Genomic DNA, 119,115 nt, shown 5'->3' with positions numbered 1-119,115 from the left:
TGCGCTGTCTTATACTGTTTCATTAACAATTCTGTTTTTTCATTTATGTTTTTCCCTGTTCGCTGTCTTATACTATTTCGTAACAGTGCTGTTTTCTTTTATGTTTTCCCTGTTCGCGCTGTCTCTCATTTCACGTAACAGTGCTGTTTTTCTTTATGTTTTCCCTGTTCCTTTAATGTTATACTATTTCATTGGTCTGTCATTTTCTTTATGTTTTCCTGTTCGCTTCATCTTATACTATTTCGCCACGGTGCTGTTTCTTTCCCTGTTGCGCTGTCTTATACTATTTCATTAACAGTGCTGTTTTCATTTATGTTTTCCCTGTTCGCGCTTCTGTATACCTTTCGTAACAGTGCTGTTTTCTTTCCATGTTTTCCTTTATCTTATGCTTTTCCATAACAATTACATTTTCTTGCATATGTTTTCCCTGTTCCTTTGCTGTCTTATATATTTTTCAACAGTGCTGTTTTTCTTTATGTTTTTCCTGTTCTTTATCTTATTCCTGCTGGTCTTTTCTTTATATTTCCCTTTCACTATACTATTTCCTCTGGTCCTATTTTCTCTTTTATTTCCCTATTTTCTATCTTATACTATTTCATGCTTTAGTGCTGTTTTCTTTATGTTTTCCCTGTTCCTTTATCTTATACTATTTCATGTAACAGTGCTGTTTTTCTTTTATGTTTTCCCTGTTCATGCTGTCTTATACTATTTCGTAACAGTGCTTTGTTTTCTTCATGTTTTCCTGTTCGCTTTCTATACTATTTCATAACAGTGCTGTTTTCTTTCATGTTTTCCTGTTCCTTTGTCTTATACTATTTCCTGCTGGTCTTTCATTTTCATTTATGTTTTCCCTGTTCGCTATCTTATATTTCGTAACAGTCTTTCCTTTTTCATTTATGTTTTCCTGTTCGCTTTCTTTATACTATTTCATAACCAGTGCTGTTTTCTTTATGTTTTCCTGTTCATCTTCACTATTCCTATTTCCATTTCTTTATATTCCCTATTCCTTTTTTCTTTTATATATTTCCTGCTGGTCTGTTTTTCTTATATTTCCCTGTTGCTGTCTTATACTATTTCATGTTTTCCATTTATCTTTCCTATTCCTTTATCTTATACTATTTCATGTGGTCTTTTTTTCTTTTATGTTTTCCCTGTTCATGATCTTATACTATTTCATGTGGTCTTTGTTTTCATTTATGTTTTCCTGTTGCGCTATCTTATACTATTTCGTAACAGTCTTTGTTTTCTTTTATGTTTTCCCTATTCCTTTGTCTTATACTATTTCATTAACAGTGCTTTGTTTTCTTTATGTTTTCCTCTGTTCCTTTGCTGTCTTTATACTATTTCGTAACAGTCTTTCATTTTCTTTATGTTTTCCTGTTCAGCTGTCTTATACTATTTCGCAACAGTGCTGTTTTCTTTTATGTTTTCCCTGTTGCGCTGTCTTATACTTTTATTTCGTAACAGTGCTGTTTTCATTTATGTTTTCCTGTTCCTTTATCTTACTATTTCAACAGTGCTGTTTTCTTTTATGTTTTCCCTGTGCGCTTTATCTTATACTATTTCATGTAGTGCTGTTTTTCTTTTATGTTTTCCCTGTTCGCTGTCTTATACTATTTCACTTACAGTGCTGTTTTCTTTTATGTTTTCCCTGTTGCGCTGTCTTATACTATTTCGTAACAGTGCTGTTTTCATTTATGTTTTCCCTGTTCGCTGTCTTATACTATTCGTAACAGTGCTGTTTTCTTCTTTATGTTTTCCTGTTCGCTGTCTTATACTATTTCGTAACAGTGCTGTTTTCTTTATGTTTTCCTGTTCGCTGTCTTATACTATTTCGGCAGTCACTGTTTTTCTTTATGTTTTCCCTATTCCTTCTTATACTATTTCATTAACAGTGCTGTTTTCTTTATGTTTTCCCTGTTCGCTGTCTTATACTATTTCATTAACAGTACTGTTTTCTTTTCCCTGTTCGCGCTGTCTTATACTATTTCTTCCAGCAATTCTGTTTTTCTTTCATGTTCCTGTTCGCTGTCTTATACTATTTCGTAACAGTGCTGTTTTCATTTATGTTTTCCCTGTTGCGCTATCTTATACTATTTCGTAACAGTGCTGTTTTCATTTATGTTTTCCCTGTTGCGCTATCTTATACTATTTCGTAACAGTGCTGTTTTCTTTTATGTTTTCCCTGTTGCTGTCTTATACTATTTCGTAACAGTGCTGTTTTCATTTATGTTTTCCCTGTTCGCGCTGTCTTATACTATTTCGTAACAGTGCTGTTTTCTTTTATGTTTTCCCTGTTGCGCTATCTTATACTATTTCATGTTCAATTCTTTCATTTTCATTATGTTTTTCCCTGTTGCGCTATCTTATACTATTTCGCAACAGTGCTGTTTTCTTTTATGTTTTCCCTGTTGCTGTCTTATACTATTTTGTAACAGTTCTTTTTTATGTTTTCCTGTTCGCTGTCTTATACTATTTCGTAACAGTGCTGTTTTCTTTATGTTTTTCCCTGTTGCGCTGTCATACTATTCATAACAGTGCTGTTTTCTTTTATGTTTTCCTGTTGCGCTATCTTATACTATTTCGTAACAGTGCTGTTTTCTTTTATGTTTTCCTGTTCCGCTTTCATCTTATACTATTTCGTAACAATGCTTTCTGTTTTCTTTATGTTTTCCCTGTTCGCTGTCTTATACTATTTCGTAACAGTGCTGTTCTTTATGTTTCCCCTGTTCGCTGTCTTATACTATTTCCTAACAGTGCTGTTTTTCTTCATGTTTCCCTGTTCGCGCTGTCTTATACTATTTCGTAACAGTGCTGTTTCATTATGTTTTCCCTGTTGCGCTATCTTATACTATTTCGTAACAGTGCTGTTTTCATTTATGTTTTCCTGTTCCGCTGTCTTATACTATTTCGTAACAGTGCTGTTTTCTTTGTTTTCCCTGTTCCGCTGTCTTATACTATTTCGTAACAGTGCTGTTTCATTATGTTTTCCCTGTTGCTATCTTATACTATTTCGTAACAGTGCTGTTTTCTTTTATGTTTTCCCTGTTGCGCTGTCTTATACTGTTTCATTAACAGTGCTGTTTCATTATGTTTTCCCTGTTGCTCAATGTTATACTATTTCGTAACAGTGCTGTTTTCTTTATGTTTTCCTGTTGCGCTATCTTATACTATTTCGTGTTTGTTCCATGTTTCCTGTTCTTCATGATTTTTATTTCCTGTTCCATTCCATTCCATTTCCATTCCACCATTTTCATTCCTTCATTCCATTCAGTTCTTTCATTTTCTTCCATTTTCCATTCCATTTTTCCATTTCTCCTTCCATTCCATGTTCATTTTTCTTCCATGTCCCTATTCCTTCATTCCACTAGCCCCCTCCTATTTCATCTTATATATTTCATGCTTTCTTTCTTTTCTTTATGTTTCATTCATTTCTTATACTATTTCATCTTTCATTATTTTCTTTATGTTTTCCCTATTCCTGTCTTATACTATTTCATGCTGGTCTTTCTTTTTTCTTTTATGTTTTCCCTGTTCCTTTATCTTCATACTATTTCATTAACAGTGCTGTTTTTTCTTTCATGTTTTTCCCTGTTCGCGCTGTCTTATGCCTATTTCGTAGCAGTGCTGTTTTCATTTATGTTTTCCCTTTGCGCTATCTTATACTATTTCGTAACAGTGCTGTTTTTCATTATTTTTCCCTGTTCGCGCTTCCATCTTATACTATTTCGCAACAGTGCTGTTTTCTTTTATGTTTTCCTGTTGCGCTGTCTTATACTATTCATAACAGTGCTGTTCTTTATGTTTTTCCCTGTTCGCTGTCTTATACTATTTCGCAACAGTGCTGTTTTCTTTTATGTTTTCCTGTTGTGTCTTATACTATTTCGTAACATTCTGTTTTCATTTATGTTTTCCCTGTTCGCTGTCTTATACTATTTCGTAACAGTGCTGTTTTTCTTTTATGTTTTCCTATTCGCGCTGTCTTATACTATTTAACAATGTTGTTTTCATTTATGTTTCCTGTTGCGCTATCTTATGCTATTTCGTAACAGTGCTGTTTTTTTATGTTTTCCTATTGCGCTATCTTATACTATTTCGTAACAGTGCTGTTTTTCTTTATGTTCCTGTTCGCTGTCTTATACTTTTCATGTGGTGCTGTTTCTTTTATGTTTTCCTGTTCGCTGTTACTATTTCGTAACAGTGCTGTTTTCATTTATGTTTTCCTGTTGCCTATCTTATACTATTTCGTAACAGTACTGTTTTTTCTCTTTATGTTTCCCTGTTCACTATCTTATACTATTTCATTGGTGCTATTTTCTTTTATGTTTTTCCTGTTCCTTGCTATCTTATACTATTTCGTTTCAGTCTGTTTTTCTTTATGTTTCCCTGTTCCTTTATCTTATACTATTTCACAACAGTGCTGTTTTTTCTTTATGTTTTCCCTGTTGCTTTAATCTAAAACTATTTCATTAACAGTCTTCTGTTTTTCATTTATGTTTTCCCTGTTCCTTTGCTGTCTTATACTATTTCGTAACAGTGCTGTTTTCTTTTATGTTTTCCCTGTTCGCTATCTTATACTATTTCGTAACAGTGCTGTTTCTTTTTATGTTTTTCCTGTTCGCTTTATCTTATACTATTCCTTAACAGTGCTGTTTTCTTTATGTTTTCCTGTTCGCTGTCTTATACTATTCCTGTGGTCTTTGTTTTATTTTATGTTTTCCCTGTTGCCTTTGTCTTATACTATTTCACAACAGTGCTGTTCTTTTATGTTTTTCCCTGTTGCGCTATCTTATACTATTTCGTAACAGTGCTGTTTTCTTTTATGTTTTCCCTGTTCATGTCTTATACTATTTCACCATTAACAATTCTTTGTTTTCTTTTATGTTTCCCTGTTGCTGTCTTATACTATTTCATTAACAGTGCTGTTTTCTTTTATGTTTTCCCTGTTCGCTGTCTTATACTATTTCATAACAGTGCTGTTTTCTTTCATGTTTCCTGTTGCGCTTTGTCTTATACTATTTCATGTAGTGCTGATTTTTCATTATGTTTTCCTGTTGCTATCTTATACTATTTCATGTAGTCTGTTTCATTTATGTTTTCCTGTTCGCTGTCTTATACTATTCACCAACAGTGCTGTTTTTCTTTTATGTTTTCCCTGTTCGCGCTGTCTTATACTATTTCGTAACAGTGCTGTTTTTCTTTATGTTTCCTGTTGCACTATCTTATACTATTTCGTAACAATTCTTTCTTTTCTTTATGTTTTCCTGTTTGCGCTTTAATCTTATACTATTTCCTGTAACAGTGCTGTTTTCTTTATGTTTTCCTGTTGCGCTGTCTTATATATTTCATAACAGTGCTGTTTTCTTTATGTTTTCCTGTTCATATGTATACTATTTCATGCTGTACTGTTTTCTTTTTATGTTTTCCTGTTCGCGCTGTCTTATACTGTTTCGTAACAGTGCTGTTTCTTTATGTTTTCCCTGTTCATGTCTTATACTATTTCACTTAACAGTGCTGTTCTTTATGTTTTCCCTGTTCGCGCTGTCTTACTATTTCGTAACAGTGCTGTTTTTCTTTTTATGTTTTCCTGTTCCTTTGTCTTATGCTATTCGTAACAGTGCTGTTTTTCTTTATGTTTTTCCCTGTTCGCGCTGTCTTATACTATTTCGTAACAGTGCATTTTCTTTTATGTTTTCCCTGTTCATTTTATACTATTTCGTAACAGTGCTGTTTTCTTTATGTTTTCTCTGTTCGCTTTGTCTTATACTATTTCACTAACAGTGCTGTTTTCTTTATGTTTTCCCTGTTCGCGCTGTCTTATACTATTTCACAACAGTGCTGTTTTCTTTATGTTTTCCCTGTTCGCTCTGTCTTATACTATTTCGCAACAGTGCTGTTTTCTTTTATGTTTTCCCTGTTCGCGCTGTCTTATACTATTTCGTAACAGTGCTGTTTTCTTTTATGTTTTCCTGTTCGCGCTGTATCTTATACTATTTCGTTGAGTGCTGTTTTCTTTATGTTTTCCCTGTTCGCGCTGTCTTATACTATTTCGTAACAGTGCTGTTTTCATTTATGTTTTCCCTGTTCGCGCTATCTTATACTATTTCGTAACAGTGCTGTTTTCTTTTATGTTTTCCTGTTCGCGCTTTGTCTTATACTATTTCGCAACAGTGCTGTTTTCTTTATGTTTTCCCTGTTGCTGTCTTATACTATTTCGTAACAGTGCTGTTTTCTTTTATGTTTTCCTGTTCGCGCTGTCTTATACTATTTCGCAACAGTGCCGTTTTCTTTTATGTTTTTCCTGTTCGCGCTGTCTTATACTATTTCGCAACAGTGCCGTTTTCTTTTATGTTTTTCCTGTTCGCACTGTCTTATACTAATTGAGAAGAATTGTGCAAGAAACTTCAAGCAGGTACAGTAATCTAACTGGAGTATTCCGGCCATAGGTCGGGAATCTTATCCTTCAAACTTACATCGCTTGGTAAGTCATTTAACCTGCCATTAAACTTTTGTTTTTGCTCTTCATTGCTTACGTTCATGCACTTTACTTAGTTATCCAAACTTGCTCTATTGTTTTCAGCTCGGAGATTGTTATTTTTGGCAAAAATATTCAACATGTTCAATATTTGGCGAACGTCGCGAGTGATAAAAAACTCGAAAAAGTTTGACGCATACTAAAGCTTCCTTCCCAATAGCTTCCCTTTCATTGCGCAATGGAGTATTTTAACTCCTTAGCTTCAATATGCTCTAAACTACTTTACACTCACACTTGACAAGCTCAAAAACTTGCACACATGCGTAACAGTATATAAATATAAACAAACTCTATGACAAAAAAATGAAACAAAGGCAACCAACGAAGCATGTGAAATAGTCCTTTATAGAAGCGCATGCATAAAGCCCGCCGCACACTGGCGAACTTTTTGAGCGTACTTGTTATTCGCGACAACTTGGATCGACAAAAATGCAGGAAAGTTTTGAACAACATTTGTCATTCGTGACGGATGAGCTAAATATCAAACGTGTTTGATATTTTTTGTCATGAATGACAAAAAATCCCTGTGTACGTTGAGCCAACAACAAGTAAACTTTAGATGACAAAAATGCGCATGCGCACAACTAGCATCACAAAATGGCAGATATATTGAACATTTTGAACGAATTGATAAACGACGAAGAATTGCTACTGTGCTTGTAGCGATAAGGATGCTGCACACAAATGAGGGCAGCAAATCGTAGTCTTTTACTATAGTCTTCCTGTGAAAATGTGCAAAAATTCGTGAAAAATAGACTTTTTGTGAAAATGTGTGAAAATTCGTGAATTATAGTCTTTATGTGAAAATGTGCGAAAACGCGTTAATTATAGACTTTTTGTGAAAATGTGTGGAAATGCATTAATTATCGTCTTTACGTGAAAATATATGAGTTATAGTCTTTATGTGAAAATATATGAGTTAAAATCTTTATGCGAAAAGTGTGAAAATGAATGTATTATAGTCTTTATGTGAAAATATATGAGTTAAAATCTTTATGCGAAAAGTGTGAAAATGAATGTATTATAGTCTTTATGTGAAAATATATGAGTTATAGTCTTTATGCGAAAAGTGTAAAAATGCATGAATTATAGTCTGTATGTGAAAATATATGAGTTATAGTCTTTATGTAAAAAGTGTGAAAATGCATGAATTATTGTCTTTATGTGAAAATATATGAGTTATAATCTTTATGCGAAAAGTGTGAAAATGCATGTCTTATAGTCTTTATGTGAAAATATATGAGTTATAGTCTTATGTGAAAAGTGTGAAAATGCATGAATTATAGTCTTGATGTGAAAATATATGAGTTACAGTCTTTATGTGAAAAAGGTGAAAATGCATGAATTAATGTCTTTATGTGAAAATATATGAGTTATAGTCTTTATGTGAAAAGTGTGAAAATGCATGATCTATAGTCTTTATGTGAAATTATATGAGTTATTGTCTTTATGTAAAAGACTATAACCCAATTTATTCATCTTTTATGTTTTAACATACATCCAAAAATACTTTAGAAAATTCTCTATGCATGATGCCTTATAATATATTTTTTTGCATTTACGCAGCATAATAGAAACGCTTTACCTGCTGCTTTGATATTTAAATTTTATAAATTGTTTGTGTGGGAGAATAAATTAGTTTTTTCTTCTTGCAGTTGAAAAGCTGTTTTGTAAATTTCCAATTGAGTATATTTACAATGTATGGATCTCTGCAAAGTAAGAAATTTTTATTACAATTTTGCTATTGTTCAACCGAATAGTTTTTGATATATTACAGAGTTAAACTTTCACTAGTTGACAGAGGTCATTTTACTAAAATATGTTGTCATGTAGCAATGTAAACTATTTGTTACAAAGAATTCGTTGCTAATGTACTTTTCTGTGGACATTTAAATGTCACTCAATCAATATGACTTCTCATCAAACCATGCAATCACAGATCTGATGCAGAAAAATAACTGAACAACAAACACACTAAGAAATCTATTTAAAAAATAACGCCAAAACTCCTTTGTTAAAGATTGACTGTTTTTTTGGTTTCGCGTTCATACTTTGCCAGCAAAGTAAGAGAAACTTCAAAGAGTGACTTACTACAAAAACCAAAATATGCAACTATCTTTATCGAGCAGCTATGAACATGCCACAAAGCAGACTAATCATAGTGTTTGTTCAACACGACAATATCATAGAGCATGACACTCATTTAAAAAGAGATGGATTTAATTATATATTTTGTACTGCATGTCACAAGGTGATTTATAAAGCTGCTATCGAAAAAATGCTTCCTTTATGAAGATTTGAAGAATACATTACCACCGACTTTCTCTTCTACTTCCCGAAACAGCTTGAGACAACAAATAAAGTTGATATTCTACGGAATATCTTATATTGTGTTCAATATAGATTCACTGGAGAATGTTATCGATTTTGACAAACTTTTAATATATTATGGCTCGGAAAAGAAAACTCAAAAATGTCCCAGTATACGACATAACAAGTTTTCCTAGCTTTAACAGCTCTTTAAGCTAGCTATTATTCCATCCATTAACTGAATGTGACACAGTGTCTTATTTTGGAGGGTGCGACAAAAGAAAACTGCATTGGATGCCTGGAAATTAATTCATCCTCAACGGACTATTGAACCAAACAATTACATCGTCAGAAGAAAACATCACAAAGCAATCTATGGACGTTATTGAGAGGTGTGTGTTGCTGTTGTTTCATCGAAAGAAAAGAAAACTGATACAAACTGATTAAATATGCATGCAAAGGAAAAGTCAGTGCAAGTACTTTAAAGGCAATCTGTATTTAAACTGCGCTTTGTAATATGACTTTTATCCATTGCATTTTTACGACAGCTGTACGACCAATTTCGTATGAAAAATCAGTTTCCTCGTATTCACAATTTATTGATTGGAGCTTTAATCAACTGATTAGCAAATAGTTCATGTTAAATCGATGCAGACAAATGAACCTGTAAAATTGTCTGACTGTTCTGTTTTAAGAGCATGATACACTACTCAAGTTGAAAAAGCTAGATGTCAACAAAGTACAATATTTCTGGCAATAAATGCAGGAATTAAATGAGATATGATCTTCGCACTTAGCTGGACAATTTAAGCAAACACCGCACTGCATAAAACATTCATATAATAAATGCAGGAATTGACCAAGTGACCATTTTACACAAACTGTTATCGGTGGATAATTTTGCGAGTTTTTATTGAATTCACTCAAATACATGCTTAAAATAATCCCTGTATGTTCCTTTTTCAAATAAACTTTTATTGGATAAATTTCGATACAATACAATGGCAAGAACTGCGAAAAACCTCATTTTTGTAATACAATTTTCATATCTTTTGCCATGTTGACGCCGCCATATTGAATAATCATGATGGCCCAACGCGCACACATATAATATGTACGTACCTATGACTACTACATCTATGGTAAAAGTAGATATTTTAATATGGCGCAAAGCTCAAATTTAAACACGGTAAACAATTACAGACTTGCATTGTCATGTTATATAGCAAGCTAAGCAAAGAAGATAAAAAATTGAACATGCTTTGTATATTTTAACTGGTCTGAGGCAACGTATTTTAAAAATCTCTGTTGTAAAAGCACTTCTACTTTGTTTTGAAAAAATGCAGCAACCCTTATTCAACGTTGATTGTTATTCTTTCAATAATATTACACGACGCCTTTCCTTTATCGCGTTCCAGACTTTGTTGTGAGCAAAACGCGAGCGACAAATTGTATTCGAGAAAATGCAAAATTCAACGCTTGAAACAGGCCTTATTATGCGATGCCCGATGTTACTAAAAGATGTTAGATACAACCACATTTCACGTAGTGATTAGCCGCTGACCGTGTGAGTACGGGCAGATTAAGAAAAAAGGTACGTATAGGGTACATTTGGATTTAATTTTAAAAAAACAAAATACTATTAACAAGTCTTCAATTTACCTATTGATAATATTCTAATTGAAGAGTCAAGCACAATGCTTAATTAACATATTCATAATCAATATACATAAATCTGAAAGTTGCTTTTTATCGAGGAAATAAATTGAATTTAACTGATTGAAAATGAACTGTTAGTTTGAGAAATTTACGTTAATCGTAAAACAGAGGGAAATGGGAGCAAAGATGAGCCTAACCTCCATGGTCCTAGCTTTATAATGTTCGATCACTAATGTTTTACTTCTATTCTCCTACTATCTCCACCGTCTTTATACAAGCTGACCTTTATTGTCATATTTCTATTCTCATCTGTCGAAAATCATTTGACTAGCAAACACACAACTTAAATAAAAAATTTTGATATAGTCATAAATATACCATATAATAATTTAAAACCATATTTAGGGTTGATACAGTATGAAAAAAGGCGTATACAGTCAAGAAACTTAGACACTTCTCAAAAGCCAAGACCTCTTGTATGTGAAGACACATTTACGACCTTTCCTTAGCGGAGGTGATTACCAAAACAACCTTCACAAACAACATTACAAACTGTTGTAAGCGGTTGCACTTGATCTATTTTCAGTGAAATAAGTAATTATCCCGACTAATTGACATATTACGGTATATAAATAGATGTTGTTTTGTAATGCATGTAAATTCTTTCGTCTCCTTCATTTTTCTTCATGAACCACTATAGTTTCTTCTCCAGGTTTGCGCATTTATGTTCCTCAAAGAAAATTATTTCATGTCATGTGAACTTTAAGCATTGTGTCTATACAATGAAAATATACATGATGAATTTGTTGTTTGATAAAGTCTATGGACTCAAACGTTTCACTGTACAGATGTTAGACTTTTCAGTCGTTATCAAGCATATAATCATTTTTCAAAACACAGTCAAAACAATCATATTTAAACTTTTTTTTATGATTTTGTAATAATCCACCAGCATCTCATAAGCGGACACCTCCGACAAAAACACACCAAGTCATGGTCTAAAGGGAGTCCTTTTACGGTAAGTTTGACTGCATTCATTGAATTTAAAAATGCTTTTGAAAAACGTCAATGCCTGTATAGAGTAAAGAATGTTCTGAATTTTCTTCCTTGATGTTTCCCATCGTTGCAAACATTGGCTGGCACGGATGAAACTATCAAACACAATAGTGGTCATTTTACGGGCGTGATAAACACTATTGTACCTACGTCATTGCATTGAATATTCAATTTCATTACATGTTATTTAGCTATGACATGATTTCTTTTGCACGAAATTTTTAAAACATCCATGGAAAATTTTTGTTAGGTGTTGTTGTTACAACACACAATACACAGTTGAAAGCTCGTTTTAAAGAGTACCTACCTTGATTAAGCATGTCTCCCGAATATGCGCCGCATCTAAAGTTACAAGTATTTGATAAACGCCGCACTTTCTTATACCCGAAAATACGGTAATTGAGTTGGTTGATTGAGCTGAGATCAGTTTTTATGGTAAAATACAAACTTAACTGCAAACGAATCATTGTATGTATTGTTGGTATTATCTAACTGTGGGTGAAAAGTGATGACATTAAATGCTCCTTGATTTATGCTATAAATATTTTTAATAAAACACCTAACTAAAGATAACCTTAAGGACAGTGAAGTTATTAATAGCTCACCTGTGTATTATGTATATAAATTTTAGTAAAAGCAGGATTCATTATCCATCAATTTGCACTCAAGCCAGTCAAACAATTTGTCTTTATAAGCAAGTGAGCAGGTGATAATAGCACGTGAGAACACGATGCAAGAATGTGAGTGTTTAGTGCACAAACAAATGAAACGTAATTTTAGGGAGAGCGTACGGATAATAAAGAAAGTTCATGACAATTATTGAGTCTTGACTAAACAGTGTGCACAAGAAGAAAGTTTCACTAAAGAAAAGTGGTAAAGAAATGGATAATTTTATTATCTTATTAATTTTTTTATATTTACAAAAAGGAAATGTCCGTGTGACTTCACTAAATTTTCTGAGGGATACCGCACTGATCTGATTATGATTCCTCACTGATATATGTCATGAGAAAGATTAACACTTCACTTTAGCTGTAGTCTGTACTAAGGAAAATTTTAAAAAAATGAAATGTTTTCACTAATAATTTATAATTTGCATTCATTGTACAATTATAAGCATTGAAATTGAAGAAATGGTACTTTATGCTGTGCTTGATGTTTGATAAATCATATATGATTAGAAACATGATAATTCATGAATGCAATATCTGACGTCATTTTCTAAAATCGTCATCCATTATGAGTGAGACAAAATGATTCTTAATTTTTATTTCGATATCATATTCCAGACATTTCTGATTCCTACAATGCATCAATTTATTGCTAAATTAACCAAAGGATTAACCGGTCCCAACAGAAAAACTAAATGTGAAGATTTACAATATATTGATTTTTTCAAGATTTCTTTTAATTACAAAGTATGTCGAGGTTTGCCTCTCCTTTGGAAACACATCATAATAAGATTTTATTAATTTTATTTTAATGCAATCGCGGTCATCTCTGGTTGGTGGGCAGTACAAGTGGCATGGTAGGTAGCAATCACCAGTACTGTCTTTCGGAATCCACGCAATAACTTTATGTAACTTCAAAAAAAATCTTACGGCTTGATTTTTAAATTATCAAAGATAATGTAATTCAGTAAATCATTTGATTTGTCAATAATATTTTATTCTTAGCAGAAATAAAACTTCATCATTTTACTTTTTTTATACATTATGATAATATGTACATTTACTTTATATGATAATATGGTTGATTACAACTTGTTACACGTAGTTTTGTATTACAGATATATTTCAACAATGGATAAAAATGTCAAACACACAGCATTTTCCACATAAGGTTTTAAATTTTGCCCGACACATTTTACGAAAAACATCTTCGATTAGAATTAGGTTTTTAGTGTATATCTTTGACATGATTCCCCCATCACTAGGATCTTTCTTCGGCCTATAAAATTTTATAAAATTTAACTCTCAGAAAAGTGATTTCCTGCTTTCAGTATATATGAAGGAATATAGGAAAACCCTATCCATGATCTGAACAGGAAAAAAATCCGCAAATTTTGGCCAGTTTTAAATTTTGTCTGTGATTACTACTTGTGTTTTCCAAGTCTTATTCTATAATCAAATCAAAACAGTTTCATCCATTGTCATAATCATAGTAGTGTTCTTTGGTAACAATAGAAAGATGAAGCACGTCATTTTTTGCAATGAAAAGTAAAAAGAACAATACAATACACTACAAAAAATTAATGCATCATCTTTTTTCCTATGTGCAAGAAGTAGTATGCATGGAACATGGTAATACAAGCAATGTTCAAAGAGAATACCAATCTGGTAAACAATCATTTGCAATTAGGTAGTATGATTTAATAATGCAGGATGTAACAGATACCAATAAGAACATACACATCATTCATGAATGCATAAAACTGTGTGCATTATTCTTAGCTTCTCCCAAAGCTGCTGCAATATGGCTGTGCTATTCACATACTGAAAGGGAAGTATCGGAGAAACACAAAGCAAATGCATTTTGAAAACATGTAAATATCCCATCCTTATGTTTTTGGTGAGCATAATATTCAGCATTCTAAAAAAATTCAATGCTGGTAAGGTAGCACATAAGGAGTGATAACCTTTTATCCCCTACCAGTGAAATGGAGCATGCATTGTACACACAGTTCCCATCAGCCATTGTATTAAACAGAGAGAAGTATTTGCAATATTCAAAGAAAGAAAGCGATAAATACCAAACTTACATTTACTTTCAAGCTTCATAAAAATGATAAGAATACTTAGTGTATATTATAAACATATATTTTGATAAATCAGAGAAAAGGTCATGAATAAGGTGTTTTCAGTGGAGCTGGTTGATGATGTTAGTATAAAAATCCAAATGGTGTAAAATAGTAAGTAGATTTCCTACACAGTCGAGTGTCGAAACAATATAGGTAGTATATCATAGCACTTTGATGTCACATGAAGACATAGTGAAACCATATTTATAAAATAACACAAACACCAATTACTAACACATATTTTATGACTTCTATTATCATAAATAATGTTACTTTATTGGTAGACGATTTCCTTTGTAAGGTTAATGGTTAGGTTTCTTAGGTATATCATAGCTTGAAAACACTGTAAAACACACAATTAATCAATTCATCGAGCATTATTCAATTTTTTGCCAGACCAAGAAATGCATAATATAGTTACCTAGAATCATGAATATACTATCATCCTGTATCCTAGCCTAAAACAATAGAAGACTTATAAATATTTTTACATGAAATAATTAAGAAAAGGAGCCTTGGATTTTGATCGTTCTCTCTGACTCTTAGGAAACTGTAGTTTTCAAAATTCGCACAGCTGCACTGTAATCTGTTTACAATTACCTACACGATTTTGTCCCTCAGAAATAGCTTTTTCGCATTGTTCGCGAAGCAATATTAATTCACTAGTGAAGTGATATCCTTCGAGTTATAATGGAATCCATGTTTTTAACCGGAATCGTCGAGAATATTGTCCGAATATAAACTGACAACACGCACGGCACGCATAAGTCGATAATAGGATTAAGTAATTTTTAATTCAGTCGAATTACTATGAAATTGCGCAATAAATATTGCGCAACCGTGTCCAACTATGATCTACCACAATCAGGTGATCAAAATTGTGAGCTTTAATTGGTTGGACACTATTTAGAATTACGTCACTGTGGCCAAAAATGCCGAAATTGCGCAAGAAAGCGCTCACTGACCATGTCCAATGGTAAGTTTTGCGGTCGCCTTTTTAATCGCAGCAGTAGTATACAGAGCATTGCCGCTGGCGCACTTCACCTTGAGAAAGCGTCGTTTCTAGCGCACCTCACAGTTTGAGAAGGAGTATACACAAATCTAAGCGCCCCAGCCCTAGCTCGCTTACGTACTTCTTGTAACTATGGTAGCATAATTACAGCGAAGGTCAAACCCAGGACAACGGCAGGAGCCAAAGACGGCCATCATCAGTTCCACCGATTACTAATGTTGCCATTAGTTTTATGCGACGGTTAGTTTGATGCAATGTTTAGTTTGATGCGACGTTTAAATACTTACTATATATAATAGAAAATTTTTTTTATTAATTACTGGATTTATATTTGACTGCGAGAGAAATTTATAACGAGCCACCAGCTAGACCCACGATTTTTTTGAAAGCTTGAGCTTCACCTTCACGGCATGCGCTTTCAGCAGCGGCGGCAACAGCTTCTAATTTTTCACGCTCTAAGTTCTTATTTGTCTTTTTCATCTCTTTGAGTAGAGAAGCTACTTCGGCAGCGTGTTTCTTACGCATCGGAGCATCGAATTCATCTTGAATAACGCGTTTACGCTCGTTAAAACGCTGCATTTGATCTAGAACCTGTTCAAACTCTTCATGTGAGACTCGGCTGTCACTGAGAGCACGTGACATAATATCACCAACAAAATCGTCGCAGCAGCTTGGGCTATGCGGTCGTGCTGTTTAGCCTTTTTATTAAACTTTTTACAAAGAACATGCCCAACACCTGAGATCAACCCGCCAGCGACAGCAAGAGCTTCAAGAGCGGCCCCAGCCGGGGCGCCCACACCAGATTGAGTGAGAGCAATACCTCCAGTTCCTGTCACGACTGTAAAGGCACTCGATGCAGCAAATAAGGTGTCGAGTGTCGAAGTAATGCGTGTGTATTTCTTACGCAGCTTATGACGAGCGTCACACTCTTGGCGGAGTTTGACTCAATGTTAAAAATGCAAACAAGGCGAAAGTCGCTCGTTTCGATTGATGAACGGGGTGAAAGAACGTCTTCTACTCCTTGGTATTCATATTCACCTTTTAAATCCAGATATATCCGTGGTACTGGCCTAGGAACGTCTACTGGCTCGACTGGAGGTGCGCTTGCAGTTTCCATTTTCTCGCAGGATTATATATAGATGCAGAAAAAATTGGTCTGTTAGTCTGATGTGATATGATTAGTCTGATGTGATTTGATATAATATGGCACTCATAAATTGAGAGAGCCTGATGATGTAATTCCAGTAGAGGAGTTGGACACTTATACAGAGACAGCAGTCTTTGACGATATTCGGCTCGATTCAAAAAGCTTAAACCCAATCAAAAAGTATTTCTCAGCAAGTTGACATAAGAATGTCACAGCCATATACTTAGCGCAAAGCTACTATGACGTCCCCAAGTATATTCGACGAAATACCGGCTGTATTGTGCTTACGAGAGCTCTTCACCAGCGCGACGTGAGAGAAATCGCAGCTGACCACGCTGATGGTATTACAAAAGAGCAGCTAGCGGCGGCTTACCATGAAGCCACTGAAAAGAAGTACGGCTACTTTGTAATCGATCGTACTGCAGAGGAGGTTCCTATTCGCTATCGGAAGCGTTTTGACGGAATTCTGGTAGCCCCGAAGCGGTAATCCATTCTTTGAAGACATCATTAGACTTATTCTTGTTGGCTCTTTTATATTTTGGAAGATGAGGAGTAACCGCCTGCATTATAGCTTCGACGGTTTCAGCAGGACAACCCGAGGCGTCGTATTTTTGACAAATCGGAACGAAATTTGCTATGAAGGAGAGGTAATTTAAAGGCTTTCCAGTAGACCAAGACATATCAGCCGCCATACGGCTAATATAGTTGCATTGAATTTCGTTGAATGGCATTTTGTGTTTAGAACAGATTTTATACATATACGTTCTTACCTAATTAAAATGAGAGTCACGTGACTTCTCGCGAGGATCTATTGACGATTTTTCTGTATCACGTGACTTCTCGCGAGGATCTATAGACGATTTTTTTTGTATCACGTGACTCTTCATTCGATTCCTCTGTATCACTTTAAACAGACGCCGGCAGGGTGAAATGCGGTTTATTATTTTGAGATTGTGAATCAATAGATGCTAGCACCGACTGTATTTCAGGTAGATTATAATTTTTCATTACACCATATGGGTCGTCCATTTTTTTGTCCTATTATATAGTAAGATAAAAAACATTTATCTATCTTCATCTATCTTGAGATTGAAGTTCAAGTATGTTCAGGTCAGTTGCATCTATGGAAGAGCGCGAAAAATAAGTCCAAGAGTTTGTAAAAAACCGCGCGGAACTCAAGCGGCGCCAAGTCGATTTCAAAGTGTCTCGACAGCACGAAGGAGAATTCTTTGAAAGGGCGTCTGAACCAATTGTCAATGCTGAAAACTCTGTAGCAGAAGCTATTAACAAAAAACAAGACAAAGAAATTGAAGGGTTGCAAGAAGTCACTCAAGCGGTTGAGGACACTCAACAGCAGCTTGCCCAACGGCTAGATGATCTAGTCCTTTTAACAAAAGACAAACCATCTTGGAAGGCTATAGAGAATTCAAATTTTCTTGTTCGGTTGGAGGCTGGTGAGTATATAAACGACGTAGATTTTGAAAATCTAGGAAAATCTATCGGCCCGTCTACATGAAGGACCGCTTCTCCAGCTAACCGAGATCTATGTAAAAAAAACCTCGAACGTTACAATGTTCTGAAAGAAAAAAGAAGAAGTCACCCCAAACGACTCTTTAAAACAACACGAACAGGAACTGGAGTGCACTATTATAATAGCCCATCAGAGCTTATCGACTGCCTTCACCTTTCCTGCAAGTCTGTAGAGGCTGGTAATGACTCTCGTGAGTTGAAAAACGATATTGAAGCGATCCTAACAAAACAGCTAGACGAAAGTGCGATATCGAAAAGTTATTACCGAAAAGTTAGAAATAAATACGTGCGTTAAAAATTTTCTTCTTATATATTATACAGATCTATTGTTCATTGTCGATATAACCATAATGACTGGAGTATTAGAAGACGAAATTAGCATTGAGATAGACTCAACAAGAGCCATTGCGGCGCACGGTGGAGAAGCGAATGACTTTCAAATTGACTTTAGGCCACCTATACCTTTAGAGGGTAACAAAAAATATCATGTGGCTCTTACTGAAGCTAGTTTGTGGAATTCGTGGGAAAATGTCACTACTAAAAACAATCAACTTGAGTTTGAGATTAGAAATGGAAACTTTGGTGATACTGATGGTGCAAAGAGAGAAGAGCTTAAACAGACTCCAATTCAACGGCAAAAAATCACAATACCCCCAGGCGCTTACAACATTCCCGATATCAATCAAGCTATTGAAAATGCTATGGAAGCTTTGGGGGTAAAGTTCGCACATGAAGATGAAACCGCAAGACGTGACCCACCCTTTGTGCTCTCAGTAAATATTCCCACATCTAAATCTGAGATTACTATTAAAGGTGACCTTGTAGTTTCCTTTGACACATATAACAGCATGGGCCCTATTCTTGGGTTTGCTGTTGGTGGAGATGATATTACTAGAGGAAAGACTTTAAGTCAGAATCGAATTAACATTACAGATGTACAGAAGATCCATATTCACTGCTCGCATTTTAATTCAAGTATAGTAAACGGGAATCCTAGTGATGTTATTAAATCGTTTACTCCTAACCGAGGACCAGGACGTTTGTTGGAAATAAGTCCTAGTCTACCGACCTACTTACCACTCATAAAAACTAGCCTTATTAATAAAGTGAGAATGGAAATCACAAATCAGTCAGGAAATAAGATTGATTTAAATGGTGAGTAAGTAACTTACACTTTAAACATCCGTCCAAAAATGTGATCATACACGCTCATAAGCGAATTCCGATTCAGAAGCTGTTGCCATATTGGCTTAGTTTCCATATATAATATACTAGGCAAAATGATAGTTCCTATGATTAGACGTGGTATAGTTCGTCGAAAAATTGTCGGGGGGTCATTGATTGGAAACCTCGTGGGCCTTGCTGGTAAGGCAAAGTGTGCGCTATTCAGTGCGGGGAAGTCAGCTGCTGCAGCCTTAGGATCTCGCGTAGGCAAGTTTGTTTCAAAAATCAAAAATGTGGCAGTGGCGGCTGGTAAAAAAGCAATTCGTGACTCGGCTACAGCAGCCAAAAAGGCTGTTATATCAACTGCAAAAGAGCAGTTCTCGCCTGAAAACGTAAGCAGTCTTGTTGCCGATCTCGCGCGCGGAGACGTTAAAGGAGTGGCAAGAAAAGCTGAATCACGTGCATCTGCAAATACGCGCGCAAAAAGTGCTCGCACTGCTTTAACGAAAGAAGCTAGATCTAAACTTAATTAGCTGGTTGGGACTTCTGAGGTTAGAAAAGCTCTAGTATCGCGCGCTGAAAGCCTTCCTAAGCAGCAGCTGACTTCTCAAGACTTAGGTATTCTAAGCAACCTCGTGTCAGGTAACGGCATGATGTATGCCTAAATATCACATCAGACTAAATATCAGAAATCATAATTAAACTACATTGCTCTGATGATCGGTAGACGCAAATTTTTTATAATAGATATACTGTACGAACTACAAACTATCATAAGAATGGCTACGGATATGATATTTCCAGCACTTCGACTCTTTGACGAGCCCATCGTTGACCGCTCTGTGGAGCGTCTACAGTACGAAAGAGTTCTTCCCGCGATCCAAATTTCGATAGTAAGAATATCAATATCAACACTGAGAACGTTGACCAGCTTATATGGCTTCACAGATCCGTTCTTGAAGTTCGAGGTCGCGTGGTAAAGAACGATGGCACCAATTATGATGCCGCCGACAATGTCGCTCTGGCAAATGGTGGCTGGAGCCTGTTTAAGACGGTCCAGATCCAGGTTAACAACAAGACCGTTGAAGAAATAAGTCAGTATACTTCAACTGTCAACACGATCATGCAGCTTGTAACTGATTTGGATGATTCGTCCAGGAGAACCGCCACGAGTGCTTTCTGGTACCGCGACACTGGAGCTACCAGTGGGGCTGTTTCTAATAAGTATGTAAACAGAACTAACGCTCAGTTGCTTCCTGCTGCTAATGTAGGTAACGGTGTCGCTTTGAATGGCGGCAACTTCCGGGCTAACTTTAACTTAAACCTCAACGGCCAGCTCTGCGCGGGCGCCAAAGACGTTACCATGATGCCTCCCCTCGCTGACATCCTAGGCTTCGCCAAAGACATTGATTCCGCTTTCATAGGTATAAAGTTCAATCTGAATCTCACTCGCGCTTCTGCTGAAAACTCGCTTCATAGAGCAAATGGGGTAGATGCTGGAAAATTTCAGATAAAACATCTTTCGCTCTGGGATTCTTTCATCAGACCTTCGATCGAAGTTAAAACTATGATAGAAAGCAAGTTGGTTGCTGGTTACACACGCATGCTATACTTTGAGCAAGGTCGTATTTACCAGAGGTCAAACAACCGTTTCACGGCTTGTGACGACAAACGGAAGTGAAGAGCTACCAACACACATCTTCGTAGCATTCCAAGATGCAGAGCGCTCAGACAATCAAGAACAAACTATACATGTGTTTGATAATGCTAATTTGCGTTAGATTCATGCGCGGATTAATAACAATCACAAGTATCCTGAAGAAGAGCTTGAAGTCAATTACACAGGTGCTGAAAGAAATTACAGCAGAGCTTACATGATGTTCTTAGACGCTGCGATGAAATACAGCGACCCGGATACAGGCTCTCAAGTAAACTTAGGAGACTTCGCAAAGCTCTTTCCTATTTACCACTTTGACGTTAGTCATCATCCTGAAGCTTTGAAAAAAGCTCCGACAAACATTGTTGTTCGTTGGATCTTAGGTGGCCCTTTTAATAGTGCTCACATGTGGTGAGCTTTCCGGGTAGAAGCCACGCACATTTGTCCTTACCCTGCCTCATGGCTGTCGAACGTTTGAATTACTCTATGAGAGTATATCTCTCTAAATAATATACCCCGACGGCTGGCTCGCGGGCGCGGGGGGGGGGCGGCCGTCTTTGGCTCCTGCCGTTGTCCTGGGTTTGACCTTCGCTGTATTTATGCTAGCATAATTACAAGAAGTACGCAATCGAGTTAGGGCTGGGGTGCTTCGATTTGTGTTTACTCTTTCTCAAACTGTGAGGTGCGCTAGAAACGACGCTTTCTCAAGGTGAAGTGCGCCAGCGGACACGCTTTCTCAAGGTGAAGTGCGCCAGCGGCAACGCTCTGTATACTACTGTAACAGAAAAACAGGACTCCGAACAGCAATCGAGTAACGTTTTGTAGGATAATCGTATTACATTAGGCAAATCTAAACGGCGTAATAATACGATGATTTATAAAATCTGTCGCTTAAATGCGAATTTCGAGTACGTCAACAAGTGCATTTCATGTGTTTTTTTTTAGTGTTTTTGGTTAAAAAATAGACTCAATAAACTAAATAAACTAAGAAAATATATGTTTAATGTCTGAATTTCAAGATTTCATGTCGAATTCTGACCGTTTCCAGTGCCACATTGGATACCCCATGGATCCGCTTCTGTATAATACGTATTTACCGGCTGGGAGGTCCGTATACGGAAAAAATATTTTCACAAGGTCTGCAACTTAATCTTGAGACTAAAGTTGGATGCTTTTCAGCAAACTTCGCTTTGTCTGGACAGTAAAATGCACTCTTGCAACGAAATCTTTCATCTGAATACACCTTGCTTACTCATTAAACAATTTACATCGCTTTCATATCAATTTTATAAAATTTGCATTTCACTTAGTAAACAAATACTTTGCGAAAAAATATGTTGAGACTAAAATTGGATTTTCTGCAAACTTTGCTTCGTCTGGATAGTAAAATTAACTCTGGCTATGATAAATTTCACCTTAAGACATTCTGCCTACTCGTTCAACAATTTACATCGCTTTTAAAACAATTTTAAAAATTTACATTTCAATTCGCAAGCAAAAACATTGCAAAAAATATCATTTGCGCCCACGGGCAGATATACTTAAAAAGCTACCCGCTCACGCAGCCAATCAAATTGCTGGAAATCAAAAAATATCGCTTTGGACAGCCAAATAAAATAAATGTATATTATTTACCGGAGCTTTTGAGACCTCGTGAAAATATTTTTTCCGTAAGGACAGACCTAAACGGTAAATAGCATATTGATTTTTTATTTTTATTATAAAGAAATTTGCGTTGTAAAATAGCCGACAAAGCTTGATTTTGAAAAGAAAATTGGATTTTTTTACAAATTTTACTTCTTCAGTAAAGTAAAATTCACTTTTGCTATGATGACTTCAATCTGAATACACTGTCCTTTATCGCTGAACAATTTACATCGCTTTTAAATCAATTTTAGAACTTTAAATTTTTATTTGTAACTAACTTATTGCTAAAAAATATCACTTTTGGATCATAATTAAGATATCGTAAAATGATGCCCACTGCTACAGCCAATCAGATTGCGGGAAATCAGAAAATATCGCTTCGTTTGCATAAATGAAAAAATGAATTGAAATATTTTCGTGAAATTTAGTAAAAATTTTATGAGGTTCTTAATTTCATACATGAACATCATAAGGTAAAATATAAGTTCACCATTGTATAACCTTTTCGTATTTTTTGGCAAAATTACCAATGTTCACAATTAAACATTATGCTCCCTTAAAAAAAAAAATACAAAGAAAAATTTTTACGATGAAGTTTAGAACTTCAACATGCCTCATTCGCCGATAAGATGTAGCCATGTACATTATCAGCTAGACTAGTTAAATTCTTCGCTTCAGTCTTTTTTCTATATTTTGCAGGAATCTCTATTATAGGTTTTGATAGTAAAACATTTGTCATAGAGCATTTATAAAAACTTACAAGGGGAAGTGTACAATAACGATCAATAACAAAGACGACGACCTCCTGGAATTCTTTTGCAACAATCAGGAACCCGTGTATTTCTGCTGCAATAGTATGAGCCTGGGGTATTAAAGCAGAAGTAACAAGATGGACAAGGAGAAGACTCGCATTCGTTGATATCTATAATAATAAAAAAGTCAAAAAAGCTGTAATAACTTGAAATAAACAGCACGACAAATGCCTGCTTTTTAAAGTCTTACCCCTAACCACACACACAGAATGAAGTTTCAAAATCCCCTTGCAAATTTTCATGGCGTAGCTATAATTTGAAATATTTTGGCTAAAAAACATGCCATTGTTAAAAACATTAAATTGCCATTACTTGGCAGGAGCGAGATTTCTGTGTTGCAATCATTGAGTATGAGTTTGATTGAAGTTTTAGAATACGGGCAAAATTCAGTAAATTCACACAAAAATACTCATTCATCATATAGCATACACCATTTATATTATATATGAAACATATCACCTTGTATACATCAAAAATGTTGAGACTACTATTACAAAAAAATTCTTAGAATCACTTGACCAACATTTTTTGATGTCAGGGTCAGACAGACTTTATAAGTTTTTCTAAATTCCACTGATGGGTAGCTAATATAATAAAAACTAATATTACTCTGGACAATATTGTTTCCGTTATATTGATTTCAAACTGATTGCCTACTTGATGGTACTTGATAAACTAAAAGATTTTTATATTAAACGGAAATCTCAGGGAGGTAGTAGATCAGAGATGATCTCCCCCACAGATGATTTTTGTCAGAAATTTTAAAGTTATAAGGAAATGTAACAACAACTAATTGTTCTTAAATTCAGGGAAAAATGCTGCAATAAGAGTAATTGAAAATTCAATACTAAATCTACTATATCTCCAATCTACTTTCTTTTTATGTGCTTGCTGTTTTCATTGATGATTGATTAATAAATTTTATTTAAACTCATTAATTAGCCTTTTCAGCAATAGCTACATGAAAAATGGCAATTGCACGTTTGCACTACACATAATTTTTTGACCATATGTGTTAATTCAAATGACAGATAACATATTTTAAACCAACAACCTAAGAATATTATAAACAATGACGTAGCCTTTAGTTAAGAAATAAAAGTTGTTTAATGTATTTGCACAGGCTTATTCCATCCCCGAGGAGACCTTTCGAAGCTAGAGCTTGAGAGCTGATCAAGAACTTGAAAATTCTCACAAAACGTCTCTAAGGTTTGCATAAGCCAGTGCAAACACGAAAACATCATTTATTTCTTTTATAAAGCAACAATAAAGTGAAACAGACAAATTGAAAACAGACGTTTTAACTTTACCCCTAAAATGCATTTATGATCGATTTGCAATTTGATTAATTTGATTGGTTGAATTCATATCTGTTTTGCACAGACTAATGAAAACACAGCTATTGACCAATAAGAACCCCATTTCACTGTCTTTACTTATAAATTGAATTCTAATTAAGTGAATGCCAACTTTATGTTGGTTTCACATAAAATGCTCACTTTAAACAAGCTTAAGTCAGTTCTAATGTAACATAAACCACTAATTGTCATCTATTTAGCTGTTAATTCACTTAATCAGCTGAGACTTTCGAGAAACGCTCTTCTTGAGTTAGCTAATAATTTGTGCATTTGAACACAAGACCTTGTCAAGCATTTCTCATATTTTAATAGTTCAAGCATTTTTCAAAGAATTTTCATGAAGTCACGTAAGCTTGCAATATAAGTTAAAAGATCTAGAAATACCAACTTACCGAAACATTTCTTTTTGGATTTGTCAAGTTTGTATTGATTGGAGCATAGGCATTCGTAGGAGCCTGGGATATTTATGCATGAGTGATCTTTACCACAAGGAGAAGACTGACATTCGCCCATATCTAATGTTTCACAATAAAGTTGTTTGAAAATGTGTACCATAAATTAAGCAACTTTATGTCTAATATAAATTTGTGTAATAAATAAATATAAAATTTTTTGTTTCATTTATTACTTTTGAATATTTCTTAATTGATTTTGCGAGAATGTAAAAACATAATTGTCCTAAAATTTTAATACAATTATTTGATATGAACAAATCAACATCTAAAACGTCAAATAACTTCTGTAACAAATGAGAGTATAGTGAGATCTGTGATTTTTGGGACTGTATGTATTAGTAATTTATTTGTAAGACAAATTTCTAGATTCGTTTAGACAAATATTTTTGTAAATCATTCAGACTACGTTTGATTTTTAACAACAAGAATGAGTCTATTAACATAATACATTAACGATCATTTACTGTACACGATAGAAGATTGCTCACCAAGGACTACAAACAGAACCAAACATAAAGGCAGTTAAATCTGGTAGTGGGATTGATAAAGCGGCATTTATGATATAAATCAAACCTAGTTCTTACATAGCTAATAGTACTATGATCTATGAAGTGTGACGTGTAACCACGACGGTTGCTATTTTGAATTATTTTCATCGTTAAAAAAAACGAAAAACAACTTAGTTATTTAAAGCAATGAGATTAGCCTTGGTTTACCCGCAATAAATCCTTCGAAAAAATATTTTACAAGAACTGGAAAAATCATATTTGATCCAAGCATGTCGTCATTGATATGCATATCTTGGTATGAATGGCAGCGGTATTTGGAGACGTTGCATCTTGCCGTAAAATTTTAAAAAATATTATTCAATCAGGCCTTATTCATTGTTTTCATCAAGAACTGTTCATTTTCAAATTTATTGTTTCTAAGTAAATCAACACAGAAAAACCAACAAAACAATACTAAATACAAGCAGGTTGGTTACGCCCAGGTCCAAAACTAGAACGTTGATTGGAGTGGGGTGGGTGGGTGAATATTCATATATGTGCGAATATTCATGTTTTGTGACCTAATGTGCTCAGCAGTAGGGCGTGACGGACAAAGAAGTTATGTGAATAGGAATGGCTAAGAAGGTATGGCATTTTCATTATTGCCTAAAAGCAGGTCTTTTGAATTTATATAAGTTTGGGGAAGCTTCATCTAAGGTTCTGTTTTTGACACATTTACTCGATCAAACCTATTACTAAACATAACTCTCAATTATTTTTGGTATTAAATTGACCACTCCCTGCATATCTGTTCTTTATTGAATTGACATCTTTAAGTATGAACCAAGATATACTTGCATTTTTTTCAGATTGGCCAAATTTGGTACCACATTAATATTAGTTGAATATGTTAAACTATTTTTGGCGATAAGAGAATTATTTGTCTTCAAGCCATTAAATTTTCACTTTAGCTGCAAATCATTGACAATCGTTATTAACTAAATAACCTTTCAATATCATTCACACTGAGTTACACATACAACAACGTTAAGATTTTGCGTTTTAAAAGTTCAGAAATCGCTTTAGTGCTCAACAGTCTGTTACATGGTCAAATGAGTACTCTAGCTTTTTTTGGCAGAAAAACAAGAATTAAAGAATGCACCTATTTAACCACAATATAGTAAATGTATATAAAGTGTCTAATGTATTAAAATTTTAGAAGCTACTTACAGTTTAAATTACGTCTCTCACGTTGACAGATGAATTTGAAGTGCTTTACACATCGAACATCATTCCACTTGTAATCATAAAATAAATCAAACAATATATCATAAATTGTAATTACAACGCAGTCCTCTACACCACCAGAATTATTAGGTTGTCCCTGATACCATAATATGAAACTGGGCTTGCCATTTTGAACTGTGTAGAACTGATTGTCGCTTTTATTGCGATACAAACCAATAAAATGAGTTTCCTTGCCTTTTCTCAAGATGATTCTGGAAATGGCATTATTCTCGGCATTATTCTTTGGAACAGCAAGATCTCCTCCCTTCTGTTGACAAAGTTTTCTTGCTTTATTCCATGTTGCTGCTTTTGCACTGAAGAAATAACAAGATGATTCTATATCCAACCAATCAGAAGGACAGCTTGCTAGACGAATGAAAAAATAAATAAGACAACAATAACAAGTAATTGTTTTCAGAATGATTTGTATGAATAGAATAGAATATTTAATATGCACTTTTTAACTGTAAAAGCTGATTGAAAATGCTTAAACAGGCAGGATTGTGTTTTGCAGACAGATGTTGTTTAAAACAAGTCTTTCAATAACTAAAGGGTTTTTAAGGAATGAGGAGGGTCTTTGAGCTGGTTTTGTAGAGTAGCCACAAGTTGCAGAGTAAAGTATAATAGAATACAATTCTTAAAAAAATTGTATAGAAATTGTAAAAGAAATAAAGGAAATTGATTGTGAAGCTTATGTAGTCTGGCTAACACTTGACATTTTAAACATAAGGGGAAACCTTTGTGTTTAAATGGATGGTTGTGCATTATTAACTGTCTGTTTTAGACTAAAAACTAATTCATTTCATAATATTGTAATCGAGAAAGAACTACTAAAATAAGGAAAACATAACACCAAAAATGTGCATGAACTTGAGGTAAGCTGTCAAATATAGCTCATTTTCACGCCCATTTAAAATAACATTCCTAATTTTCCAGATTAAAGTCAATTTCATTGTAATGTGTGCTTACATGAAATTTTTTTATGTCAGAATAAAAAATTCCAGTCTAACTCTTATAGCGTTAAATTGAATAGTAAGAAAGTCATTTGAAAGTTTATTAAACCCAGTAGAAATTTAATGCCATCTACTGAAAAACGTTATTACACATTATTTACATACATTTTTTGACCTTATTTATTGTACCTCTTAAAAATATTGCTTATTTAGGTTTTTAAAGGAAGTGAATGCTTAACAGTAAAACCTAATTTTCTTACATCGAAAGTTAACAAGATATGTATGAGTGAACATAATCAGTGCATACCACCCATACTAAGCGGCGGATGACTAATTGCGCGGCCTGTAAACTTAGAAAAATTTGTGGGACTTTAAGTGATATAACTTTCTCCCAAAAAGTTCAGTATTTTGAGGACGTTTCCGTCTCTTATGCTCCATTGCCTTTGCTTCAGTTTTGTTACTCATAGTGTAAACATTATAGAATAAATTTAAATTTCGAACGAGATAAACTCACTACTTTGTGAGTTCTATACATAGAGCATTATAATAGTATATCGTAGAGTTTCCAACAGGATATATTATTGAAATTTTGATCATTTATCTCATCTAGAATGGCAAAGAGTAAAAACTATGTTTAGAGAGAACAGGACTTTTAAAAACGCGAGAATGTAAGCTTCAGCCCACATAGCCTACTGAGTAATCGGACAACGGCCATATTTGTCTGTTCTTGGAATAAGTTCATAAAGCTACAATCCATTGGTTGAACACATTTGATGCCATATTATTGAGGTGCACTCATTCTCGGAGGTCTGGAAGCATGTCTGTCAAAATGCTTTTTAAAGATTGGATTTACAGAATTCTTAGTTTAAGAAAGCCAACCAATAATAAACCCAAGACCGTCTAATATGGTGTATCTAGGTTAGCAGGGCCATAGCTAGATTACTAACTTCAGGAGGAGTTTTAAACATAACCTTAACCCTTACCCTAACTCTAACCCTACCCCCTCGTTAATGTAGAGAAACTCAAAATGTGTTAATGTTAACATATGCTATTGTCATTTAGAGAACCACACACTTTCAATGTTGTGTGCTGGGGAAGTTTTAAGTGTATTGAAGGTTTTCATAAATTTATTACTGATTTCCTACTTGATTGTTATGATAATGATGAACTTGTATGTGTGGCTGTGAGCCTTAATTTTGTGATTACATGTAAAATGTAGATGCAGCAAATTCCTTGCACAGAAGCAACAGCACAGAGAACAGCTCAGGATTCTCAACAAAGAACAAAGTTTTAAAACTGCACAGAGATTCTCTTTATTCATGATCGGTGATAAAAAATATTGATAAAGACAGTAATAAATCCATACCTTGGCAAGAGTTACATTCTCCTTAGTATCCTTCCATACACGTGCATTTCAATTTTCCATTAATTTTACGATAGTATGTGTTGGGTCCACACAAAGGAAAGTGAAAAGTGCTTGTTGCTATATCGATCAATAAAATTAAAAATAAAATCAACCAGGGATTTTAAACAAAACATATTCTTCCTCAAAGAACACAATTTGTCACTCAGTATCCACGTTCACGTACCCAGCAAGCAAATTTGTTATGCAATGTTGGTATTTTTGGTGTTACGCATTTCGTAAAAACAAAACAATTAAATAAATGATGAAAATTTACAGAGTATGAACAAATTTGCTGGCTGTTTGGGACACTATAAAGGATATACTAAAGAAGTTAGATAATTGAAAAATGCTCAGAAAATTATCAATTCATCAGTAGTTCTCACAAAATGTGTCAAAGCTCATGTATTTTTGGCATGGCTTGCCTTGTTTTTTATTTAAAATAAAATGAATAAAATATTAATTTTGAAAACCATGAGAGTACTTCGTAATCGCCTCAATTTGAACAGCATGCACAAAGAAAATGAAAAGTTTCCAATCTAGTTTAATCCAAAGATGTAAAAGTTTAAACTCTGTTTTGCAATATACTGAAATATTAAGAAATTTAATAAACATTAAGCTCACTGCAGAACATGCTCAATTTGGACGTTTTTGTCTTACAATCTATTTTCATGATTTTTTTTATTTAAGACAGATTTCAAGCCCAAGTGATTGTTTAAATGATGTAAGAAACAATAAAGACTTAAAATAACACCCAAGAAGTTTGATATGAATAGACAAACGGCAAAAATGTCCAAATTAGACACTTTGCACTTTGAACTTAATGTTCATCAAATTTTCTATAATTTTGGAAGGAAGAACAACCGTTTACTAAGGCAATGTAACTTTGAACTTTTTAACGTCTTTCTATTTTATGAACATTAGCGTGGGAGTTTTTGCAAGTCTTAGATTATTATGTCAAATTAGTAAATATTTAACTACCGTTTGATTCAGGAGTAGTACTGTGTACAGCTACATCAAGATAACCGTTGTTTACAGGAAGAAAAAATTTACGCCTTGTACGTTGATCTGTTGTGTTATGGACACTAACGACACTTCGTCCAACACTAGTCATGATATAAATAAAATCCCCAAATACTGCCATGGGACCTCCTGAAGTTCCAAAATCAATTACATTATGGGAGTAGTAATCATAAGAAAAAACATTTCCGTTTGAAACTCGCCAATAAATCTTCTCTTTTGCCATGTCAAGCGTTAGATCAAGTGCTATTGACTGAAGTGAAACTGAAAAAATATGATGTTTATTTGCAGTCATGCTCCATAACCATAAGAAACGTTCTGTACTTTCTGCCAAGAATAGATACCTTAATAAAAATATTTGTTTTGTACATTCGTTTTCTCTATACGTACTGAAATACATAAACAATTGGCAAGCTGATATATGCAAGAAAGGAAAGATGGAATATTTTTTTAGTTTAGACAAAGATGTTGTCAAAGTATTCAGAACTACCTTCATATACAGATGGTTTGATGGAACATATTCATAAAATTTGATAATATAGCAACATAAAGCTATTGTAACTAATAGGAAAAGATCACCTTCATCATTTGAAATCTCTCTTTTAAAAACCGAACTAAAATATATGAAGTAACTAAATATTGCATGTGGTTCAGAACAAAATAATAAATGTAATATGTTATTTTTATTCACATAAATTTTATAATGATTGGTATTGTTTGCGATCATTGTCAGAATGAGTAATGATGTAGTTTGGAGTGGCTGCTGAATGAATTGTGGTGGTAACTGATAATGCTGAAAATTAGCTGATGCGTGGAATTTTTGTTCGAATTGAAAAATTGGTGTTGGTAAATGATATGCACCATTTCATGTAGATATAAAATTAAGAAAGCTTTGTCATTTCAATTTTAAGCTTTCTTAATTTTTCAGTTTCATCTTGCATGAAAAGTAGCAGCTCCTTGGATGGATCATCGTCCACAAATGTCTTTAAAAGAGCTATAGCTTCAAAAACATTGTTTTTGTTGATACTTTTTTTTCTGCTTGTTTGGAAAAACGATTTTTTAAAACTATCTTAACCTTCTCTTTTTAATTGTCAAATTTTTTCATTGTTTTTCTGAAAAATCAGAAAAAGATTGACACTGGAGCTAAAGGTATTGGCATCATTTAAAAATGATAATTCTATCGCCATGTCATATTCGTGTTTTTAAGAATCTTTGGATTGGAGAAGCTGCAAAACCTGCTTGAACACTATGGCCTTTACTTTATCGAAAATTTTTGATGCAACTGGCAGTTTTGATTATCTAAAAACAAAAACTCTTACCTTACTTAAGAAAACCCTCCAATAGATTGACATAGTTTATTAATTTTACGCTTACAAGTAAATGAAAAGAATTTCAAAATCGCCTTACCCATGTTTTGAGTCAAATGCAATGCTGGAAAATTGTAAGCCTGGTTGAAGCCTCATAACACTTGTAATTTTCTTTTTCAAATAAATTTGGTAGATAATGTTCGTGGAGTCAATGTAAAAGATACGACGACCAATCCAGTCAACTGTAATATCATGAACAGAAACATTTTTCGCAAAAATTTCATTTCTAGTCAAGTCAAGATTTCCCCGTTTGATGTCTTTGTCATCAATGTAGTAAAGCACATTCTCAACTACATCAATTTCTATGTCATTATATCTTGATGCATGGTCAGATTTATTCTTACTGGCGCCATTAATAGTGCTGACATAAATATCTCCAGTAATAGAATCAACAGAGTATAATTTATCAAAGCTCATAATAATCAAATATGGCTTTGGATAAACATCTAAATAAATAATAAAAAAAACTATAAATAACAACGATGAGAGTGGATTGAAAAAATGCAAATTTTTATAGACTTTACGATCATAAAATTTAGTGAAAGACCAGAATAAGTATTTTTAGAAAGAATTTTTCACTATAGAACTATTACTAATAACTGAAATTAGATTGGCTGCACAACCTCTACCTATTTTTGTTGAATATTGTTTTTGGTGCTATGAACAAGAAACTATGAAAATTTGTCAAAACTAAAGATTATACCTTTGTAAAAACACATTTCAGTTTGCATTTGCATCATTTCTTTGTTGTATTGTCTTACTTCCTTGCATGCAGTTGTGTTATCGTCATTGCCATTTTTATCAACGCAAGTTTCCATCCATTCTTTCACGTTGTCTTTTAATGTCTCTAAGCTTTTCTTGCAGATTGATATGTCGTCATTACCATTTACTATTTGGCCACTAATAGACAGGATTATGAGAGTCCCAAGAAACGCTTTTGTTGAGCTTGATATCATCTTTTTTTTCTATTTATTAGAAGGTGGACGATTACTATTTCTTTAAAGCTTTTGTAGTAAAACATTTACTTTATTTATGAAAGGCTTATCATCAATATAATCATATAATCATTTGTTCTTAAACTTTTTTTGGTATACAAGACAAGTATTGATTGCTATAATTATGTAACATTTTAACTTCCTTCTCCAAAAAGTATTTTCACGTTTGCTTTCAGATAATTTATGATGATTAGATATTGTTGCAATAGATTAGACAAATTGTTCATTATAAAGACTCATGTTTACAACAATTCATATAAGTAGAGTTCACCCGCCTAGAACGTGTTTTGAATAAATGGATGTAACGTTTCTAGGAAACGAAAGCATAGAAAGAAATAAAACATTTCAATGTCCACTATAAGGAAATGACGCAATATATGAAATTCACCAAGAGCGGTTTAGAAAAAATTTAAAATGGGTTGATTTCAAATTTGCTCATGTTAACTCAGTTTACCAGATGAATGGGAAAGACGTATTGCTTAACTAAGCTAGCAAAAATAAATGCCAAATAATCTGTAGCGCAGTGTTTAACAGACTCGCTGGCCTCTCTGTAACTACATGTCGTCTAGTTAAAAAAATGGAGGCCGTTAAACAATACATGATATTCTGCTTTACAACATCTGTCAATCGTATAGAGAAGTTCGACTCTTATAATTATATAAATTCTGAATTGAATGAAATTTATGAGCATTTCGACAGAATTGCTAAAGTAAAAAAAAGTCTAAAGAACTAAATAGAGGAATTCAACTTTGAAGTATCAAAAAGTTTTAATTCTTCAAATATTTTGTTTCGGACAATTAAAAGGCGTTTTCCATCTGTTAAAAATATTCTTGCAAAATTGAATAATTGTAGCAGGAGAAACAAGAGACGAAAAATGTATCATTTGTTTTGCATGCATTCCTTGCTTTTTAAAATGACTTCTGAATTGATGTTTGATGATGATTTGCCCCATTTCAATTTGTTGAATTATGTACCTCTCTTTCTTTATCATTTCCCTCAATCCTAAAGCTTAGTTTTAATGTCCAATCAAATATTCTTTATCACACATGGATTCAAGTTTTAGTTTACTATCATTCTCATGTAAAAACGTAAAACAGTTTGCAAATATTTCATTATTCTTAAATGTCTATGATAGTTAAAAAACTTTTTTTTGTTATCTCAATTTAGAAAAAATACTTAATGATGGTTGCTTCAAATATTTTTGATGTAGCTGCTATTTTCTCTGGCGTATCATTGGAAATATGATATAATATATTTCCAGACATTCATAAATATAAATAAGTAGAACTTTATCTTTAGTTATGATCCATCAATTCGTTTTTGTTTCCATCATAAGGATAAACATAAAATGATAAAAAGATTTGCGAAACGGTAAAAGATTTTTAAAAAATTTTAGACCAGTCAAATTACCAAATGGCAGCTATGTATAAATCATGATTAGCTGCGCTACTCTAAACTACAGAAAATGTTTAAAAAAACATAGAAAAATGTTTCCTAATGCTTTAAGTATTTTATAAGATAAAGATTGTGTTAGATTATCTGTTGGATTGCGTATAAGCATGACTATGATAAATGAAATGTATGGTCTTCATAAGGAAGTTTAATCCATAAGAGGTATTGTTCTTAAATTATGTGATAGGCTCTGAATTTTAGGTTTTCTTTATGTTTTCGTTACTTACCATTGAAGAGGCAATTTGGCTATCAATGAAATTTCTCTTTTGAATTCTGACGAGTTGTTTTCTATTCTTCTCAAACAGCAGCTTAGAAAAAATTTAACAGAAGCAGAAACTGTCTTGTCCTATATTGCTAGTAATATTGGCTTTTTGAATTCTGATATCAACACAAGACAAGTACTTTTCTGTGGACGGGGCACATATTTTGATGATTTTTAATTATATTTTGGATAAAGAGCCGTAATTGCAGAAATTTAGTGTCAGAAAAAATATGCAACAAAAATATTGTTTCAACAATTCGAAGAAATACCATTTACATTGAAAATAATAGACCAAATTATTTTAATTCCTTATAACAACACCCCGTGAAGAAATATGATTATTTTGACGTTATTCAAATTGGTCAACTATTTCAAGTGTCTCTATAAACTAAAAGGAAAATGTGCACTGCAGATGTTAGTTTCCGTTAATAGATAAAATACTATAATGCAAAAAGGAGTATTGTCTATAAGCAACTTTTGTTTAATTTTATAGCTCATTATAATATTGTCATTGAATGCAAAAACGTTCTCTCAAATTTATTCAGTTTCTTCAAAAAAAAACACTTTCTGAAAAAAAAATCTGCAAAGAAATGTCTCTTTTGTTACGTTGCTTTTGTAAGATTGTGTGACAGGGAATTTTTAATATTGATTGCAAAAAAATATAAACACCTCTTAAAAAAATTCTTTTTAATGTATAAAATATTCAACAGCTTAATTCCATTGACGTAATTATAATAGCGTGCTTTAAATTTGCATTAAAATTTTCACGAAGACACTCATATAATATTTCAGTTAAGTTGTTCATTCTCTTCTTTGAGTCACGCAACGTCAAGAGTTGTGAATTTTTAGGTTTGAGAAGCCAGTTAGAGAAGTCATAGGACGTAGATGTGGCTCTAACACGCCTTTTTAGAGATTTTACATTATTCATCATGTTTCTAATAAACTTTGCTTCGTCGGGTATCAATGAACCCAATTTATTCATCTTTTATGTTTTAACATCCATCCAAAATTCTCTATGCATGATGTCTTATAAGATTTTCCTTGCATTTACGCAGCATAATAGAAACGCTTTACCTGCTGCTTTAATATTTAAATTTTAAAAATTGTTTGTGTGGGAGAATAAATTAGTTTTTTCTTCTAGCAGCTGAAAAGCTGTTTTGTAAATTTCCAATTGAGTATATTTACAATGTATGGATCTCTGCAAAGTAAGAAATTTCATTATAATTTTGCTATTATTCAACCGAATAGTTTTTGATATATTACAGAGTTAAACTTTTACTAGTTGACAGAGGTCATTTTAATAAAATATGTTGTCATGTAGCAAGGTAAACTATTTGTTACAAAGAATTCGTTGCTAATGTCCTTTTCTGTGGACATTTAAATGTCACTCAATCTATTGACTTCTTATCAAACCATGCAATCACAGATCTGATGCAGAAAAATAACTGAACAACAAACACACTAAGAAATCTATTTGAAAAATAAGGCCAAAACTCCTTTGTTAAAGATTGACTGTTTTTTTGGTTTCGCGTTCATACTTTGCCAGCAAAGTAAGAGAAACTTTAAAAAATGACTAACTACAAAAACCAACCTATGCAACTATCTTTATCGAGCAGCTATGAACATGCCACAAAGCAGACTAATCAAAGTGCTTGTTCAACACGACAATATCATAGAGCACGACACGTCATTTAAAAACAGATGGATTTAATTATATACTTTGTACTGCATGTCACAAGGTGGTTTATAAAGCTGCTATCGAAAAAATGCTTCCGCCAATACCTTTATGAAGATTTGAAGAATACATTACCACCGACTTTCTCTTCTACTTCCCGAAACAGCTTGAGACAACAAATAAAGTTGATATTCTACGGAATATCTTATCTTGTATTCAATATAGATTCACTGGAGAATGTTATCGATTTTGACAAACTTTGAATATATTATGGCTCGGAAAAGAAAATTCAAAAATGTCCCAGTATACGACATAGTAAGCTTTCCTAGCTTTAACAGCTCTTTAAGCTAGCTATTATTCCATCCATTAACTGAATGTGACACAGTGTCTTATTTTGGAGGGTGCGACAAAAGAAAACTGCATTGGATGCCTGGAAATTAATTCATCCTCAACGGACTATTGAACCAAACAATGACATCGTCAGAAGAAAAAATCACAAAGCAATCTATGGACGTTAGTGAGAGGTGTGTGTTGCTGTTGTTTCATCGAAAGAAAAGAAAATGATACAAACTGATTAAATATGCATGCAAAGGAAAAGTCAGTGCAAGTACTTTAAAGGCAATCTGTATTTAAACTGCGCTTTGTAATATGTCTTTTATCCATTGCATTTTTACGACAGCTGTACGACCAATTTCGTATGAAAAATCAGTTTCCTCGTATTCACAATTTATTGATTGGAACTTTACTGAACTGATTAGCAAATAGTTCATGTTAAATCGATGTAGGCAAATGAACCAGTAAAATTGTCTGAATGTTCTGTTTTAAGAGCTTGATGCACTACTCTTGTTGAAAAAGCTAGATGTCAACAAAGTACTATATTTCTGGCAATAAATGCAGGAATTGACCAAGTGACCATTTTACACAAACTGTTATCGGTGGATAACTTCGCGAGTTTTTATTGAATTCACTCAAATACATGCTTAAAATAATCGCTGTATGTTCCTTTTTCAAATAAACTTTAATTGGATGAATTTCGATACAATACAGTGGTAAGAACTACGAAAAACCTCATTTTTGTAATACAATCTACATATCTTTTGCCCTGTTGACGCCGCCATATTGAATAATCATGATGGCCCAACGCGCACACATATAATATGTACGCACCTATGACTACTACATCTATGGTAAAAATAGATATTTTAATATGGCGCAAAGCTCAAATTTAAACACGGTAAACAATTACAGACTTGTATTGTCATGTTATATCGCAAGCTAAGCAAAGAAGATAAACAATTGAACATGCCTTGTATATTTTAACTAGTCTGAGGCAACGTATTTTAAAAATCTCTGTTGTAAAAGCACTTCTACTTTGTTTTGAAAAAATGCAGCAACCCTTATTCAGCGTTGATTGTTATTCTTTGAATAATATTACACGACGCCTTTCCTTTATCGCGTTCCAGACTTTGTTGTGAGCAAAACGCGAGCGACAAATTGTATTCGAGAAAATGCAAAATATAACGTTTGAAATAGGCCTTATTTTGCGATGCCCGATGTTACTAAAAGATGTTAGATACAACCACATTTCACGTAGTGATTAGCCGCTGACCGTGCGAGTACGGGCAGATTAAGAAAAAAGGTACGATAGCGTACATATGGATTTAATTTTAAAAAGACAAAATACTATTAACAAGTTTTTAATTTACCTATTGATAATATTCTAATTGAAGAGTCAAGCACAATGCTTAATTAACATATTCATAATCAATATACATAAATCTGAAAGTTGCTTTTTATCGAGGAAATAAATTGAATTTAACTGAATGAAAATGAACTATTAGTTTGAAAAATTTACGTTAATCGTAAAACAGAGGGAAATGAGAGCAAAGATAAGCCTAACGTCCATGGTCCTAGCTTTATACTATTCGATCACTAATGTTTTACTTGTATTCTCCTACCTCCATGGTCCTAGCTTTATACTGTTCGATCACTATTGTTTTACTTCTATTCTCCTACTATCGCCACCGTCTTTATACAAGCTGACCTTTATTCTCGTATTTCTATTCTCATCTGTCGAAAATCATTTGACTAACAAACACACAATTGAATAAATTTTTTATTTATTCATAAATATACCATATAATAATTGAAAACCATATTTAGGGTTGATACAGAATGAAAAAATGTTGTATACAGTCAAGAAACTTAGACACTTCTCAAAAGCCAAGACCTCTTGTATGTGAAGACATATTTACAACCTTTCCTTAGCGGAGGTGAATACCAAAACAACCTTCACAAACAACATTATAAACTGTTGTAAGCGGTTGCACTTGATCTATTTTCAGTCAAATTAGTAATTATCCCGACTAATTGACATATTACGGTATATAAATAGATGTTGTTTTGTAATGCATGTAAATTCTTTCGTCTCCTTCATTTTTCTTCATGAACCACTATAGTTTCTTCTCCAGGTTTGCGCATTTATGTTCCTCAAAGAAAATTTTTTTCATGTCATGTGAACTTTAAGCATTGTGTCTATACAATGACAATATACATAGTGAATTTGTTGTTTGATAAAGTCTATGGACTCAAACGTTTCACTGTACAGATGTTAGACTTTTCAGTCGTTATGAAGCATATAATCATATTTTAAAACATTGTTAAAACAATCATATTTATACTTTTTTATGATTTTGTAATAATCCACCAGCATCTCATCAGCGGACACCTCCGACAAAAACACACCAAGTCATGGTCTAAAGGATGCCTTTTTACGGTAAGTTTGACTGCATTCATTGAATTTAAAAATGCTTTTGAAAAAAGTCTATGCCTGTATAGAGTAAAGAATGTTCTGAATTTTCTTGCTTGATGTTTCCCATCGTTACAATCATTTGCTGGCACGGATGAAACTATCAAACACAATAGTGGTCATTTTACGGGCGTGATTAACACTATCGTATCTACGTCATTGCATTGAATATTCAATTTCATTACATGTTCTTTTGCTATGACATGATTTCATTTGCACGAAATTTCTAAAACATCCAAGGAAAATTTTTGTTAGGTGTTGTTGTTACAACACACAATATACAGTTGAAAGCTCGTTTTAAAGAGTATCTACCTCGATTAAGCATGTCTCCCATATGTGCGCCGTATCTAAAGTTACAAATATTTGAAGAGCGCCGCACTTTCTTATACCCTTAAATACGTTAATTGAGTTGGTTGATTGAGCTCAGATCAATTTTTAAAGAGAAATACAAACTTAACTGAAAACGAATCATTATATGTATTTTGGTATTATGTAACTGTGGGTGAAAAGTGATGACGGTAAATGTTCCTTGATTTGTGCTATAAATATTTTTAATAAAAATTATAAATATTTAAAGTAAAATAATATTGATAGTAGGTCAAATGTAAACACCTAACTAAGGATAACCTTAATGACAGTGAAGTTATAAGTAGCTCACATGTGTATTATTTATATATATATAAATTGCAGTAAAAGCTGGATTCATTATCCATCAATTTGCACTCAAGCCAGTCAAAGCATTTGTCTTTATAAGCACGTGATAATAGCAAGTGATAATAGCACGTGAGAACACGATGCAAGAATGTGAGTGTTTAGTGCACAAATAAATGAAACGTAATTTAAGGGAGAGCGTACGGATAATAAAGAATGCTCATGACAATTATTGAGTCTTGACTAAACAGTGTGCACAAAGAAGAAAGTTTCACTAAAGAAAAGTGGTAAAGAAATGGATAATTTTATTATCTTATTTACTTTTTTTATATTTACAAAAAGGAAATGTCCGTGTGACTTCACTAAATTTTCTGAGGGATACCGCACTGATCTGGTTATGATTCCTCACTGATATATGTCATGAGAAAGATTAACACTTCACTTTAGCTGTAGTCTGTACTAAGGAAAATTTTAAAAAACTGAAATGTTTTCACTAATAATTTATAATTTGCATTCATTGTACAATCATAAGCATTGCAATTGAAGAAATGGTACTTTATGCTGTGCTTGATGTTTGATAAATCATATATGATTAGAAACATCATAATTCATGAATGCAATATCTGACGTCATTTTCTAAAATCGTCATCCATTATGAGTGAGACAAAATGATTCTTAATTTTTAGTTCGATATCATATTCCAGATATTTCTGATTCCTACAATGCATCAATTTATTGGTAAATTAACCAAAGGATTAACCTGTCCCAACAGAAAAACTAAATGTGAAGATTTACAATATATTGATTTTTTCAAGATTTCTTTTAATTACAAAGTATGTCGAGGTTTGCCTCTCCTTTGGAAACACAACATAAAAAGATTTTATTAATTTTATTTTAATGCAATCGCGGTCATCTCTGGTTGGTGGGCAGTACAAGTGGCATGGTAGGTAGCAATCACCAGTATTGTCTTTCGGATTCCACGCAATAACTTTATGTAACTTCAAAAAAAATCTTACGGCTTGATTTTTAAATTATCAAAGATAATGTAATTCAGTAAATCATTTGATTTGTCAATAATATTTTATTCTTAGCAGAAATAAAACTTCATCATTTTACTTTTTTTATACATTATGATAATATGTACATTTACTTTATATGATAATATGGTTGATTACAACTTGTTACACGTAGTTTTGTATTACAGATATATTTCAACAATGGATAAAAATGTCAAACACACAGCATTTTCTACATAAGCTTTTAAATTTTGCCCGACACATTTTACGAAAAGCATCTTCGATTAGAATTAGGTTTTTAGTGTATTTCTTTGACATGATTCCCTATCACTAGGATCTTTCCTCAGCCTATAAAATTTTATAAAATTTAACTCTCAGAAAAGCGATTTCCTGTTTTTAGTATATATTAAGGAATATAGGAAAACCCTATCCATGATCTGAACAGGAAAAAAATCCGCAAATTTTGGCCAGTTTTAAATTTTGTCTGTGATTACTACTTGTGTTTGCCAAGTCTTATACCATAATCAAATCAAAACAGTTTCATCCATTGTCATAATCATAGTATTGTTCCTTGGAAGCAATAGAAAGATGAAGCACGTCATTTTTTGCAATGAAAAGTAAAAAGAACAATACAATACACTACAAAAAATTAATGCATCATCTTTCTTCCTATGTGCAAGAAGTAGTATGCATGGAACATGGTAATACAAGCAATGTTCAAAGAGAATACCAATCTGGTAAACAATCATTTGCAATTGGGTAGTATGATTTAATAATGCAGGATGTAACAGATACCAATAAGAACATACACATCATTCATGAATGCATAAAACTGTGTGAATTATTCTTAGCTTCTCCCAAAAGCTGCTGCAATATGGCTGTGCTATTCACATACTGAAAGGGAAGTATGAGACAAACGCAAAGAAAATGCATTTTGAAAACATGTAAATATCCCATCCTTATGTTTTTGGTGAGCATAATATTCAGCATTCTAAAAAAATTCAATGCTGGTAAGGTAGCACATAAGGAGCGATAACCTTTTATCCCCTACCAGTGAAATGAAGCATGCATTGTACACACAGTTCCCATCAGCCAGTGTATTCAACATAGAGAAGTATTTGCAGTATTCAAAGAAAGAAAGTGATAAATACCAAACTTACATTTACTTTCAAGCTTCATAAAAATGATAAGAATACTTAGTGTATATTATAAACATATATATTGATAAATCAGAGAAAAGGTCATGAATAAGGTGTTTTCAGTGGAGCTGGTTGATGATGTTTGTATAAATATACAAATGGTGTAAAATAGTAAGTAGATTTCCTGCATTTCCTGAGTGTCGAAACAATATAGGTAGTATATCATAGCACTTTGATGTCACATGAAGACATAGTGAAACCATATTTATAAAATAACACAAACACCAATTACTAACACATATTTTATGACTTCTATTATCATAAATAATGTTACTTTATTGGAAGACGATTTCCTTTGTAAGGTTAATGGTTAGGTTTCTTAGGTATATTATAGTTTGAAAACACTGTAAAACACACAATTAATCAATTCATCGTGCATTACTCGATTTTTTGCCAGACCAAGAAATGCATAATATAGTTAGCTGGAATCATGAATATACTATCATCATGTATCCTAGCCTAAAACAATAGAAGATTCATAAATATTTTAACATGAAATAATTAAGAAAAGGGGCCTTGGATTTTGATCGTTCTCTCTGACTCTTAGGAAACTGTAGTTTTCAAAATTCGCACAGCTGCACTGTAATCTGTTTACAATTACCTACACGATTTTGTCCCTCAGAAATAGCTTTTTCGCATTGTTCTCGAAGCAATATTAATTCACTAGTGAAGTGATATCCTTCGAGTTATAATGCTAAAAAAGGTCGATGACTTTCGATAAAGCAATGGAATCCATGTTTTTAACCGGAATCGTCGAGAATATTGTCCGAATATAAACTGACAACACGCACGGCACGCATAAGTCGATATTAGGATTAAGTAATTCTTAATTCAGTCGAATTACTATGAAATTGCGCAATAAATATTGCGCAACCGTTTCCAACTGTGATCTACCACAATCAGGTGATCAAAATTGTGAGCTTTAATTGGTTAGACACACTTTAGAATAACGTCACTGTGGTCAGAAATGCCGAAATTGCGCGAGAAAGCGCTCACTGACCATGTCTAATGGTAAGTTTTGCGGTCGCATTTTTAATCGCAGCAGTAGTATACAGAGCGTTTCGGCTGGCGCACTTCACCTTGAGAAAGCGTCGTTTCTAGCGCACCTCACAGTTTGAGAAGGAATATACACAAGTCTAAGCGTCCCAGCCCTAGCTCGCTTACGTACTTCTTGTAATTATGCTAGAATAAATACAGCGAAGGTCAAACCCAGGACAACGGCAGGAGCCAAAGACGGCTGGCCCACCCTCCGCGCCCGCGCATAAAGCTAAATCACGTGCATCTGCAGTGGCTCGTGCTGGGGCTGAAGCTGATATTAGTACTGCAAAAACGCGCGCAAAAAGTGCTCGCACTGCTTTAACGAAAGAAGCTAGATCTAAACTTAATTAGCTGGTTGGGACTTCTGAAGCTAGAAAAGCTCTAGTATCGCGCGCTGAAAGCCTTGCTAAGCAGCAGCTGACTTCTCGAGACTTAGGTATTCTAAGCAACCTCGTGTCAGGTAACGGCATAATGTATGCCTTAATATCACATCAGACTAAATATTAGAAATAATAATTAAACTACATCGGTCTGATGATCGGCAGACGCAAATTTTTTATAATATATATACTGTACGAACTACAAACTATCATAACAATGGCTACGGACATGATATTCGCAGCACTTCGACTCTTCGACGAGCCCATCGTTGACCGCTCTTTTGAGCGTCTGCAGTTCAAAAGAATTCTTACCCGCGATCCAAATTTCGATAATAAGAATATCTATAACGACACTGAGAACGTTGACCAGCTTATATGGCTTCACAGATCCGTTTTTGAAGTTCGAGGTCGCGTGGTAAAGAGCGATGGCACCAATTATGATGCCGCCGACAATGTCGCTCTGGCGAATGGTGGCTGGAGCCTGTTTGAGACGGTCCAGATCCAGGTTAATAACAAGACCGTTGAAGAAATAAGTCAGTATACTTCAACTGTCAACACGATCATGCAGCTTGTAACTGATTCGGATGATTCGTCCAGGAGCACCGCCACTAGTGCTTTCTGGTACCGCGACACTGGAGCTACCAGTGGGGCTGTTTCTAATAAGCATGTAAACAGAACTAACGCTCAGTTGCTTCCTGCTGCTAATGTAGGTAACGGTGTCGCTTAGAATCGCGGCAACTTCCGGGCTAACTTTAACTTAAACCTCAACGCAACAGAGAACCCTAACTTCAACATTGGTTTCGCCAGTCGCCGCCAGCTCTGCGCGGGAGCCAAAGACGTTACCATGATGCTTCCCCTCGCTGACATCCTAGGCTTCGCCACAGACATTGATTCAGCTTTCATAGGTATAAAGTTCAATCTGAATCTCACTCGCGCTTCTGCTGAAAACTCGCTTCATAGAGCAAATGGGGTAGATGCTGGAAAATTTCAGATAAAACATCTTTCACTCTGGGTTCCTTTCATCAGACCTTCGATCGAAGTTCAAACCATGATAGAAAGCATGTTGGTTGCTGGTTACACACGCATGCTATACTTTGAGCAAGGTCGTATTTACCGAGAGAGATTCACCAGAGGTCAAACCACCGTCTCATGGCGTGTGACGACAAACGGAAGTGAAGAGCTACCAACACACATCTTCGTAGCGTTTCTAAGATGCAGAGCGCTCAGACAATCAAGAACAAACTATACATGTGTTTGATAATGCTCATTTGCGTCAGATTCATGTGCGGATTAATAAGAATCACAAGTATCCTGAAGAAGAGCTTGAAGTCAATTACACAGATGTTGAAAGAAATTACAGCAGAGCTTACATGATGTTCCAAGACGCTGCGATGAAATACAGCGACCCGGATACAGGCTCTCAAGTAAACTTAGGAGACTTTGCAAACCTCTTTCCTATTTACAACTTTGACGTTAGCTTCATCCTGAAGCTTTGAAAAAAGCTCCGGCAAGCATTGATGTGCGTTGGATCTTAGGTGGCCCTTTTAATAGTGCTATTAATGCTGGTAGTGAACAGGCGTACCACGTGTACTGCTTCGTGCTTAGCGAGCGTTTCCTTCGGCTCAATGCGATTAACGGTAAAGTGGACATAATGGTTTAGTCTGTTAGTCTGATGTGATGATTAGTCTGATGTGATATGTTACGTTTAATCCGATTACTTCGCACCAGAATTAATTAGAAATTAAAAAAATAAATAAAAATTTTTCGACTGTTTATATACGCAAATTGTTTTGCATGTGCACAAAAATGTCGGACATTGATAACGCAATATTCGTTAAAGCTCTCAGACCCCTCATGGAGCGAGTAATCACTCAGGAGTGTAAAGGCGCTGGTATTTATCTTCCTGGGTCAAGAAGTATAGAAGGTGGTAGCTTTATTGGAAATCTTGTTGGAAAACTCATACCTACGGTCATTAAACTCATACCAAAAGTCTTACCGTCTCTAGGCCTAGCAGCTATATCAGGTGCTATTACCGGCAGCAGCACGCAAAAAGCAGTTGCTGGTAGTGGTATAGTAAGAAGAAGATGTATTACACCATTTAATGGACCTGAGTATAATAACAGTCTTCTTGGTTTCGGTAGTAGCTCTGGTATGAAAAGTCGTTCTGGATACACAGTTCATGGTGTTAAACTTTCAAAAGATCAGAAAACTACCTTGGCAAAAGCAGTTAGAGACAAAAGTGGAGTAACTTTGCGAATTACCAACAGCGCTCTTAAAGGTCCTGATATGCTTATGCTTACTAATACACAGATCAAGCGAATAACGGGTGCAAGATCCAAAGGATCTGGAATCGATCTAAAATTGTCTAAAGAGTCAGATTACAGCCATGACGCGCGCACAAGAAGGTGGATTCCTTGGTTCTTTGCTTGCAGGTCGAGCTGCTCCCATCGTAGCGCCTGTCCTAGGAAAAATCCTTGGATTAGGAACGTCGGGGGAAGGAATATTCCTTTCCGGGACGCGGTGACGCGGGTGAGGAAGTGGAAGCCGCTATCAAACAAAGATATCAATCGTATAGTAAATGGTAATCTAAAAGCAGTAGCTAAAGGATTTAAGGGGGTGTTCTCAAAAGACATGCTTCCTAAAGAGCCTCTTAAAGCTGAAGAAAGTGTTATAATGAACTTACAAGACTTTCTCGATGGAGGTGGGACTCACTGAATTTGTGCCTTTGCTGACGAGTTCTGTGTAGATTACTTTGACAGCTTCGGCCTTCCACCATCTAACGTAGTTAAAAGTGGAACGGTCAAAACTTGTTGTTCGCTATTCTTGCAACAAGATACAGGATCTGCGCTCCATTATGTGTGGGTGGTACTGCCTTCTCTTCTTACACGATCGGGTTCACAATCGGTCTGCTAAAGATATTCTGTTAGATTTCGATTCGCGCCCTTCTGCGCATAACGAGCGTATTTTAAAACAGTTTTCTAGAGAAACTCTAAGAGCGCCCTAATATTTAACATCGCGATGCATTTTTCACATTAGACTAAATTTTTGTGCAGTATATAGAGATGCCATCGCTTACTGTTTGTACTGTAAGGAATGACAACTTGTTGTCAAAGGAAAAATCGAATATACAAAAAGCCAACCTAGGCTCACGGCGCTGCCGAGTCTGTGACAGAGGCGTATCCTAGTTTCTCAGACGTGGCTTTTTGTGGCAAAGACTATACTTCACAAACTTTCGTGCAAAGGACTATAGTTCACGCATTTTCATGGGAAAGACAATATTTCATGCAATTTCATGCAAAAGTTTATGTTCACACATTTTTACGCAAAAGAGGACGCTATAGAATACGCATTTTTACGGCAAAGACTATTTTTCACGCAACTTCACGCCAAAGACCTGCAGCTCAAACAATTTTTATGTCAAAGATTATATATCACGCATTTTCATGTCAAAGACTATATTTCTTGCATTTCTTACAATATTTAACGCAATTTAAAACTTTCAACAAACGCGAACTTTTTCCTTTGCATTCCTTTCTCCTTTTTTAACAATTCCAAAAGCCACTGCATACAACTGTAACGACACAAATAATTAAATCTTTCCATTCTATAATCTAACCTTATCTTTTCTGTCTAAAATATCAAAATACTCATTCTTTACATAAAATGAAAAAGTAAATTTATTCTTTACACATCAACCAAATTGATTGAGCAATCCCTATTGCCTCTAACTTGTTCTTCCTAAACATCAACTAAGGATGTTTAATCTTTCTTATATGAAATTATTCTTTCTCATACGTAATTAAATATTTACAGCACAATTACATTTTTACATGTATGGTCTTATAGGTCCTATAGGTATGGTCTGATTTCATTATATCGTGTTATGTCTTACAACAACAAGAACATTCGTAAATTAAGGTAGACATAAACATAGGCGGGCATAAAGATAGACACAAAGTAGACATTAAGGTAGACACAAGCGTACACCAAAGGGTATACACAAAGTCAAAGGTAAACATAAAGAAAGACGAAGAAAGCACTAAAGTACAAATAAGTGTACGCAGATAGACGCAAACTAGTTACGTAGACACAGAGGTAGACACATAGGTGAATATGAAAGTACACAGGTGAACTTGACGGTACACAGGTGAACTTGACGGTACACAGGCGAACTTGAAGGTTCACAGAAAGGTAGGCAAAAGATGTGGACATAAAGATAGACAAGAATAAAGAATACATTATTTTCTTACTTAATTCTATAAATCGAACAATCTATATTTTCTCTTAATTACAGTTCCTAAAGATCAAGTAATGATTGATGGATTTCCTACTTAAGCGGTGTTAATATATGCAACAAAATTACGTTTTTTTAGAAATTCCTTATCTCCTCTCATCCTTTCATTTTTAAATAAATACATAAACTTTTGATAGCTTCTTGTTAACCATTTAAATTAATTTCTAGTCTATTTCTTTTCTTCCAAACCAAGCTCAACTGTTTTCAATTTTTTGCTCCAAATGCATAAATTTTTTTTTATCTACGACAAAGGACGATCCTTGCTCATCAAACTACATTTTACTACATAAAAGCAACAGTGCTACACTGGTTTTCCAACATAAGAACAAAAATTTCTTGATACAACAAGACCTATCGAAGAGTGAAGAGGAGACGATAGAGAAAAGGGGAGAGGAAACAAGAGGAAAAAAGAATAAAGGACAATCAAGGAGAAAAAGGCAGAGTAGAGGGTAGGCATGCACAAGAGTTGATAAAAATTGACAAACATCGAGAAGAGAAGAGGCAACAACAACAGAAGTAAGGAAAAGAGAGGCAAGGATAGGATTGGATATAATATTCTCCGCCCCCGTCATTGTAACCAAAACAGTAAAATCATCACCATACTCTTCTCTATTCACTGTCGTCAAAATAAACTGTAAAATTAATAAACGGTGACAAATTCACCAAGACTAACAGAAATACCAGCACCAAGAAAAAACTAACACGAGCATCATACACAAAGACTAACAACAATAATGAGCATTGAAACTGCTACTATCACTTAGACCAACACCAGCATGAAGACATCTTCACTATGAAGACATTATCATAAGACTAAAACTAGCACGAACACTGAGACAAAGACGCACATTACTTATGCTAACACTAACACGAGCACAACCACTATTCTGACTATTTAATAACTCTACTCTTTAGTTTGATAACCTTATTGCTAACCCCAAACCCTATTCCAATGTGAAGTACACCCTATTCAAACTGTTCAAGATGTAAAGCAGACCGTTGCTAATCAAATCACGGTCTGGCTTGAAAGGTAGTCAATCACAATTTGTAATCAAAATTTGATATTTTGCTATTCAATCAAGTAGCGTTTTTAAACATTCTCAAATCAGCAAAGAGTTTAAAATTTTCTACATCAGTTGCGACGCACCAAAGCAAACTGGTCAATTTTATTCACAACCAGGACAATATGAATAGGAAAGACCTTATGAGACGAAGCTATCAGCTGTATACGTACAGATTTGCTGAAATCAATAAAGAATGACATTCATCCTACCAAAAATTATGTGATTTATATTGTCTGATGACATTTGATATATTTTTCACATTGCTCATGTTGAAACAAGAAAATTTGCAGTTCACATTGGAATAATTAGTACGAACACTAATGCTAATTCCACACCAAAGAAACGCGTCAAAACTCAACGAAAATTAGAAATTGAAAAAGGTTAAGGACGGGCATTTTCAGGATATGTATTTCTTATGGAAGCAATTACATAAAAGTATACATTAATATACGTAAGTTTTCAAAGGCAATACTCACGTCACGTGACGTCAATACTTACGTCACGTGAAGTACATTACATTTTGGGTTGATGAAGCTCTAAACCTGGATTGTATATATCCAAAAAGGGACTGCAAATAGGTATCTTGAACATAATCAAAAATTAAAGGCAAGCATCAATAGTCATATCTATAGATTCTTTGAAAAGCAAAATGTTTAACGAAGCATTTTTAGTGTCATATTTACAAAAAATATATAGGTTATAATTCTTTTCATACACTAAAGCCACTTTCATCGTATTTGTAAAGAATTCATGAGACATTTGCCAAGAATACAAATTTTTCTTTTTGTAAAAGATTTCTGAGTAAACGAATGTCGAATATATTAGCGTTCCCATCAGACCACGTGCATTTGTCAAGAACATTACATCTTTAAAATGAAATTATTTTATATATATTGCCCTAAATACGCTTTCCTATATTACGCTGGTGTACATATTGAGCGTACAACTCTTTAACATAGAAAAGAATACAGATGTAATTATTTCCACAAAAAAAACTTTTCAACCTCATTTATGATGGGAAATTGCTAATTGTTATGCATATACTCCTTGTTGTATAATAACAGTGCATTGGGAATCGAACCCAAAGACTAAATTGTACCGCTTTTTGAAAATACTCGAATTTGGCTGTTTCTTTTAGATAGTGCAGAAAATTTTGTCAATGAACACATTATGGATATTTTATAGTTCCAAAATTTGATCTTTGTAGAATTTTTGAAGCTCAAAGCTGGTAAGTTATTGCTTGAGCGAAATAGTAAAACAAAGGTCAATAGTTTCATGATGTCGTTTTAAGCATGGATGCTTTCCTTGCATTACACTTTACTATTTAACGTCACAAACAACAATTACCAGACTTTTTATACTGCCGTTTCAATGTCGAAATGCTAAAATGTCCAACTTCGAGCCCCACAATTAAACGGTAATAAAACTTTCACATTTACATCACGTGATATGTAAATAAATATGCAAAATAGTTCAACTAAAATCACCCAAACTGTTCGAAAAGCGACAGAGCTAAAACATGTTGGTTTTTTTGATGAAAATGAAGATGGCCGTAAATTTTTGCTGATAGATCTTTGGTTTGCTTAGCTAATCGTTCATAACTTTCAAATTGTGTTTCTTTAGGTGACATTATTGTATATGACATGAAGTAGTACAAGTTTAGTCCAACACCAAGCTCACTTTTTTTTTTGAAGACTTAACCGATATAAAAAATCCCTAATGGAAAAACCTGAACGGTATAAACCAAGACCGAACACAAAGGCACAAGAACTTTGAGATACTGAACAGGAAAAACCACTAGGGATTTTAGCCGAAGTTCCGCGCCCTGGGGACCCATGTATATAAACAATAAACTTTACATACCTTTGAAACGATGCAAAAGCCAAAAATTAAAAGACCGTCCATTTTTCAAAGCGCACCTTCAAGTCCAAAATTTTTATAGTATTTTTTAACGTGCACTATAGTTTCGGAAGAAAGTCGCCATTTTAACCGACATATACGTATACAAAGCCAAATTAAACCGATCACCGAAGTGGACAATTTTCTTCTTTGCACGAGAAAATTGTGTGTTTGATGGGAATTTCTTAAAACGTGTGGTTTTCTTATCTAATCCATGACCAAATCAGTCGCACCTAGCGCCACTTAAGCGCCCCTATTTTGCACCGTTTAATTCAGTGCTTTGCGTGTCCGGTGCCACTAACGCCTAAAATTGGAGCAAGCGATGGCTGTATGACATGGATTAGATTACTGTACTTCAAGATAGTTTGTACGGTCAGACGAAATTCAATGTTTTTTTTAAACCTCTTGAAGAAGCACACGTTAAGTTTGGTTACCAATGAAGTGGTGATAGTTTAACCAAACAACCGGCAGCGCTTTATTTAAATTATATTTTAAAGTTTGACAATTATCACATACATGACTTTCATAGAAACGCGACTGGTGAACATGGAAACCTTCGTGTAACTTTTTAGTTAAATATGTGACAACGTCTGCGGTTTGTCTTCATAGTAACCATTATAAAAAAAAGCAAAACAATGTACTTTAATTAAAACCGTGTTGTCTTTTACGTTATTATGAAGGCATTCCGCATACTTAGACCTGGTGTACTAATTTATTTTTACGCTCACTTTCGCTGTGGCTTGCAGCATTGAAATTCCCAGGAATGAAGTTTTCCTTGACAGAAAACAACATGTCCCTTAACACATTTACAGTCATCGCCACGCCGCCCCTAAACTGTAAATGTCTTAACAAATTAAATACTTTTTTGAGTATCTATTTGTCGATTTAGGAATGAGTGACAAGATTGAAAGATTTCTTTCAAGCATTTAAAATTCACTCATTTCTCTTGACTGTGGGGTTCATCATTTAAAGGGACAAACCCCACGCTGTTATCTGAGCGTAGCAACTACCCACCGCAACTACAGCGCATGTCTATGCTATCTAAACTTCCTACCTGCGCATGGCACCGGAATTCCGCCCTGAAAAAGAATGCCCCTTGAAGGAGGTAACCCATCATGCCCTTAACTTAACCTAACCTAGTGCATGTTGCACCTACGGGTGACGTCCAACAGGGGTGGGTTGAACTACGCATGCATTATAGGGGATCCAGGAGTGCCTTAATAGTCACTGTAGAAAGCCGTTCATGAAGTCGGCCATCTACAACGACTGCATGCTTTTACCGTACTAGGGGAGAGATATTTTTCTTTCCACCAAAACCATCATCTTCCCTCGGTCTTCAATACGCCGTGCTCGCTTGATCCAGTCTTCAAAGGTCTTCTTACAGATGCAATTTGCATCCTCTACGCTAAGGTACCATTTGTACCCACTAAACCCAAGTTGAAGTTGCCTTCCTTGGGCCAAACTTCACTTGCATTTCCGATTCTAAGCTATGGTCCTGTCTATCCTTCTGCGAGGCAACAGCCGCTGCGATCATGCGTAGCTCCTTAAATCAGTATATTCACACAGAGGTTTTTCGAAGGTAAATTATACAGAACAAACACAATTGCATGCCAGACTTATAATACAACTTCACGCTTACTGATATACAAATTTTGAATGTAATTAAAGCAGAACCGAAAAACACAATAGTATTATTTCAACCGAAAGAACACTTTTATCACCTCTTAATCAAGATTATTTTTGAAAATGCAGATGTGAATTTCTTTAAATATGTTTATTTGCCTACCTGCATTAAAAAATAGCCTTATGTGGAATATGCTGAACACCAGGATTTGTTGTGGCTACTGCCCGAATTATATAAGAGATTTGACCTGTTAACAGGCCTAACTAAGTAAAAGGTTTATTATTATTACACTCACGGTTTTCGACGAATCCTCGGCAGTTTGACGACAGACTACGACTAACGACGAATCCCTTGCCAAGTATGAAGATGAAGTGATCGGATGCTGAGCACGGACAGCCACATAAAAAGCCCAAAATAATTTTTTAAAAGAATTCAGAACATTGATGGTAAACCATCGTATCCAATTCTCAGGCTACCTGACAAACATCCCCGCTTTTATGTCGACGACGGCAAGCACAGAAGCAAGATTGGCCATTTCTTGCAACTGTGCATGTCGTCTACGGCAGTAAATCGGAAATATCGACAGCCAGTCGGAAAATTAGGATTTTTAGGTTTTGTATTTTCATCTTAAAGAAATTCCATGTTTTTATTACGAAAATTTTCAATTAAATAATGTTGAAATTTAGGCGTTAGATAGTGGCGTGGTTTTATTCATCATTGCGATTGATAGACCAGTCGTGATCTTAGCGGGATAATGCCCACGAAAAATGTTTTTGAAAAGGTCATAATATTGACTTGTCCATGGAAATAGGCTTTAGGTTGATGGATGCATTGCTCAAGAATAGTGTCTAGAGTTTGCATTCTTTATAGAGATGACCTTTAGGACAATAGAAGTCACGTGTTTTTCAATGTCATTAAAGTATGTTGTTCATTCTTGATCATTGTTCATCAGAGGACTTCGCTGAAGTATATTGTCCATTCTTGATCATTGTTCAGAGGACTTCGCTGAAGGATATCGTTCATTCTTGATCATTGTTCAGAGGACTTCGCTGAAATATATCGTTCATTCTTGATCATTGTTCAGAGGACTTCGCTGAAGTATATCGTTCATTCTTGATCATTGTTCAGAGGACTTCGCTGAAGTATATCGTTCATTCTTGATCATTGTTCAGAGGACTTCGCTGAAGTATATTGTTCATTCTTGATCATTGTTCAGAGGACTTCGCTGAAGTATATCGTTCATTCTTGATCATTGTTCAGAGGACTTCGCTGAAATATATCGTTCATTCTTGATCATTGTTCAGAGGACTTCGGTGAAGTATATCGTTCATTCTTGATCATTGTTCAGAGGACTTCGCTGAAATATATCGTTCATTCTTGATCATTGTTCAGAGGACTTCGCTGAAGTATATCGTTCATTCTTGATCATTGTTCAGAGGACTTCGCTGAAGTATATCGTTCATTCTTGATCATTGTTCAGAGGACTTCGCTGAAGTATATCGTTCATTCTTGATCATTGCTCAGAGGAATTCATTAAAGTATATCGTTCATTCTTGATCATTGCTCAGAGGACTTCATTGAAGTATATTGCTCATTCTCGAGAAAATGGTCAACGACAGCCACAATTCTCTTCCACCGCTGTGAACAATAGTCATTTTCTTTAATTGCGGAATGAATACACCAACATTTGTTTGTTGTTTCTTAATCTCTATTCGTGATCATTTGTCGTTAAACAGAAGAATGTTCATGTCTAAAATTAAGTAAGAAGAAACAAAAGTTACAAGGACGAAAACTTAATGGAAAGGCCATACCGCACTTTGCCTAAACGAACATCACATGCACGTCTCAATTCAATTCGTACTCAGTGTAGTACAATTGTACTCAGAACAAGAAACAACACATTTACCTTTAAAGGGTTTCAAAGAACTCCAAGAAATATTTCAGCTACGAATAATTACGACTTCGGCCAACTATTCTTCGTACGTCTACCGACGTTCACGTTCAAATGGCATGTTCTTACGCAGTCCTAAAATATGGCTCAAGTATCACAAACGTGTTGTGTTCTGATTGGTCAGTGACTAGGTGTGTCGTAAACGTGTTGTGTTTTGATTGGTCAGTTACTAGGTGTGTCTTCAATTGTACATTGTGGCCATACAAAGTGCCTCAAAAAACTGCTCATCTTTGAAATCAGCTGAAATTTAGAATTATATGATTCATCACTTAGAAGTAATTAATCCCCATAGAGGGGTAAATACAATTGTATACAATATAAATAAATACGTATATTTCACCTACAGCAAACAGCAAATCCAAAATATTTACGTCTCCTTGGGGAATAACCACAGCTGAATCATGCAAATTCTAAATGTCGACCCAGATCAAAAATGATTTGATAAACCCTCTAGGTTGTCCATTACACCTCATTTTCTTATTGTATATATTAGCCAACGTTAACACTTTGATTTTGCAGTTTAGCGGACACATTGGATGCTGATCCAATAATAATTTTAAATCCTAATGTATTAATATATAATCCTAAATCCAAACCCTATAATCCAAACTAAAAACGAGCCAGCTCTCCGCATACAAGCGCTTCTCGTGTCTGCTAAACTGCAGTCTAGCCTTGATTTCTTTTAATTAGCTTTCGACAGGGTGTATATAAAAAATGACTTTTGGCAATTAAACTATCGTAAAATTTTAAAGCGCGATCACTATGCTAACCTCATTGGTGCATAATATTTCCAATGGGGAAAGAGCTTTTGTGCTTGCATCTACGTAGCTAACAACATTTTATGCATCTGTGGGCTTAAATAGTAACAGGCATTGAAATTATACGAAGGTCTTCAACGGTAAAGGAATGCCGGAAAGCAATTTTTGACCGTCTATTTAAACAATGTACGTGATAAAAAGTTACCTTGACAACTAAAGTGAACCCTCTTTTTCCTAAGTCTCAAGCATATGCAACACCACAAAATCATTCTAAATTAATCAAAATATTGTGAAAATCTTACAATTTTTTACCCATGCACAATCTTGCAATATATCAGGCAAGATCTTGTCAACATCTTGCAAAGATTTTGTCCATTCAAGTACTTGCAACATATTATGGAAGATCATGTCAAGATCTTGCTAGATTGTACTCATGCAAGATCTTTTAAAATATTACGCTAGATCTTGTCAAGGTCTTGAATGAGTAAAATTTTGCCCAACATCTTGCAAGATCTAGCATAAGTAAAATTTCGCCTAATATATTGCAAGATCTTGCAGTAACAAAATCTTGCCTAATAACTTGCAAGATCTTGCATGAGTAAAATATTGCCTAATATATTGCAAGATCTTGCAGTAACAAAATCTTGCCTAATATCTTGCAAGATCTTCCATAAGTAAAAACTTGCCTTACACTTTCAAGATCTTGCTAAAGTAAAATTTTGCCTCATATTTTGCATAATTTTGCATGAGGAAAATCTTGCCTAACATCTTGCACGTAATAGAAAAAGTAAATAGTGTATGATAAATACTTGGTACATATAGATACAATTGTACTAGGTATCTATAGTAGAGAGCAATCCCCATAGAGTGAAGAATACAATTATATCTATTATATGTCCTCATCCAAAACTCTGGATCACACGTTAGGTGCTTGAACTGTGTTCCATTTCATCTAGCTATCTTCAAGCTGGCGTCGTCGTTTCTTTTCTGTCACTCTTGATTTTGTTACATTCGTGGAAGTTTCATTTTCAAGTGTTTTTCTACATGTGTCACATATTTTACAAATTCAATATTTTACAAGAAAAACAGCAGGTGATTAAAATCAAGCACTTATTGAACATTCCAATTTCTTTATTATCAAGAAAAAGCAAAGACATCATGTAGATGGTTGCGTCTTCTTTAATCTTACTAAATCTGTTAAGGTATGTTTATTATAAAGTTTACCTATCAGAGTGTCATTGTTCGTTCTTATGTCTAGAATTTTGTTATATTTGTCTTAAAAATCCTGAATGTCATTTTCGTGGTGGAATTCGCACTTCATATGTTTTATATTGATACATCTGTTGATTTTGGTGGGATTTTCCCAATAAAATATTGGATAATTTATCATTTAAAATATTGACCTTTCTTGCATTATCACCAGCAATTTATTTTACTAATCTTTTCAATTATCCTTATTACGGCAGGGCTCAAAAATCAACAAGATGAATCAAAATTATGACACGTCAGAGAATTTCAGTTATGCATATCATCATGTGCAATAATTTTACCTTTAACACGACTTTTATCAAGAAGATTTTTTTCCTCATTCATATAGTCATCTATCTATTTATCTTATTCCTAACACAGATGACGACATAAAACGTTTTGCTAGGTATGTCTTTAGAAAATGCGCCTACTTGGAGTGAAAACTCATTTCTTCACGTGATAGTACACGTGATTTTTTTCTGGTCTATAATTGTTCAACTTGTTGTAAGATAGACTATTTAAAATATTTGTTTGCGTCAAAAGCTCACAAAATGACAAAACCTTGCATGATGAACTGTCAAGTTCAAACGCTATCAATTTTGAAGTATCTCTGATTACTGAGATGTGACAAAATTATTCAAATTAGAGACTACGAGATTAATTACTCTGAAATTCCTTTTTCAAATAAAGACTGCCCCTAAAATCTTAAGCACCCCAACTTTTACTTGCTTCTCACGCCCTTGATGAAATTATTTGTTTATCCAGATCAAATGTTTACAAAATGACAAAACTTCATTGACCACGTTTCAAAGTTGGAACGCTGACAGTTTCAGAGAAGGTGTTTATCGATTTTCTTAACTTCCTAAATTATAAATCTTTAATTTTTGAGCTATCTTACTTGTAAAAAGCTGGCTGCCCGGTCTTCCTTTATGATTATTTCAGTTAGTTTGCATGTAAGTCAGGATGTTCTATAATTGAAATAAATTATAGTAAACTGTGAAGGTTTATTTGCATAAAGCATCCAAGTCAAAACTTCTTTGTGTTTACTTCAGTCATTGCTAAAATAAAAAATTTGCATTTCATATTCTATTGGGTATGACCAGAATTTAATATTTTACAATAGAAACAGCAGGTGATTAAAATCGAGCATTTATTTAACATTCCGATTTCTCTATTATCAAGCAAAAGCAAACACATCATGTAGTTGGTTTCGTTGCTTTTAATCTTTTTGAATTTGTGAAGGTATGTTGATTTTAAAGCTTACTCGCCTTTATGTAATAGTGTACTTTTAAAACTCTGATTTAATGTTTCGTGTTCATGTATCAATTGTTTTGTTTTGATGTCACGAATTTGTAGTTAAATAAAACTTATAAATTAGTGCCACGTATGTTTTATATGGATAAAATTTCCTCATTTTGGTGGGATTTTCAAACACAGATAAATTTTGGATACATTACACGTGGAAAATACGACTTTTCTCACATCAATACCAATTTACTCCAATCGTTTATTTCAAATTATATTAATACAGCAAAGTTTATTAAATTAATGTGTTGAGTAAAAATAATGACACGTCAAAGAATGTTAGATGTCATTATGTGCAATAACTTTACTTTTTCTAACAAGGCTTTTATCATCACGTGTACAACATTTTATACAATATAGGACCAGAATATTTACATCGAAAGAGAGTATGAAGTTTATTATCTAGATGTTTACATTTCGCAAATTTTGCGTTATATATCTATAGAACAATTAGTTGATACAAATTTGCATGATCACTATTTTTGTGTTCTTTCTGTGTCTTTGTTGAAAGGCATTTTTGATATGAATAACATTTGTTGATTTTGATGGGGTTTTTTTAAACAATCACAAATAAATTTTAGATAATTTAACGTTGGAAAACACCGAACTTTTCAGCATCATCGCTAGCAATATGATGTAATAAATCAAATATTCCGATGGTTCATTTCAAATATTATTCATACAACAGGTCTAAAAAATCAACAAAATGAATCAAAATTATGACACGTCACAGAATTTCAGTTATGCATATCATAAATGTGGTATGATTTTAATTTTATCTAACACGACTTTTATCAAGAAGAATTTTTTTCCTCATTCATATAGTCATCTATCTATTTATCTTATTTCTAACACAGATGACGACATAAAAACGTTTTGCTAGGTATGTCTTTAGAAATTGAGCCTACTAGGAATGAAAAGCTCATTTCTTCACGTGATAGTACACGTGATTTTTTTTGGTCTATAATTGTCAACTTTTTGTAAGATAGACTATTTAAAATATTTGTTTGCGTCAAAAGTTCACAAAATAACAAAACCTTGCACGATGAACTGTCAAGTTCAAATGCTATCAATTTTGAGGTATTTCTCATTACTGAGATGTGACAAAAATATTCAAATTAGAGACTTCGAGATTAATTACTCTGAAATTCCTTTTTTAAATAAAGACTGCCCCTACAATCTTGAGCCCCCCAACTTTTACTTGCTTATCTCGCCCTTGATCAAATTATATGTTTATTCGGATGAAAAGTTTACAAAATGACAAAACTTCATTGACCACGTTTTAAAGTTGTCTAGAAATTTTTTGTATTTGTCATAAAAAACCTGAATGTCATTTTTGTTGTGGAATTCGCACTTCATATGTTTTATATTGATACATCTGTTGATTTTGGTAGGATTTTCGCAATAACACATTGGATAATTTATCATTTAAAATACTGACCTTTCTTGCATTATCACCAACAATTTATTTTACTAATCTTTTCAATTATCATTGGTACGGCAGGGCTCAAAAATCAACAAGATGAATCAAAAGAGACACGTCATGACACGTCAGAGAATTTCAGTTATGCATATCGTTATGGGCAATATTTTTAATTTTATCTAACATGGCTTTTTTAAAAAAGAATTTTTTCTTCATTCATATAGTACGCAGATTGCATGTGAGCTAAGGCCCTTTTATTTAAGCCTTTTCTTTCATGCTCCATCTCTTCCATATAACCTAATTCAGTAAACGTCTCTTTAGCTTTTTAATAATTGCTTATGCAAACGACCCAATGGAGTCAAGCTCAAATGCCTGACGGTCATTCAAACTTCATGGGATCCTTTGCCTCTATTCCAATAAGCCTATGCCACACCCAATTTATTTGTAAGAAACAGACACGTGGTACTGTCTTGTTGGTATAAATGTGTTGAGTTCGAGTTACTCGCCATATCTCTTTTCGTAATATACTCTATACCTTCAGTAACAACCACAAGTGATCTTTATGATCGAACTGATTTTTATTATTTTACAGAGCAGTATTTATAGTCTTTATTACAAACAACAAATATTATTATTGTTCGGAATAGTTCCTCAATTTAAGCTATATATAGTACATAAGGAAATTTAACAAACGTCAATAACTGTTCCATGGCTGTTAGCCGTGTGGGAACGGATACATTGGTAAACAAAACTACACACATACTTTTTCTTTAACATGTTTCTATGGTTTATAAGCATGACTCAACACCCCACTTGCTCATAAACTAAATTAACAAATTAATATCTATTTACCAGTCATAAATGTTTTGAATATACTTAATTTAATCTTACTTACAGCTTTCGTAAATATATCAGCCACATTTTCATGTGTTGCTACATACATAATTTCTATTTTAACAGCCCTTATTTCACTTCTGATAAAGTGATATCTAATATCTATGTGCTTAGACCTTTTGTGGTACATAGGGCTCTTTGATAAGTTAATTGCGCCACGATTGTCAACATTCAACAAAACATACTCGCCTTCCTTACAAATACGCAAATCAACACACAACTGTTTCAAAAATTTTGCTTCCTGAATAGCTTCAGTCAATGCCATATACTCAGCCTCACAAGTTGACAAAGCAACTGTAGATTGCTTCTTACTCCTCCAAGAAACCAAACCACCGTTCTCACTCAACCTGAAACGGTAACCTGAAATACTACGCCTGTCATCCGCATCGCCAGCCCAATCATAATCAGAAAAACCAACCGATTTTAAAACACTTTCACATTTTCTAAATGTAATTGTCTGATCTATTGTATCCTTTAAGTATCTAAGAACATGCTTTTCCTCTATTAGGTTTGCTTGTGTTGTTTTGCCATCTTTTGAGACAGCTTTGTTACAATAAAGCACAGATCAGGTCTAGTTCCTGTCATAACATATATAAGACTACCGACAATTTGTCTGTAAAGACTCGGATCTTCTAACTGAAGCGACTGATCATTCGACATTTTATTTGTATCGGAAGATGATGGAGTGGGTTTGGGTTAACACCCCGACATGCCTAATTTTGTTAGTAATTTAATAATATATTGCCTTTGACTCATTGCTATTTCACTTTCTGAGCATTTGAATTCAGTTCCTAAGAACCAGGACAATATTCCTACATCTTTCATCTTAAAACGGTCACTTAAGATTTTCTTGACACTGCATTAATGTGTCATTGTTAACAACTATGATAATATCATCTACCCCTACTATTAGAATAGTAACATCTTTTCCTGCAAATCGCGTGTAAACGGGTCGACTAATGATTGTTTGAAAGTTTTCCCGATTAAGTGTTCATGCAATAAGTTATTCCAATTCCTACCACTTTGTTTTAATCCATACAAAGACTTTTTCAACCTGTAGTATAGTAGATATGCTGGACTATTTTTATCATACCCTACGAAAAAACCTTGTTCACTTTTAGGGTCTAACTTTTTGGAATTTTGTGAATAACCATAACAAACACAACCAAAAACGTGCATTTTGTTCAAGTCGAATTAAAACAATGATTCCTAATATAAGCAGAAGCTATGACGGCATATGTCCACATGGATTTTGGTAGTTCCGCTTGTAGCAATAAACACCTAGTATACTATGTTAAATAAAGTTAACCACGTTCTCTCAACTGTGCCGTTCTGGTGTGACCAATATGGTGCACTAGTTTCATGCCTAATTTTGTTTTCCCTAAGAATCGATTTGAATTTCTCGCTTGTAAATTCAGTGCGTTATCACTTCATATGCGCTTCACATTTCCGTAAGGTGCAACATCTGCCAAAAACTGTTTTAATGCTTGTGGTGTATCGCTTTTATGCTTAAGAAAATAGACCATATTCAATCCTGAATAATCATCCACAAACGACAATGCATATCTAAGCCCTTCTCTTCCTTCCGAATCAATAGGACCTGCAAGATACGTGTGAAGAAACTCAAGAGTAATTTTCTCTAAATGTAATTTTCGTTTGACACATTTTACCTTGCGTACAAACCTCACACTCAACTTCCCTAAAGTCTGTGATTTTCATCCCCTTAACCACCTTCTCTAGTTTCTTAACATCCTTGTAGTTGCAGTGACAAAGAACCTTGTGCCACTCGTAAAGTGAACATGCATTTTTATTCGAAGATGATATGCTATTTATATAGTAAAGTTTCCCTTTTTGTCTTATTCCAAACGTTGTGCCATCAGGGCACTGAACATGCTTATCGTGTTTATCTAATTTGACTTTTACCTCCTTTTCTACAGCAGCATTTACTGGGAATATATTTTGATCGTAAGATGAAACATATAAGACATTACTTAGTAAGACATCCTGCGCATTTCCATGCAAGTCAACTAATTTGACATTAGAAGTACCTTTACCGAGTACAACGTTGGCTTTACTGCCATCTGCTAATTCAATAACATGCGCTTTACTATCAAATTTACTATCAAAATCTATAAATTTTGACTTATTGTTAATAATGTGACTTTTAGCTCCTGTGTTCACCATTAGAGTTAGATTCGCTTGATCCTTATCCTTCACGTCTGCTTCTGCGTTCTTTTTTTCATCCCTTGACACGAATAAAAAGGAGTGTTACCGTTCACTGTCACAGCGCTGCTCGTCTTTAGTTGACATGGACGTTTCTTTCGTCTTTCAGCAATCTTTCGTGTCGTGGGTCTTGGTCTTGCATATGGAGCACCACTTTTTCCCCTTCACTCGGCATTGTGAGCTTTTGTGTCCTTTTCTTCCACATTTGAAACAGTTTCCGTCATATTTTGGTTTCACATACATAACATTGTCACCTACCCACCTTGATATTTTCTTTATGTTTTCCTAACGAGTTTTTAAATTCCGTAAATGTCATTTGTCTTTCCCTTTGAACTGTTACGATAGCAAGACGTCGTACGTGCTTGGCAGACCCTTTAAAACCATTGCAATGAGTTGTGCATCACTTATTATCTCCTCGGCTTCTCTTAAGGTTGTTGCCGATCGTTCTGCTCGCAATATATAGTCTGTGACAGTCTCGTCGTCACTTTTCTTCAGCGAAGTGATTTCCGTGTAAAGAGCGATTATGCGAGGTTTTCCTCTGCCTTGATAGTGATTTCTGAGGATTTCTAAAGATCTCCGTCCATTGTCTTTTGCCTCCCGGATCACTAGAGACAAACTTCTGTCGTGCAGATATTGGACCAACTCTGCAAAAGCGTCAGCCAGTTTTGAAGCTGCTGGTTCTTCTCTCTCACTAGCTGATTCGATAAATACGTCGTACAGTTTTTAAAGACGCATATAGCAGAAGAATTTTACTTCCCATAACTCATATTTGCTTTCGCTTCCATCGAAAAGCAAACCTCCTCTGGGCCCATAACCTGTTGAGTTCGAGTTACTCGCCATATCTCTTTTCGTAATATGCTCTATACCTTCAGTAAAAGCCACGTGTGAAGTTAATGATCAAACTGATTTTTATTATTTTACAGAGCAGTATTTATAGTCTTTATTACAAATAACAAATATTATTATTGTTCGGAATAGTTCCTCTATTTAAGCTATATATAGTACATAAGGAAATTTAAATAACGTCAATAACTATTCCATGGCTGTTGGCCGTGTGGGAACGGATATATTGGTAAACCAAACTACACGCATACTATTTCCTTAACATGTTTCTGTGGCTTATGAGCATGACTCATCAAAATGTAAGACAAAATTTTTGAGCTTTTTTGTCATTTTCTAGATTTTCCAAAACATTTCATGTGTCTGGCATGTTTTAAGAAACTTTAAATGCATGGAAAGAAACACAATATGTAAATTTTACATTTTATTTCATTTACATTAAGTTTGCTTGTCGATTACATACAGAATGCTATAAAATGGTAATACCAGAATTTCCACAATATTTTACAGTGTGTAATTAATTTGTTTTTTAAATGTTCGCCTGGACACAGTCTCAATCTGCATTCTACACAACAAGAATGAATTTTTTGTTGTTTTTTTTCTTTCTATAAAACATGACTTACATGACATGTCCTATATTTTACATGATTTTTTATTGAAAAGGAAGAATACTTGAAAAAGTTCTCATGGTTCTCTTTACAATTAATTCTAGAAGCCAATCAGATCTTTTATAGGAAATAGGAATCTTTATATTTAAATGCAAAGGCTAAGTAACAGAACACTCTGCTTCATATATATTTCCATTAGACAGCGGACTAAGTAGTCATTGTATTCAAGTAAACTGCCTGCACAAACTTTGTGTGTCAGTTACACAAATTGTTAAACACCTTCCTAAGTGATAATATAAATCAGTACCTCCATTTTAACTCCAACATGCAGTGGCGTTGCTAAAGGGGGGTCTGGGAAGGGGGCACGTGCCCCCTAAAAATTTTAGATAAGAGTCTTCATATGCATCATTCGAAATTGAAAATGAAGCACATGGAATTAATGTAGCTCTTACGGAATTCGCACAACTTTACTGTAAAGGGAAGCATTCTATTAGCTGTGTAGACTAGTTTGCGTTGCATTTACCCTTTCTGTATTGTTAGCCGAGTGGTGAAGATTTTAATTTCTTAAAATTAAGAAAAACAAAACAATAATTCTATAATAATTCAAGTCTCTAGTGGGCAAGGAAGAACAAGTAATATTGTGATGCATGTCATGAACGACATTACACCATATCATAAAACTTGTATGAGATCGTGGACAAGTATACTCGTAGACTCAATTTTGTAGACACAAAAATACAAATATAGGGCCATTTCGCTAGCGACTGACGTGGTACAAATTTTGAGCCCACCCACTTGCAAAATCCTTGCGTCGCCACTACCAAATGGTGGGCAAATGCCTAAATGCAGGAAAACTAAAACGTCCAATTGCGTTGTTTTCAGCTGCCATCCTCGATATTTATTTACCCGTACAAGTAAAACTGTAACATTACGTAGCTATGATTGATCTTCAACAATTTTATAAAGTGCATAAAGTCTAATTAAAGAACAAATTTATGTTGATATTAATAATTTTATCACCCTTAGATGCAGTCAAGAGAAAAAATTAATAACTTCTACCTGCAAGAAATACTTACAGATGTTGTTACGAAGAAACTTGCTGATTTATTTATCCAAGAGTGGAACATTAATTACAAAAAATCCCACGGAGTATGGGATGATACAAACGTTAGTGGTCAGAAGTTGTTCAATATTGAAAAAACAAAAAAAAACCCTCATGACAAACATATTCTGTCAAAATTTCAAGATGGTGACACTAGTAATTGGGATTGTACAACACTATTTGCAGCAATATTGTTTTCAAATTCAATTGGAACAAAAATTGACCCAAAAGTTAGATCTGCCGTTAATGCACTTCGTATTGTAAGAAACAAATTTACCCATGATAATCCAGGAAGAGTATCTAAAACCGAATTTGACAAAATGCTTTGTGATATTGAAAAGTCATTTAAAGATCTACGATTTTCATTCAATGAAATTAATGAAATAAAATGTCAACGAAACAAATTTAATTCTTTCCAAGTACTTCCTTGCAAACCAAATCATGGCATTGTTAAACGTAAAGAATTACTCAATCAAATCACAGCAGATCTCAACAACTTGCGCAGTACTAACAATAATGAACTAACATATTACTATGTTTCTGGTAATCCTGGCAGTGGTAAATCTGAATTAGCTAGACAAGTTTGTGAAGAAATGTTTAAGTCGGTTGACTGGGAAAATAAAACAACATTTGTAATGACACTCGAAGGAAATGATGCAGAATCCCTTTTAAAAACTTATGCTGAACTTTGTCAACGCTTTAACAATGATAAAACTGTCATTGAAAATATTCTGAAAGAAGCAAAAAGCAGCGAAGACAAAATTAAAGATTTTCAATTATTGCTGACACAACAACTGAAATCTTGGCAAACATGGTGGATTGTTGTAGATAACGTGGTTGAACTTCATAAAATTTATCCATTATTACCTCAAGTTGGTGATCATAGCTGGAAAAATGGTCAAATTATAGTAACTGTCCAAAATACAGATGCTATACCACCAGATGGAAATTTACATAAACACATTTCAGTTAGTAATGGTATGAACAATGAAGAATGCCGACAACTTCTATCTGTCTTTTCTGATATTCATAATAAAGATGAAAAATTCTTAAAAGATTTATCAGACAAATTAGATCATCAACCGTTGTTCTTGTCAAATGCTGCTTACTACGTAGGTAGTGTAAATAGTGTAAATCCGACATTCACGTGGGAGCAATATTTTCATAAGTTGAATGAAGGAGAGCGACAGAACATGGATGCCAATTTTCAAAAAATAAACACATCATACTTAGGAATGAAAACTGTTATGTTAGCAGTACAAAAAAATGCCGGAGAATCCATTTTGTTGAAACATGTTTTTAAACTTTTCTCAATAATATCTTTCGATCCCTTACCACCAGATGTTATAATACCATTTATTAAAAGCATTGATCCACAAAAATCTGCAGAAGATGTCTGTCTTCAACTAAAGCATTGTTCTTTATTCCTTCAAACGGAAAACAACGACATCCGCCTGCACAGCGTTGTACACGAAGCCATCATAAATTATTCATCGCAGACCTTTGGCTGTAAAACAAACGAAAATAATTCTAAAAAGTCTGCAGCTGATCTTTCCTGTCAAGTTGCTAGGGCACTGAATCATTTTGAAGACAGAGAAGATGAAATCAAAATAACTCCACATCTAATTAAATTCATAACAAATTCATCATTTCAACATTTCCTTAATAAGTTGATCGATGTAAAATCATCAAAACAAAAACTTGATGAAAGAAATTGGGAATTTGCCATATATTTTGTAGATGTTTTGAAAAGATTTGGCAACTATAAACTTGCAATTAAAGTACTCTATGAAATAACAGAAATTCAAACAAAAGTGTTAGGCGTTGATCATATTGATGTTTCATATTCTTACAACCAGCTGGGTTTGTTGCTTTTGAATAACGGAGAATATAAAAATGCTAAAGATTTTCTTGAGCGAGCAATGAAAATTCAAGTAAAAACACTTGGACCTGACCATGTTAATAAAGCGTCAACGTACAACAATCTGGGTGGGCTTTACAGAGATATGGGAGAGTACAAAAAAGCAAAATATTTTTGTAAACGAGCGATGAAAATTGAAACGAAAGCATTTGGACCTGACCATGTTAATATTGCGACAACGTACAACAATCTGGGTTTAGTGTACAACAAGATGGGAAAGTACGAAAAGGCAAAAGATTTTTATGAGCGAGCGATGGAAATTGAAACAAAAGCCATTGGACCTGAAAATGTCAATATTTCGACCACGTACAACAATCTGGGTTGGGTTTACAGTGAAATGGGAGAGTACGAAAAAGCGAAAGATTTTTATGAACGAGCGATGGAAATTGAAACAAAAGTATTTGGACCTGACCATGTTAATATTACGACAACGTACAGCAATCTGGGTTCGGTTTACATTAATATGGGAGAGTACAAAAAAGCAAGAGATTTTTATGAACGAGTGATAGAAATTGAAACGAGAGCATTTGGACCTGACCATGTTAATATTGTGACAACTTACAAGAATCTGGGTTCGCTTTACAGAGGTATGGGAGAGTATGAAAAAGCAAAAGATTTTAATGAACGTGCGATAAAAATTGAAACGAAAGCATTTGGACCTGACCATGTTAATATTGTGACAACGTACAACAATCTGGGTTTGGTTTACTATAATATGGGAGAATACGAAAAAGCAAAAGATTTTTGTGAACGAGCGATGAAAATTGAAAGGAAAGCATTTGGACAAGACCATGTTGACATTGCAAAAACGTACATAAATCTTGGTTTGGTTTACGATAAAATGAGAGAGTACGAAAAAGCAAAAGATTTTTATGAACGAGCGATGAAAATTGAGACGAAAGCATTTGGACCAGACCATGTTAATATTGCGACAACGTACAACAATCTGGGTTCGGTTTACTATAATATGGGAGAATACGAAAAAGCAAAAGATTTTTGTGAACGAGCGATGAAAATTGAAAGGAAAGCATTTGGACCAGACCATGTTAATATTGCGACAACGTACAACAATCTGGGTTTGGTTTACAGAGATATGGGAGGATATGAAAAAGCAAAAGAATTTTGTAAACGATCGATAAAAATTGAAACAAAAGCACTTGGACCAGACCATGTTAATATGGCGACAACGTACAACATTCTGGGTTTGGTTTACAAAGATATGGGAGAGTACGAAAAAGCAAAAGATTTTTATGAACGAGCGATGAAAATTGAAACAAAAGCATTTGGACCAGACCATGTTAATATTGCGACAACGTACAACAATCTGGGTTTGGTTTACAGAGATATGGGAGCGTACGAAAAATCAAAAGATTATTATGAGCGAGCGATGAAAACTGAAATGAAAGCATTTGGACCTGACTATGTTCATATTGCGACAACGTGCAAAAATATGGCTTCGATTTACAGCGATATGGGAGAGTACGAAAAAGCAAAAGATTTTATGAACGAGCCATGAAAATTGAAATGAAAGCATTAGGACCTGACCATGTTGATATTGCGACCACGTACAACAATTTTGGTTCGGTTTACAGAGATATGGGAGAGTACGAAAAAGCAAAAGATTTTTGTAAACGAGCGATGAAAATTGAGACGAAAGCATTTGGACCTGACCATGTTATTATTGCGACAACGTACAGCAATCTGGGTTCGTTATACAGAGTTATGGGAGAGTACGAAAAAGCAAAAGATTTTTATGAACGAGCGATGGCAATTCAAACAAAAGCATTTGGACCTGACCACGTTAATATTGCGACAACGTACAACAATCTGGGTTGGGTTTACAGAGATATGGGAGAATACCAAAAAGCGATAGATTTTTGTAAACGAGCGATGAAAATTGAAACAAAAGCATTTGGACCTGACCATGTTAATATGGCGACAACGTACAACAATCTGGGTTTGCTTTACAGAGATATGGGAGATAACGAAAAAGCAAAAGATTTTTGTGAACGAGCGATGAAAATTGAAACAAAAGCATTTGGACCTGACCATGTTAATATGGCGACAACGTACAACAATCTGGGTTTTCTTTACAGAGATATGGGAGAATACGAAAAAGCAAAAGATTTTTATCAACAAGCGATGAAAATTGAAACGAAAGTATTTGGACCTGACCATGTTAATATTGCGACAACGTACAGCAATCTGGGTTTGACATACAGATATATGGGAGAGTACGAAAAAGCAAAAGATTATTATGAACGAGCGATGAAAATTGAAAATTTGAACCTGACCACGTTAATATTGCGACAACGTACAACATATGACAGATATGGGAGAGTACGAAAAACAAAAGATTTTGAACGAGTTGAAATGAAAGCATTGGACCTGACCATGTTGAAATTGCGAACGTACAACAATCTTGGTTCGGTTTACAGAAATGGGAGAGTACGAAAAGCAAAAGATTTTTGACGAGCGATGAAAATATTTGGACCTGACCATGTTATTATGCGACAACGTACAAATCTGGAGTTATGGGAGTACGAAAAGCAAAAGATTTTATGAACGAGCGATGGAAATTCAAACAAAAGCATTTGGACCTGACCATGTTAATATTGCGACAACGTACAACAATCTGGGTTGGTTTACAGAGATATGGGAGAATACCAAAAGCGAAAGATTTTGTAAACGAGCGATGAAAATTGAAACAAAAGCATTTGGACCTGACCATGTTAATATGCGACAACGTACAACAATCTGGGTTTGCTTTACAGAGATATGGGAGATAACGAAAAGCAAAAGATTTTGTGAACGAGCGATGAAAATTGAAACAAAAGCATTTGGACCTGACCATGTTAATATGGCGACAACGTACAACAATCTGGGTTTTCTTTACAGAGATATGGGAGAATACGAAAAAGCAAAAGATTTTTATCAACAAGCGATGAAAATTGAAACGAAAGTATTTGGACCTGACCATGTTAATATTGCGACAACGTACAGCAATCTGGGTTTGACATACAGATATATGGGAGAGTACGAAAAAGCAAAAGATTATTATGAACGAGCGATGAAAATTGAAACACGAACATTTGGACCTGACCACGTTAATATTGCGACAACGTACAACATAATGGGTTGGGTTTACAGAGATATGGGAGAGTACGAAAAAGCAAAAGATTTTTATGAACGAGCCATGAAAATTGAAACGAAAGCATTTGGACCCAACAATGTTAATATTGCGACAACGTACAACAATCTGGGTTCGCTTTACAGAGATATGGGAGAGTACGAAAAAGCAAAAGATTTTTATGAAAGAGCGATGACAATTCAAAAGAAAGCATTTGGACCAGACGACGTTAATATTGCGACAACGTACAACAATATGGGTTTGGCTTACAAAGATATGGGAGAGTACGAAAAAGCAAAAGATTTGTATGAACGAGCCATGAAAATTGAAATGAAAGCATTAGGACCTGACCATGTTGATATTGCGACAATGTACAACAATCTCGGTTCGGTTTACAGAGATATGGGAGATTACGAAAAATCAAAAGATTTTTATGAACGAGCGATGGCAATTCAAACAAAAGCATTTGGTCCTGACCATGTTAATATTGCGACAACGTACAACAATCTCGGTTCTGTTTACAGAGATATGGGAAAACACGAAAAAGCAAAAGATTTTTATGAACGAGCGATGAAAATTGAAACGGAAACATTTGGACCAGACCATGTTATTATTGCAACAACATACAGCAATCTGGGTTCCTTTTACAGAGATATGGGAGAGTACGAAAAAGCAAAAGATTTTTATGAACGAGCGATGAAAATCGAAAGGAAAGCATTTGGACCAGACCATGTTAATATTGCGACAACGTACAATAATCTGGGTTCGTTTTACAGAGATATGGGAGAGTACGAAAAAGCAAAAGATTTTTATGAAAGAGCGATGACAATTCAAAAGAAAGCATTTGGACCAGACGACGTTAATATTGCGACAACGTACAACAATATGGGTTCGGTTTACAGAGATATGGGGGAGTACGAAAAAGCAAGAGATTTTTCTAAACGAGCGATGAAAATTGAAATGAAAGCATTAGGACCTGACCATGTTGATATTGCGACAACGTACAACAATATGGGTTCGGCTTACAAAGATATGGGAGAGTACGAAAAAGCAAAAGATTTGTATGAACGAGCCATGAAAATTGAAATGAAAGCATTAGGACCTGACCATGTTGATATTGCGACAACGTACAACAATCTCGGTTCGGTTTACAGAGATATGGGAGAGTACGGAAAATCAAAAGATTTTTATGAACAAGCGATGGAAATTGAAACAAAAGCATTTGGACCTGACCATGTTAATATTGCGACAGCGTACAGCAATCTGGGTTCGATTTACAATGATATGGGAGATTACAAAAAAGCAAGAGATTTTTATGAACGAGTGATAGAAATTGAAACGAAAACATTTGGTCCTGACCATGTTAATATTGCGACAACGTACAACAATCTGGGTTCCGTTTACAGAAATATTGGAGAGTACGAAAAAGCAAAAGATTTTTATGAACGAGCGATGGCAATTCAAACAAAAGCATTTGGTCCTGACCATGTTAATATTGCGACAACGTACAACAATCTCGGTTCTGTTTACAGAGATATGGGAAAACACGAAAAAGCAAAAGATTTTTATGAACGAGCGATGAAAATTGAAACGAAAGCATTTGGACCTGACCATGTTAATATTGCGACAACGTACAACAATCTGGGTTGGCTTTACAGAGATATGGGAGAGTACAAAAAGCAAAAATTTTATGAACGAGCGATGAAATTGAAACGAAAGCATTTGGATCTGACCATGTTAATATTGCGACAACGTACAACAATCTGGGTTGGCTTTACAGAGATATGGGAGAGTACAAAAAAGCAAAAAATTTTTATGAACGAGCCATGAAAATTGAAATGAAAGCATTAGGACCTGACCATGTTGATATTGCGACCACGTACAACAATCTGGGTTCCGTTTACAGAGATATGGGAGATTACGAAAAATCAAAAGATTTTTATGAACGAGCGATGAAAATTGAAACGAAAGCATTTGGAACTGACCATGTTGATATTGCGACAACGTACAACAATATGGGTTGGGTTTACAGAGATATGGGAGAGTACGAAAAAGCAAGAGATATTTGTAAACGAGCGATGAAAATTGAAATGGAAGCCTTAGGACCTGACCATGTTGATATTGCGACAACGTACAACAATATGGGTTCGGTTTACAAAGATATGGGAGAGTACGAAAAAGCAAAAGATTTTTATGAACGAGCGATGGAAATTCAAACAAAAGCATTTGGACCTGACCATGTTAATATTGCGACAACGTACAACAATCTTGGTTCTGTTTACAGAGATATGGGAAAACACGAAAAAGCAAAAGATTTTTATGAACGAGCGATGAAAATTGAAACGAAAGCATTTGGACCTGACCATGTTAATATTGCGACAACGTACAACAATCTGGGTTGGCTTTACAGAGATATGGGAGAGTACAAAAAAGCAAAAAATTTTTATGAACGAGCGATGAAAATTGAAACGAAAGCATTTGGATCTGACCATGTTAATATTGCGACAACGTACAACAATCTGGGTTGGGTTTACAGAGATATGGGAGAGTACAAAAAAGCAAAAGATTTTTATGAACGAGCGATGAAAATTGAAACGAAAGCATTTGGAACTGACCATGTTGATATTGCGACAACGTACAACAATATGGGTTGGGTTTACAGAGATATGGGAGAGTACGAAAAAGCAAGAGATATTTGTAAACGAGCGATGAAAATTGAAATGGAAGCCTTAGGACCTGACCATGTTGATATTGCGACAACGTACAACAATATGGGTTCGGTTTACAAAGATATGGGAGAGTACGAAAAAGCAAAAGATTTTTATGAACGAGCGAGGAAAATTGAAACGAAAGCATTTGGGCCTGACCATGTTAATATTGCGACCACGTACAACAATCTGGGTTCGGTTTACAGAGATATGGGAGAGTACGAAAAAGCGAAAGGTTTTTATGAACGAGCGATAGAAATTGAAGGGAAAGCCATTGGACCTGACCATGTTAAGACTGCGACAACGTACAACAATCTGGGTTCGGTTTACAGTAAAATGGGAGAGTACGAAAAGGCAAAAGATTTTTATGAACGAGCGATAGAAATTCAAACAAAAGCATTCGGACCTGACCATGTTGATATTGCGACAACGTACAACAATATGGGTTTAGTTTATAGAGATATGGGAGAGTACGAAAAAGCAAAAGATTTTTATGAACGAGTGATAGCAATTCAAACGAAAGCATTTTTACATGACCATGTTAATATTGCGACAACGTACAACATAATGGGTTGGGTTTACAGAGATATGGGAGAGTACGAAAAAGCAAAAGATTTTTATGAACGAGCCATGAAAATTCAAACAAAAGCATTTGGAACTGACCATGTTGATATTGCGACAACGTACAACAATCTGGGTTTGGTTTACAGAGATATGGGAGAGTACGAAAAAGCAAAAGATTTTTATGAGCGAGCTATAGCAATTCAAACAAAAGTATTTGGACCTGACCATGTTACTATTGCGACAATGTACAACAATCTGGGTTTCGTTTACAATAAAATGGGAGAGTACGAAAAATCAAAAGATTTTTATGAACAAGCGATGAAAATTGAAACAAAAACATTTGGACCTGACCATGTCAATATTGCGACAACGTACACCAATCTGGGTTCGGTTTACAGAGATATGGGAAAGTACGAAAAATCAAAACATTTTTACGAACAAGCGATGAAAATTGAAACGAAAGCCATTGGACCTGACCATGTTAATATTGCGACAACGTACAACAATCTCGGTTCGGTTTACAGAGATATGGGAGAGTACGAAAAATCAAAAGATTTTTATGAACAAGCGATGAAAATTGAAACAAAAACATTTGGACCTGACCATGTTAATATTGCGACAACGTACACCAATCTGGGTTCGGTTTACAGAGATATGGGAGAGTACGAAAAATCAAAACATTTTTACGAACAAGCGATGAAAATTGAAATGAAAGCCATTGGACCTGACCATGTTAATATTGCGACAACGTACAACAATCTGGGTTCGGTTTACAGTAAAATGGGAGAGTACGAAAAAGCAATAGATTTTTATGAACGAGCGATAGAAATTCAAACAAAAGTATTTGGAACTGACCATGTTGATATTGCGACAACGTACAACAATCTGGGTTTGGTTTACAGAGATATGGGAGAGTACGAAAAAGCAAAAGATTTTTATGAGCGAGCTATAGCAATTCAAACAAAAGTATTTGGACCTGACCATGTTACTATTGCGACAATGTACAACAATCTGGGTTTCGTTTACAATAAAATGGGAGAGTACGAAAAAGCAAAAGATTTTTATGAACGAGCGATAGAAATTGAAACAAAAGCATTTGGACCTGAACATGTTAATATTACGAAAAAGCAATCACGTTGTAATTTACTGTGATTTACTGAATTTATTGAAAAACATGAAAAACCAACACATTTATTTGAACCTTTAAGGCTATCATTGATATATGGAAATCTATACTACTATTTATTATTATCCTTTGATTGGAGAGATAAGAAAAAAGCTCATGGTGAAATTGCTTGAACTGTAATTTAAAGTAACAAATAGAAAGATGGTGATCAATAAGATAAAGGCTTATAAATGTACATCGAAATGATCATCAAATCATTTGTTAAATATCATACTTGTCATACAAAGAATATAAAAATCTGGACGAACTTACAGCCAGCTATATCATTGCTTATTTTTTCATTAAATTTTTTTATTTTTTTCATTTTCTTTAATATGTTCAAGGATTTTTTGAGCACGATGAAGACCACTAAAATAAGCACCGTGTACATAACCATTATACAACTCATCAGTAGCTTCTCCAGCAAAATACATACGAGATACATTTGATTGTAAAGCTTTGTAATCTTCATCACTAAATCCTATTGGATCAATTGAATAACAACCAGCAAACAAAGGATAAAATCTCCATCTGTGATAATAAATATCAATAGGATCTGGGATGTCCAAACCATAAACACTAAGTAATATCGTCATGATTTCTTCTTGTGTTTTCTGTTTTCTTTGATATTGTATTCTTCTGCCTCTTCACCAGTAACTGTGATAATAAGAATATAAATTCTTTGATCTTGCACACCTGCATTAATCTCGAAATTCTGCCACATAGGATAATACCCTCCTCTATCACTTGAATAAAATATATACTGTTTTTCATCCAAAAATTTATGTGGAAACTTTAGGAATATTTTTATGTAATCAGCCATTTCGATCTTCTATAATGAGTCAAGGAGTCTTGAAGGAAGGTCAGGTTTAAATTTAACAAATTCATTTTGTAATACTCCAATACTGAATGCAACAAGAAAATAATCTGCAGTATAAATCTCACCACTCTCAGTAAAGACTTGAACACCATTTTCACTCCATGATATGTGATTGACATGTTGAGCAAATACTAACTTAGGAATGTCAGATTCATGCAGGAAAGATTGAGCAATTTCTTTAACTATTAGGGCATATCCTCGTAGGTCAAATACAAAATACTGAGTTCTACAATCGGAATCAATAATGCCAGTAGATTTCTTAACTCCTGTAGAAATATACTGTGGTTTTTACACCAGCATCAAAATCTTCATAAAAAATATTCAAGTACTTCTTGAGCTGGATTTTGTGGATACCAACCAGAAAGTCTTAAACCAGTACATTCATCAATGTCAGTCATATTTGCTTTACGTCTCTCATCAATATTGTCACTTAGTAAATCACTTGCTTTCTCAAACTCTGCACGACCGTCTTGATTGGTAACATCTTTACCAACTTGATCACAAACTATATAATACCCAGGCTTAGGAACAGCCATTGTATAGTTCCCTTTGAGATTGTATTTTTTAGCTAATTCCCAATTAGGATTGTTCTTAGTGCCTTCAACCCAATTAGCACCGAGCTCAATTGTCGTATTTTGAAATGTTGTAGTTTTCATTCACCCACTAACGCGATGCCAAGCTTCTAATATCGTAAAATCATCTATGCCAGCTTTGTAAAATGTTTCTGCAGCTTTTATTCTAAACATTTCAGCACCAAGAATCAATATTTTAGAGTGATGGACATTTTGCGTTTCTTTTATAGCTACAGTCAAGTTTGACAAAAAAACTCCAACTGTTAGAAACAGCTTTAATATTCTTTGGTAGAGCTTACACTGTGCCATTGTTTTTTGTGGAAGGTAAATTTCTTACAGTGTTGAAAGATGAATTTTAAATAAGTTCATGTCGGCATGTTCAAAATTTCACATATTATCCAACAATGTTCACAAATCGACAAAAATTGTATAATTTGCACAAAATGAATGAAATAAGCTAAATCACATGTAAATTTATAATGATGCGCATTGCAAATTTGTACAAAATAACAAAAAAAAGAAGAAAAACAATTAGTTAGTTCAATTCTGATTCGTCGCTTGAGTCAGAGTCTTGAGCATAAAGAATGTTGGTTGTCATATGACTTAAAGCATTGGTTGAAGGAGAATATTTGAAACAGCCTTCTGACTCTTTCACTCCTTGCTTAACTTTTAAATTACCGCACACTGACTTTGTGTGCAACCTATTTCTTCCTTTAGTTTTGATTGCATTCACAGAAGAAAAATTTCTCTTCACATCAACATTGAAGGATGAATTATGCTTTGTCTCGAATCTCTAAACCAGTGTATATTCATTGTAAACAACCTTGTCTTTTATAACTGATGAGTTCATAAAAAGTTTTTAATTTTTAGTAAAAGTTCATGAAATGTTTACAAAGTTCTTTTTGTTCACAATCTGGCAACACTGATTTCTTAAAAACTGAGAAGGTCACGTGACAAGCGAATGGAAAATGTCAGAAAATCTGGCCGACAAATCGCTGTGTGTAAGCGTACCTTCACAGTGAACGAAGAAAATAATTTGAAAGATGTTTTCCAGTAAATTTTATCTTGCACACAAAAATCAATAACCAAAAAATTTTTTGAATTACAAACGAAATAATTTATACGAACATCTGAATTTAATTCATTAAAAAACAATAAAATGTAAAAAACTTCTTTTTAGTTATTTTTATTATAACTCTAGGAAAATGAAAATGACATTATTGTCGGATATATTTTGTTTGCTATGGGCCATTCTCTCATTTGTTTTTTGCAATTTAAATTTAATTTGAAAATAAAAATAGCACTTAACAGATGGAAATTGATAAAACATCTAAAAAATATTCCTATCACAAAGAAAATTGAAACACAGTATTTGCAAGTTAAATCATTCAAATACTTTCAAATTGCCAAAATCAAACGTCGTCAGAAGAGACACAAGAAATGAATTTGTGAAAATATATGAACAATAATGACGGACATAGGTAGGTTGTGTGGTAAGATATAAAATATAAAATACCATCTTATTCCCGACAAGATATTTCGTCGTAATTATAACTAAAGAAAGTATAAGATAACTGTGCTAATTATAATACATATGAGCTAAAATTTTATGGCGGTAATTGATATCTCGGTCTACTGTATCACAAAATGCTTTTCAATTTTCATAAACCTTCGCTAAATGTAAACTACATTTATCTTAACTGAGTTTTTGTTCATAGTTGTCGAGACTTTGTAAATTCAACTTAAAGAGAAACATATGCATCGAAGCGTGAGCTAATTACATCAATTTGGATGATTTTCTTGTTGGTCAAAAACATAGCGTCAAACATTTAGTTCTTTCTTGTAAAGTTTATTCCCTATAGATTAAGCAGTCTTAACTTGCGAATGTGAAAAACAGAAACTCTATAAAAAATCGATGTAACTGATTATTTTTGTTGTGCTATATTATTGAGTCAGGTTTCTATATAAGATCAGTAACGTATAGCGACGATGTCGTTTATGTAGCAGAGAAAGGGAAAGTCACATGACCATATGGAAAGCACACTTAAATTAAATAATTGTATTGTTTAGATGAAACTATTTGGTATGAAAAACCAATCACTCTCGTTGCATTTGCCGCTGGATTTCTGTTATTGATAATGGCAACTGCTGGCGTCAGAATGCTTTGTTTTTAAGAAATAATAATGAAGGGATCAATGATGGATATTCCACATCATATTGCTATAATAATGGATCAACATACTCATCCAAGACACCTGATGTGTATGAGAATCAATCATTTACATCGCTAGATGAGTACAACATGAATCAATTTTCACCGCGACATTCCCGAGCACAATTGTCACCATATCTGATGGGAATAATCATGGATCACAAAAAGGATTTCAAACATTTTATACCACACCGTTACACGAATCAAAAGCATAACAGTAAATTTTGTGTTTTTGTAAATGTTTATATAGAGACAATGATCTTATAAAGCACTATACCACAATAAAATAATTCTGGTATAAATTTGACTAAAAATATGACATGTACTAGATTAAACAACGTTGACAATGGCACATTTATAAAATACCCTGAAACAAAGACAGTCAGAAAGAATCAGGAAAGGTTATGATTAAGAAAAGACTATGTTTGGGTCAGGAATGCAGGTAGTTTAGTAAGTGGATGAAACGATATTCAATAATACATCCTCTTATTACTGTTACAATAGATAGACTAAATATTGCAACAGAAATTTTTAATGAACCATCAATCTACTACAATCAAGGATGTTTATAAAATCCTTCTTTCTTACCCAAACTTTTTGTTTGTAAAAATATTAAAGGAAAAAATCTTCTGAATTCATTGTATTTGTTTGTTTTACTTCAACAGATCTTTCATTTTGTTGGTAACTTTCTTTGTCTTCTTCTAACCCCAGCTCCCCCTTCCTTAATAACAATCCTTCTAGACACAACCCCTACCTCCTTCCTTACAGACAATCCCTACCTCCTTCCTTGCAGACAACCCCTACCTCTTTCCTTAATGACAACTCCTATCTCCTTCCTTACAGACAAATCCTACCTCCTTCGTTACAATCAACCCGTACCTCCTTCCTTACAGACAACCCCTACCTCTTTAGTAGTATAGTACATGGGGGTTCTAGCGCACGAAAAGTGCGCTATAATCCCCCATGTACTATACTACGTATAACCTTGGGTAAAAACTATTTTTATAACAGCTTAAAATAAGACCATGGTTCAAAAGGCGTCCCTCAGTAAAAGGTCATGTAAGAAAGCTGTATGAAAAAAGTCATTGTTTCAAAGGTAAAATTTGGAATCTATATGTTTTAAAAACGGTCTTTACAAACAAATGTTAACAAGCATCGTTTCGAGAGGGCTCGGCAGCGCAGAGCACTTCGTGCTCGAGCAGGGAATGGAGCCCTCGAGAATTCTGCTGATTTATGGAAAATTTTCACGAAGTGAAATTGAGCGCCCCCTGCATTCGAAGAATATTCGAAGAATATTCGAGAATAACAGAGGCTTAAGAAATGCTCTTCAAAAAACCGTCTTTAATAATCAAATGTTAAGAAAGCATTGGTTTTGAGGGGGCTCGGCAGCGCAGATCACGAAGTGATCGAGCAGGGGATGGAGCCCCCGATAATTCTTAGGCGACGTTGGGAAAATTTTTCACGAAGTGAAAAATTGAGGTCGCCTCCCCATGGATTCGATGAATATTCGAAGAATATTCGAGAATAACAGAGGCTTAAGAAATGCTCTTCAAAAAACCGTCTTTAAGAATTAATTGTTAATAAAGCATCGGTTCGGAGAGGGCTCGGCAGCGCAGATCACGAAGTGATCGAGCAGGGGATTGAGCCCTCGAGAATTCTAGGCGACGGTGGGAAAATTTTTCACGAAGTGAAAAATTGGGGTCGCCTCCCCGTGGATTCGAAGAATATTCGAAGAATATTCGAGAATAACAGAGGCTTAAAAAATGCTCTTTTACAATCTATCGTTTAAAAATATGGAATCTATATGTTTTTGAAATATATAGGTGCGTTTAAATTTTAAAAACTATCTTTAGAAATCAAGTGTTAACAAGGCCCTTCCAGGAGGCTGTCAGGCGCGTGTCTTAGTGCATGTTCTTAACAATGGTTGTTTAATGTAATAGCACATTTCATCAGCGCATGTATAATAATACAATGTTTTACAAAATATGGAATCTATATGTTTTTTTAATTTGTCTGTCAAGCGAGTGTCATATAATTTTTGTTAAAATTGTTTTTAATAATTGTTTCAGGATTTTGAATCTTTTTGTATATCGCTTTTGTATTAATTACTTATTACAAACAGTTATTAGTCAAACATGAGGAGCAGGTATGTATGATTTTACTCTAACAGAGGCCCACGCTACATGCTTACTACACATTATAACTGTATATTAAAATAAGTTTTAATTATCATTTAAATAATGACCATAAGCTCTAGTAGTTTTACCATTATCTAATATATACCGTTTATCATCAAAACAGCTAAGTGATACTTTATTAATTTCATAACTACTAAGTTGATGGTTTACACTTCTAATAGTTTTCATTGTATGATGTATTTGTTTATTTTCAAATAGTGTTTGTTTATAGTCTTCATGTTTTATTTTGTTTTTAATAATATTTTTCTTAATCCCTTTAGCTTTCTTATCTCCTTTATTATTATCTTTAATATAACTATACATCTTACTTCTTAAACCAATAAATTCTTTAATTATATTTCCAGCAGCTTCATCTTTCATTTTACCAATAACTTTTTTATTAGTATTATCATAATATTTATGGCATTTATCATAATCACTGTTATCAAATTTATCTTTATCACCCAAAATCTTGATAGACATCATTAGTTTCAATTTCATATGTTAAACTATCTGTATCTGTGAATAATAATTTAGCTTTATCACCATACCGATTTTTGATATAGTTGTAATGAAAATCATACATCAAAGTTTTACTTAAATCTAAGATACACATACCCACATATGCAGGTCTGTTGAGGGTTAATTGTTCTTTGATCTTATGCACAGCCACAAGGTTCTCATTGAAAATTTTACTACTTACATAAGTAGGTTTTGAAGCTAATTTTAATAATTTATTTTTATTAGTTACTAGTCTAACATCTACTCTTTTCGTAAGTTTTCCATCGTCTTACCAAAACACTGTTATTCATGAGTTTGAAGAAGTCTTTTCAAAAGAATTTTTTGCATTAGTTCTTTTTTGAGTATTAAAGTCTATGTATTTTTTCAACCATGGAGATTGATTAAATTCAAGTACTCTATGTACTTTTTTTAATTTTAACCCAAGATCTAAATATAGTTGAAGATTTCTATAATGTAAAACATATTTGTATTTATTTTGTAATGTAGGTATTAATTTTGAAACTAAACCTGTTGATATATTGTAATTAGAAGCAATTGTCTTACAATATTTTGACAGCATGTTGCTAGTTACCTTAATTTTTCTGGTGCTAGTGGATAATCGTTATGTAAATTATGTAGTTCTTCAGGGTATTCTAAATCAACTTCTAAAATTAAACCTTTTTTACTATCTTCTTTATATGTGGCTAAATTTATGTTGTTAATCTGTTTATCAGTTAACCATTTGAAATTGCCTGTAGGTAAATACTGACTCATAGCCCAGCCATAGAGATTATTAGAATCCAGATACATTATATATTTTGAAGGTTTATTCTTATCAAATGTTTTCATATACTTGTTATTAGCCTTACCATATCGGTTAGAAATATAAGAAATACCTCCTCTCATACCCTTTTCAATGAATTGAAACATGTCAATATCAGTCATTAATTCTAATTTAATATTTGTCATTTTAAGCATAGCATCCCAAGACAACCCGGGTGATGTAAAATAATGACATGGGTCTAAGTTATAATATTCTAAACATGTTTTCCTAAAGTTTTCAAATACATCAGCTAATAACAAAACGTCTGATTTCATATACAGGTCGTGGTACTCACCCATGTTTTTGAGATTGAATGTATTCCAAACATTTTGAGCATGATTATAAGAATCATCTGATATATTTTCATCAGTAAGAATACTATAAAAATCTTTTTTTGAAGGCAACTTCTCATCAAACTTTTCAAAGCTATCCATATAATCATATGGGTATATACCTTTTTTAGTCATTAAATTAAATTTTTCACTTTGAAACTGCTTAGAGGTGTATTTAAACGATTCTTTAGGTAGGTTATTAACAAGCTTGTCAAGACTAGAGCTCATAAATTGAAAACTATCAAGAAATGTTAAATGGTTACCTAACATGAAAGCCATATATTTTTCCATGTTATTAGGTATACAATTTATATTCATCTGCGTTTCCTCACCTTTTTTGTTTTTGTATGTATGCTTATTAACAATAGCTCCGATTTCTTGCATAATAAAATGGCTATCATATCCACGCAGATTGTGAAATATTACTGGGATCTTTAATTTATCAGGGTCTATTCTAAGTTTTAAATTACAATCTTGATGAGCCGACCCTCTGTATCTTCCAGTGATATGACAATGGTCTCGAACTCGAATATCTTTGTTAGTATATTTTTTGTTACAGATATGACATTCATCAGCTTTTTTAAATTCTTCTTCATCATCAGAGGTCATTTTTAATGGTTTATTAAAGTGGTTTTTCATAATATTTTTACAATATTTAACTTCTTTTAACATAGCTTCCATAAATTTGTAAACAGCCTTTTCACCTCTATATAGTTGAATTGGTTTAGTAAATTGATCATCATAACAACATACAACTTTATAACCATAACCACAGTCAGTGTGCTTCTGATAGGCTTCAGTGAATGATTTTTTATTATTCTGATTACAACCAGATATCTTTTCTGTAATAGCCTCAAAGTCTGAATATATGACAAATGGTACTGGTTGTTGCTTATGATAGTTGTTGAATTTAAGTATGTTATTATTTTTATCAGGCATTCTTACTGATTGTATACCATTTATTAGTATACAGTTTTCTATATGGTCATTTAATATTTTTTCAGAACTAAAACATTGAAGACAGCGCATACAAAAGTGTTTTCTTTCTTTATGCTTTGTTTGATTGTACATAAATTTATTAAAATCTTTTATTAATACATAATGTTTGTTTTCATTATCAGTTATCAATAGTAGTTCTATATGGTCTTCAAATTGTTCTTTTGATATGAATAATGGATATGGTTGTTTATCTTCATAACCGAAGACATTAATGTTAATTTTGTTTTGCTTTTCGATTTTATTATAATGTTTAACAGTCACTGGAAAATCAACTCCTTCATAATTAAGCTTTTCAATATATTGCTTATCAGATTTTTTTATTCTTTGTGGGTCTTTATTTTGTGGGTTAATATGTCTAATATGGCACCACCTAAAACATTCATTATCATGGTTTTTGATATTTATCAAACCTTTATTAGGGTTTTTAAGTTCTTGAGGTAAATTAATGTATGAAGACCCTTGCAATGGTTTGTATTTAACAACATTAAGATAATGATTATCTATATAGCGAATAACCCATCCAGAACCTTCTTGTGTAAATTTACTAATCTTATTTAATATATTTTGTTCTGAAATTTGTAGTGATTCAGTAATATTTTCATTATTTGTAATTGTTAAAGCTGGACTATTGAAATAAGCAACTTTTGTTAAATAACCAGCTGTACCACCATCTTTTATTTCAAATTTTTCAAATATTACCTTAAGCGTTTCAACAAATTTTAATCCTTTCATTGTTGTTAATATTTCTTTAATATAATATGTAAGATACTTTCTTGTGCTTTGCATTTGTATTAATGGTGCTTTATTGTTAATAATGCTTATTTCATATGATTTAGTGTATCCTTTTATAGCATTGTTTGTTTCTCTTATTTTAACTCTTTGTGTTGGTATTGGTTTTTTATTTTTATCTGATAGCATCTGTGTATTATTCTCATACTCTTTAACCATCTCTTTTACACTCGTTCTTGGTTTTGGGACTGGTGTTAATACTTTGATTAATTCGTTTTTTCTAAGTTTATAATAACCTTTAACCTTTTTTTCTTTAGCAATAACTTTTAACTGTTTCACAGTCATTTGTTTAATATTGGATTGTGATAGTACTTTTTGTACTGGTTTGGAAATTGAAGTATTATTAACTTCAACCCACGGCTTTTGATTTAATAATAACTTAATTAAATCGTCTTTAGTCAACTTTTGAAGTTCATCTTTATTCATATTAGGCATACTATATAAAATACTCATGTCTTTAAGTACTTTATGTTTTGGTTTATCTTTATTCATTTTCTGCATATTATATAATATAGGTTTGTCTTTAAGTACCTTTCGATTTAAATAATCTCTATTCATATATATACTATATATTTTATTTTTATTTTTAAACGCACTAATTTTAATTATAGAAATAAATCTATATTTAAAACTTTTTATAAAAATAATTAAATTAATCTATTTAACATTTTGTAGTTTTATTTTTTGAATATGTTTTCTAGTTTTAAGATGTAAAGTTTTATATGCTAAACTATATGTTTTATTACATAAATCACAATGCCATGGTTTTGAGAGCATATATAATGTCCTATGTTGTTTGATTTGTTCTTTAGTATAAATTGTTGGTCTTCCTCGTATTGGTTTATCTGAACACATATATACTAATACTATATATTTTATTTTTTAAATAGTTATTTAATGCGTTTAAGATAGATTCTAATAGTACCAGAAGCAGTTATATAAGGACCATATTCATATAAATCAAATTTTATAACATAAACATCTGTATCTATATTGTTGATTTCATATTTAAAATAACAATCATCCCATCCATGATCTTTATTAAACAAATCTTCAGTGATATGTGTAAACTGTGGTATATAAAAATCACTACTAATATTATATATATTAGGTATATAAAAATCACTACTAAGAGTATAAATATTAGATGGTTTAAATGTATTCAATATAACAGGTTCATAATCAATATTCATACTACACATCACCTGTAATATTTTTTTTATATTTTCAACATTATATATATCTTTTGAAAAAGATAACCACTCATTTGTATTCAATTCATAATATTTAGTTATATATCTATCAATATCGTCTTTATAATAAAGTTCGTACGTTAATGATTTAATATACATGTTTTTATCTTTCATAATTTCATCTAATAAATCTAAATTAATTTCATGTCCTTTAAATTTATATACATCTTTGTTTTTTATAACTTTTACCATTTTATATAATTACTATATATTTTATTTTTTTAAGGTGCGTTTAAATTATCTTTTGATTTATACAATGTTTTTTCAAAATCCTTCAAAACACCTTCTATATGAGAACTAGTTTTTTTACAACATAGAATAAAATTTCTAATCTTTTTTAATAGATCTTTAAGATTCATATATAATCATAAATGTTTTATTTCTTTAACTCTATCCAATTGTTATAATAAGTACAGTTAATGTCTTTATCCCATTCAAGAATCTTATATACTTTATTGAATAATCTATTATCAAAAATAAGTTTTGTTTTACTATTTTTCATATCTTTGATAGGGTGTTTTAATGGTATACCCCTACGGCTGGCTAAGCGTATTATATAATAGTTATACATGCTAATATTCTTTTTCTGTATCAACTTATGTTTAATCATAGTACTAACAACTTTTATAAAATCATTTGTAATCATCTCAACATATTCAAAAGGTACACACAATTTAAGTTTATTATAAAACCATTTTCTCCTTGAATGAACTGATTTTTGACATTTCCAAATTTCTGGTATCCATTCATTAACTATCTTATATGAGTGAACAGAACCACAGTTCTTACAAACATTCTTTGTATTATCTGAAATAATTTCTTGATTTTCACAACATAAGTATGTCTTAGCAGATCTATTAATATAACTATCACATATCTTTTTATTACAAAAGCAACAATTTACATAACCAAAAAACTCTTCTAACTCTTTATGAACAAATTCATTGCAATACATATATACTAATACTATATATTTTGTTTTTTAAGTAATTTTATATAATAAATATCCAGATATAATACCAATCACAACCATTGTACCAGATTGATAATTTTTCATATTCTTAGATTGTTTGTAAAAGTCATCTAACTGTGGTTCTCTATGAAATGTTAATCCATTGTAATGTATCGTTTTTACTTTTCTAAGCGCATCTAGAGCTCTATTTGTAAGTTCTATATCATTATCAGCATATTGAAGTTCTTGTCTTAACTGTTGAATTTTATCATGCTGTTTGACTTCATTTTCATAGAACGCTTCTTTAGCCTTTTGTAGTTTTACTAAAGACTCGTGGTATCTTTTCATTTCCTCAACGTAACCGTTTTTATCAAGTTTATGAAATAACCAACCTGCTAGACTAAATCCTAGGCCATTAACAACAGCTCCAAAAGCTGTTCCAACTCCACTAGTAATAACACTTGTCATATATATATTTATACAGATTTAAACGGATTCTCAGGGACCCATTTTTTATCCTGAGCATATTTAACTAGCATTGTTGATGTTGTAATAGCAATAGCTAATTTTGTAAAATCTTTAATATTATCAGTATCTGTTAATTTTTGACCTAGTAGTTTTTTAGACGCCATAGAAAGACCTACAGCAGTTGTTGTCACAAGCACTGCATCAAAAGCTTCATTCATAAATTGTTTCTTATTCATAGTATTACTCATATATAATAGGAAATATTTTATTCAAATGAGTCTAAATTATATTTTTTATTTTTTTGTATCAAAACATGTTTTTCACTAGTTGTTTCTTCTCTTGCTTTATCGTTTGTTAATTTTTCCTGTCTCTTATCATTTTTCCTTGTATAATAGAGGCTAGCAATAGCAGTTAATACTCCAACTGCTCCAAATAAGAATCCATAATTAATATTCCAACTATTATCCTCAATTTTCTTTTTATTTTCTAATTCAATCTTATTTCTCATTTTTTGTTCTTTAGCAACTTTCGATATAGCAGCTAAGCGTTTACCAGCTTCGACTCTAATAGGGTCTTTATCTTTCTTAACTGTAGTAATTTTTAGATTTTCTTCAGACATATTATATAATACTGTAGATTTTGTTCACAGATAACTCACAGACAATCTTATAGATAACTCACAGATAATCTTATAGATAACTCACAGATCATTTATATTTTTTGTTATATTTACTCACCATACTATCTATAGTAGTGCAATTGTCTATTATAATATCATCAATAACTTTTATGTCTGATAGAAATATCACTTCATCATAAGGTAATCCCCTTAAATATGACCTTATATTCATAAGTATTTTTTCATATGATGTATATCCAAATTTACACATTTCTAAATTATTATTAATTTTACTTTTAACAATATAACCTTGAATTAAAGCCCCTAAACCACTCAGGGTTGCTATAACTATCGGATTCAGGGTTACGCTACCAACAATACCACCAGTTGAGACTAGAAAAATACTTCCCATGTTTAATGATAGTCTAATTTTCTTTAATTTATTATACTTCCATTTATAACAGGTATACATTTTATGATAGTACAAATACAACTTTTTCAGCTTTTCAAATTCATCTTGACTCAACTCACTCGAAATATGATTAAAATCTAGAACTTTCTTCATATTATATTATAAAACATATTTAACTAATATGAATGTTGATAGCGTTGATATACCGAGTAAAGCAATCATATCTGTTTGATGGGGATTATTTACTATCATTTTTGTATGTTTATGTACTAATGGTTTTTTATGAACTTCATCTAGAGTATCTAGGTGTTGCGATGGTACATTATCTTGATGTACTTTTTTAGGTTCTTTCTTTTTAACTTCATAATAATTTATTTTAGAATTAATACCGAATTTCATAGTTTTATTAGCTAATGTTAAAATATTATTATACCCATTAATCTTTTTATTTAATATTATCATACGGCTTGGTATTAAAATCATACCAGGGCTGATTGCCATATTCAAAATAACATTCGTGTCTTTTATAGCTTTCCTCATGTTAGATATAAATACAGTTGTATCATTCTGTACTATAGTATCCTCTAATAATTTCCTAAAAACTTTTTGTGTTTGCATGCTCTTAGCTCCATGATTAACTATTGACCATCTTGTATTTGCTTGAGCTCCAAGAACTGTATAAACAAAACTTTCAATGCTCTCTTGCAAAAGAATTTTTCCAATTAATGTAATCCCTTCCGAATGATATGCAATGAAGCTACGATAATCAGTAGTTGAATATTGAAAATTAACATAATAACCATCATTGTTTTTATCAAATTTTAAAATACCTTTATAAGGTATATGCTTTTTCAATTCCGTAAAGTCATATTTATCTAATAACGATGGGTGCTTCATAAATTTTTTAATCTGATAATATAAATGGTATTTAACAAGGCTTTGTATAATTCTGCTTTTATCAAAATTTAAATGATTAAGCCCAATACCAGATAGAAACGAAGCCACATAACATCCACAAATCATAGCATAGTATGCTTCTTGTTTATAATTTAAATGACTTTTAATATTGTATCTTATACCAGTAGGTTGTTCTTTTTTACTTTTAATTTCACTTGACCATGTGGCTGTTATAGGTTGTAAATTACTCATAAAATAATCATTCTCTGTGACATACAATTTGAAGTTACAGATATCAACATTTACCGGCCTTTGAAATGTAGGTGTCACAATAAACTTTGATGACCACCTATGAATTGATTTATCAAAAAAGTCCTGGTAATGACCTTCATCTCCATTAACAGCTGCTATGAGATTTGAAAACAAAGGCGTTTTAATTGTTTCTAAATATATTTTTGGCCATGTTGGTACACTTTTTAAATCATCATCACTTAATTTTATAGAATTTTCTTCGATTTGTTTGTCTGACATATAATATAAGCTATATTATATATGAAGTTCACTATTTTTATAGACGGAGATAGTAGAAAAATTGACTTACAAGAAAGTATAGTAACAACTAACTATTCATATTTATATATTAAAAAAGCTTATGTGTATTGGGAATACAAAAACATAAAATTAAATAATACTTTAGCTTTTACAATAGGCACAACAAAATATAATATAAATGCTGGTTACTGGACTTTTAAAATGCTTAAAACGTTTTTTGAGTCTGTTAACGTAAAGCTTGAGATTGTAGAAAATAATGGAACTTGTAAAATAACTAATAATAATGATAAGGTATTAGTATTGTCTGATACTATTATTGGAATGGTAGGTTTTAATAATACCATAAAAACTATGAAAAAAGGTATCGTACAAAATGGTGTTTCTAAAGTGGATATAAACAGAGGATTAAACTATATTCAAATTTCTTCTAATATTGTAAATTCAAGTTATAATTATAACCCTGAAGGGAAAAAAAGTAATATAGCTTTAACTTTACCAGTAATAACAATTCAGTCGTTATTTGGTAATGTATATGAATACAATGATATTGAAAGTAAAGTTGTAATTATAAAAGGTGCCTTTAACGAGCTAATATTTAATGTATTAGATCAAGATGGTAACCCTTTGAATGTAGGCAGTATTCTCCTTGAATGTTATCTTGAGTAATTTAAATGGATGAAGACATTAAAATTGAGCAAAGTTTAAGAGATATTTATTATGATCCTAAAACAGGTTATCAATCAGCAGAACGGTTGTATCAGAAAGCATTAGAAGAAGGTATAGATGTTAGTAGAAAACAAGTTAAAGAATGGTTAATATCTCAAGATACATACACTAGATATAAACCTATTATTAGGAGACATAAATTCAGACAAACAAGGGTAAACTATCTTGGTGAACAAATACAAATGGATTTAGTTGATATGGGTTCTTATAAGTATAAAAACAATGGTTATTATTGGATATTAACAGCTATTGAAATATTAAGTAGATATGCATTTGCTATCCCTGTTTATAGGAAAGACACAAATAATATGACAAAAGCTGTTGCAAAACTATTAAGTCAATTTAAAGATAGATTTAATTATTACCCATTACTAGCTCAATTTGATGATGGTAAAGAATTTTATAATGTAGGTGTTAAATCATTATTAGAGAAACATGGAATGAAGTACTTCTCTACTAAAAATAGTAAAAAAGCTTCTATTGTCGAACGATTCAACAAAACGCTTAAAACATCTATGTGGAAATATTTTTACAGTAAAGGAACATATAAATGGATTGATATATTGGATGATTTAGTATATAATTATAACAATACAAAACACAGTACAATCTTGATGAAGCCTAAAGATGTTAATAAAATTAATGAAGATGAAGTATGGAATACATTATATGGTCATGAAGTTGCTTATTTACCATTACCTAAGATTAAAATTGGTGATATGGTTAGAATATCAAAGTATAAATCTATATTTACGAAAGGTTATGAAGCAAATTTTACAGAAGAGCTTTTTAAAGTTACTAAAGTTATTAGAGGAGACCCGAATTTATATGAGATAGAGGATACAGAAGGAGAGCCTATAATTGGTAAATTTTATGAAGAGGAACTATCTGTTGTGAATAAGAAAGATGATGTTTATAGAATTGAAAAGATATTAAAACGTAAGAAAGTTAAAGGTAAAAAGATGGTTTTAGTTAAATGGCTAGGTTATGATAATAGGTATAACAGTTGGATCTCTGAAAGTAACATACAAAATATAGAGTAATCTATATAATGGCTGAAGGAGGTTTTGATTTTGAATTAGAAGATAAGAAGCAAGAAGATAATAACGATGATAATGAAAATATTGCTGAAACATCATTTATTAATGATAATGATGATGATAAATTATTTATTACTGATAATGATGGTATAACAATAACAATACCTAATACTCTTCCTGATGTTCCTATTAATTCTACTCCTGTTTATACAAATATTACTAGACCTGAAAATAAAGTTTCTTTTGCTGTTGAACAGTTCATTACAAAAAATTATAGAACAGTGTTTAGATTTAATCATTTAAAAGGTATGGCAGCTTATGAAGGTATTAATCTTAGATTAAATTTAGGTAAAACTGATTCAACAAATAATATTACATACAAACCATTAAATAAAAACAATGAGCGAGGTGCTGAAATAATTATTTTAAAACGTAATAGATATGGTAAATTACAATACAATAAAGCAAAAAGTGCTGAAGAAGCTGTTAAAAAATTTAAAAAAGAAATTACAAAAATTATTAATTTGCAAAATGAATTTATAAAAACTGAAGAGAGTATGCCTATGGTTGATTTAAATAATCAATATACAGAAAATTTCAATCAAATAACTAATCAAGAGCTTAGAGAACATATAGGTGTAATGACCCCCTCTGGAACTATTGATAAAAGAACACGTCCACAATTCATAGAAGCACAAATAAATCACTTTTCTGAAGAGCTAAACAAAACTATAGCTAGAATAGATGAAATAGAAAATGAAAATGGTATTGACAATAATATTGATGAATTAACTAATTTGCATGAAAGGGCCGCGGAATTAGAAATTATAATTAAAGAAGAAGAAGAACAATTAGAAAAAGAGGAAGTACGAGATAAACAAGAAGAAGACATTACTAGATTACAACGTTTTAAAGAATGGGTTAAGAAAAATATCCTAGGATTATCAGCTTTAGCTATATCTGTGGCTGGTATAATTACAACCATTGTCATAGGAGCTAGAAAAGCAATCCTTCAAAGTGCTCAAGCTACTAGTAAATTTTCTAAGGCTTTAGCAAATATAGGTAAAAAATTATGGCCAGTTTTAGGGCCATTATTAAATATTATCGCTCAGGCTATATCTTGGGGAGCTAAAGGTTTAGCATGGCTAGCTTCTAATCTTTGGATTTTAGCTATTGCTGCTGCTTTGTTAATATATGATCAGTATAAACAAAGAAGAAAATAAAATATGTTTTAATATATATGAATAGATTATTACAAGAAGAGCTTTTACCTGGTTATAAAAAGACTGTTATGGCAAAAATTAAAGGCAATCGTACTTTTTATAGTATAACCTTTAATCCTAATAGTCTTAAACCGAATGAACAAGTTTATATTAATATTCCGAAATTGAAAGCAAATAGTTGCTTAGTGCCTGGTTCACTTAATCTATCGTTTGATCTTAAAATAAGTAATACAAAAAGTCACTTTATAAATAATCTCAGTCAGATTTTACAACATAGACTACAAATTAAAGTGGCTGGGGAAACCCTTTACGATTGTAGTGAACATAATATTATAAGTGTATACAAAGACTTGTGGTTACCTAAAAGTGATCGACAAGGCCTTATTGAATACGGTATTTGTAGTGAAAATTTACGAAAACTCATTTCGAAAGATGACAGTGGTACAACAAGTGGAAGTTCAGAAAAAGTATCAGACAAATTAATGTATGATATTTATGGTATAAGACAAAAATTAATATTGATAATATTCTTAAAGACCATGGTCTGTATTGCCCTTTCAATATGAATAATAACTTTCAATACATAATAACATTACCACCAAGTGATCAAGTCCTTATCCCCCAAAGTGGTCAAAATATAGGTGATTATGAATTAGAAAATATTCAGCTTGAATATGAAACTATTGAAAACCAAGAAATTGCGAATGAGGTGACAAATTTATATTCTATAGGAAGAAGCCTATTTTATGAACATATAACCCTCTTAAAAAAGGAAAAATGGGATAAGTCAAGTACATTACAGAATGTTAACGTTAATGTTCCCCGTAAATCAATGAAAGGCATCGTACTACTATTCACAGAAAATTCAATTAGTGACAGCGAGAAATTTATATATCCATTAATCGATGAAGTCAAAATAACAATCGAAGGCACGCCTAATATGATTTTCAACCAAGGTATGAATAAAAAACAATTTTATGAAGAAGCAAGAAAATTTTTTGATAGAACTATTCCGATAGATTGCTTCATGACAATTGAAAAATTTTATAAGGATAAATTTGCATTAGTTATCGATCTACGCACCTTTCAAGAAAAAAATATTGCTGGTAATGGAAAACGAATCATGAATACTCAAAACGGCGTTTTGCTTGAAATTAAAAAGAGAGTATATACAAAAGATTTAAACTGTTACATCTATGTCATTAGTGATGCTCTTGTTCAATTTGTTAATAATGATTTACAAAGTATTCAATACTAAATAACCAGTAATATATAAATGAATACACCTTTTAATATGATTATTGTAGGTATGACAAATTGTGGTAAAACCTTCATTCTTTTAAGAATGCTAGAAAAAAACTTTAGTAACCATTTTGATTATATTATTTTAGTATGCCCCACATTATCATATAATAAAACATATCAAGAATGGAAATATATAAATGATTCTGATTTAATTAAGGTAGAATGTGACCAATATCAGGTAGATATTGTTTTAAAATATGTTAGTGATGTATATAAAGGTACAAATAGTCTTATTATTCTGATGATTGCGCAAGTGGATTAGATGTTAAAAATAGGACATCTGAATTAGTTCGTTTAGCATTCAGTGCTCGTCATTATGGACTTTCTACTATTGTGGTTACACAACAATTGACAAGTATTGCCAAACCTTATCGTGAAAATATAAGTTATTTAGTTGCGTTTTATAATACAAACCGCAATAATATGAAAACAATATTTGATGATTATCTTTATGGTGTTGAGAAAGATGATATAGAAGAAATAACCAAAAAATTGAAAAATAATAAATTTACTCATCTATTTATTCAACTAATATATCCATACCAATGGAAAATTGTTATTCCGCAATAAAACATGTGTTAATATATATGCCAAAGCGTAAAGAGCCTGAAACAATTGATGATATAATTAATGAGATTGATTCCGCAAATGATACTATCAAAGATGCTGTATGTGATGATAATATACAAGATAAACCGCAAGAGGGTTTTAATAAAAGAGATCAACTACTTAAACTAGCTGAAGATGGTGATTTAGACAAGTCAGTTGCTTACATTAAAAAAGCCAGTCAAAAAATTATTGATAAATTATACAATGAATACGAGAAAAAAAGATTACAAAAAACTAATGAGTTTTTAACTGATTTAGTTATATCAAAATTTTCAGATATATTAAAAGGGTTTGATGTTATTGAATCTCCAAAAGAATTAACAAAACAGCTTAAATCAGACGACCTTTTAAAACGAGATGTTTATAGTTTAGTAGAAAAAATATCACCCATATTACCTTTTCTAGGTTTTTTATCTGGTGGTATAACAACCGTTAAACATGTTTACGAACATAAAAATAATAAACCGGATATAAAATCTGAGGAATAATATAAATGAGCTTATTTTATGGGCATGATAAAACAGATATTAATGTAAATATACAAGGACCTGTAGATAAAACACATCTATCAGATAACTACTACACTAAAACTCAAGTTAATAATAAATTTAATGACCACTATAATAAAACTCAAGTTGATAATAAATTTAATGACCACTACTATAATAAAACTCAAGTTGATAATAAATTCAATGACCACTTTACTAAAACACAAGTTAATAATAAATTTAATGACTATTATACAAAAAATGAATCAAATTCCAAGTATGCTTTGACTTATGATTTATCCAAATTCTATACAAAGAGTGAAACAGATGGTAGGTATTCTTTGACTGCTAATTTAAATAAATATTACACAAAGACTGAAACAGATGGTAAGTATGCTTTGACTTCTAATTTAAATAACTATTATACTAAAACACAAGCTGATGGTAAATTTAATGACTACTATACTAAAACACAAGCTGATGGTAAGTATGCTTTGACTTCTAATTTAAATAACTATTATACTAAAACACAAGCTGATGGTAAGTATGCTTTGACTTCTAATTTAAATAACTATTATACTAAAACACAAGCTGATGGTAAGCTTTGACTTCTAATTTAACTAACTATTATACAAAGAATGAGATTGATAGCAGAGTAAATGGTAAAGTAGTACACCATAGCAATCAATTAAATTATAAAATTTTAATACCCGACAAGATATTATCAGAATTTATTTTAAAAATGTTAAATTTATTGAATTTACACTTTTATTAATAAATCCATCTGATAACTCTAAAACAATTAAATTAGATATGATGATAGATAAGATTAAAAAAAAATTTATCATTAAAGTAACAAATGATAATGAAAAAAAGATAGTTAATGCATTACTAGATTTATATCACGTATACTGTGTTGATGATAAAGATAATAATATTTTATTAATTATTGAACCAACAAAATCTTCAGTTTCACTAGGTTATGACGAATGGAAAAGAAAATGGCTGGCAGCATTTAATGGATTAACCAAAATTCAAGTTTATTCACAACATCAATCTACATTATCTATGTCATTTAATGGTTTTTCACAAAATTTTAGGGCTACTATAGAAGATAATATTCTATCAACTAAAAAATTTGTAAATGATGAAATCGAAAAATTAAAAAAATTTATTAAAAATAACTATCAAGCTAAAACTTAAGATGAAGAATAATCCTCATGTTTGACTACATATCACATAACTGTTTGTAATAAGTAATTAATACAAAAGCGATATACAAAAAGATTCAAAATCCTGAAACAATTATTAAAAACAATTTTAACAAAAATTATATGACACTCGCTTGACAGACAAATTAAAAAAACATATAGATTCCATATTTTGTAAAACATTGTATTATTATACATGCGCTGATGAAATGTGCTATTACATTAAACAACCATTGTTAAGAACATGCACTAAGACACGCGCCTGACAGCCTCCTGGAAGGGCCTTGTTAACACTTGATTTCTAAAGATAGTTTTTAAAATTTAAACGCACCTATATATTTCAAAAACATATAGATTCCATATTTTTAAACGATAGATTGTAAAAGAGCATTTCTTAAGCCTCTGTTATTCTCGAATATTCTTCGAATATTCTTCGAATCCATGGGAGGCGACCCCAATTTTTCACTTCGTGAAAAATTTTCCCACCGTCGCCTAGAATTCTCGAGGGCTCAATCCCCTGCTCGATCACTTCGTGATCTGCGCTGCCGAGCCCTCTCCGAACCGATGCTTTATTAACAATTAATTCTTAAAGACGGTTTTTTGAAGAGCATTTCTTAAGCCTCTGTTATTCTCGAATATTCTTCGAATATTCATCGAATCCATGGGGAGGCGACCCCAATTTTTCACTTCGTGAAAAATTTTCCCAACGTCGCCTAAGAATTATCGGGGGCTCCATCCCCTGCTCGATCACTTCGTGATCTGCGCTGCCGAGCCCCCTCAAAACCAATGCTTTCTTAACATTTGATTATTAAAGACGGTTTTTTGAAGAGCATTTCTTAAGCCTCTGTTATTCTCGAATATTCTTCGAATATTCTTCGAATGTAAGGGGGCGCTCCGAATTTTCACTTCGTGAAAATTTTCCCCACCGTCGCTTAGAATTCTCGAGGGCTCCATTCCCCTGCTCGAGCACGAAGTGCTCTGCGCTGCCGAGCCCTCTCCGAAACGATGCTTGTTAACATTTGTTTGTAAAGACCGTTTTTAAAAACATATAGATTCCAAATTTTTACCCCTTTGAAACAATGACTTTTTTCATACAGCTTTCTTACATGACCTTTTACTGAGGGACGCCTTTTGAACCATGGTCTTATTTTAAGCTGTTATAAAAATAGTTTTTACCCAAGGTTATACGTAGTATAGTACATGGGGGATTATAGCGCACTTTTCGTGCGCTAGAACCCCCATGTACTATACTACTCTCTTTCCTTACAGACAACCCCTACCTCTTTCTGTAGGACAATTCCTACTTCCTTCCTTACAAACAACCCCTACCTCTTTCCTTAATTACAATTCCTACCTCCCTTCTTACACACAACCCCTACCTCCTTCCTTGCAGACAACGCCTACCTCCATCCTTACAGACAACCCCTAACTCCTTCCTTACAGACAACCCCTACCTCTTTACGTAAAAATATTTGAGTTATAATCATTATGTGAAAAGTTTGAAAATGCATGAATTATAGTCTTTATTTGAAAATATATGAGTTATAGTCTTTATATGAAAGGTGTGAAAATGCATGAATTATAGTCTTTATGTGAGAATATATGAATTATAGTCTTTATGTGAAAAGTGTGAAAATGCATGAGTTATAGTCTTTATGTGAAAATATATGAGTTATAGTCTTTATGTGAAAAAGGTGAAAATGCATAAATTATAGTCTTTATGTGGAAGTATATGAGTGCATATATGAGTCCACGTATTTATTGTCTTATAGGTGTCACGTGACTTCGACGTTGGTATGGTCATAGAGGCCTCGCGTGACTTCCACGTATGTATGGTCTTATAGGTCTCACGGACTTCCACTTATGTTTGGTCTTATTGGTCTCACGTGACTTCCACATACGTATGGTGCTATAGGTCTCACATGACTTCTACGTATGTATGGTCTTATAGGTCTCACGTGACTTCCACGTATGTATGGTCTTATAGGTCTCACGTGACTTCTACGTATGTATGGTCTTATAGGTCTCACGTGACTTCTACGTATGTATGGTCTTATAGGTCTCACGTGACTTCGACGTATGTATGGTGATATAGGTCTCACGTGAGTTCTACGTATGTATGGTCTTATAGGTCTCACATGACTTCCACGTATTTATGGTTTTATAGGTTCACGGACTTGCACGTATTTATAGTCTTATAGGTCTCACGTGACTTCTACGTATGTATGGTCTTATAGGTCTCACGTGACTTCTACGTATGTATGGTCTTATAGGTCTCACGTGACTTCGACGTATGTATGGTGATATAGGTCTCACGTGAGTTCTACGTATGTATGGTCTTATAGGTCTCACATGACTTCCACGTATTTATGGTTTTATAGGTTCACGGACTTGCACGTATGTATGGTCTTATAGGTCTCACGTGACTTCTACGTATGTATGGTCTTATAAGTCTCACGTGACTTCCACGTATGTATGGTGATATAGGTCTCACGTGAGTTCTACGTATGTATGGTCTTATAGGTCTCACATGACTTCGACGTATGTATGGTCTAATAGGTCTCACGTGGTTTCCACGTATTTATGGTCTTATTGGTCTCACATGACTTAGACGTATGTATGGTCTTATAGGTCTCACGTGACTTCCACGTATGTATGGTGATATACGTATCACGTGATTTCTACGTATGTATGGTCATATAGGTCTCACGTGACTTCCACGTATGTATGGTCTTATAGGTCTAACGTGACTTCTACGTATGTATGTTCTTATAGGCCTCACGGACTTCTAGGTATGTATGGTCTTATTGTACTCACGTGACTTCTACGTATGTATGGTCTGATAGGTCTCACATGACGTTTGCGTATGCATGGTCTTATAGGTCCTATAGGTATGGTCTGATTTCATTATATCGTGTTATGTCTTACAACTACAAGAACATTCGTAAATTAAGGTAGACATAAATAAAGGTGGGCAAAAAGATAGACACAAAGTAGACATTAAGGTAGACACAAGAGTACACAAAAAGGTATACACAAAGTCAAACGTAAACATAAAGAGAGACGTAAAAAGTACAACATACAAATAGATGTACGCAGATGGACGCAAACTAGTTACGTAGACACAGAAGTAGACACATAGGTGAATATGAAGGTACACAGGTGAACTTGAAGGTACACAGAAAGGTAGGCAAAGGATGTGGACATAAAGATAGACAAGAATAAAGAATATATTTTTTTCTTGATTCTATAAATCGAACAATCTATCTTTTCTCTTAATTACAGTTCCTAAAGATCAAGTAATGATTGATGGATATCCTACTTAAGCGGTGTTAATACATGCAGCAAAATTACGTTTTTTTAGAAATTCCTTATCTCCTCTCATCCTCCCTTTCATTTTTTAAATAAATACATAAACTTTGATAGCTTCTTGTTAACCATTTAAATTAATTTCTAGTCCATTTCTTTTCTTCCAAACCAAGCTCAACTGTTTTCACTTTTTTGCTCCAAATGCATAAATTTTTTTTATCTACGGCAAAGGAAGATCCTTGCACATCGAACTACATTTTACTACATAAAAGCAACAGTGCTACACTGGTTTTCCAACATAAGAACAAAAATTTGTTCATACAACAAGACCTATAGAAAAGCGAAGAGGAGACGATAGAGAAAAGGGAAGAGGAAACAAGAGGAAAAAAGAATAAAGGAAAATCAAGGAGGAGAAGGCAGAGTAGAGGGTAGGCATGCACAAGAGTTGATAAAAATTGACAAACATCGAGAAGAGAAGAGGCAACAACAGAAGTAAGGAAAAGTGAAGCAAAGAGAGGATAGGATATAATATTCTCCGCCCCCGTCATTGTAACAAAAACAGTAAAATCATCACCATACTCTTCTCTATTCACTGTCGTCAAAATAAACTGTAAAATTAATAAACGGTGACAAATTCACCAAGACTAACAGAAATACCAACACCAAGAAAAAACTAACACGAGCACCATACACAAAGACTAACAACAATAATGAGCATTAAAACTGCTCCTATCACTTAGACCAACACCAGCATTAAGACATTTTCACTATGAAGACATTATCATAAGACTAAAACTAGCTCGAACACTGAGACAAAGACGCACATTACTTGGCACATTACTTATGCTAACACTAACACGAGCACAACCACTATTCTAACTATTTAATAACTCAACTCTTTAGTTTGATAATCTTATTGCTTACCCCAAACCCTATTCCAATGTGAAGTACACCCTATTCAAACTGTTCAAGATGTAAAGCATACCGTTGCTAAAAGGTAACGCTTAAAAGGTAATCAATCACAATTTGTAATCAAAATTCGGTATTTTGCTATTCAATTAAGTAGTGTTTTTAAACATTCTCAAATCAGCAAAGAGTTTAAAATTTTCTACATCAGTTGCGACGCCCCAAAGCAAACCGGTCAATTTTATTCACAACCAGGACAATATGAATAGGAAAGACCTTATGAGACGAAGCTATCAGCTGTATACGTACAGATTTGCTGAAATCAATAAAGAATGACATTCATACTACAAAAAATTATGTGATTTATATTGTCTGATGATATTTAATATATTTTTCACATTGGTCATGTTGAAACAAGAAAATTTGCAGTTCACATTGGAATAATTAGTACGAACACTAACGCTTACTCCAAACCAAAGAAACGCGTCAAAACTCGACGAAAAAAAGAAATTGAAAAAGGTTAAGGACGGGCATTTTCAGGATATATATTTCTTATGGAGGCAATTACATTAAAGTATACATTAATATACGTAAGTTTTCAAAGGCAATACTCACGTCACGTGACGTCAATACTTACAACTTAGTTAGATGAAGCTCTAAACCTCGATTGTATATATCCAAAAAGGACTGCAAATAGGTATCTTGAACATAATCAAAAATTAAAGGCAAGCATCAAAGTCATATCTATAGATTCTTTTAAAAGCAAAATGTTTAACGAAGCATTTGTGGATATTTCAGTGTCCTATTTACAAAAAATATATAGGTTATAATTCTTTTCGTACACTAAAGCCACTTTCATCGTATTTGTAAAGAATTCATGAGACATTTGCCAAGAATACAAATATTCTTTTTGTAAAAGATTTCTGAGTAAACGAATGTCAAAGATATTAGCGTTCCAATCAGACCACGTGCATTTGTCAAGAATATTACATCTTAAAAATGAAATTATTTTATATATATTGCCCTAAATACGCTTTCCTATATTACACTGGTGTACATATTGAGCGTTCAACTCTTTAACATAGAAAAGAATACAGATGTAATTATTTCCACAAAAAAACTTTTCAACCTCATTTATGATGGGAAAGAGCTAATTGTTATTTATACTTGTTCTTGTATAATAACAGTGCATTGGGAATCAAACCCAAAGACTAAATTGTACCGCTTTTTGAAAATACTCGAATTTGTCCGTTTCTTTTCGATAGTGCAGAAAATTTTGTCAATGAACAGATTATGGATATTTTATAGTTCCAAAATTTGATCTTTGTAGAATTTTTGAAGCTCAAAGCTGGTAAGTTATTGCTTGAGCGAAATAGTAAAAAAAAGGTCAATAGCTTCATGATGTCGTTCTAATGCTTTCCTTTCCTTGCATTACACTTTATTATTTAACGTCACAAACAACAATTACCAGCCTTTTTATACTGCCGTTTCAATGTCGAAATGCTAAAATGTGCAACTTCGAGCTCCCCAATTAAACGGTAATAAACGTTCACATTTACATCATGTGATATGTAAATAAATATGAAAATAGTTCAACTAAAATCACAAAACTGTTCGAAAAGCGAATTAGCTTAAACATGAGGATGGCCGTAAATTTTAGCTGGTAGATCTTTGTTTCGCTTAGCTAAGCGTTCATAACTTCATAACGTTCAAATTGTATTTCTTAAGGTGCCATTATTGTATATGACATGAAGTAGTACAAGTTTAGTCCGACACCAAGCTCACTGTTTTTTTGAAGACTTAACCGAAATAAAAAATCCCTAATGGAAAAACCTGAACGGTATAAACCAAGACCGAACCACAAAGGCACAAGAACTTGGAGAATACTGAACAGGAAAAAACCACTAGGGATTTTAGCCGAAGTTCCGCGCCCTGGGGACCCATGTATATAATTAATAATGTTTACATACCTTTGAAACGAAGCAAAAAGCCAAAAAAATAGAAGAGACCGTCCATTTTTTTCAAAGCGCAACTTCAAGTCCCAAATTTTATAGTATTTTTTAACGTGCACTATAGTTTCGGAAGAAAGTCGCCATTTTAACCGACATATACGTATACAAAGCGAAATTAAACCGATCACCGAAGTGGACAATTTTCTTCTTTGCACGAGAAAATTGTGTATTGATGGAATTTCTTAAAACGTGTGTTTTCTTATCTAATCCATGACCAAATCAGTCGCACCTAGCGCCACTTAAGCGCCCTATTTTGCACCGTTTAATTCAGTGCTTTGCGCGGTGCCACTAACGCCTAAAATTGGAGCAAGCGATGGCTGTATGACATGGATTAGATTACTGTACTTCAAGATAGTTTGTACGGTTAGACGAAATTCAATGTTTTTTTTAAACCTCTTGAAGAAGCACACGTTAAGTTTGGTTACCAATGAAGTGGTGATAGTTTAACCAAACAACCGGCAGTGCTTTATTTAAATTATGTTTTACTTTGACAATTATCACATACATGACTTTCATAGAAACGCGACTGGTGAACATGGAAACCTTCGTGTAACTTTTAGTTAATATGTGACAACGTCTGCGGTTTGTCTTCATAGTAACCATTATAAAAAAGCAAAACAATGTACTTTAAATTAAAACCGTGTTTTCTTTTACGTTATTATGAAGGCATTCCGCATACTTAGACCTGGTGTACTAATTTATTTTTACGCTCACTTTCGCTGTGGCTTGTAGCATTGAAATTCCCAGGAATGAAGTTTTCCTTGACAGAAAACAACATGTCCCTTAACACATTTACAGTCATCGCCACGCCACCCTTAAACTGTAAATGTCTTAACAAAATAAATACTTTTTTGAGTATCTATTTGTCGATTTAGGAATGAGTGACAAGATTGAAAGATTTCTTTCAAGCATTTAAAATTCACTCATTTCTCTTGACAGTGGGGTTCATCCTTTAAAGGTACAAACCCCACGCTGTTATCTGAGCGTAGCAACTACTCGCCGCAACTACAACGCATGCCTATGCTATCTAAACTTCCTACCTGCGCATGGCACCGGAATTCCGCCCTGAAAAGGAATGCCCCTTGAAGGAGGTAACCCATCATGCCCTTAACTTAACCTAACCTAGTGCATGTTGCACCTACGGGTGACCTCCAACAGGGGTGGGTTGAACTACGCATGCATTATAGGGGATCCAGGAGTGCCTTAAAGGACACATGCAAGCTAGAAGACAACTTTATTTTATTGTAATGCCTATAGCGTGAAAATAAGACGTACCAAGTTTCAAAGTCGTCCGCGAAATATTTAAAAAGATATTTAGGGTTATAATCGGTAAAAACACGGTATTCGATGAACATTGCTAAAACGCCGTGAGATTGTTTATGTCTGGGAACTGGGAAAGAGTGACGTAATAGTTGACATAAACAAGCTTCGTTCTTATATCGTTCTACGACTTGCACGCAATTCTTGCACGGCTTTCGGTAGTTTGCTATTACTGTTTTTTATTTAACAAAAAATTAATGGATTCTTCTGAAGAAGAAGCCGATTATGATATTGTCGTCAATAACAATGAGGTACAACCTTACATGTTTGAGCCTTTGGCCAACGCGGAAGGTGGTCATAGTAATGACAATTCTTTGTCATCGGAAAGCGAAGATGAATACATTCACAGAATTGGAAATGTTGAATGGTTAGTTGCATTTTATTGATGCTTCATTGTTTTTCCAAAGTAGAAAGAATGTTTATCTTTTAGGTGCGAGTGTGGCTTTGTGTGGTCATGAGTACAGGACGGGAAAGTATATGTTGCCAAGAGGTAAACAACACTGATCCTCTGATACATGGCGATCATATTGCATCACACAAGAGGAAGAGTTTCCCACAGTATGTACAAACGAAGCTGTCTTAAAAACAGCTATGGTCGTGTACACATGACATTGGACCTATGCCTGAGAGTGAAGAAAACGAGTAAATATTACCTTAGAAGTGTAATTACGTGTATGTCGACAAGTGTATAATGCCGATAAGTATCTTAGACAAAATTTTGTATCGTTCAGAGCATTATGCTACACGGCGTACCGACAGTGGACGGCTTGGGTGCATGGCAGGTTGGGAAAAAAGTACCGACTACCCATACCTTCTTGTGCTGTGGACAAAATCCGGAAAGCATTTCCTTCGCCTTCTGGAGAATACAAAGGATTTGAATATGCTCAACACTACTGAATGGTAGGGCTTATGGCGTATGACAAAGTCTGTTCATTTGTAATTATGTTTATTTCATGTGGGACGTTATTTCTTTTTATTTATTAAAGCCATGTTGCTTAATGGCTTCAGCTTTGCTGATTTTTGATTTGTGGTGAGTCAATGGGACAGGTATTTCTTTCACTCCAGCGAAATCAAGAGCTTTGGACAGTGTTGGATTAATGCGTCTGAAGTACAAAACTTCTTTCATCAAGTCCTTAACATATCCTGAAAAGCAAATCATTATTTATGTTGGCTTTGCATTGCACTTTGAGAAAAGGTAAGTTTATTTTTCTGTGCTAACCATAAGTGCTGTCAACTTTCACTGGTTTGATGACCCCTTGTCCTTCTTTTGACTTTGAATAAGCCACTCTCCAAATCAATGCCTCTTCTGTTTGCCTACCATTCTTCGTTTTCTGAGGTTTATTTCCATTCTCATTGAAATGAAGAGCAGCAATAAACAATCTACAAATGAATGTTAAGTTTATGTTTACAACTATTGCAACTTATTGCTTTTGCAATGATGACTTTTTAAGTAATCATACACTAGTCATAATTATATTACCTTGCTTCCATTGATCTGTAGAAAAATGGGTATGTTTTGGTGCAAAAAGAATCACCACTCGGTGGAAACCTTCGATGGATGAAGTCTGCTTCTGATAACTGAGTTTTCCAATATCTCTCATGAGATACTTGGACTCAACAATCGAAGACAGCTCAACATAAGCTTTTGAACCTAAGATCAGAAGTTAGTTAACAAAAGAAAAAGAATGTTGATGTTACTTTGAAATTTATTTGCTTACAATACCTTTTTTATCCACATTCTAGGCTCTAACATATCATGTTCACATTTTGGGAATACATCACTATGTCCCTCATGGATGTCACATATATGATTGAGAACTGACAACCACTTTGCCTTGACAAGTTCTTCATCACCATTGCTGGAAGCAGCACACCAGTATACATGGTTGGAAATTGATTGGGCCCAATCCGACAATAATTTGCAACCACTTTTTGATGCTGCCAAAATTTTCTTTTTGATTCCTGTTGGAATTTGATTATTGATGAAATGTGTAAAAGGTTGGTTTGTTATGACAATCTATACCTTTTGCTACATGCCATACATCAAAGTAGTGCTCGATTTTTGGTCTTTGTTTTGACATGTAGGATTTGATTTGAGCATGTCTGTCTGTGGTCATTGACTTCACCTTCATCCCACTTTCATCAAACTTTGCCAGACATCTTTTTAATCCCTCAAGTTCCATTGCTCCAGAGTTCGTCACTTCATTGGACTGTGTAACATAATTATGTGAGTATTCTAACCATGTTTTATGTACAGTTGTTGAAGAATTGTTACCTGAACAAGTTGTGTGTCTAAAATGTTGTTAGATTCCAAATCCATGCAGCTATATGTCCCATACTTGGCACAATATCCAGGCGAATCACATCTTCCATCTCCTCCAAGGTTAATGTTCCTTTCTCTGATTGATTCTAGAAGATGCTTTTGGTTCATATGCCAAACATTTGAAACACTGGGTATCAAATACCTGTTTGAATATTGCTATATGTGCGCTCTGACAGAAATTGTATGCCTGAGTGACGAAGGAATTGAACAACTTTGCTGGGGCTACTACCACTAAAAAAGAAGCTGGCAGCAAAGACCAAGTTGCCCAAAGGCATTCGCCCATGCAGAGGTTGGCTATTCCAGTCTCGAACATAACCACAATGACATTTTGCTAGTACGTTAACCATACTACCAGTCGTTTTCGTCACAATGGAACAACTTTCACCACAACATGGGCATTGACTCACTAACTGTCTCAGGCAACTATCAAACACTATGTCTTTTCTCTCATTTTGAGCATCTTTCCTATAACATAAAAATTACCATCAGAATCAGAGAGAGATAAACGTAACGTTCTGAGAAACATAACAGAGAAAAGCAATGTAAAGAATAGTCAGGTGACTGGATAGTTGGTACTAACGTCGCATTGTCATTGTCGGATTCTTCATTTTCGCTTAACTCATTTGAACATTGAGAGTCTGATCCATTGATGCTATTGCTCATCGTCGACGTGCTTTCTGTATCAGACCATACAGCGCTATCCTCAAAATGTTCAATTTCACATGACGTCGTCTGTGTGCTGTGATTTTGTTGAAATGAACTCAACCTCCGTACCTTAGCATAAAATTATCGTATTGCTGGATTTTTCACAAAATCAAAACAGCCGAAATGGAAAGTCTATACCTCTACTTATCATATTTGGCACTTTTGTTTGAGTGGTTCTTGACCTTACGTGTTTTGCGGACGGATTGTTATGGCTGCTTGGCATTTCACATTGCGCTTCTAAGGTTTGTTTGTTTGTTCAGGTGCCATGCATGATGCATGCTTGGCTACATGTCTCAACGTTGACGAGCACAGGCAAAGATTTCTGGCTTCTAAGGTACGTTAAGGAATTTTTTATGAGTTAAAATAACAAAGAAAAGATCAAACGACATTAGTCTGAATTAGTTACCACTGTATATGTTTGTGTTTCGCTGTCTACATATATTTTGACATCTTTCATCTTAGACAAACTTCCTTTGAGGTAAAACGCACTAACATTTCGAGCCGATGTCGACACATCGTGGTCGTCGTCTACAAGAACGCCGTCTATAATCTAAAATTATAAAATTGTCTTCAATTTGGTAATGCTATATAGCTTAGTTTTTGATAAATGTAAACAAATATTGCTAACTATAACTATAATATAGTTAGCAACATTTGTTTACATTTATCTCTTCTCAAATGCAGTTCTAACATTTGTTGGCTGCTTCCTTTTAGATGCTACACTTGTGGGTTCCACAGAGTATTCAAAAATCGTGGGTACAGCATCCTTCTTAAGGCGAAGCCGTCCTGCTGTCCATCCTACTGATTGCATCGCTTCAAAATTTTGCACGAAGCACGAACTCTCGAAATGTGCGAGCACAATTTTGAGCTCTTTGTTGGCTTCCAAATTTTTGCGTCGGATTTTTTCAATCCAAATATCTCGCATACGCTTGTTTTCGGGAAACGAAAAAAATGAAACCTTTTGCTGAGTTTCGTGGTTCTTAGAAGAGGTTTCGTTTTTACAATTAAATGCGGCACAATAAACCATATTTTCAATGCTAAATTGTTGTGTTGTTAAGAAGTTACCAATATATTTTGAACGAAGCGCGCAATTGACCGCGTTTAGCGAATGTCAACTATTACGTCACAACGACATCGGTAGCTGTCGCTAGCTCGTCGGGCATTTTCAATACGTTATCAATAAAGCATCAACTTTAAACCTCCATATCTTCAAAAATATTTATCCTTTGAGTCTCAAACTTTGGTGAACTATTAGTTGGAGCTATACCTTCATGTAAAGTACAAAAATAACAATCCGAATTTTATGTTGCATGTGTCCTTTAATAGTCACTGTAGAAAGCCGTTCATGAAATCGGCCATCTACAACGACTGCATGCTTTTACCGTACTAGGGGAGAGACATTTTTCTTTCCACCAAAACCATCATCTTCCATCGGTCTTCAATACGCCTTGCTCGCTTGATCCAGTCTTCAAAGGTCTTCTTACAGATGCAATTTGCATCCTCTACGCTAAGGTACCATTTGTACCCACTAACCCCAAGTTGAAGTTGCCTTCCTTTGGCCAAACTTCCCTTGCATTTCCGATTCTAAGCTATGGTCCTGTCTATCCTTCTGCGAGGAAACAGCCGCTGCGATCATGCGTAGCTCCTTAAATCAGTATATTCACACAGAGGTTTTTCGAAGGTAAATTATAAAGAACAAACGCAATTGCATGCTACAGACTTAAAATACAACTTCACGCTTACTGATATACAAATTTTGAATGTAATTAAAGCAGAACCGAAAAACACAATTGTATTATTTCAACCGAAAGAACACTTTTATCACCTCTTAATCAAGACTATTTTTGAAAATGCAGATGTGAATTTCTTTAAATATGTTTATTTGCCTACCTGCATTAAAAAAATAGCCTTATGTGGAATATACTGAACACCAGGATTTGTTGTGGCTACTGCCCGAATTATATCAGAGATTTGACCTGTTAACATGCCTAACTAAGTAAAAGGTTTATTATTATTACACTCACGGTTTTCGACGAATCCTCGGCAGTTTGACGACAGACTACGACTAACGACGAATCCCTTGCCAAGTATGAAGAAGATGAAATGATCGGATGCTGAGCACGGACAGCCACATAAAAAGCCCAAAATAAATTTTTAAAAAAATTCAGAACATTGATGGTAAGCCATCGTATCCAATTCTCAGGCTATCTGACAAACACCCCCGCTTTTATGTCGACGACGGCAAGCACAGAAGCAAGATTGGCCATTTCTTGCAACTGTGCATGTCGTCTACGGCAGTAAATCGGAAATATCGACAGTCAGTCGGAAAATGAGGATTTTTTAGATTTTGTATTTTCATGTCAAAGAAATTCCATGTTTTTATTAAGAAAAATTTTCAATTAAATAATGTTGAAATTTGGGCGTTCGATAGTGGCGTGGCTTTATTCATCATTGCGATTGATTGACCAGTCGTGATCTTAGCAGGATAATGCCCACGAAAAATGTTTTTGAAAAGGTCATAATATTGACTTGTCCATGGAAATAGGCTTTAGGTCGATGGATGCATTGCTCAAGAACAGTGTTTAGAGTTTTCATTCTTTATAGAGATGACCTTTAGGACAATAGAAGTCACATGTTTTTCAATCTCATTAAAGTATGTTGTTCATTCTTGATCATTGTTCAGAGGACTTCGCTGAAGGATATCGTTCATTCTTGATCATTGTTCAGAGGACTTCGCTGAAGTATATTGTTCATTTTGATCATTGTTCAGGACTTCATTTAAGTAAGTATTTCATTCATTCTTGATCATTGCTCAGACGACTTCGCTGAAGTATATCGCTCATTCTTGATCATTGTTCAGGACTTCATTGAAGTATATCATTCATTCTTGATCATTGTTAAGGACTTCATTGAAGTATATCATTCATTCTGGATCATTGTTCAGACGACTTCGCTGAAGGATATCATTCATTCTTGATCATTGTTCAGGACTTTTTAAGTTAGTATATCATTCATTCTTGATCATTGTTCAGACGACTTCGCTGAAGGATATCGTTCATTCTTGATCATTGTTCAGGACTTCATTTAAGTATATCGTTCATTCTTGATCATTGTTCAGGACTTCATATAAGCATATCGTTCATTCTTGATCATTGTTCAGACGACTTCGCTGAAGTATATCGTTCATTCTTGATCATTGTTCAGAGAACTTCATTGAAGTATATCATTCATTCTTGATCATTGTTCAGGACTTCATTTAAGTATATCGTTCATTCTTGATCATTGTTCAGACGACTTCGCTGAAGTATATCGTTCATTCTTGATCATTGTTCAGAGAACTTCATTGAAGTATATCGTTCATTCTTGATCATTGTTCAGGACTTCATTTAAGTATATCGTTCATTCTTGATCATTGTTCAGACGACTTCGCTGAAGGATATCGTTCATTCTTGATCATTGTTCAGAGAACTTCATTGAAGTATATCATTCATTCTTGATCATTGTTCAGGACTTCATTTAAGTATATCGTTCATTCTTGATCATTGTTCAGACGACTTCGCTGAAGTATATCGTTCATTCTTGATCATTGTTCAGAGGACTTCACTGAAATATATCGTTCATTCTTGATCATTGTTCAGAGGACTTCGCTGAAGTATATCGTACATTCTTGATCATTGTTCAGAGGACTTCATCAAAGTATATTGTACATTCTCGAGAAAATGGTCAACAACAGCCACAATTCTCTTCAACCGCTGTGAACAATAGTCATTTTCTTTAATTGCGGAGTGAATACACCAACATTTGCTTGTTGTTTCTTAATCTCTATTCATGATCATTTGTCGTTAAACAGAAGAATGTTCATGTCTAAAACTAAGTAAGAAGAAACAAAAGTTACAAAGACGAAAACTTTTGCCTAAACAAACATCACATGCGCGTCTCAATTCAATTCGTACTCTTGTGGTACACTTGTACTCAGAACAAGAAACAACACATTTACCTTAACATGGTTTCAAGGCACTCCAAGAGATATTTCAGCGACGACTAATTTCGACTTCAGCCAACTATTCTTCGTACGTCTACCGACTTTCACGTTCACGTTCCAATGTCATGTTCTTACGTTGTCTTAGAATATGGCTCAAGTTACACAAACGTGTTGTGTCCTGATTGGTCAGTTACTAGGTGTGTCGTAAACGTTTTGCGTTTTGATTGGTCAGTTACTACGTGTGCCTCAAAAAACTGCTCATCTTTGAAATCAGCTGAATTTAGCATTTGCATGATTCATCACTTAGAAGTAATTAATCCCCATAGAGCGGTAGATACAATTGTATACAATTTAAATAAATACGTATATTTCAGCACAGCAAACAGCAAATCCAAAACATTTACGTTTCCTTGGGGAACAACCACAGCTGAACCATGCAAATTCTAAATGTTGACCCAGATCAAAATGATTTGATAAACCCTCTAGGTTGTCCATTACACATCATTTTCTTACTGTATTTATTAACCAACGTTAACACTTTGATTTTGCAGTTTAGCGGACACATTGGATGCTGATCCAATATATAATTTTAAATCCTAAAGTATTAATATATAATCCTAAATCCAAACGCTATAATCCAAACTAAAAACGAGCCAGCTCTCCGCATACAAGCGCTTCTCGTGTCTGCTAAACTGCAGTCTAGCCTTGATTTCTTTTAATTAGCTTTCGACAGGGTGTATATAAAAATGACTTTTGGCAATTACACTATCGTAAAATTTTAAAGCGCATCCACTACGCTAACCTCATTGGTGCATAATATTTCCAATGCGGGAAGAGCTTTTGTGCTTGCATCTACGTAGTTAACAACATTTTATGCATCTGTGGGCTTAGGATAGTAACAGGCAGTGAAATTATACGAAGGTCTTCAACGGTAAAGGAATGCCGGCAAGCAATTTTTGACCGTCTATTTAAACAATGTATGTAATAAAAAGTTAATTTGAGAACTAAAGTGAGCCCTCTTTTTCCTAAGTCCCAAGCACATGCAACACCACAAAATCATTCTAAATTAATCAAAATATTGTGAAAATCTTACAATTGTTTTACCCATGCACAATCTTGCAATATATCAGGCAAGATCTTGTCAACATCTTGCAGAGATTTTTTCCATGCAAGTACTTGCAATATATTATGGAAGATTATGTCAACATCTTGCTAGATTGTACTCATGCAAGATCTTTGAAAATATTACGCTAGATCTTGTCAAGATCTTGCATGAGTAAAATCTTGCCGAACACATTGCAAGATGTTGAATGAGTAAAATTTTGCCTAACATCTTGCAAGATCTAGCATAAGTAAAATTTCGCCTAATATATTGCAAGATCTTGCAGTAACAAAATCTTGCCTAATAACTTGCAAGATCTTGCATGAGTAAAATCTTGCCTAATATCTTGCAAGATCTTGCATGAGTAAAATTTTGCCTCATATTTTGCAAGATCTTGCTAGAGTAAAATTTTGCCTCATATTTTGCATGATCTTTCATGGGGAAAATTTTGCCTAATATCTTGCACTTAATAGAAAAAGTAAACAGTGTGTGATAAATACATGGTATATATAGATACAATTGTACTAGGTATCTATCCTAGAGAGCAATCCCCATAGAGCGAAGAATACAATTGTATCTATTATATGTCCTCATCCAAAACTCTCGATTACACGTTAGGTGCTTGAACTGTGTTCCATTTCATCTAGCTATCTTCAAGCTGGCGTCGTCGTTTCTTTTCTGTCACTCTTGATTTCGTTACATTCGTGGAAGTTTCATTTTCAAGTGTTTTTTATAACACGTGTCATCAATATTAGAGCATTGTTTACGCAAAGATACAAAGATATGGAGAAAAGAAAACATCTCTAACATTGTCACGGATACTACAAGTGGGGTAACAAAGTGTTGATGAGTTTGAAATACATTCGTCAAAACAAGCTTAAGAAGACAAGCAGCATGCTAAAAACATATACCGATTATCGATTATATAGAGTACTTAGCTCGCTCAGTCACAAATTTTCAGATAAATCATCTGCGCATGCGCAGTCTGTTTCAACATACGCAGTCGACTTGACCAGCTGCCTTAGTTCATGATCATGGCAACGACCAACTGAATCTATTAGCACCGATTTTGAAGTAAATAGCATGCTTAATAACAATTTAATAGAGAAATCATCTACGCATGCGCTTGAGCATGCGCAGTCCACTCGACCAATAGTTCATAATCATGACAACGACTGACTATATGTACTTGCATTACATTTGTGCCAATTAACTCACTTAGTCGCAAATTATCAAAGAAATCAACTGGGCATGCGCAGTAGTGACATTAATTATACCACAATTTTGTAAGCCTTTAAATTTTGGTATATAAATATAAAGCCAATACTAGATATAGTAGATGTCAACTAGCAGTGGAAGCTGGGTGCGATATAGTATGCAGTGGCTTAGGGGCCCACACTTCGGTGGCGACCGCACTCTCCCTGCGTACCCCGAGCAAAGCCTATCGCAGGTGATCTCGGGGTCTGATGGGCGGAAGCTTGCTATTGCATCTCCCAAGTAAGATAGCGTGGAGGGGCCGAAATCTCCTACCGAAACGTTAACATGCAGCGTTCTAGTGCCTTGCGCTTAAGAAGGTATCGGGAAGCATGGACCGAAAACGGGGTTTTTTGCTTTCGAATTTTATCTTTTGTTTATTTTTCTCATAAAATAAACCAAGCAATGTTTTAATTAACTTCTTCTGACACTGTGCCCTTTTCTAACACCTATAATTGTTTTATACAATTTTATTGGTTTATATCTTTCTGATTTAACTCTCTCATTTGCTGTTTTCTCGTGTATCACGAGCAACTTATCCATAGGCGACATGACAGACAGGATTATCTGGTTCCGTTAATTAATATGAGATGCTCTAGTGCTCAACTATCTCGGGGTATCGGGAGGCATAGACCGAAAATGGGATTTTGATGTTTTGAAAATTTGTCATTTTTCTTTACAAGAATTCTTCTCAAAAAAGAAACTAGAACATCCGAGGATATTGCAAAGTTTCAAACAATTTCTGGCTTTTTGACTTATAATTTAAACCAACTTTAAGCATGTCTATACGGTTTTTTTACTTGTTACCTTTTACAATGTAACTTTCTCATACTTCTGTCGTGATCAACGAGAGCCTCCTGATACAATATGACTCTCTCATTATGAACGAAAGAATCTATGGGCTTCATGGAAAAAAAGGATTATCTACTTTGTTATAATAGTTTCTACAAAGATAACATTTAATGAGTCAAGCAATTTGTATCGTCTAAATTGAACCTCGCTTAGAACCATTATGTTTTAAAATTTTGATTCATTTTGGATAATAAATTTCTTTTACCTTAAAATAATGTCATGATTCAATCTAGAAAGTAACTTTTCTTCTCGAGTAACTTTACGATTGAACAGCACACTTTTCGGATCTAAAGAAATTTCTTTTAATGGTATAGTGACAGCCGTCTTATTATTACGTACCTAAGCGTAAACAAAGCATTTCAAAATCAAGATGCAAGATCTTGCAAGATAATAGGGAAGATTTTACTCACGCAAGATCTTGCAAGATATAAGGCAAGATTTTACTCATGCATGATCTTGCAATATAATAGGCAGGATTTGTCTCATGCAAGATCTTGCTAATCATTAAGCAAGATTTTACTCATGCAAGACCTTGCATGATACTAGGCAAGATTTTACACATGGAAGATCTTGAAAGATAGCTGTTAGGTAAGATTTTACACATGCAAGTTGTTTCAAGATATGAGGCAAAATTTTACTCATGCAAACTCTTGCAAGATATTAAGCAATAGTTTACTCATGAACTTACCTTTGAAGTTACAAGTCCAAAACCATCTTTTCAATGGATCCAAAACGAAACTCTTTTTCCTTAAAATAGTTGACTTTTAAAGAAAACACCTAAAAATGTAACAATAGAAAACCAAGAATGTCGAAACGGTTTTACTTGAATAATACCTTACTGGAAAAATTATTGAAAAATAGCAAGTAATAAGTCTTTATATATATTTATTGAGCTAAACGAAAATTGTTCATAATTTTTTCTACCTATGAATGAACGTGGACTTATTGTTCTACAATCTCACGGAGAATCTGCCACATTCTCTGTTGGTCCTTTTACTATCCCTTGTCAATGGCATTCCTTAGAATACTCCTTTCACAATACTCCATCTGTATATACAAAGTTTGCAGTATACCCTTCGAATCCTCTTGCAAATCTCTTGTGGTGATTGCTTCCTCTTCACTTTCGAAACCAGATTCCTCCTCCTAAAGGAAAGATGTAGGTAGCTATTTTAAATTTCTTCAGGAACATCACGAACAGTAGCCCTACTATATACCACGTGAGCCAACGAGATTCCAAACTGTATATGCGATTCATCGATATTTCATTTGAACATATCCTCAGTAGACTTCGTGTTATGAAAGGATTGTTTTGTATTAGAGCCTCGTCCTCGCTAGAGCTTTTATCGTCGTCAACATGCTTGGAATCATTCGTGTTTTCATTGGTCAACGAGTCCAGTTTCAAAACTCTCGATCGTACGTTAGGTGCTTGAACTGCGTTCAATTTTATCTAGCCAACTTCAACCTGGCGTCGTCGTTCCTTCTCTGTCACTCTTGAGTTTGTTTACTTCGTGGAAGTTTCATTTTCAAGTATTTCTTTTACCTCAATCCACGAATTACAATATGTGTCATAAATATTAGAGGATTGTTTCTGCACAAAATATTCAGATACAAAGATATGGAGAAAAAAAACATCTCTAACATTGTCACGGATATTACGAGTGGCGTAACAAAGTGTTGATGAGTTGATATGCATTTGTCAAAACAAGCTTAAGAAGAGCTTGTCAAAATATATGATCGAAAATTTGCTAAGCGCATATAAAGCTCCGTCACAAATTAATTGAGAATTAATGTAGGCATGCGTAGTCAACTGCACCAACTCTCCATGTTCATGGTCATGGCAACGACCAACTATATGTACTATTACCAATTGTAAAGTAATTAGCTTGCTGTGTCACAAATTTTCAGATGAATCGTGTGCGCATGCGTAGTCTGCTTGAGCATGCGCAGTCGACTCGACCAGCTGCCCAAGTTCATGATCATGCCAACGACCAACTGCATCTACTAGCACCGATTTTGAAGAAAATAGCATGCTCATTAACAATGTAATAGAGAAACATCTGCGCATGCGCTCGAGCATGGGCAGTCCACTGACTAATTGTTCATAGTCATGACAACGACTAACTATATGTACTTGCACTACATTTGTAGCAATTAACTTACTTAGTCGCAAATTATCAAAGAAATCAACTGGGCATGCGCAGTAACGATGTCAATTATACCACAACTTTGTAAGCCTTTGAATTAATGTATATAAATATAAAGCCAATACTAGGTATAGTAGATGTCAACTAGCAGTGGAAGCTGGGTGCGATATAGTATGCAGTGGCTTAGGGTCCACACTTCGGTGGCGACCGCACTCCCTGCGTACCCCGAGCAAAGCCTATTGCAGGTGATCTCGGGGTCTGATGGGCGGAAGCTTGCTATTGCATCTCCCAAGTAAGATAGCGTGGAGGGGCCGAAATCTCCTACCGAAACGTTAACATGCGGCGTCCTAGTGCCTTGCGCTTAAGAAGGTATCGGGAAACATGGACCGAAAACGGGGTTTTTTGCTTTCGAATTTTATCTTTTTGTTTATTATTTCTCATAAAATAAACCAAGTAATGTTTCATTTAACTTCTTCTGACACTGTCCATCTTTCTCACACTTATAATTTAAGACAACCTTAAACATGTTTTATACAATTTTTATTGGTTTATATCTTTCTTTTTTAACTCTCTAATTTGCTGTTTTCTCGTGTATCACGAGCAAACCATCCATAGGCTTCATGACAGACAGGATTATCTGGTTCCCTTAATTAATATGAGATGCTCTAGTGCTCAACTATCTCGGGTATCGGTGGCATGGACCAAAATGACATTTTGATGTTTTCAAAATTTGTCTTTTTTCTTTACAAGAATCCTTCTCAAAAAAGGAACTAGAACATCCAAGGATACTGCATAGGTTCAAACAACTTCTGCCTTTTTGACTTACTTGTTACCTTTTAAAATGTAACTTTCTCATAACTCTTTCGCGATGAACGAGAGCCTCCTTATACATTATACTGCTCAGGAGTAACTTAACACTGCGTTCGCGTTCTATTTGCGTTCAATTTGCGTTTTGAACGAGGCGGGAACGCGTCCCGAACGCGTTCCGAGAAAATTTTAAAACGCGCTCTCGATTATTCAAAAAAACTCGGTGTAACATGGAAATTTTCGAAATTGAACACTTGCGTAACGAGTATAAATGATGATTACCGATCAATGATCAGATGCGGCCAACAACGCGTTTTGATATGCGTTCCATCTTAAGCCGAATGCAATTAGAACGCAACTGGAACGCATTTTGAACGAGTTCGGAACGCGTTCCGGACGCGTTTTCGGTAATTTACTTCTGAGCAGTACTGCTCTCTCATTATGAGTGAAGGCATCCATGGGCTTCATGGGAAATGGGGATTATTTATTTTTTCATGATAGTTTCTAAAAAGATATCATTTAGTAAGCCAAGCAATTTGTATCGTCTAAATTAAACCTCGCGTACAAAATTTCGCGTACAATACTCATGTCCATCATCACAGCCATTTTAAGTTATCCCTTGATATTTTTCAGCATCAAGCTTATCTGAAACGATTTGGAGAGATAAAGAATGTCCAAGAAGCTACTGTGCTAAGTATTGGTTACCGTTTTCCGGATATAGACATCTATACAAAGTATATGACATTAAAAGACAGTAGCTATAAATTCTTCCTTACTTTAATGCTTGTTTTTCTTCATGATCTTCATTTTTTCAAGTGGAAGCTTAGAGTGAATTTTTCAAGCATGGCTATAATTATATTTACAAATACATATTCCAACAAAGATAAATTTCTTTATGACAATGCGATTCAATGAAAAGGAACTTGAAGTCCAAAACGAGCTCTTAAATTCATCGAAAAATGGCAAATAACAAGTCATTATATATATTTATTGAGCTAAACAATGAGCTATATTTATTGTTCACATTTTTTTCATGTTTAGTAACACCAACACACAGTTAGTACATACAATACTGTATATGTGATTAATCGCTATGTGATGCGAAAATGGCAAAAGGTTGTACAGTGAAAAAAATCAAAACTTCCAGTAAATTTACACTCTACAAATCAACAATACAAACTATTAACAAGGTAGAACCATTCATCTTATTTTTAACATCAATTTGAAAAATTTCATTGTCTACATGGATGTCACTGTCAGCATCTTCGGATGTGCTACAAATTAAAGATGGATTCCTTTCACGAAAAGGCTTTATATCCATCACGCTCATACTTTTCAGCAGTTTTTTGTCTTTGCATTATGCAAAACAGCTTGATGGTTGGTCAGACGAACAATCTTGCATCTCTCTAGCAAATCAGCTGCCATTTTATCACCCTTTCTCTCACCAAGCTTTTTTCGATTGGCTTTCACAACAGCTTGGCCAACATGAAAATGGTATGCTTTATAATCCTTTGCCTTTTTGAGTTCATAATATTTTTTCTGCTTTTCTTTGGCAGCCGGATTATTCTCTATTAACTGGAAAAAACAGCACAACACAATTAACTGAAGAATTGAGTATTTTTTACAATTATCACATGTGCAAAAAGATAACAAATAAAAAATCAAATCAAATTTTAGAAATGCAACATTCTGCCACAAAAAATATCCCAATATCCTGAGACTTATATCCAAGTAGAGTTTATTGGCTTAGAGAAAATCCAGCACTGTATATATGTCTTTTTTTCTTTTGCAAGCAATACTTCACATATTTTCCTTTTGATTCTATTTCAGCAAGTTGTTCTTGTTTATCCAAAATATATTCTGCCACTACATTTGGTTCAGAATATGTTGGCAGTGAATGCGATTCATATTCTTAGGCTTTTGCCACGAGATATACAGTGCTGGATTTTTTCTCTAAGCCAATAATGACCCTTAAACTCTGCTTGGATATAAGTCTCAGGATATTGGCATATTTTTTGTGGCACAACGTTGCATTTCTAAAATTTTATTTTATTTTCGATTCATATTCATTATTCATAATGAATATGAATCATTGTTGTGATCAGCTACCTCAAAGGAAATCTTGGCTTCCTAATATGCATTATCTCATAAGAGGAGCGAATACCCCCAGCTGGCTTGCTCTATATACAAGTCCCAGTCATTCTGCTGCTCATTTACCACCTATGTAAAAAAAGGGCAAAAGGTTAATGAAAAATTATTTACATCTCCCCATGGAATGAAAAATCATTTACATCTCCCCATGAGCTCATCCGTCTTTCCATCGTTAAATACTAAGCATTACAGTGTTAACAGTCGTGGTGAGATCATCGCTTGCTACAATGACAAAATTGAAGTTTTGAAAAATGATGATGTGAAGATTATCAAAGGCAATTTAAGACTAATGCGTATTTTCGCATGTGCACTTGATGAACATGATAGCCTCTACATGCTAGGAACAACTATTGTTGATATATTTTCCTATTTCTCCTTCGACATAGGGAAGCCCTCCGATTTACTGTTCGGAGAGGTATATGGTTTTATAAGTTTTGACAAACATTTTAATTTGACAAATAAGAAAATCATTAGGAATTTCAAATGTATTGAAGATTATCCACATGTCACCCGCTAGGATACTGAATGGAATTTAAAAGCTCTCAACCATTATCTGGTGTTGCTGAGAAATGATTCGTTGTTACTGCTTTCAAGAGTCTTTGTTTTTGACAGCAACGGGGAATTCCAGAATGGATTCGCTCTACCGGTTAAAGTGAATTCAATGACTCTTTCTAACAAAAATGAAATTCTTCTAAGCGGAGAAAACACAATTTACTTTTACTGTATGGAAGGCTCTTTAATTTCGATATTAAGATTGGGAGTAAAAATTTGGGATCTGGCATTTCACTTTGGCCTTGTAAAAATTCTCATTTTTGATAGTTCAGGATCTTTCAGTTTGTGATGAAACAGGAACATTCAATGTCAATCCAATGCGAATCCAATTCTAACTACTGTGTTTTTGATAGTAAATATCGAAATGTAAGCCATGGATAACTGTAAATATTTTGAATCAGTCGGCAAATGACTATTTCCATAATGCAATATTCAATACAATAATTTAAATCTATGATAACAAACTTTACCAATTGTGCTCTATAAAGATTAATAATAATCATAAAACTGCATGCATAATCATTTTAGCCCTATGTATATATGAGAGAAAACTACTACAGTTTAGACACTTTAGAAATAGATGCAGACGAAAAAGACTCTTGAAATACTATAAATATGTTTAACTGGCATTATATATATATAGCCTGGTAGTATTATGCAATTTGTTCTATTTCGTGTGACAGTAGATGAAAATGTATTAATACATGTATGTGACTCCAGTGCCAGAACTAAATTCTATCAGAGGGGAGGCTCTCTTGACGTTTTAGTTAATAGTGCCCTTTTAAAATTCACCCATTTC

The 119,115-nt window shown here is 33.7% G+C and overlaps 1 protein-coding gene and 6 long non-coding RNA genes across 7 annotated transcripts; 4 read left to right on the top strand and 3 right to left on the bottom strand.

Annotated features, from left to right (window-relative positions):
* The first annotated feature begins 9,078 nt into the window (after nt 1–9,078).
* LOC124454626 lies at nt 9,079–9,606 on the top strand. The gene is made up of 2 exons (XR_006951541.1): nt 9,079–9,237; nt 9,541–9,606. It is a non-coding gene; the product is annotated as an uncharacterized LOC124454626 (long non-coding RNA).
* A 22,852-nt stretch (nt 9,607–32,458) lies between these two features.
* Nucleotides 32,459–55,965, top strand: LOC124454330. Its single transcript, XR_006951406.1, has 3 exons — nt 32,459–32,469; nt 44,097–44,106; nt 55,869–55,965. It is a non-coding gene; the product is annotated as an uncharacterized LOC124454330 (long non-coding RNA).
* Nucleotides 55,966–57,071: 1,106 nt separating this feature from the next.
* On the top strand, nt 57,072–72,926 carry LOC124454165 (the record flags this gene model as incomplete). The annotated part of the gene is made up of 7 exons (XM_047004973.1): nt 57,072–57,216; nt 64,294–65,841; nt 66,229–66,303; nt 69,772–70,262; nt 70,767–70,897; nt 72,154–72,363; nt 72,490–72,926. Coding segments are annotated over exons 2-7 (2,892 nt in total), but the record flags the coding sequence as incomplete, so codon positions are not given.
* Nucleotides 72,927–74,324: 1,398 nt separating this feature from the next.
* Nucleotides 74,325–96,144, bottom strand: LOC124454331. Its single transcript, XR_006951407.1, has 3 exons — nt 96,134–96,144; nt 81,507–81,513; nt 74,325–74,388 (listed from the first exon to the last, which is right to left on the bottom strand). It is a non-coding gene; the product is annotated as an uncharacterized LOC124454331 (long non-coding RNA).
* Nucleotides 78,265–78,431, bottom strand: LOC124454332. The gene is made up of 2 exons (XR_006951408.1): nt 78,401–78,431; nt 78,265–78,325 (listed from the first exon to the last, which is right to left on the bottom strand). It is a non-coding gene; the product is annotated as an uncharacterized LOC124454332 (long non-coding RNA).
* A 7,813-nt stretch (nt 96,145–103,957) lies between the features above and the next one.
* Nucleotides 103,958–104,807, bottom strand: LOC124454328. The gene is made up of 3 exons (XR_006951404.1): nt 104,720–104,807; nt 104,168–104,654; nt 103,958–104,095 (listed from the first exon to the last, which is right to left on the bottom strand). It is a non-coding gene; the product is annotated as an uncharacterized LOC124454328 (long non-coding RNA).
* Nucleotides 104,808–105,595: 788 nt separating this feature from the next.
* On the top strand, nt 105,596–105,843 carry LOC124454329. Its single transcript, XR_006951405.1, has 2 exons — nt 105,596–105,714; nt 105,807–105,843. It is a non-coding gene; the product is annotated as an uncharacterized LOC124454329 (long non-coding RNA).
* Nucleotides 105,844–119,115: the final 13,272 nt, after the last annotated feature.

The sequence above is a fragment of the Xenia sp. Carnegie-2017 genome, unplaced genomic scaffold (genome assembly GCF_021976095.1).
Source record: "Xenia sp. Carnegie-2017 unplaced genomic scaffold, XeniaSp_v1 HiC_scaffold_3, whole genome shotgun sequence".
In the NCBI taxonomy this organism is placed as follows: domain Eukaryota; kingdom Metazoa; phylum Cnidaria; class Anthozoa; order Malacalcyonacea; family Xeniidae; genus Xenia; species Xenia sp. Carnegie-2017.
This window is presented reverse-complemented; position numbering and strand designations above follow the sequence as displayed.